This window comes from Dendrobates tinctorius, unplaced genomic scaffold (genome assembly GCF_039654945.1).
Source record: "Dendrobates tinctorius isolate UK_male_01 unplaced genomic scaffold, ASM3965494v1 ptg000136l, whole genome shotgun sequence".
In the NCBI taxonomy this organism is placed as follows: Eukaryota; Metazoa; Chordata; class Amphibia; order Anura; family Dendrobatidae; genus Dendrobates; species Dendrobates tinctorius.
Window position 1 is genome coordinate 5,656,519 of NW_027361804.1, and position 144,179 is coordinate 5,800,697.

The 144,179-nt window shown below is 43.0% G+C and overlaps 3 protein-coding genes and 1 long non-coding RNA gene across 9 annotated transcripts; 3 read left to right on the forward strand and 1 right to left on the reverse strand.

The window, feature by feature from the left end:
• Positions 1-298: 298 nt before the first annotated feature.
• LOC141048568 (uncharacterized) lies at positions 299-6,027 on the forward strand. Of its 3 annotated transcripts, none has more exons than XR_012220088.1 (4): positions 299-824; positions 3,308-3,481; positions 4,061-4,178; positions 5,935-6,027. It is a non-coding gene; the product is annotated as an uncharacterized lncRNA (long non-coding RNA). The 3 variants fall into 3 exon arrangements; XR_012220089.1 differs by lacking the exon at positions 299-824 and adding an exon at positions 832-1,062; XR_012220090.1 differs by lacking the exon at positions 299-824 and adding an exon at positions 1,073-1,643.
• A 5,245-nt stretch (positions 6,028-11,272) lies between these two features.
• Positions 11,273-28,862, forward strand: LOC141048517 (sodium- and chloride-dependent GABA transporter 2-like). 3 transcript variants are annotated; one of them, XM_073544194.1, is made up of 15 exons: positions 11,273-11,687; positions 13,388-13,614; positions 17,339-17,473; positions 17,624-17,764; positions 17,852-17,933; positions 18,192-18,324; positions 18,729-18,863; positions 21,036-21,139; positions 23,158-23,282; positions 24,173-24,285; positions 24,708-24,845; positions 25,164-25,266; positions 26,947-27,047; positions 27,138-27,308; positions 27,881-28,862. In XM_073544194.1, exons 2-15 carry the CDS (start codon positions 13,401-13,403, stop codon positions 27,986-27,988), a joined length of 1,803 nt encoding a protein of 600 aa, XP_073400295.1. In that variant the 5' UTR covers positions 11,273-11,687; positions 13,388-13,400; the 3' UTR covers positions 27,989-28,862. The 3 variants fall into 3 exon arrangements, with proteins under 3 accessions (XP_073400295.1, XP_073400294.1, XP_073400296.1); XM_073544193.1 differs by having other exon boundaries at positions 13,396-13,614; XM_073544195.1 differs by lacking the exon at positions 13,388-13,614 and having other exon boundaries at positions 11,595-11,687.
• A 50-nt stretch (positions 28,863-28,912) lies between these two features.
• Positions 28,913-34,378, forward strand: LOC141048518 (E3 ubiquitin-protein ligase TRIM11-like). The gene has a single exon (XM_073544196.1). The coding sequence runs from the start codon at positions 30,534-30,536 to the stop codon at positions 32,331-32,333; it is 1,800 nt and encodes a 599-aa protein (XP_073400297.1). The 5' UTR covers positions 28,913-30,533; the 3' UTR covers positions 32,334-34,378.
• Positions 34,379-49,234: 14,856 nt separating this feature from the next.
• LOC141048516 (sodium- and chloride-dependent betaine transporter-like) lies at positions 49,235-85,043 on the reverse strand. Of its 2 annotated transcripts, XM_073544191.1 has the most exons (15): positions 84,700-85,043; positions 75,305-75,499; positions 63,324-63,458; positions 61,717-61,857; positions 59,902-59,983; positions 59,468-59,600; positions 58,932-59,066; positions 54,383-54,486; positions 54,072-54,196; positions 53,600-53,712; positions 52,961-53,098; positions 51,855-51,957; positions 50,653-50,753; positions 50,031-50,201; positions 49,235-49,861 (listed from the first exon to the last, which is right to left on the reverse strand). In XM_073544191.1, the coding sequence occupies exons 1-15, from the start codon at positions 84,824-84,826 to the stop codon at positions 49,712-49,714; spliced, it is 1,953 nt and encodes a 650-aa protein (XP_073400292.1). In that variant the 5' UTR covers positions 84,827-85,043; the 3' UTR covers positions 49,235-49,711. The 2 variants fall into 2 exon arrangements, with proteins under 2 accessions (XP_073400292.1, XP_073400293.1); XM_073544192.1 differs by lacking the exon at positions 75,305-75,499 and having other exon boundaries at positions 84,700-85,038.
• Between the last annotated feature and the right edge of the window lie 59,136 nt (positions 85,044-144,179).

Consider the following 144,179-nt stretch of genomic DNA (forward strand, 5'->3'; position numbering starts at 1 on the left):
CCTGGATGGACATGCCTCATCGCCCGTGCAGGGAAGACGAACTACATTTCTCCTGGAGACCCCCTGCCTGGCTGTCGGGAGGGACCACATGGTCACCCTTCCCCTTTTCTCTTGGAAGGCAGCTAGACCAAACTTATCTAGCCAGTAGGACAACTCCACCTCTCTTCCCTCTACACTGATCGTCCGCTCCCCTTTTTTGAGGGCCTCCAGGAAAAGGCGGCGAAAAGCATCATTCCCTGGGTCTGGAGATGAGGAAGACCCCCGTAGAATCCCACTTGCAGCAGCCGCATAACTAATGGTGCCTGCAGGTGAGGGGGGCGAAGGACCAGCCCCTAAATTCCCTGAACTCTCAACCTCACAGTCAACCATCTCCACCTCACTGACCCTCACCTCACCATTTTCACTAGCAGAATTCACACCAACCATACCTCCAGCAGAAACCGCCCCTTCACCATTGTCACAGACACTATTCACACCAACCATACCTCCAGCAGAAACCGCCCCTTCACCATTGTCACAGACACTATTCACACCAGCCATACCTCCAGCAGAAACCGCCCCTTCACCATTGTCACAGACACTATTCACACCACTTCCATTCTTATTTACATTTATATTTGTGTTTTTTACACTGCTTTCTGCTGGGGCAGTTGCTATTTGCAGTGCAGCTGCCCCTTTAAGAGTGATACTGCAGGGTTTAATTACCACACCCTGCTTTTCAGCAGAGCATGTGCTGGCAGCTGCAGACTGTTGCTCCAGCCTCTCCTGCAGACCATCTCCACGCTCCTGTGTGCACTTCACCACCGGGTCCCCCGCAGATACAGGTGACACACATGCAGAGGACCCCAGTGGTGCGTCTCCGTCGAGGATGCAGTCCGGGCCGGTGTTGCCGCAGCCATTACAGCTGCACCCGAGATGATAACCGGTGCCGGGGTCCCTGACTTTGACCCAGCATCAGATCTACTTGTGGGGGGCCCCGACACCACAGCACACGCCGCCGATGATGCGGCCCCGGCTGACAGCGCACCACCAACACTGAGGGGAGCGGCGACCAACGGCAAGGTACCCACAGTCTCCACCTCCCGAGCGTCAGCGGGTGCAGCAGACGCCAGGCCATCCCCAGTTTTCACCGAGGATCGGACCTGGACACCTCCACAGGTGTTACTTCCGTCCGCCACAGGGCCACTCTCCAGACTATGCACACTGTCTGGCTCTGCAGCCGCATGCCCACTCTCGCCCCCTCTGCTACCGCCAGCAGAGACGGCGACCTGCGCCACGTGACTTGTAATCTCCCCGCTCCCTCGCACCGGACCCACTACAGGTCCCGGGGTGGGTAGCGGGGGTCCCAGGAAGGGGGACAAACACCAACCTCTCCTCCGATGTTTTCTTCCTTTTTTTCTGTTTCTTTTTCCCCCTCCTGGTTGCCTCGTCCCCGCAGTCCTCATCCCCAAGTTTCAGGTGGGCATAATTTACTGGGGACTCTAGCTGACAGATCTGCTGCAAGACGAGGCAACCCCCACTACTGCTGTTATCACTGCTGCTATCATCTGCATCACCCCCATCATCCTCTGAAATACTATTATCTGATGGAAGTGGGACCTGCACTGGATCTATCCCACTGAGATCACTTACCAAGCGCCCAGGTGGGTACGGTGCCTCCTCCATCTCCACATGGTCCACCTCCTCCACCTGGGTTGGACGACGAGACCCCTCTGGCTCCTTTGCAGCAGCCATGTTGTGGAATCGGTCCCATTTGCTAGTTTTTCCCGGAAAGGCCCGCTTCAATGCCCTCAATACCGATACCCAGGCTGGATATCCTAGCTGTTAGGGCAGACTTCTCTGTGCGGGAGGCTCTGTCTGCAGCCTGCCTCACCTCCTTCATCTCCTCCTGGAGCTTCCTCAGGGTCTTCCCAGCCTCCTCATACTCGCAGAGGTACACATGGATGCGGGAGCCATAGCTGGTAACCTGCTCCCGTGCGGCCCTAGTACCCCAATCTTTCTGCACCGCCACCGCTGCACCTCTGCGAGTACTCCGCTCACCTCCGGGAGGAGACACCGCAGCGGCCCTTGCCTCAGCCTTAGGGGCTTTGCAGCCCTCCTGGACTCCTCCATGTTTCGGACCTTGCCTGATCTGGTGACCCTCTTTGCCGGTAGCAATGAGCTCCCACCCCTCGCCGGCTTAGACCGAGGGGTGGGAGACGGGGACCCCACAGTTCATCCACTACACCTATCTCTTTCCTGGGTCAGAGAGGGGGAATTCCTTGGTGTAAAAAAAACCGGTGACTCCTGGAGCAAACACACCAGCACACCTTCCTCTACAGGCTCCTAGTGGTGGCTGTATAAATCTGTATGTAGTGAGCTCCCTCTAGTGGTGACTGTATAAATCTGTATGTAGTGAGCTCCTTCTAGTGGCGTGGCGGCTGTATAAATCTGTAGTGAGCTTCTAGTGGTGGCTGTATAAATCTGTGTGTAGTGAGCTCCCTCTAATGGTTGCTGTATAAATCTGTAAGTAGTGAGCTCCCTCTAGTGGTGGCAGTATAAATCAGTATGTAGTGAGCTCCCTCTAGTGGTGACTGTATAAATCTATACGTAGTGAGCTTCCTCTAGTGGTGACTATAAATCTATATGTAGTGAGCTCCCTTTAGTGACGACTGTATAAATAAATATTTAGTGATCTCTCTATATTTGTGATTGTTTAAATCTGTATGTAGTGAGCTCCTTCTAGTGGTGGCTGTATAAATCTGTATGTAGTGAGCTCCTTCTAGTGGTGGCTGTATAAATCTGTATGTAGTGAGCTCCCTCTAGTGGTGGCTGTATAAATCTGTATGTAGGGAGCTCCCTCTAGTGGTGGCTGTATAAATCTGTATGTAGTGAGCGGCCCCTAGTGTTGGCTGTATAAATCTATGTAGTGAGCTCCCTCTAGTGGTGACTGTATAAATCTGTACGTAGTGAGCTCCCCCTAGAGGTGACTGTATAAATCTGTATGTAGTGAGCTCTTTCTAGTGGTGGCTGTCTAAATCTTTATGTAGTGGGCTCCCTCTAGTGGTGACAGTATAAATCTGTATGTAGTGAGCTCCCTCTGGTGGTGGCTGTAGGAAGGTAATGTATGTGAGTCAGCTGTATGCCAGTGAAGCAGAATGTGCTTTTTGGTAGAGACTTTGGCCTTGTGCCATGTGTGTCTGGCCTGCCGCCTCCGCCATGCTCTGCTACCTCTGCTCTCTTCTGCGTTCACATCGGGTCATGCGGCTTCTGTTATGTTTAATGTTAACAGATCAGATGTTCTATGAAGATTTTTTTTTTTATATAGAACACAGATCGGGTCACAGCTGCCCGATCCCGAACCTGCAGGAGGACGGGGTGAGGACGCGGCTCCACGCTGCGCAGACGCATATATCAACAGCCGCCCACCAAATTCTTTTCTTCATGCTGCGGAGCAGGAGCGAAAATGGAGGAGGATTTCCTTCTATCATATAAAACCCTAGTAATTGTCGGATATTAGTGGGTTAAGGATAAAGCTATAGATATATCTGCACTTTGGAGAGCTTTGTGCCAACTAATATGGCCGCTGTTACAACCTTGCTAGTGAACACACAGCTTTCCAAGGCTCCTGAATGACACTTTGGTTTAATTATGACATCGGGATTGCCATTCAGAACCCTGGGAAAGTTGGGTGTCTCCATCCTGTAAGGGAAATTTTGGGTGCCCCCCCTCCATTTCACCCTGTAATGAGAAAGCTGGGTATCCATTCTGTAATGGGAAAGCTGGGGGCCTACTATGTCATTGGAAACTTAGGTACCATCCATCCCTGTAATGGGAAAGCTGGGTGTCCCCCCTGCAGTGGGAAAGCAGGGTGCACATCCTGTAAGGGCACAGCTGGGTACCACCCTCCCTGTAATGAGAAAGCTGGATGCCCCCCTGTGGGAAGCTTCTACTAATGCTTGCTCATTAGAAATCTGCGAGCAGTCCGGGGAACTCGGGGTTAATGCGGCTCCACGGCTGTTGAGGGTGATGGAATTTAGGGGTTGCAGTTCTGTCCCTGAGGCTGAGCTTCTTTCTGCAGGGCCACCTCTTGTGAAAGCATCTGGATCTTCAGATGTGCAGATGTGCCTGTGAACAGCAGGGCGGCGACACACAGCGAGGGGAAGAGGTCACCATAGGCAGGTGCCGAAATGTGCAGTGTAAGGAGAAGATTACACGGAGGAACGTCAGAGGACAGAAAATGACTCTGGGGACCCTGCAATGTCTATGTGGTGTATCTAAGCCTCAGCGCACAGTGTTACAGCCTTATACAAGATAATGTCTGCTGAGCAGTAGTGTCTAAGGTTATTAGTGGCTGTGATATTGTGTACTGATGCTGTATCTAACCTAATCATATGTGATACAGTCTGCTGAGCCGTGTATCTAATCCTATCCTGTGTGATACTGACTGCTGAGCTGTGTATCTAATCCTATCCTGTGTGATACTGACTGCTGAGCCGTGTATCTAATCCTATCCTGTGTGATACTGACTGCTGAGCCGTGTATCTAATCCTATCCTGTGTGATACTGTCTGCTGAGTCGTGTATCTAATCCTCTCCTGTGTGATACTGTCTGCTGAGCCGTGTATCTAATCCTATCCTGTGTGATACTGACTGCTGAGCCGTGTATCTAATCCTATCCTGTGTGATACTGTCTGCTGAGCCGTGCATCTAATCCTCTCCTGTGTGATACTGACTGCTGAGCCGTGTATCTAATCCTATCCTGTGTGATACTGACTGCTGAGCCGTGTATCTAATCCTATCCTGTGTGATACTGTCTGCTGAGCCGTGCATCTAATCCTATCCAGTGTGATACTGACTGCTGAGTCGTGTATCTAATCCTCTCCTGTGTGATACTGTCTGCTGAGCCGTGTATCTTATCCTCTCCTGTGTGATACTGTCTGCTGAGCAGTGTATCTAATCCTCTCCTGTGTAATACTGACTGCTGAGCCGTGTATCTAATCTCCTGTGTGATACTGTTTGCTGAGCCGTGTATCTAATCCTCTCCTGTGTGATACTGTCTGCTGAGCCGTGTATCTAATCCTCTCCTGTGTGATACTGACTGCTGAGCCGTGTATCTAATCCTCACCTGTGTGATACTGTCTGCTGAGCTGTGTATCTAATCCTCTCCTGTGTGATACTGACTGCTGAGCCGTGTATCTAATCCTCACCTGTGTGATACTGTCTGCTGAGCTGTGTAGCTAATCCTCTCCTGTGTGATACTGTCTGCTGAGCCGTGTATCTAATCCTATCCTTTGTGATACTCTCTGCTGAGCCGTGTATCTAATCCTCTCCTGTGTGATACTGTCTGCTGAGCCGTGTATCTAATCCTCTCCTGTGTGATACTGTCTGCTGAGCCATGTATCTAATCCTCTCCTGTGTGATACTGACTGCTGAGCCGTGAATGTAATCCTCTCCTGTGTGATACTGACTGCTGAGCCGTGTATCTAATCCTCTCCTGTGTGATACTGTCTGCTGAGCCATGTATCTAATCCTCTCCTGTGTGATACTGACTGCTGAGCCGTGTATCTAATCCTCTCCTGTGTGATACTGACTGCTGAGCCATGTATCTAATCCTCTCCTGTGTGATACTGACTGCTGAGCCGTGTATGTAATCCTATCCTGTGTGATACTGACTGCTGAGCCGTGTATCTAATCCTCTCCTGTGTGATGCTGTCTGCTGAGCCGTGTATCTAATCCCTTCCTGTGTGATACTGACTGCTGAGCCATGTATCTAATCCTCTCCTGTGTGATACTGACTGCTGAGCCGTGTATCTAATCCTCTCCTGTGTGATACTGACTGCTGAGCCGTGTATCTAATCCTCTCCTGTGTGATACTGTCTGCTGAGCCGTGTATCTAATCCTCTCCTGTATGATATTGTCTGCTGTATCTAATCTGAATAATCCTCTTGCTCAGGAGTCGGACTCTCGTCTCCCCGATAATGCAACCGCCACCCTGCAGCCGTCTCCGCCATATTTCCGCAGCGGTGATGTCACTATTGTCAGGTTTGTATAAGTGATAAAACATCCGAATATTTATCCTGAATGCAAAAAAGAAAACGGAATGTCAGAATCGCTGTTTTGGTCCCCTCAGAGCCGTCACCACAGAGCAGTCACCAAAGAGCTGTCACCACAGAGCGGTCACCTCAGAGCCGTCACCACAGAGCGGTCCCCTCAGAGCCGTCACCACAGAGCGGTCTCCTCAGAGCCGTCACCACAGAGCCGTCACCACAGAGCGGTCACCACAGAGCGGTCACCTCAGAGCCGTCACCACAGAGCGGTCCCCTCAGAGCCGTCACCACAGAGCAGTCACCAAAGAGCTGTCACCACAGAGCGGTCACCTCAGAGCCGTCACCACAGAGCGGTCACCACAGAGCGGTCCCCTCAGAGCCGTCACCACAGAGCGGTCCCCTCAGAGCCGTCACCACAGAGCAGTCTCCTCAGAGCCGTCACCACAGAGCCGTCACCACAGAGCGGTCACCACAGAGCGGTCACCTCAGAGCCGTCACCACAGAGCGGTCCCCTCAGAGCCGTCACCACAGAGCAGTCACCAAAGAGCTGTCACCACAGAGCGGTCACCTCAGAGCCGTCACCACAGAGCGGTCACCACAGAGCGGTCCCCTCAGAGCCGTCACCACAGAGCGGTCCCCTCAGAGCCGTCACCACAGAGCGGTCACCACAGAGCGGTCACCACAGAGCGGTCACCTCAGAGCGGTCACCACAGAGCGGTCCCCTCAGAGCGGTCACCACAGAGCGGTCCCCTCAGAGCGGTCACCACAGAGCGGTCCCCTCAGAGCGGTCACCACAGAGCGGTCACCACAGAGCGGTCCCCTCAGAGCGGTCCCCTCAGAGCCGTCACCACAGAGCCGTCACCACAGAGCCGTCCCCTCAGAGCCGTCCCCTCAGAGCCGTCACCACAGAGCCGTCACCACAGAGCAGTCCCCTCAGAGCCGTCACCACAGAGCGGTCCCCTCAGAGCCGTCACCACAGAGCGGTCCCCTCAGAGCCGTCACCACAGAGCGGTCCCCTCAGAGCCGTCACCACAGAGCGGTCCCCTCAGAGCCGTCACTACAGAGCCGTCACCACAGAGCCGTCACCACAGAGCCGTCACCACAGAGCGGTCCCCTCAGAGCCGTCCCCTCAGAGCCGTCACCACAGAGCGGTCCCCTCAGAGCCGTCACCACAGAGCGGTCCCCTCAGAGCCGTCACCACAGAGCGGTCCCCTCAGAGCCGTCACCACAGAGCGGTCCCCTCAGAGCCGTCCCCTCGGAGCCGTCCCCTCGGAGCCGTCACCACAGAGTGGTCCCCTCAGAGCCGTCACCACAGAGCGGTCCCCTCAGAGCCGTCCCCTCGGAGCCGTCACCACAGAGCCGTCACCACAGAGCCGTCACCACAGAGCAGTCACCAAAGAGCGGTCACCACAGAGCGGTCACCTCAGAGCCGTCACCACAGAGCGGTCACCTCAGAGCCGTCACCACAGAGCGGTCCCCTCAGAGCCGTCACCACAGAGCGGTCCCCTCAGAGCGGTCACCACAGAGCCGTCACGACAGAGCCGTCACCACAGAGCGGTCCCCTCAGAGCGGTCCCCTCAGAGCCGTCACTACAGAGCCGTCACCACAGAGCGGTCCCCTCAGAGCCGTCACGACAGAGCCGTCACCACAGAGCTGTCACCACAGAGTGGTCCCCTCAGAGCGGTCCCCTCAGAGCCGTCACCACAGAGCCGTCACCATAGAGCGGTCCCCTCAGAGCCGTCACCACAGAGCAGTCACCACAGAGCGGTCCCCTCAGAGCCGTCACCACAGAGCGGTCCCCTCAGAGCCGTCACCACAGAGCGGTCCCCTCAGAGCTGTCACCACAGAGCCGTCACCACAGAGCCGTCACCACAGAGCCGTCACCACAGAGCCGTCACCACAGAGCCGTCACCACAGAGCCGTCACCACAGAGCCGTCACCCAGCTCTCACAGAAGATGCCTCATGTCTGTGTAGGAGGAAGGGTCAGACAGTGACGTTGCTGATGTTGGTTTCTTATTCGACAATTTCTTTTTCTGTTTCTTACAGGTTAAAGGACAAAAGTAAAAAATTACAATAATAAAATGCGTGGAGGAGCCTGATGTGAATACTCCTAAGAGCCGCTACAGAAAATATCAAAGTGGGCAGTGAAGGGCGATACTGAAAGGGTTAAATGACTGGGCCACTGATCTCACCCCACCATTACACGCAGTGATGGCCGCCGTCACATTCAGGTCACTCATGTAACCCCTGGAATACATCAGATACTAATTCACAACTGGGACAATTGACAATTTGACCCCTCTGATGCCCAGAACCCATTTGGGCCGGCTGGAGTAGCCTGAATATGATACGGCCATCACTGTGTGTAATGGTGGGGTGAGATCAGTGGCCCGGTCATTTAACCCTTTCAATGACGCCCTTCAGAGCCCACATTGATGCCCATTTTTCTGCCAACTTTATATTTCTCTATCACTTCATTGGAGGACACGGGAAACCATGGGGTATGCTGCTGCCACCAGGAGGCTGACACTAGGAGGCTGCCACCAGGAGGCTGCCACCAGGAGGCTGACACTAGGAGGCTGACACTAGGAGGCTGCGACCAAGAGGCTGCCACCAGGAGGCTGCCACCAGGAGGCTGCGACCAGGAGGCTGCGACTAGGAGGCTGCCACCAGGAGGCTGCCACCAGGAGGCTGACACTAGGAGGTTGCCACCAGGAGGCTGACACCAGGAGGCTGACACTAGGAGGCTGCCACCAGGAGGATGCCACCAGTAGCCTGACACTAGGAGGCTGCCACCAGTAGCCTGACACTAGGAGGCTGCCACCAGGAGCCTGACACTAGGAGGCTGCCACCAGGAGGCTGACACCAGGAGGCTGCCACTAGAAGGCTGCCACCAGGACGCTGACACCAGGAGGCTGACACCAGGAGGCTGACACTAGGAGGCTGCCACCAGGAGGCTGACACCAGGAGGCTGCCACTAGAAGGCTGCCACCAGGAGCCTGACACTAGGAGGCTGTCACCAGGAGCCTGACACTAGGAGGCTGTCACCAGGAGCCTGACACTAGGAGGCTGCCACCAGGAGGCTGACACTAGGAGGCTGCCACCAGGAGGCTGACACCAGGAGGCTGCCACTAGAAGGCTGCCACCAGGAGCCTGACACTAGGAGGCTGTCACCAGGAACCTGACACTAGGAGGCTGCCACCAGGAGGCTGACACCAGGAGGCTGCCACTAGAAGGCTGCCACCAGGAGCCTGACACTAGGAGGCTGTCACCAGGAGCCTGACACTAGGAGGCTGTCACCAGGAGCCTGACACTAGGAGGCTGCCACCAGGAGGCTGACACTAGGAGGCTGCCACCAGGAGGCTGACACCAGGAGGCTGCCACTAGAAGGCTGCCACCAGGAGCCTGACACTAGGAGGCTGTCACCAGGAGCCTGACACTAGGAGGCTGCCACCAGGAGCCTGACACTAGGAGGCTGTCACCAGGAGCCTGACACTAGGAGGCTGCCACCAGGAGGCTGCCACCAGGAGCCTGACACTAGGAGGCTGACTGTAGCTGCTCTTAGGAGTATTCACATCAGGCTCTTTGCTGCATTTTATTGTCATTTCTTATTTTTGTGGCTTAAATCTGTGAAAAACAGAAAAAAAAAGAAATTGCCGAATAAGAAACCAACTTCAGCATAGTCAGAGAGTGACCTTTGTGATGGCTGTTGCTGATGCAGGGGCGTCTGGTGACCCGGCTGCCCGGCCACCTCTGCCCTCCTGCTCTCGGCTGGACCCAGGAATGTGAGGGCGGGGAAGTTTATAATCACTTCCTTCATCCTTTAAATAACCTGAAGAACTGTGGAGGCTGCGACAGTGGAGACCGAGAAGAGAGGACAGAAGAGTGGACCCTCTGCCACCACTGACCCAATGCTCTGCTCTCCATGTGCTGATACTCTCCCTGCACTGACCCCCGGTCTCTGCTCTCCCTGCACTGACCCCCGGCCTCTGCTCTCCCTGCACTGACCCCCGGTCTCTGCTCTCCCTGCACTGACCCCCGGTCTCTGCTCTCCCTGCACTGACCCCCGGTCTCTGCTCTCCCTGCACTGACCCCCGGTCTCTGCTCTCCCTGCACTGACCCCCGGCCTCTGCTCTCCCTGCACTGACCCCCGGTCTCTGCTCTCCCTGCACTGACCCCCGGTCTCTGCTCTCCCTGCACTGACCCCCGGTCTCTGCTCTCCCTGCACTGACCCCCGGTCTCTGCTCTCCCTGCACTGACCCCCGGCCTCTGCTCTCCCTGCACTGACCCCCGGTCTCTGCTCTCCCTGCACTGACCCCCGGTCTCTGCTCTCCCTGCACTGACCCCCGGTCTCTGCTCTCCCTGCACTGACCCCCGGTCTCTGCTCTCCCTGCACTGACCCCCGGTCTCTGCTCTCCCTGCACTGACCCCCGGCCTCTGCTCTCCCTGCACTGACCCCCGGTCTCTGCTCTCCCTGCACTGACCCCCGGTCTCTGCTCTCCCTGCACTGACCCCCGGCCTCTGCTCTCCCTGCACTGACCCCCGGCCTCTGCTCTCCCTGCACTGACCCCCGGTCTCTGCTCTCCCTGCACTGACCCCCGGCCTCTGCTCTCCCTGCACTGACCCCCGGTCTCTGCTCTCCCCGCACTGACCCCCGGTCTCTGCTCTCCCCGCACTGACCCCCGGTCTCTGCTCTCCCTGCACTGACCCCCGGTCTCTGCTCTCCCTGCACTGACCCCCGGCCTCTGCTCTCCCTGCACTGACCCCCGGTCTCTGCTCTCCCTGCACTGACCCCCGGTCTCTGCTCTCCCTGCACTGACCCCCGGTCTCTGCTCTCCCTGCACTGACCCCCGGTCTCTGCTCTCCCTGCACTGACCCCCGGCCTCTGCTCTCCCTGCACTGACCCCCGGCCTCTGCTCTCCCTGCACTGACCCCCGGCCTCTGCTCTCCCTGCACTGACCCCCGGCCTCTGCTCTCCCTGCACTGACCCCCGGTCTCTGCTCTCCCTGCACTGACCCCCGGTCTCTGCTCTCCCTGCACTGACCCCCGGCCTCTGCTCTCCCTGCACTGACCCCCGGCGTCTGCTCTCCCTGCACTGACCCCCGGTCTCTGCTCTCCCTGCACTGACCCCCGGCCTCTGCTCTCCCTGCACTGACCCCCGGCCTCTGCTCTCCCTGCACTGACCCCCGGTCTCTGCTCTCCCTGCACTGACCCCCGGCCTCTGCTCTCCCTGCACTGACCCCCGGTCTCTGCTCTCCCTGCACTGACCCCCGGCCTCTGCTCTCCCTGCACTGACCCCCGGTCTCTGCTCTCCCTGCACTGACCCCCGGCCTCTGCTCTCCCTGCACTGACCCCCGGTCTCTGCTCTCCCTGCACTGACCCTTGGTCTCTTGTCTCCCTGCTCGGGCCCCTGGTCATCCAGCATTGAAGCGATGGTCTGCTGTCTCTGTTCTGACCTTCAGGATTCTCTCTTCACCCACTGACCCCTGTACTCCATTGATCGGATGCTCTGGACTCCATTCACTGACTGCCAGGCTACATTCTCTGTGCACTGACCATCCGACTTCTCCTATCATGATGGGCTCCCCCTGACCCCGTCGCTCAGTTCTGGATTTATTGGATTTCTCCACAATCCTGGAAATCACTCATCACAAAAAGGTAATTATCTCCAGATCATTATTATGAACCGGAACAGTAATAGCATCATTTATATCAGACTATATCATCCAGAATGGCAGGACTGGGGCGCTGACACTTGGGGGGGGGGCAGGATAATGACACTGACACTCGGGGTACAGGATAATGACACTGACACTAGGGGTACAGGATAATGACACTGACACTCGGGGTACAGAATAATGACACTGACACTGGGGGTACAGGATAATGACACTGACACTTGGGATACAGGATAATGGCACTGACACTCGGGGTACAGGATAATGACACTGACACTAGGGGTACAGGATAATGACACTGACACTAGGGGTACAGGATAATGGCACTGACACTCGGGGTACAGGATAATGGCACTGACACTCGGGGTACAGGATAATGACACTGACACTCGGGGTACAGAATAATGACACTGACACTGGGGGTACAGGATAATGACACTGACACTCGGGGTACAGGATAATGACACTGACACTAGGGGTACAGGATAATGACACTGACACTCGGGGTACAGAATAATGACACTGACACTGGGGGTACAGGATAATGACACTGACACTTGGGATACAGGATAATGGCACTGACACTCGGGGTACAGGATAATGACACTGACACTCGGGGTACAGGATAATGACACTGACACTAGGGGTACAGGATAATGGCAGTGACACTCGGGGTACAGGATAATGACACTGACACTCGGGCAACAGAATAATGACACTGACACTGGGGGTACAGGATAATGACACTGACACTTGGGATACAGGATAATGGCACTGACACTCGGGGTACAGGATAATGACACTGACACTAGGGGTACAGGATAATGGCACTGACACTCGGGGTACAGGATAATGACACTGACACTCGGGGTACAGAATAATGACACTGACACTGGGGGTACAGGATAATGACACTGACACTGGGGGTACAGGATAATGGCACTGACACTCGGGGTACAGGATAATGGCACTGACACTCGGGGTACAGGATAATGACACTGACACTAGGGGTACAGGATAATGGCACTGACACTCGGGGTACAGGATAATGACACTGACACTCGGGGTACAGGATAATGACACTGACACTCGGGGTACAGGATAATGACACTGACACTAGGGGTACAGGATAATGGCGCTGACACTGGGGGTACAGGATAATGACACTGACAATAGGGGTACAGGATAATGACGCTGACACTCGGGGTACAGGATAATGACACTGACACTAGGGGTACAGGATAATGGCACTGACACTCGGGGTACAGGATAATGACACTGACACTTGGGATACAGGATAATGGCACTGACACTCGGGGTACAGGATAATGACACTGACACTAGGGGTACAGGATAATGGCACTGACACTCGGGGTACAGGATAATGGCACTGACACTCGGGGTACAGGATAATGGCACTGACACTCGGGGTACAGGATAATGGCACTGACACTCGGGGTACAGGATAATGGCACTGACACTCGGGGTACAGGATAATGGCACTGACACTCGGGGTACAGGATAATGACACTGACACTCGGGGTACAGGATAATGACACTGACACTAGGGGTACAGGATAATGGCACTGACACTCGGGGTACAGGATAATGGCACTGACACTCGGGGTACAGGATAATGACACTGACACTTGGGGTACAGAACATTTATCTTTCTTGCAGTTCTGCAGGTGTCATGGATAACAAGGTCCCGGGAGTGGTGGGGAATGGGGAGTTTTTTCCATCTCAGCCGCTGATGGAGAAGGAGCCTCAGGATGACGGTGGTAAACAGATGACAGAACGGGGCCAATGGAACAATAAGATGGAGTTTGTGCTGTCAGTGGCCGGAGAGATCATCGGATTGGGCAATGTATGGAGATTTCCGTACCTCTGCTACAAGAACGGAGGAGGTATGTTTAGAGAAGGCGCTCAATGTCAGTTGCCCGCAGAGTTGAAGACCTGGGTTAGTGTTGAAATATGTAGAGGGGGACCGCAGATTGGACTGATTTCTTTACGTGACGATGTTACCCAATAATCTGCCCCGGAATTTTTTCAAGCTTATTTCCTGGAGGATTTTGCTCTTACGGTGGATTTGCGTTAATTGTTGTGTTTGGAATTAACAGTAAAGAAATGACGTAAACTTACAGAACCCTTTCCCTGAAAATCCAAAGATTCACGGCTCCTACTTTGCGTGGATCATTGCTGAATTCTCATGAATGTCTGATAATTCTTTTGCGAGGCCCCATATATGTTAGATGGTCGTCTGGTCCCTTCAAATTGAGGGGCATAAGCTGTCATCACTTTAAAATGTGGGCAGGGGCAGGACTTGATGTGTGTATGTATATATATATATATACACATCATCTCTTTCAGCTGTATACAGTGTCAGTGAACAGTGTGCAGTCGCCATCACCATGTGGTCACCGCATCACTTTGGACTTTTGGTTGTGTGCTCACTGGTACTGGTAACAATTTAATCGAGACCTGACCCTGTAATTTATCGTCCCACCTTTGTTTTCTGTTATCAGCCTCTTCATGCCGAGGACAGTGAACCTGTGTTGTACCAATGATGTCTTCCATGCACACCACCTGGTTTTTAACCATCGGCTCACACGGGTAGTAATTCTTTCCAGTTCCCTAAAAGAGCTCCTTTTATTCTAAGAACAGATTGAGGCCTTTCTGTGCCCGTCCCATTCTTCCCCCTCTGCTGTTGGTCACATTTTTACAAGTCAGTGCCGAATGGGAGTAGAAGAATGAAAGTAGTTTATCCACAACTACTCCTGATGGGTCCAAAGTCTAAGAACGAGGAGATCAACACAAAAGTTCAAGTGTTAGTGAATGAGTTTGAGGCTGGAACCGTCCGAGAGGCTTAATGTCCATGAATGACGATATTCATACTGATCCATACAGATCGGTAAATCTTTAGCAGCTGCTTTGTGTAGGTCCCATAAAAAAATCAACAGGTCTTCTAAAAAATGACCTTTATGGCAAATAGGATGGCACCAGACCTGAGCCAACTCTGTTATAGACTTGGTTTGGATTGAGACATGAGTATTGTTGGGAAGATCTCTCCCTACCAATTTTGAGGCCAAGTCAGTCTTAGTTTTCATATATGAATGAGTCTTGTTATTGGAGTTTGATAACTGGTGTCCACACCAATCTTGAGGACATGGGGAACCTGACTTTGATTTCATAGAGACATGAGACTTGTTGATTCAGTCCGTTAGTTGTGGTTACCACCAATCTTGGTTTGATTTTTCATGAGAATATGAGTCTTGTTAGTGGCATCTTGCCATTCAGGTTCTATCAGTGATGAGGACAAGAGGGTCCAAGGGTTAATATTCATGGAGACATGTCTTGGTGGTGTGATCTGTTGGCTGTGATCCCAACAATACGTCTAAAATTGGTTTTAATGGTGGTATGAGACCATGGTGTCCCTTGAGTGTGGACACCAAGTGTGTCCTAAGTTTCATGGAGATATGAGTATTGTCAGTGGCATCTAGCAGATGGAGTTCTACCAGTCATGAGGACAAGTTGGTCATAGGTTTGGTTTTCATGGAGTATTTTTGCATGAGATCTGGCTGTTAGGTTGGTCTCTACCAGTGATGAGGACGAGTGGGACATAGGTTTAGTTTTCAATGAGAGTTGAGTCTTGTTGATGAGATGGCATCCCTACTACTGATGAGGACAAGTGGTATTATGGTTGGTTTTCATGAAGACATATATCTCCATCTCACCACTGAAATGCTTACACGTGCTTTCTGAAAGATGGGACCCATTCCTGATGAAGGATGCACTTACTAGTTTCATTGTAGGTCGATAGTTTAATTGGTATCAATGCAACTTTCCAATCCACAATATGACACTGAAGCTACAAAAATACTTCAGGTTCTGCAACACTAATAGTCCAATAATAGATACATTTTAGGAAGACATGGGGCAAAAACTTTGCCTTTGTTCACAACAATTGGTCCTATACTGACAATCAAAAGGGTAACAATGTTTTGAACATTTGACTTCCAGTCTCCATATCTCACCATCCACTATGGCTTCCAATGTGTGACTACCATCTTTTTATAGACAATCATCTTGGCTATCTCATACACAGATTTAACTTGCAACTAATTTGCATTGATTGGTTATGCAGATTCTCGTCATGTCACTGCATTGTTACTGTTTTGCTCTTGGTGGTGGAAAAATCTTTTTCTTCTTGTATACCAGAAATTACAACCTGTTCACACATTCTGTAATAGATCAGGGTGTTATTAGGTTGATTCCCAAGTGAAAGGTCACTGGTTTGAATCGACGAAGAGCCTTGAAGACGATTTCCCTAGGAAAGAGATAAACAGAATCATCCAGCTCATCGATGGCGGTTTCTTGGCCAAGAAAATTGCAACATGTGGGCACCATGACAGTTGGATGATCCATGCAGAAGCCAAGAGGTGAACGTACAGGAAAATTATCGGAATCAACAAGTCGCATCATCACAAGGTCTATCAGTTCCAGTGCAACAAACACAATAGTGGAGGAGGCTTATATGCTTCATATATCATCATAAAAATTGTCGGCTCGAGTTTGCAAAAAGTGGACAGTAGAAGATTAAAAACTGGTGATTTGGAGTGATGATATGAAAGTCAAACGACTAGGCGCTGATGGGTGCAAATGGGTCCAGAAGAAACAAGTGAAAAATGGGCTAATGGATCGAGAAATTTAAGGAAATATGAAGTTCGGTGGAAGAAGTCTGATGTGGGGTTGTTTCGCAGCCAAAAGAGTTGGATACTTGACCAGGATCGATGGTGGTCTCAATACTGTGAGTATCCAACAACATGAGTTACTCCGTACACTCGAGGACTATTGGTAAGAAAAAGACGACATAGTGTTCCAGCAGGACAATGACCAGAAGCATATGACGAGATTGGCGAAGATATGACAACTAAGTAGAGGGGCCAGATTTGCCCCCTACAGTCCCCAGATCTCAACGCAATCGAACACTTGTGGGTAGAGTTGAAGAAAAAGTTGTATAAATTCCCAAGTGAGGCAACCAGTATGGACCAACATGGGAAACGTGTAGAAGAGACCTGGGATCAGATTTCGGTCGAGCCATGCTAGACTCTGATGGAGAGCAGCCCAGTGTTGAAAGCCAAATGTGGATTCACAAATACTGACAAAATAATAATAAAAAAAAAAAAGGTTTGATTTTTAAGAGCAAAAAGGTAACAATGCAGTGACAATGCCAATAATCTGCATAACTAATCATATGCAAAATAGTTGCAAGTCAAAAGCCAAGATGATTGTCTATAAAATGATGGTGGTCTCACTTCCAAGGCTGTAGTGGATGGTGAGATATGGAGCCTGAAAGCCAGAAGTTCAAAATATTGTTACCCTTTTGTTCGTCAGTGTATATAGTATCTGATGATAATAAGGTTGGAGAAATTGGATATTTTGGCTGTTCCTTCCCTGATGTGTTGACTCTTTGTGCTAACCAGTCCATGTGAAGTGTAATGTTGCCATGATGGATGTTTGTTTTAAGGCTTGTGATTGTTATACAAAAGACGGGTGTCAAGGCTTGAACGTCACATCCTTTACATCACATCATAACATTTTTTTGATTGACTTCTTATTCTCACCATGCAGGAGCCTTCTTTATTCCTTATCTCATCTTCCTCTTCACCTGTGGAATTCCAGTCTTCTTCCTGGAGACAGCACTAGGACAATATACCAGTCAGGGAGGGGTCACATCATGGAGAAAGATCTGCCCCATCTTCGAAGGTCAGCTTGGACAACTCTTTCACTTTTCATCATCTTGCTTTTCTGTCTGATTGACCACCAAGACCATATTATACGGGGAACACAGATTGCAATTGCCTACGGACTGCCACCAGCTAGACACACACTAACTTTCTTCTTTCTTTTTTCCAGGCATTGGGTACTCTTCTCAAGTCATTGTCATCCTGCTGAACTTTTATTACATTATAGTCCTGGCTTGGGCCTTCTTCTATCTCTTCAATTCGTTCACATCTGAGCTTCCTTGGGCTTCCTGCAACCATTCATGGAACACAGGTAAGTGGCAGTGGTCATAGTCCTAACAATAAATAGAAATAGCTGATATAATTTACTTTTTATCATTGTTTCTCTTTTATTCCTTAGAGAATTGCATAGATTTTCACAAGAGTAACAGCACTCATAACATGATCGTAAATGGGACATCCAGCGTCATCGAGTTTTGGGAGTAAGTTCTAAGCTGTTTCGTGACCTTCTGTTGGACCTTCCTGTCCCTGATAAATATTTGGGATCACATGTAGTAACATCTATACCTCCATATGTTACTCTTTGGACCATAAGTCTTGTGGTATATACAGTGGGAACTTTAATGGGAGCTTTAATGGTTGTCATCAAATTGTTGGGTGGAAATGTGACCATACTAGATTTCCCAGAGATATGTAACTGGATTCCACACAAACCGAGTAAATTCCTATTTTCTCCCCAGGAAGCGAGTACTTAGCATATCTGATGGCATTGATCAGATTGGAAGCTTACGTTGGGAGCTCGCTCTTTGTCTTCTTCTTGCCTGGATCATCTGTTACTTCTGTATATGGAAGGGGGTTAAATCTACCGGAAAGGTGAGGACATTTTCCTTGAATTACACCATAGTATAATGCCTTTCATATGTACCTGACCCAAATAAGCTGTGCAGTTGGGGAAACTGTCATGTTGGAAGGTCCAGAAGCCATCAAGATCCTAGGTTCTCTTACCAGACCTTCACCTAAAGCTTTTATCATGCAACTCTACAAAAGTCCATCCTTATATTCAAGTGGAACTCCCTTTTAAGTGACCACACAGGTTTGGGGCAATCACTAGCCCTTGACGATGAGCTCAGGAACCAGACTATTTGACCAACCCTATAACGGACACTCACATTCATGTGAAATAAGGGGATATTGAATTAGCCCACCATCATGTGAGCCGTCCAAAAAAAAATAGAAGAAATCTTATCAGTCTGTAATGATTTTTTTTTTTTCTGCAGGTTGTATACCTAACGGCAACTTTCCCCTACTTGATGCTGGTTGTTTTGCTCATCCGAGGGGTCTCGTTACCGGGCGCTCTACAAGGAATTAAATTCTACTTGTACCCGGACCTCAGCCGTCTTCAGGACCCACAGGTGATTAAAGATGGATGCCGCAGTGTTAGGAAGATATCAGCCGCTATTGATGACCATTAACAATAGGCGTTACTCCAAGTTCTGGTGAAATTATAGGAACACATTGGGTGGAGAGGCTCTTTAATTATTGATATTAGAGTTGAGCGACTTTGGTCGGATCGGGTTTCGTGAAACCCGAATGAAACAAAATTTGAGTCGGATGAATCTGGTCCGACTAGGGCAAAAAAAAGTCGGAGTTTCGTCCGAAACCCGACCCCAATGCAAGTCAATGGGGAATAAAAGTCGGCATTGAGTGGATGAATGTTATCTGCTCAATGCCGACTTTTATTTCCCATTGACTTGCATTGGGGTCGGGTTTCGGACGAAACTCCGACTTTTTTTTGCCCTAGTCGGACCAGTTTCATCCGACTCTTTTGTTTCATTCGGGTTTCACGAAACCCGATCCGACCAAAGTCGCTCAACTCTAATTGATATATATTGGCAAGGTGATTACCAGTAGAAATAAGGGGCTGCCGGACCCCCGGGCACTGCTTATTACGAGAAAAATAACAAGAAACAGTGTTAATCTATGTGATGTTTATTTCCTCTGACATGGAATACGCCTTTAAGTGATGCCAGACATGGCACGCCGTGGATACTCATGACCGTCCCGAGTCTGATGGACCATGGCCAAATACCACAATGCTGCAGAACCACGATAATTACTTGTGGAAGCTGCTGCTATCCCTCATTAACTTTTTGACACTTATTTGAGTCACATGATGCAGCGTTGTGACCGGGCCAGGGGGGGGCGAGCGCGCAAAGGCGGTTGTTTTGCATGCCACGAGTCAAATAGCCGACCCCTGAGCTGCGCCAATCATGCTGAGCGCAACAGGGTGGCATAGACTGAAAGCCGCGAGCTGTCACCATTCTCACATTTACACAAATCTGAGCCCAGTAGGGGCTGAGGGCCTCGGGTTAGAAACATTCCACAGGCAAAGTAAAATCCAGAGACTCCCTGGGTCAGCAAAATTTTGTATATTTCTTTTGCATATTTTTTCCTTTGTTCATTTTTGCAAAAATTTGATAAATTCGGCCCAATTATAGAGAGTAAAATTTGACTTAATTTATGCAGTGCAGCAAGGTGGACAAATCGGACAAAAAGTGCATTTTCAACACCAAAATGGAATTGTGGCTTGAAATTATATTGTTCGCCATTTTTTATCATGTTATTAATTAACCTATTTGTGACCATACAACATAAATGTACATCATTTGGGCACAGGGGTTATATATGGAGAGGCTCAGGAACTAAGGCCGCACCATATCTGGTAGCTGCTGGCTGTGTTATACAGCTGTCATCTGCCGCGATCGGAGCTAGTACTGATCATGGCTGTTTAACCATTTAGATGTAGCTGTCAGTCACTGACAACGGCATTTAAATTGCTCGGCAGCAGGGGTGCGCTGGAAGCTTTCGGTAACCCCATGATGCCATAGTGGGGTGCTGATGGCTTATTATGGTTCACTGCCATTTTCGTAAGGACTCCTTAGAAATGCAGCTGAAGACTTCATAAAAACACGTAATTCTCTCTTTATATGGCAATTCCTGTGCTATTACAGTACAGAGAAGAAACAATCAGTCACAGACTCCCTAAGTCCCCTAAGAAAACTACAAAATAAAGTAAAAAACAAAGTTTTAAAAATTGGAAAAAAAAAGTTTAAATCAGCGCCATATTCCCAGTTCAAAAATAAAGAATTAGAGCAATATGTATAATACAATATGTCAATAGATGTCCAATCTATCAAACTATAAAATTGTTTAATCCGAATATCAAAAGGCGAAAAAAAATTGAAACCTCAGAATTGACGTTTTACAATTGCTGACCTTCTCCTCCCCAAAAAAATTAGATAAAAACTAATCAAAATATCAGATTTACTTTTAAATAGTATCAGTAAAAACATTCCCATAGTAGAAATATAAGTTACCGGTTGACACAAACCAATTTTTTTTTTTTATGCATAGTCCTGATTTTTTTTTTCTACCACAAATAAATAAATAAAAACATATATACACAGTATATCTTTAAAGTTTGCTATTGTACTGTTACATACGTTCAGTTAGGGACATGGGGAACAGATGTGGCCTTTATCAACTGATTTTATATTTGCCATTCACCAGACTGTCCTCGGCAGGTCTGGATGGACGCTGGGACGCAGATCTTTTTCTCGTACGCCATTTGTTTGGGATGCCTGACCGCACTGGGAAGCTACAATCAATATCACAACAACTGCTACAGGTAATCTGAAGAATGAAATGTGACTGGTTCCTTAAGTGAGAGGAGTCAGGGATGATAATATAATATGCGGGTATATCCAATAGAAACAAGTGAGTAGAAGGCAGTGAAAGGATAGACCTCAGTTGCAGCTTCCACGCTGCACTCTCTCTGGCTCCCCTCCCAGGTTAGAGGTTGGAAGTCTCACCAAGCTGTGAAGACAGTAAGGCAGCAGAGAGCCTAAACTTAGGGTGCCGTCACACTAAATGATGCACCAGCAATCCCAACGATACGACCTGGTCAGGATCGCTGGTGCATTGCTATATGATCGCGGGGGAGCTGTCAAACACGAATACTCACCAGCAATCAGGACCAGCGAGGACGCTGGTATCCAATGTAAATATCGGGTAACTAAGTGCGTGCGTCGCTTAGTTACCCGCTGTGTACCTTAGATACCAGCGTGCTCGCGCGAGCACGCTGGTATCTAAGGTATACAGTGGGTAACTAAGCGATGCGTGCGCTTAGTTACCCGATATTTACATTGGATACCAGCTCCCATCATCTCCTTACAGCGCTGGGAGCTCGCTGATCGTTGGTCTCCCGCTGTCACACGTAGCGATGCGCGCTGGCCAGCGGGAGACCAACGATCAAAAAATGGCCCGAGGACATGGCTGCACGATCAGCGATACCCGGCGGGGGGGGGCGGTCGCTGATGCGTGTCACACACAGCGCGATTGCTGTGTGTGACGGGGCCTTAAGTCTTCCTCTCTTTAATGGCCAGAGCTATTATCAATAAATTAGACAGATTTTTTTTTTCATTTTCTTAAGCAAGTGGGGAAATTAAGTATTTTATACACTGCAGATTTTGCAAGTTTTCCCACCTACAAAGAATGTAGAGATAACATAAATGACATAATAATTCCATAGACTAAAACATAAAGAAAGTAGTTCAACTTCAATCTCTTAACCCACTCTAAACCCAAAAATCCCGACATCCCAGAGAGGACCATTTTCGTTTTCAGAGCAGTTCTAGAATAACGGAGTATAAAATGCGTAGAAGGGGGGAGAAGGAGAAGAAGAAGAAAAAAAAGAAGGTGAACAATGAAGGGAAAACATTTTAAATATTCTATCTCTAATTACAAGATCTGTGGGCAGCCCTGGAGGATCCAACCAAGGACTCCATATCTTTACAAATTTGCGAATCGAGTTATGACTGACTTCTTTTTCCAACCAGATTATATTAAAGTATTTTTTCTAAAGCAAACCTGTCATCAGGTTTAACCTTTGAGGCCTGATATACGGCATTCTATAATGCTGTGTATCTGCCTCCCACCCAACCAACCTGCAAGACAAGAAAAACACCTTTTATTATACTTGCCTTTGGCGGCGGTCTGGTCCAAGGGGTGTCAATTTGTTTTGTTTTTCTTTTGCTGCAGGTTGGATCGGGGACATACATACAACATTATAGAATGCCGTGTATCAGGCCTGAGAGCTGGTGGCCGTCATCTTGGTCAAACCTGGTGACAGGTTCCCTTTAACAAACAGTTGTTTCTGAGAGGCAAATGATCAGTCAATATTTTCTGTGCATTGTCCCATTCTATTCTACTTGTCACTGACATATCTGCCATATAAAGTGCCTCCTTTTCCCAAACTTTCTGTTGCAATTTTTGTTTTGGATTTTATCCTATTGATCTCCCCTGTGCATATTCCTCATACATATACTTTCATAGCATCCCATATAAATCTTGTACATAACGACCCATCATTAAAATGAAAATATTCTAAAATTCTAGAACTAAGGGTAGGGCCAATTAGGATTGAGGCGCCATGTATATTCCCCGGAGACCTCACCCATCTGCAGTTGTACCCGTATAGGCAGAGACTCCTTGGCAGATACGTCACCGATTTAATGTAGGATATGAAGCGTGATATGATGTATTAATATGATGGGGCTTTCTCGGCGGGAAGCGACATCTTTTACAATTTCCGCCTTTGTTACAATTCATACATAGTAGATCTGACTTATTCTTACATTCCGGCAGAGACTGCATCGCTTTATGCTTTCTAAATAGCGGCACAAGTTTCGTGGCTGGATTCGCCATTTTTTCCATCTTGGGATTTATGGCAGAAGAGCAAGGGGTACCAATATCAGAGGTGGCCGAATCTGGTGAGTTAATGAAGATTTATTTTATTGTGGGTGTGTACAGTGTGGGCATGACATACAGTATAGCATATTACATAGCAAGCATAGCTTTAGTCCCTACGACCAGAGAGAGTGCATAGCATGGGAAATATCTTTAAAATTGGGGTCCTTTCCCGACAAAATTGCAATAAAAAGAAATAGAAATATTCTTTGGACCATGGTCACATGTTTTGTCTGTAGTCATCTTTAAGCAGTACCAGACTAATTCGCATCTACTTTTCTCCCTTCCCTACCTGAAGAATTGGCTGATTGTACTGTTTTGTTTTTTTTTACCAAAATATTGGTGATCAGAGCAAACGAAATACAAACATTTCATGCTTTCAGCAGCTCCTTAGTTGGCTTGACTCTGTAGATTGGGGCATGATCTGCAGAGCATGGTTAATTAAATGACACCTCAACTGCTCACCTGGAGGCTAAGATAAGGAAAGACAGTAACACATGACACCGTATATACACATAATCCTTATATATGTGTAGTTACTCTATCACTATCACTCCCTTGTGTCTGGGGAGGGGCTGTACCTCGAATACAGGAGCGCTCCTGTGTTCTCTATGAGAAAGCCGCTGACATGTCAGCTGGCGGCTTATCTTAGGTAGAACAATATTATCAGCAGTCCACAGTCAGACATACCCGATTGACGTCTCTCCTGGCCATCAGTTTTACAGCGCACCCACACACATTAGGCCGTCAGCCAAACCCATCGATATTAGTGGGTTCGGACGACATAAGTCTAATGTGTATGGCCAGCTTGAAACTAAATACAGGAGTCCTTCGCTTTATTGAAAGATATTTGGTTTGGTAACCCGTTCAGAGTCTTAGGTGGTGAAATCTATCATTTTTTTTTGTTTTCCAGGCCCAGGCTTAGCATTTATTGCCTACCCCCGAGCTGTGTCCATGATGCCATTCTCTCCCCTATGGGCTTGTTTCTTCTTTATTATGGTCATTCTTCTGGGTCTGGACAGTCAGGTACCCATTTATAACATCTAAGATGGCTTTAAAGACCATATCCATCCAAGTAAATAATGCATCTATGAGTTTCCATGGTAACAGACAAAAAAGCAGACCCCCTGTAGTCTGAATCTGCCGTCATACTCCCATTCACCCCCTACTTTATACTGACACACATTCAGTAGGTTTGCACGACTAGAGAAAATGTTTGAGAGATTATGACTGCAGGTTCTGACTACATGTGGTTTGTTGTCTGTTACCACGGAGACACATTAGCTTACCTAGGATGTGTATACACAAAATGTGTGTTTTTTTTTTTTTAATACAGAAGGAGACATTATTTCTATATAAAGAAGCAGTGAAACATATACGGTACAATGACTGCCTTTGATTTGGGATACACTGACTGTTTTCCTCTATCTGGCCTGTCTTTTCCTCAGTTTGTATGTGTGGAGAGTCTGGTCACCTCTTTGGTTGACATGTATCCCAGTATCTTTCGTAAGAAGAACCGCCGCGAGCTTCTTATCCTGGTGGTCTGCATATTCTCCTTCCTTATTGGGCTCATCATGTTGACGGAGGTATGGAATGGGGCAGTAAACATGAAGATTTCCCATTATTGTTGGTGCCCCTACTGCTAGGAATGGGATGTCAAGCACTTGGTTCCCCACCAAACTTTCCATTTAATGTCGGAGATAAGAAGACATGGTAAAGTTGATTTCTACTTTTCTTGTCTGGAAGACGGTAAACCATCCATCGAAACGGGTAAAGGTTCAACCTATGTTAGAGTCCCCTTCTTGATTCGCTCTTGAGCATCCGCAGACTGGTTCTGATAGGATTACAGACTGTTTTATATTATTATATGAAAAGTCCTCAGTTATTTACTTGTATCCACCCAGGGTGGCATGTACGTATTCCAGCTATTCGACTATTACGCTGCCAGTGGAATGTGTTTGCTGTTTGTCGCCATCTTTGAGACCCTCTGCATTGGTTGGGTTTATGGTGAGTGGCAATACTTAGAGATAGAGATAAGAGAACCTTTTTCGGAAAACGTTCGCCCATCTCAAATATGGCACGAACGTAGCACATATGAATTCCCGTGTTTCTTTCCTGAAAATCAGCCAAAGATCGTTAAATGACCGAAGGCTGTGTGTCCGGTTGCAGCATGGACCGCAAAACGTCCCGCACACCTGCACACTGATGACATCCCTGTGTCATCAGTGTGACATGTACCAGCGCCTGGAAATAAACGGTACAGTTCCCGCTGTTCCCTGGTGCCAGGTGTTGAAATGAAGACAGCCCAACTCACTGTCCCCTGTGATCAGCACTGGCAGGGGACAATGTTGAGAATTGTATTCAACTATTAACAGTGAGAGCAGGCGTATTCATCAGACACCGCCTGCACTATAAATAAATACATGTAAAACAAATCTTGTGGGGTTCCCCTGTATTTTTGATAACCAGCCAGGCAAAACTGACAGGTGTGGCAGCAACCCTCTGCTATCAGCTTCAGCAAGGTTGGTTATCAAGAATAGAGGGGTCTCCACGCCATATTTTTTAAATATGCAAATAAATAATTTAAAAAAACAGTGTGTTTTGCCCCCATTTTTGACAACCAGCCAAGCTAAAGCTGACAGCTGGGGCTGGTATTCGCAAGCTGGTAATGGGCATTGGGCATTGCCCACCCCAGCCTAAAAATAGCAGCTCGCAGCCACCCAGAAATGATCAGATGCGCCAATTCTTGTGCTTTGCCTGGCTCTTCCCACTTGACCTGTGGCAGTGGCAAGTTGGGTTCATATTTGTGGGGTTGATGTTACCGTTTTATTCTCCTGTGACATCAAGCTCACGAGTTAGTAACAGAGAGGCGTCTATAAGACACCTATCCATTACTAATCCTGTTATTTCATTGGAAGAATGACACAGACTCCTTTAATGATTCTAAATTAAACCATACTTGTGTCATCGCCCATTCCACTGGAGCCATCGTCTCCTGTAAAAAAAACAAAAATAAAGAACAACAATATCCCTCACCTGTCCAACATTCTGTCCCACGCAGTAATCCATGTCTGGGGATAAACAGTTCTCAACCTGGATGGTGCCAAGATGCGACCGTCCGGGCTGAGACCCACTGAGGAATGAGCTGTTCCGAGCGCAGCAACAGTGACAAGTTGTGACGTAATTGAGGCTGCGATCCCAGCCAGGCCCCTGAATTGCGGTGACCTCGGTGAAATCAGCGCTGCACCATAAGACTTTTTCTCACTGTGTTAATTATTTATTTAAATAATTAAAAAAACAGTGTGGTGACCCCTCTATTCTTGATAATGAGCCTTGCTAATGCTGACAGCTGACAGTTTTGCCTGGCTGGTTATCAAAAATACAGGGGAACCCACATCAATTTCTTTTTTTATTTATAGATTTATAGCACACTTGATGGGTCAATTGATGCCACTTTTCCTGGTGGCTGCCCCTAATTTTAGCTTTTTTACCCCCCTGAAGGTGTTTATGTGTTTGTTTTTGGCTCCCATTGAAGTCAAGTTCGGGTATGTTCAGTGGACATTGGGATGTTCACCAATCCGAACCGAACAGAACCTTGAAAGGTTCGCTCATCTCTAGCAATACTTAACCAGCATGGTTACATTTTCTACGTTCACGGAACTTAATAAAAAACTCTTGGTTGTCTAGGTGCCGATATCTTCTATGACAACGTGGAGCATATGATTGGATACCGTCCCCTGCCCATCATCAAGTACTGCTGGTTGTTCATTACTCCTGCTGTGTGCCTGGTGAGATGGCAGTATTAATAATTTGTGGAAGGGGGTGAGCTGCTGTAATACGCCTATCGAATTCTCACCTGATGTCTTCTCTTCTACCAGGCCACATTTATCTTCTCACTGGTAAAATACACTCCTCTCCAGTACAACAAGCGTTATACCTACCCCTGGTGGGGGGACGCCGTGGGTTGGCTGCTAGCGCTTGCATCTATGATTTGTATCCCACTATGGGTTTGTTATAAAGTGTCGACAATCAAAGGACCGATAGCAGAGGTAAGTCGTGGAGACTCAAAATGATCTGTAATTGTTAATGTGTCTGGTGGTAAATTCCGGTGATGCCAAGGTAACCTTTTGCTCAGTGGGCATTCTTGGCTATAACATTGCTTCATGTCCATCAGTTTGGCCAGGCACAGTCCAGATCATTGGGGCAGAATATTAGGACACAACTCACCCCTCATTGTTTTCTGAGCTGGAGTTTTAGACGGTACCATTTTGGCCTGCATAGCGCATTATGATCCCTTTAGGTTCCCTTTTTTATATACTGCATTCAGAGTGAGGAATTAATAATGTGACATTTTAATCATTTGGACTTGTACACATTTTTTGTTCTATAGATTTTATTTGTATTTTACCAAATGAAAAAAAAATGTGGTTTAAATTGTTTTAGTTTAATTTTTGCTTACATTTTTTTAAAACTATCTTTTTATAATTATCTTAGTTGCCCCCAGAGACCCGAACCTGTGATCACATGGTCATTTGTACAATACACGGTTTACTAGTCTCCTGTTGAGTGTTATATGTGGATTTAGTCTTCAGCTGATTTGTTTTACGTTTTTACATTTCAGAGGTTTCGACAGCTGACCTGCGCCGACCCCGACCTGCCTCAGAAACCTTTACGGGACCACCAGATACAACCAACACTTGTAACTCAACTAGATGAATCACAGTGTTAGGACATAGCTGTATGTATGGACAGACGTACATGATTCCTACCCGTCGGCTCTGCACGCGGAGTGAAACATACATTTAGGACCCAAGACGGGATCACACGTATATCTGACCATCGTGTATGAAGGAGATTTGCTAATTTGGAGCAGACCAGTGTTGTACTGTTTAGTCCTGTTTCCTTTTTTACTTTGTGACTTATAATGAACCAATAGCAATTCTTTGAGTATAATGTAGTGTAAGATGTGATGGGTCCACCTAAACTACCATAAATTGGTGACGTGGCCGCATGCTGTGATCTCCACTGAAATAGTATCCGCTCCTGCACGTTATGACTGGAGCCTCGGTTCTGGATATTGGGTAACTTTAATTGTACAGACCAATGCTAGTATTATTCGCAAACCTCTAGTTGAAAGGTCAAATACAGTGAAACCTCAAATATGGGAACATCATCCTGATCTAGACCTAATTTTTTTTGTGTGATGGATTTTCAATTCTGTCCTTAGTAATAAATTCCAACACTTTGAAATGTTCTAAAAGACCAATTTTGACTACAATTTTCTAGTTTCAAGGCACATCATTGACCAATTTGGTGAACCTTGGCATAAAGTGTGGAGTGGAAGATGGCATGGGTTTTAGAGCTGCTAACATGCAAACTTGCTCTACTGAGATCAGTTTTTGCAGATGTATCATGATGATTGTACATTTTTCATAATAGAAGTCTTCTCAGAGATTCTTGGGTTTTGTCTCGCCCTTCCAAAGGATCAGATGTGAAATGAATTTTCACATTAAGGAAAAAAGAACAATTCTTAACACAAGTTTATGACACGAAATGTATAACACTCAAGAGTGTGAAATGTAATAAATTCGTTCAGATACCCATGAGGCTTATGGTTCATTTGCAAATTGTGACATGTTTCGCTGGCTATCCATATACACTGAGGGGTCACCCAGGTCGCTTCTCTGGTGTTCTAGAGAATCAGTTATTTGAAATGGCATTTACTCCACTAGGTGTTGCAGGAATATTGGCCCAAGAGGACAAGATAGCTTCTTGTATTTGCCACACATCAAATAGAAGCATTGATGACATGCTGTGCCCGTGCTACCTTACCCTTGAGAGTTCTATAGGGTTAAGATCTGGGTACTGTGAAGGCCAGAAAAGCAATGTATCAGAGGAACCAGGGTTTGTCAAGGACCCTCCCCACCATTGTTTCAGCTATAGATGCTTGAACGGTTCTTTCCTGATAGGAAGGGTTCATCAATTCCTGATGCTTGCTCACAATTCTAGCTCACCCATCAGCATGGTGAAACCGAAATCTGGCTTCATCTGTCCAATGTTTTTCCACTGTACAGTGACCCTTGAGATCTTTTGCCCTCTGATCATCTGATGATAAAGCCCTTCCGTGCTAAGAAATGATGAGTTGTGCATTCGGACATGTTAGTCGAACACCAGTGATGTACTTGGCTGAAGTGCTGTTGTCCGTGCACCTCTCGTTTGTCAGAATGACTATTGGAAGTCTCCTCTGAACTCTTTCACCAACGAGTTTTTTACGTCGTTCTCCTTCCATCATTTTTTTTTATCAATATCAAACCATTTGTAATGTAGTCTCCTCAAACAAAAAAGTCTAAAATTTTAATGTTTTTAAAAAATGACCCGGCTAGTTTATCGCTGATGACCATGGCTTGTTCTGGCTAATTTAGTTCTAATTAGTCATCTGCCAGGGAACATCCAATCATGAAAGACCAGTTGCCTCTAAGTGACCATTCAGCATAAGATAGATGTAGATTCTTGGTCTTCCTCGAAAGACCCAACAGAAATTATTTTTCTATAAAATTTGCGATAAGCGGCTGGCAGATATCACTGGTGCCACTTATGTTGTGAAAATAAATTTTCTTGGTATTATTACTATATAACCGGTCGGTTGGTAGATCAGTGAAGGGCGCCTCTACCTATTGGTGTGCGTTTTTTGTATCGAAGTTGATATAGAAAGTCGTAGACATCTGAGTGGGCAGAATCCAAACACACAAGTGGGAATTCGAGAGATGGATGCACAGTAGCAGGATGGCAAGATGGTTATTAGATTGCAGAAATAGATTGCAGAAATAGATTGCAGAAATAGATTACTGTGGGCCCTTTTGCAACAAGGGTTGTTATTGTTAATTTTTAAATATTTTTTTCTCTGATGAAAAATGCATTTCATGATCAGAGTCATAATAGATCTAGAATGAAGGGTAAAGAGAATTTTCCTATGATGTTGGCCACTTGCTTGGTTGCAATTGAATAATGCTGGTCAGATGAGTTTTTTCACACGGACCAAGTGTCTGAACTCAGCTACAGGCTCAGATGAATTGTGAAGGCTGCAGTCGATCATTGACAGTAGTGGTCACATGACAATTCCAGCAGATGTTGATGCCAGAAGACGGGCAGGCAACACATCCCTGAGTGCAGAGGATCAGCACCTGTTCAGAGGTTATCATGATTTATGTTACACACAGGGGTCATTAGAAAGTCTGTCCAGTAGTAGACAACTCCTTTAACTTTTTTGCAAGAGAATGAACCTGGCCTCACCAATGGTGATAAATGTTAATCACACCCACTCTTTTCTGAACTTTACAGACTTTCACTTTCATTTCTTCCGACTGCTGTCAGCGATGGCGTCTGCTGGCTTAAGAAAGGAGCTGGAATGTTCTGTCTGTCTAAACATTTATACAGATCCTGTAACCCTGAGATGTGGACACAACTTCAGCCGGGACTGTATTGATCAGGTCCTGAATACCCAGGACGGATCTGGAGTTTATTCCTGTCCTGAATGTAGAGAAGAGTTTCAGGAGAGGCCAACACTGAAGAGGAACGTAACATTACATAACGTAGTGGAGAATTTCCTGTCTACTCATCCACATCAAGAGGAGATTACCGGGATCTGCTGCACTTACTGTGTGCACTCTCCTGTACCTGCTGTTAGATCCTGTCTACACTGCGAGGCTTCTCTGTGTGATAATCACCTGAGAATTCACAGCAAAGGACCAGAACACGTCCTCACTGATCCCACCACTTCTCTGGAGACCAGGAAATGTTCTGTCCATAAGAAGATCCTGGAATATTACTGCACTGAGGATGCTGCTTGTATCTGTGGGTCCTGCAGCTTGGCCGGAGAACATCGGGGACATCGGGTGGAGATGCTGGAGGAGGCCTCTGAGAAGAAGAAGAAGAAACTGAGAAATGTTCTTCAGAATTTGATTACAAAGAGAAAGAAAACTGACGTAAGAGTCCAGAGTCTGGAGGAGCAAAGGAGAAAAGCTCAAGAAAAAGCAGCTGGAGAAACCAAGAGAGTCACTGTCCTGTTTATAGACATCAGGAGACAGGTGGACAACCTGGAGAAGAGGATCCTGAGTGAGATCTCCAGGCGGGAAAAGAATGTGTCAATGTCACTGTTTGATGTGATTCAGAAGCTGGAAATAAAGAAGGACAAGCTGTCCAGGAAGATGAGGAACATTGAGGAGCTGTGCATGACGGATCCACTGACTGTCTTACAGGAACCGGAGACCGGTGACTTGTGTGATCCTGCGGAGGAGCGAGGTGATAACACAGGAGGACATGATGGAGGTGATGAGGATACAGGAGAATGTGATGGAGGTGATGAGGACACAGGGGAACATGATGGAGGTGATGAGAACACAGGAGGACATGGTGGAGGTGATCGGGGTGCGGAGCTGATCTCACACATATCACACACATTGTCTGCTATGATAAGAGGTATAAATGTGACCTTCTATGTTCAGGATCCTGCAGACATATTACTGGATGTAAACACGGCTAATAATAATCTCCTTATATCAGACGACCTGAAAACTGTGACCTGGACAAGAATAAGAGAGAATCGTCCAGAAACAGCAGAGAGATTTCAGTATAATCAGGTGATGAGCGGGAGGAGATTTACCTCAGGACGACATTACTGGGATGTGGTGATCAATAGATCTGTATTGTGGAGGGTGGGGATGTGTTACCCCAGTATAGACAGGAGGGGGGGTCAGGCAATCATTGGAGATAATAACAAGTCCTGGTGTTTATATGGAGGGCTGGTGTGTAATAATCTCTGTTCAGTGACACATGATGATAATGAGACCCTGTTACCTCACCGGATCTCCAGTAATCGGTTCAGGATATGTCTGGATTATGAGGCCGGGCAGCTGTCCTTTTATGAGCTGTGTGACCCCATCAGACACTTACACACCTTCACTGCCACCTTTACCGAGCCTCTACATGCTGCGTTATATGTATGTGGAGGATCTATAAAGTTATCGGGAAGCAGCTGTGAGGAAACAGCATCACAGAAATTAAAATCTGATTGGTGACCATTCAGCCAATAAGATGCAGGCATCGCTGGGTGTGGTTACAGGTGATCTCTTCCATTTTTCCAGGTGTGTCTGGTCAGTAGTCTGTAGTCTTCTCCGTTGCAGGCTGTACACTGTACACTTTATTGTTCTCTGGTATCTGCCATTTTGATTCAGGGAGAAGATGAAAATAGAAGTGAAAACTAATAAAGAAAATAATCATTGCAGCTATTATAATCCATATGTTATATTACGTATTATGTATCAGCTATATACCGGCTTTATAAAATCATGTCTTATATCAGATAAAAGAACTCAAGGCTGCACCTGCCAATATTAGGCTGCTCTGTAAGATGCTGGTCTGTACAGAAGATAAGATGGAATCTCAGAAACGAGACTCCCCAAAGTCTATCACCACAGAATTATCCTAGAAAACGAATAATTGTTTGTGTTTTGTTTGTGAATTGTTTCATTATTACTGATGTTCATTATTCCGTTATCAAACCTTACAACAGAGCAGATCCCTCCGTCATACTCATAGGGCTCTCGTAGGGGCCCTTTATAGATTACTAGCTGAAGAGCCCGGCGATGCCGGGCATAGTAACTTACTGTGGTTAGTTATAACAAATTATAATGATTATATTGCACATAAAAACATTTCACATCACATATTCAACACTACAGATTTGCAACACAAATTAACTAAATGATTACCCAAGTATTGATAGTATTTTATTTTCAACTCATTCAAGAGCCTTTTGATAAACAACATTTTTGGTTTTTCTTTTCGGTGCAAAGATGAACAGATTTTGACAGTTCCAACTCTTGAACAGGCCACGTAAAGTTGACCTTGAGAAAAGCATAGAGATTGCAAATCCCTACTACTTTCAAGGACTGTCCCTGAGACTTGTTAATGGACATTGCAAATGCCAGTCGAAGTGGAAACTGGAGGCATTTAAAATCAAAAGGCAAATCAGATGGAATGAGTGGAATTCTTGGAATGAAAATGTCCTCTACTTTGGCACATCCTGTTGCTGAGCTATGTATCTAATTCTGTCCTGTGTGATACTGTTTGATGAGCTGTGCATCTAACCTTATCCTGTGGGACACTGTCTCCTGTGCTGTGTACCTAAACCTATGCTGTGTGTTACTGTCTGCTGAACTGTGAATCTAATCCTCTCCTGTGTGATACTGACTGCTGAGCCGTGTATCTAATCCTCTCCTGTGCGATACTGACTGCTGAGCCGTGTATCTAATCCTCTCCTGTGTGATACTCTCTGCTGAGCCGTGTATCTAATCCTATCCTGTGTGATACTGACTGCTGAGCTGTGTATCTAATCCTATCCTGTGTGATACTGACTGCTGAGCTGTGTATCTAATCCTATCCTGTGTGATACTGACTGCTGAGCCGTGTATCTAATCCTCTCCTGTGTGATACTGACTGCTGAGCCGTGTATCTAATCGTCTCCTGTGTGATACTGTCTGCTGAGCCGTGTATCTAATCCTATCCTGCGTGATACAGTCTGCTGAGCCGTGTATCTAATCCTATCCTGCGTGATACAGTCTGCTGAGCCGTGTATCTAATCCTATCCTGTGTGATACTGACTGCTGAGCCGTGTATCTAATCCTCTCCTGTGTGATACTGACTGCTGAGCCGTGTATCTAATCCTATCCTGCGTGATACAGTCTGCTGAACCGTGTATCTAATCCTATCCTGTGTGATACTGGGCTCCCCCTGCAGTTTGTGTCAGAGGGTGGTCTGTGTCGGCATGGTAATAAATTGTGTTATTTCCAGCTTTACAGAAGGACGATAACACCATAGAAATGATAAGAATAATAGGCCTCAGTTACCACAACTGTCTACAAGGAAAAACTGTTGCTCATAGCAACCAATCACAGCTCAGCTTCTTTTAAACAGCTCTGGTGAAATGAAAGATGCTTAGTGATTGGTTGCTATGTAGAGTGGGCGTTACTGATACACACACACACATAAATTCATTTTTATATACTGTATATAGATCTATTAATTGTAACTTTATTCTAAATAAATTTTCCTTTTATTCAAATCACCTGTGAAGGTCGTATCTTTGCTGGATTTTCCATATAAAAACCTCCCTGCCCCTCATCAGAGTCGCCGAGCTCTTTGTGTAATGGCCCCATATAGTGCCCCACAGTATAATGGCCTCATATAGTGCCCCACAATATAATTATTATTATTTACTATTATTATTATTTATTGTTATAGCGCCATTTATTCCATGGCGCTTTACATGTGAGGAGGGGTATACATAATAAAAACAAGTACAATAATGTTAAACAATACAAGTCATAACTGGTCCAGGAGGAGCGAGGACCCTGCTCGCGAGGGCTCACAATCTACAAGGGATGGGTGATAATACAGTAGGCGAGGGTAGAGCTGGTCATGCAGCGGTTTGGTCGATCGGTGGTTACTGCAAGTTATAGGCTTGTTAGAAGAGGTGGGTCTTCAGGCTCTTTTTGAAGGTTTCCATGGTAGGTGAGAGTCTGATATGTTGTGGTAGAGAGTTCCAGAGTAGGGGTGATGCGCGGGAGAAATCTTGTATGCGATTGTGGGAAGAGGAGATAAGAGGGGAGTAGAGGAGGAGATCTTGTGAGGATCGGAGGTTGCGTGCAGGAAAGTACCAGGAGACGAGGTCACAGATGTATGGAGGAGACAGGTTGTGGATGGCTTTGTATGTCATGGTTAGGGTTTTGTAATGGAGTCTCTGGGCAATGGGGAGCCAGTGAAGGGATTGACAGAGGGGAGAAGCTGGGGAATAGCGGGGGGACAGGTGGATTAGTCGGGCAGCAGAGTTTAGAATAGATTGGAGGGGTGCGAGAGTGTTTGAGGGGAGGCCACAGAGCAGGAGGTTGCAGTAGTCAAGGCGAGAGATGATGAGGGCATGGACTAGGGTTTTTGCAGATTCTTGGGTGAGGAATGAACGGATTCGTGAAATATTTTTGAGTTGAAGTCGGCAGGAAGTGGAAAGGGCTTGGATATGTGGTTTGAAGGAGAGATCAGCGTCAAGGATTACTCCGAGGCAGCGAGCTTGTGGGACTGGGGAGAGTGGGCAGTCATTTACTGTAATTCATAGGTTCGTAGGGGGGGTCACGTGAGATGAGGGAAAGATGATGAATTCTGTTTTGTCCATGTTGAGTTTCAGAAATCTAGCGGAGAAGAAGGATGAAATAGTGGACAGACATTGAGGGATTCTGGTTAGTAGGGAGGTGATATCTGGTCCAGAGATGTAGATCTGTGTGTCATCAGCGTAGAGATGATACTGAAAGCCATGAGATTCTATGAGCTGTCCCAGGCCAAAGGTGTAAATGGAGAAGAGCAGGGGTCCTAGGACTGAACCTTGTGGGACTCCGACAGATAGGGGGCAAGGTGAGGAGGTGGTGTGTGAGTGGGAGACGCTGAATGTCCGGTCTGTTAGGTATGATGAGATCCAGGATAGGGCCAAGTCTGTGATGCCAAGAGATGAGAGGGTCTGTAGTAATAGGGAATGGTCCACTGTGTCAAAGGCAGCTGACAGGTCCAGGAGGAGGAGGACAGAGTAGTGTCGCTTGCTCTTGGCGGTTAAGAGGTCATTGGTGACCTTAGTAAGGGCAGTTTCAGTGGAGTGGTGTGACCGGAAGCCAGATTGTAAGCGGTCGAAGAGGGAGCAAGAAGAGAGATGGGAGGACAGTTCAAGGTAGACGTGTTGTTCCAGGAGCTTGGAGGCATAGGGGAGAAGTGATATAGGGCGATAGCTAGATACAGAGGATGGGTCAAGAGAGGGCTTTTTGAGGATAGGTGTGATGGAGGCATGTTTAAAGCTTGAGGGGAAAACACCAGTTGTTAGTGATAGGTTGAAGAGATGGGTTAGGGTTGGGATGAAGACTGTGGTGAGGTTTGGTATGAAGTGGGATGGGATCGGGTCAAGTGCACAGGTGGTGAGATGTGATCTTGAGAGTAGAGTGGAGAGTCGATCTTCTGTAATGGTGGAGAAGTTGGTTTTGAAGGTGGAGGGCTGGGAAGTTGGGAGGAAGGGCTCTGGGGGCTGTTGACCAAAACTGTCTCTGATGTTATCAATCTTCTGCTTGAAAAATGAGGCAAAGTCTTCAGCTGAGATGAGTGGGGAGGGAGGAGATGCTGGGGGGCAGAGGAGAGAATTGAAGGTGTTGAATAACTGTTTAGGGTTGTGAGACAGGGAGGATATGAGAGATGAGAAGTAGGTTTGTTTAGCTGTGGCGAGTGTGGTCTTGAAAGTAGTGAGGGACTGTTTGAATGTGATGAAGTGCTCGTTGGAGTGGGATCTTTTCCATCTGCGCTCAGCAGCCCTGGAAGCTCGCCTCAGCTCTTTGGTCAGGCTGGTGTGCCAGGGCTGTCTGTTGATTTTGCGAGTTTTGGTATGTGTAAGTGGGCCAGCGGATTCCAAAGCTACAGCTATTGTGGTGTTATATAGAGCGGCAGCATCATCCGCATTGTGTAAGGGACTTATATCTGTAAGAGGGAGGAGGGATTCAGAGAAAGAGTGTAGGTCAAGGTGTTTAAGATTCCTGTGAGGGTGTGAAAGTTTGTGGGGTGGGGATTGTAGACATGGAGTGAAGAGGGAAGAGAATGTGAGAAGGTTGTGGTCAGAGAGAGGAAGAGGTGAGTTAGAGAGGATAGATAGGGAGCAGAGGCAGGTGAAGATGAGGTCCAGTGTGTGGCCATCTTTGTGGGTGGCTGTAGAAGACCATTGAGTGAGGCCGAAGGAGGAAGTGAGAGATAGGAGTTTAGTGGCAGCTGAGAGGGAAGTTTCAATGGGGATGTTGAAGTCGCCCATGATGATAGTAGGGATGTCCGCGGAAAGGAAATGAAGTAACCAGGTGGTGAAGTGGTCAAAGAAGATGGTGGCTGGCCCTGGGGGGCGGTAGATGACAGCCAGTTGGAGGGGGAGTAGATGCGCACAGAGTGCACCTCAAAGGAAGGGAGGGTAACAGAGGGTGGCAGTGGGACTGGGGTGAAGGAGCAGGTATCTGACAGGAGAAAACCAACTCCTCCGCCATGTTTGCTGCTGGGGCGGGGGGTGTGAGAAAGGTGGAAGCCGCCATACGAAAGTGCAGCAGGAGAGGCTGTGTCAAAAGGGGTGAGCCGGGTTTCGGTGATGGCGAGGAAGGAAAGTTTGGTAGTAACAAAAAGATCGTGGATGTAGGAAAGCTTGTTGCAGACAGAGCGAGCGTTCCACAGAGCTCCTGTTAGTGGGACTGGGGAAGCGGGGGCTGGGTGAATGGGTATAAGGTTGGAGAGGTTACGGAAGGTTGTGATAGAGCGTGGATGGGAGGTAGAAATGACTGTGGGAATGTGGTGAGGAGGACCAGGATTTGGAGAGATATCACCAGCAGTGAGAAGGAGCAGAGAAAGTGTTACCAGGTGGGAGCAGGAGAGGGCATGAGGGGGCTGTCTGTGTTTGGAGACAAAGAATTGTATGTTAAGGAACAGTTTTGAGGCGGAGGTGAGGTGGGTGGGGAGGATTGAAGAAGAGATGAACAGTTCCTTACTAGGAGTAGGGATTAGGGGAATTAGCAGAAAGTGAAGGATTATAGGGGTGAAAGTGAAAACAAACAGAAACATTGTTTCATATAGTGCCCCACAGTATAATGACCCATATAGTGCCCCACAGTATAATGACCCATATAGTGCCCCACAGTATAATGACCCATATAGTGCCCCACAGTATAATGACCCATATAGTGCCACACAGTATAATGACCCATATAGTGCCCCACAGTATAATGACCCATATAGTGCCCCACAGTGGTACATTTAAATTTGTTTTAAAAATAATAATTATTGATTATATAATAAATTAATACAAAATAAAAAATCGTGGCACCTTCCCTTTAACCCCTTTCCGACATCGGGTGTAATAGTACGCCGATGTTGGACACCCTCCCTTTGATGTGGGCTCCGGCGGTGAGCCTACATCTTTCCCTGCACATGTCAGCTGTTTTGAACAGCTGATATGTGCCCAGTACAGCCGTGGGTGGAATCGCGATTCACTCGCCGCTATTAACCCATTAAATGCCGCTATCAAACTCTGACAGCGGCATTTAACATGTGCTTCCGGCAATCTCGACGGATATCCGCCCATCGGTGACCCCCGTCGCGTGATTGCAAGTCACTGATGGGTTGCCATGACAACCAGAGGTCTCCTGCAGACCTCTATGGTTGTCATAGCCAGATTGTTATGAGCGCTGCCCGGTGGACGGCGCTCATAGCAAGTGAGTAGTTCTGCTACCTAGAGGCAATCTGATCATCACCCGTATGTAGCAGAGCCAATCGGGTTATGGCACCGTCTAGTCTCCCATGGAGGCTATTGAAGCATGCCAAAAGTAAAAAATAAAATGTTTTAAAAAAAATATATGGATCGCCCTCCCACCCAAGGCAGCGGGGTACTCGGAGCCGGGCCCGGTGGATTTCAATGGGGGTTGTCACAGTGGCAGTGACCCGGTCCGTGGCCCTGGGCGTCCATTGTAAAAGGGGGGGGAATGTTGAGTGATGGAATAAAGTTTATTAATGAATGTTTCGTGACACCACCTGTGGTATTCGGCAATGAAGATGTTAAGCCGACGCTGCAGACAGATCCTCTGGGACAGATGGTGTGGTGCAACAATGATGGTGTAACCCTCTACAGGCAGGGCTGTTGTCCCAGGGCAGTGTAGGTGAGGAGATAGGGGAGAGACCTGAATGGTGCAGGGCTAGGCACAAGGATGTAGCAGTGCTGGGTGTGTTGACGCAGGAATAAGTGGAGGATACCAAGGCATGTAGTTCCAAAGCTCTACTCACAGTCTGTTGCAGGTACAGGTGCCCGCCTCGGTGCAGTGTCCTCCGGGTCAGGGGCTCAGCCAACTTCCAGGCAAGGTCCTTGTAAATCCGACCTGAGTGTTGGGCCTCCCCTGCCTGAAATACTACGTGACAGATGCATGGCCCACCCCCTGAGGGGTTTGTATGCTGGCTTGGTATGGAGGCGCTGTAAGAAGACGCCGCCCCCGGAAGGAGGAGCAGAGGAAGCCAGTGGCGAGCAGAAGGGCGGAGCAGAGAGAAGAACGCCAGAACGCCATTTTGGAGAGTGAGGGAAGGAGGCCTGCGGAGCGTGGGGACGTGCAAACCCCCGACGCCATGGCTGACGGCTCCAACCCTGAAACTGGCATGAGTTGCCGGCAGCTACAGGATGAGATTACGGAACTGACTACTCGTCTGCAGCTAAGGAGAGAAGCGCTGGAGAGGCTGAGACGGCAGCGCGCCCAGGCGGGGCCTACCAGTGAGGTACCCAGTTCACCGGTACTCGCTGCTACACCAGACTGCCCCCGGACGGCGCTGACCCAAACATCTACCCTAAGCGTGCGGTTGAGCACCACCTGCCCGGAGAAGTTATCGGAGGACCCGGGAATGGAAGCGGAGCTCCCGCCTGGACCGGACGCGGCTGCGCCGGTCCCTGCCGAGACCCCTGCGGATCCAGAGTCCGCACCTGCTCCTTCATCACTTGCACCGGAGCAGAGACCGCACCGCCGGGAGACCTCAGGTATGTCCGGCACCCCTTCACCCGAGAAGACCCGGGGTTGCCCCACCGTTGCAGCGGCCGGCCAGGTTGTACTAGACCTGGTCTTGGACCGTGAAGCTAGTCCCCGTGGGGAGACACCGGAACTCCCAACGGTGGTACCGCAGGTCCCTGGAGGAAGAGGAGCAGAATGAGGCCTACTGCCGAGTCACCATTAAACAGTACCGGGAGAGGGAGCAGAGGAGATTGGCTGTGCTGGGCCCGGATTTGAGCAGGAAAGAGAGGGCCCGTGCTGGGCATTACAGTTCCCAGGATGCCGCAGGAGGGGGGCAGGTCCTTAACGTCAATCAAGAACGGGGGTTCGGATTTATTGCAGACCCCAAGAGGATAAGTGACTTATTCTTTAACTGGAGGGACATTGAATCCCACTTGCCCAAAGGACACCCTAAAAGAAACCTGCAGCCTGGGGAGTATGTGACCTTCACTCGCCATGAGGGGCTCAGGGGATGGTACGCCCTGAATGTACACCACATATCCCTGCAGAATTTATTGAGTGGTACCAGCCGAAGAGACCTGTTAATGTTCCTCCACCTACAGTTACTACCCAAGCTGCTCAGGTGCCTAGGAATCCAACCATTACCACGTCAATTCCAACCCGGCAATCTAAAAAGAAGATCTCTGGCTTGACACCGGGGGAAGAGGAGTACCTACGGATTGCCAATGACTACCTTGAATCTGGTAGCCGCTAATAATTTTCAAAAATCTTGTTACCCAGGAAGGTTTGTTGCACCAGTTGTGCCTTTTTGCCATTTTTTTAGTTATTATGTTTTCTGGTAGCACCTTTGTTGCCCCATTTTATTGGCAGCATTTTCTACATTGAACTACGGTGATCATGAACTTGGAGTGAATCACAAACTTTCTTGTAAATAGTTTGCACCTCTTTAGGTGCCCTTTCTTGGTTTTACATAAAAGAACACTTTGTGAAGATAGTGTTTTACAGATATAGACACTTTGCGAAGATGATGTTTTTGAATGGACACTTTTCGAAGAATGATGTCTACCTCAAGGGACACTGCAAGAAATCCCGGCTGGGAGCAGTGTTCAGCTCTTTGCAAAAATCTTTGAATGTTTTATGATGACGTATTTGATAATGTTGTGTCTTATGAAAAGTAAATGTCTTTTATAGCATGTTTGATACAGAAAATTAGAAAAGTTTTGAGATAGAATGTGAGAATTGAATGAAGAATAAAGAATTCAAAGTGACAGGTGACAGGCCAAGTACAGATGGTCAGTGTCTTGCGTCCAGTAGAAAGAGAAAGAAAGAATAATTGCACTTTGAACTAGGAATTGCACTTAAAGAAATTTTTGATACTAAGATAGGAAGTTAGCCTGTTTGTAACGTTTAAGAAATGTGCCTCCTACATTAGGAAGATTAGATAAGTATTGTTAAACAGCATTTAAAATTTTTTGTGTGTTCCTGTATTGTACTTTTGTTGTCTTGCAGCTCGCGGACGTGCTGTGTTTAACGGGGAGGTATGTGGCACCCCTGAGGCTTCAGTCGCCACAGAGGTACTGCACCTTCTCCTAAGGTATGGTGCCCCACCATCCAGGTAGGGTGGGAACTCCTTGCCACACTCCAACACCTACACCCCACACACACAGGATAGTTCAGCGGGGACCCATCCATGCTTTATGCTGGGAAGGTCATAGTGTGCCTTTTTTGGTCCCTGGCTTCGTATCTCAAGAGGTGCTGGGGAGGCGGGTGGAGTTAGCTATAAAAAAGAGGGAAGGTGTAGGATTTCAGGTCAGTCTGACGGGAGGTCAGGCGAGAGAAGTTCAGTTCTGAAGTTTAGTTTTGAGTTCAGTTTGAGTTCAGTTAGAAGGAGTGCTGCAGCCGCCTCAGTGATCTGAGCCGACTGGCACGGGAAGAAAGAGAAGAAGAAAGAGACGTAGACTGGAGACTACAGATTCCATAAGAGAGATAGAACAGGTCGGAATGAAGGAGTACAGAAGGACGGTGGGAAGCAGGTTGAGAAAGAGAGAGAACCCTTCCAGTCCAGAGCGCAAAGGCCAGGGCCCGGTCCCCGAGGTTGATTGGATCTTTATGTCCGGCAACAGACACTGGAGGAGTAGTGAGCCACTAACGTCTTACTCCCATCATAGACTTGGGACACAACAGCAACTGAATAGCGAGCCGGGACGCAGAGAGGAGTCCCCGAAGCAGGCTACAGCTGTCTGTCATACAAGTAGAGACTAGGAACACCTAGAGAGAGGCATTCCAGGGTAACTAAGTACTGGAGTGCTTCGCACCTAAAGGCGCATTGGAGGAGTCATTCAGTAAGGTACACATTGGCGGAGTATGGAGGGGAGAATCCTATCCTGCCTGAAGGTTGGCTGGGCCCTGATCTAAAGAACACAGTGCGGAGGCAGGCATTGGTGTGAACTGCAAACAGTGAGTAAAGCTTTGGAATCGCATACTCTGGTGTCCTCCAGTTATTCCAGCACCGCTACACCAGGGTTCCAGCCTCTACACCATTCTGCGCCTCTCCTCATCCATTGCACCTACACTGCCCTGGGACTACAGCTCCACCTGTGGGGAGCTACACCATCTTTGCTGCACCACACCATCAGTCCCAGTGGATCTACATGCAGCGTTGGCTCAACATCTTATTTGCCAAACACCACGGGTGGCGACACGAACTACCCGAATAAACTATTACACCATTAACATCACCACCATTGATATTGGGCGCACAGGGCCACGAACCGGGTCACCGCTGCTGTGACACACATCCCCCTGACACCGGCCTGGTACCGAGTACCCCACAGCCCTGGGAGGGCGACCCACAACCCCTCATGCCGGGTAAAGGTAACGTATTCTCCCGGTTGTAGGTCTCTGGCAGGGTGTCCCTTCCTGAGGTGAGTCTCCACATCCCTCCTGCTGAAGAATAGGTCTGAGATCCGCTTGGGGTCGGCAATGAAACCAAACCCCCACTCATGATTAACATTCAGGACCTGACCCCATCCTGCTGAGTCCCGGGGGCCGTAGTGACCGGCACGGACCTTTTCCTTCTGGTCCAGATCAGGGCCCTGCACAGCCAGCCTCCGCTGTTCCCGTTCTCTCTGCTTGGCTGCCAACTGGCGGAGGGTTTGCTGACAAAAGGACTCCGTCTCCTCTTCCTCCTCCCGGGATCTGCCTTTACCCACCATAGACAAGGCACTACCGCTAGGGGTTCAGGTGTTTCCCCCCAGGGCCCAGAGTCCCGATCCCAGACAAGGTCCAGCACGACCTGTCCGGACGCTGCAGCAACGGTAAACCCCGCGGCCTTCCTAGGTGCAGGGGCAGTGGACGTACCTGGGGCAATCTGGCGATGCTCCGGTGCAGGTTTGGAAGGACAATCAACGGCAGGAACATCCACAGGAATAGTCCAGTTAGCTGTCGGAGACGGCGGTGGAGCAGATGACGGCTCCGGGTCCGCCGGGGTCTCCGGTGGGACCGGCGCAGCCGCGTCAGGTCCAGGCAGGAGCTCAACTTCCTTCTTTCCGACTCCCAGGTTCTCAGAGGACTCCTCCCGACAAGCCTCGCTTTGCGGTGATGGTAGCATGCCGGTGGAGACAGGCGCTGACTGTGGCATAGCAGCGGCAGTGAGTTCCACAGGTGCTGCCTGGGAGATGTCGGGTGCAGCGGCGGCAGGTACCGCAGGTGAAAGTACAGGTGTGACAGCAGTGACAGCGGGTACCAATGGCGAGGGCACCGGGCACAGAGGCACCGATGATGTAGGCCCCTCCCGGGCGTGCTGCCAGTTCATTATCCAGAGCGCCTCCTGCCTCAGCCGTAGACGGTGTGTCAGCTGGGCGATTTCGGCCTCCAGCTGCTGGCGGTCCAACGTGGAAGTCGGATCGGAGCCCTCAGCCAATGCGACGGGGAGGTTCGGCTCAACCTCCTCGCGCTCTTCGGGCCTCCTTCCTTCTTCCATCATGGCGTTCTCTCCTTCTTCCTTCCTGGCCTCTTTTCCCACCACTGGCTCTCGCCTCTCCTTCTGAGGGCGGCATCTTCTTCCTACTCCTCCATACCAAGCCAGTATCCGAACCCCTTGGGGGGGTGGGCCATGTTGCAGTTGCATAGAAGTTCAGGCAGGGGAGGCCCAGGACGGTTCGCGGTCTTTTCTTAGGACCACCCATGTTGTCACGCCCTTCTTCACCGCGCCGGCGGCCATTTTGAGAGTCCATTTTACAGTCTATCAATTTGGTTATTCTGCACATTTTCAGCAATCATAAGTCCAATAAATCTTTGGCACACAGAACCCGGTGGCACCGGGCTTCATCATCCTGTTTGTGACGCCAAGTAATGGATCGCCCTCGCACCCAGGGCAGCGGGGTACTCGGAGCCGGGCCCGGTGGATTTCAATGGGGGTTGTCACAGTGGCAGTGACCCGGTTCGTGGCCCTGGGCGTCCATTGTAAAAGGGGGGGAATGTTGAGTGATGGAATAAAGTTTATTAATTAATGCTTTGTGACGCCACCTGTGGTATTCGGCAATGAAGATGTTAAGCCGACACTGCAGACAGATCCTCTGGGACAGGTGGTGTGGTGCAGCAATGATGGTGTAGCCCTCCACAGGCAGGGCTGTAGTCCAAGGGCAGTGTAGATGAGGAGATAGGGGAGAGACGTGAATGGTGCAGGGCTAGGCACAAGGATGTAGCAGTGCTGGGTGTGTTGACGCAGGAATAAGTGGAGGACACAAGGGCATGTAGTTGTGGCGCCCCTGAGGATTCAGTTGCCACAGAGGTACTGCACCTCCTCCTGAGGTGTGGTACCCCACCATCCAGGTGAGTTGGAGGCTCCTAACCACGCTCCGACACTTGCATCCCACACAACATGGTAGTTCAGCAAAGCCACATTGCGGCTGAGAGAGAGAGAGAGAGAGAGAGAGAATTTTTTTTTTTGTCCGGCAGCCAGAAAGAATTTCGGGTTAAATGAGTGTCTGGATGATCCGCCAGAAAAAAAAACGTTGCAAGCTCCGTTTTGAAATCTTTGAGGATGGTAACGGACGGCAACTTTTGGCGGATCCGCAAAAAAAACGGATGCAACGGACGGCAATCCGTCACAATCCGCCCATAATGCAAGTCAATGGGGAAAAAAACGGATCCTCAAAAAAAATTGCGGATCCGTTTTTTTCAAAACCTGGTGGATTGTAAAAAACTGAAGTGTGAAAGAGGCCTTAGGTCAGTCAGTCAGTCAGTGAGTGGGAGAGAGAGAGTCACTCAGAGGGGAGTGAGGATCCCTGGAAGAGGGATGGAGGAAGGAGTGCTGCAGCTGCCTCAGTGATCTGAGCCAGCTGGCACAGGAAAGGAAAGAAGGAGAAAGACATTGGACTGAAACCTGATCTTCTATGAGAGAGAGATTAGTACGGAACGAAGGAGTAAAAGGGAACAGAGAGGATGTGGGTTAGAGGAGAACCCTGCCTAGAAGTTCTAAGCGCAAGGCCAGGGCCCGGTCCCCGAGGTTGTATGGATACTGAAGGTCCTGCAGCAGACACCTCTGCCCCTACATCTACACTGCCCTGGGGCTACAGCTCCACCTGTGGGGAGCTTCACCATCTTGGCTGCAACACGCCACCAGCCCCAGAGGATCTGCATGCAGCGTCGGCCCAACATCCCACTTGCCGAACACCACAGGTGGCGTCACGAACTATTCCATTAACTACAAACCACCATTCAACACCCCTGATTACTTGGGCGCCCAGGGCCACGGACCGGGTCACCGCTGCTGTGACATATCCCCCTGACACCGGCCCGGTACCGAGTACCCCACGGCCCTGGGAGGGCGACCCATAGTTCCAAAGCTTTACTCACAGTCTGTTGCAGGTACAGGTGCCCGCCTCGGTGCAGTGTCCTCCGGGTCAGGAGCTCAGCCAACTTCCAGGCAAGATGAAGTACTCCCCTCCAACACTCCGCCAACATATGTGCCTTTTCTGAATGTCTCCCTTTTGCACCTATAGTGAAGTACTCACAGTACTGAGTTACACTGGAGTTCCTCCTGTCAGATGTTCCTATGAACTCTACTTGTACGGCAGACAGCTGTAGCCTGCTTCGGGGACTCCATGCTCCTAAGTCCCGGCTCACTATCTTTGCTGTTGTGCCCCCAAGTCTTGTGTGGGAATAAAGTGGTGACAACTTCTATTCCTCCGGTGTCTACTGCAGGACCATTAGTATCCATACAACCTCAGGGACCGGACCCCGGCCTTGCGCAGTGAGCTTGGGAAGGGTTCTCCTCTAACCCTAATCCTTAGTCCTCCTCTCCTCACGTTCCGTACTAATCCTTTCCTTCTTATGGAGAGTCAGGCTTTCTATCAATGTTCCTTTCCTGTGCCAGCGGACCCAGGTCACTCAGGTCGGCTGCAGCACTTCCTTCATCCATCCCACTCAGGGGACCTTCACTCCTCCTCTGACTCTGTCAGACTCACTGACCAAATCCTAAACTCTTCCCGCTCTTTTGATACTAACTAAACTCCACCCGCCTCCCAGCACGCTTCGTGTTCCAAGCAGGGAGCCACCAAAGGGTGCTTTGCTACACTACTTTGTGGTGTGGGGTGCAGGTGTTGGAGCGTGGTCAGGAGTCTCCACCTTACCTGAATGGTGGGGTACCACACCTCAGGAGGAGGTGCAGTACCTCTGTGGCGACTGAACCCTCAGAGGCACCACATATATATAAAAAAAAATAGAAAAGTTCAAATCACCTCCCCTTTCGCCCCATTCAAAATAAAATAATAATTAAAAAAAATCATACACGTATTTGGTATTGCTGCGTTCAGAATCTCCTGATCTATCAATAAAAAAAGGATTAACCTGATCACTAAACGGCGTAGCGATAAAAAATAATTAAAACGCCAGAATTACGTTTTTTGGTCGCCGTGACATTGCAGTAAAATGCAATAACAGGCGATCAAAAGATCGTATCAGCACCAAAATGGTATAATTAAAAGCGTCAGCCCGGCGCACAAAAAATAAGCCCTCACCCGACCCCAGATCACGAAAAATGGAGACGCTACGGGTATCGGAATGTGGCACAATTTATTTTATTCTTTTAACAAAGTTTAGATTTTTTTTCACCACTTAGATAAAAAATAATCTAGACATGTTTGGTGTCTATGAACTCACAATGACCTGGAGAATCATAATGGCAGGTCAGCTTTAGCATTTAGAGAACTTTATTATGTTCTCTAAATGCTAAAGCTGACCTGCCATTATGATTCTCCAGGTCATTGCGAGTTCATAGAAACACAAAACATGTCAAACAGGTCAAAGCAAAACAGAAAAACAACTGTGGGATTGCACTTTTTTTGCTATTTCACCGCACTTTTAATTTGATATATTAAAATCAATGGTGTTGTTCAAAAGTACAACTCATCCCCCAAAAAACAAGTCCTCACATGGCCATAATGATGGAAAAATAAAAAAGTTATGGGAAGAAAGGGAGCGAAAAACAAAAAACGCAAAAACGAAAATACCTCCTGGGGTTAAGCAGTTAAGGACGAGAAAGGTGGGTGTATCTTCTGATGATGACCGTCATTTGGGGAGTGTTAGAGCCATATAATATTTGTGAGGTATTGATACCATCCATCGATACATTCATTGTATTTCCAAAAACAGTTGGTCTCATGTTTGTCTCCTTTCCACTCATTTGTGTATCACACATTCCTCCTTCCCCCCTTTTTTTTTTTGTTCCTGATCGATTTCTGATCCCTGTATTTTCTGATTCAGGTTGGTCTCTCTCTGATATATCTGTATATCGATCACTCTTATTAAATGGTTTTGCATTTCTAGTTTTTATCCCTTGTTTATAGATCTGTCTTGTCTCAGAATCGTTCAGGTCCCTGTTTCTGTTCCTTCAGTCCTCTCTTTCCAGTCTATCGAATTCTGGATCTCTGTAATTTCCCTGTCTAGTTGTTCATTAACCTTGTTAATATTCAGTTTTTCATAATTAAGTAAATGACTTTTATTAAATTTAAAATTAAAAAGTGATCAATAAGGTTGACTTTAAAATTTTCAAAAATGATCCCGTATTTTCCTTCTATTTAGATTAGATTTCCTATCACCTGCTGTAATTACCAATCTCTAGCAGTCTAGACTGATCGGCCACGGCTGCAGCCCTCGGGTATACAATAATCATAGGTAAGTATCAGTGTTATTGCTGTGCACAAGAATCTCTCCAGCAGCTAAAAATCAGTCATAGCCATCCCAACAAGTTTCGCCTTGACAGGCTTCCTCAGGGGGCTGGCGCTATGAGTTACAAAATGGTGCGTCCGACCTTTTAAAGTCTTTGTTCTATCATCATTTGCCCTCAAGTGGACCAAATGACTATCCTCTATTTCATATCCAATAAGAATCAAATGCCAAGCAACCGGTCACCACGCATCTACCTTAATACAAACATCCATTATTGGTTGCTCTTATGTATACTGAAGAATGATGGCGCAAAAATATTGTTTACACCCTTCCCTGAAAACAAACTTTTCCCGACCCCCAGAAAGCCTATCCAGTAGTGCGATTTGGGGCTCCACGAGGGGTTGCCCGAGAACCGAGGGCCTTAAACCTGAGGGCATCGCAAAACAACGGTGTGTAAATCTGCCACCTCTAGGCTGAGTTGCTGCAGTTGCCCTTCCAGAGCATCCACTGTGTCCACGATGGATCAAAAAGGTGTGGGCCAGTGTTAATGCTATGATGGTGTTGGGACTTTGGGAGCTAACCAGGTCCCTAGAAGTAGGCATGCCCTAGTCTATCCTTGTCCCCCAGATTACTCCTGAAGGTGAAGATGCCGTGTTCTCGTTCCTTGCTATGCTCCTATATCTACCCTGATCTGTCCCCTCCCACATCCAGGGTAGTGGGAAGCTGAAGTGTATAGGAACATACTAACTAGACAACCAAGTGGACAGGGATAAATTAAAATACTAACCATACAAAATACAGTCACCAAACAACAAAGTGGGAAACAGTGGAGTTAAATGAAGGAGAAATCAAATAGAAGAGGATGAGGATGTGTACACAGACAAATCTCAAGACCAATCTCCAAACGCTACCTCCAACCACAAACAACAACTCCAACTCCAGAACCAGGCAGTAAGAACAAACACTGGCAATCCCTAAGTTACAGAGGCAGCATATATAGCAGAATGGAGTGGCCAACACTGAACAGCTGAGACAATCCAAGTAGGAAATCTCTCTGAGGTCCAACTGAATAGATTAACCCATGCACTGCTAGCAAGGAAAAAAACTGCAGTGTTTAATACGATGATGAAGTGCTTCTAACAAGTGGTGGAGTTTGTGAAACCAGATACCGCAACTTGCTGGTCAACTGAAATGATGACAACGCACCAAAATAAGTGAAAAATTCAGTGCTGATTAATTTACTAATAAATTTCTTATTAAGGTCGGAGCTGAAGTTATCTAATCCAGAGCTCCGAGAGTATGTCATTGATATCAGACCGGTGGTGGTCCAAATCCCAGTAACCCCCACCAATCAGTCAATTACAGGGGCCGCAGCGCTCTAGAGAAGGCTCAGCTCCATTTAGAGGGCTTTGAATGGAACTGCAAGCTCAATCTCATTCACGCCAATGGAACTGGATTGGCAGTGCCACCCAAAGCCACTACACAATGCCACGAGTCCGACCTCCATTGGTATCATATTATTGATATGACTTGAGGATATTACATTTCCTTTTAAACGTTCCATGAAGAGAGTTCTGAGGGCAATTTCCCAAAAGCAAATCTTGAGAGTGATGTTTTCCTGGAGATGTGGCGATATAAGCCTGCATTATCCTGTCCTACAAAATGATGAATTCCTCCAAATCCCGAAACTATTGGCAAGTGTTCTGTGACGGAGCTTCACAGTTTATATCAAATGTCTTGGATCTCCGTTTCATACAGATTGACCAGGTATTGGTTGGACGGACCAACACTGTAGGCTGAGGTAGGTCTTCTGCTGGGGTGACTACTTTACGTAATCTCTGCAGTGAAATAAGTACAAGAACTTAGAGTCAAGTCAAATAATCACATCTGTCTTTCTATCCATTTGTCTCATTCCCTTACTGAATATAAGACAAAGGGTGGAGCAATAGGCGGCGTTTGTGTTATAGTAAGTACAGTCACTACAATGTCTTTATGGTAACGCTTTACCTCCTTCAAGGACCCTTCCGTCCTCAGGACTATATAGATGGCGTATAGAGGAATGCAGATCATAGAAGCGATGGACATAAGCCACCCGATGGCGTAACCCCACGGTGGATACATATAGTAGTTATTGTACTTCAAGGGAACATATCTGATTAATGAGAAGAGGAATGTTGCCTGCAGAGAAAAACAACCAATCAAAAATCAGGAAAGTGAGTCCTCGGGGGTGGAGTTTTTTTAAATATTGACACCACCCCTAATTTTGATTCTGTAACCTCTGTATATTATTTTTTACGCTTAACGACATGGGCGATGGACACTTGTGCATGCTGGAGGCTGAGACCCTTAGTGTACCTGAGAAAATGGCCACACAGGACCTCATCATGGCCCAATCAGGGTTTTTGGGGGCCCCTGGCCACAATTACTGTGATGAGCCCTGCTCTATTAGCGTCAATAATACTTCCATACAATATACAGTGTAATATCAGCTCGACAGGCAAAACACATAGCTATATGGTGCCCAAATAATGATCCCATACATAATACCGCCATACATGCAGTTTCTGCCAATCATCCTCACTTAGTTGGTGGAGGCACACGGGCAAGTCACAAAACTGTTGCCTCTTACCACACATACAGCCGGGGTCACAGCCACCCAACATATCTTCATCAGGGGCCACGGGCGGTACCCGATCATATCTTGTATGATGTCATAGAAGCGATTTGCCCCTACAAACATAAAGTGAAAAAGCAATACACGGATACAACTAAAGCTTAATATTCTTCATATTTTGTGTGTTGATTTCATTAACCCAATTTTCATTTTTGCACTATTTAATTTTTTTCCTCTTTTCCCAAGAGCCATAATGTTTTTATTTTTCGTCCACATGGCCATATTGGGGCTGTGTGACTTCGTGAGCAATTAAGGGCACATATGACATTTTGGTTACTTTTTATTGCATTTTTGGGAGAGGTGCTATGACTAAAAAATGCAAATTTGTCTTATTTAGGCCGGTTTCACATTAGCGCATTTTCAGCGCGCGCACGGCCGGGGGTAGCTCCGCCCCCGAGCCGGCTCTCTGCCCGGCGTGCCCGCCCCTTCCTTGTAGCGCCGCCTCCTAGCGGACAGCGGCGCCTGCGATCGGCGCACCCTATCTTTAGCATAGGGTGCGCCGATCGTGCGCAGGCCGTGCGCTAGTTGCGCTTTGACCTGCGCTGCGCACTTTTGACGGTGCGCCGTGCGCGCCAAAATCCGAAAAGTTTGATTTTGGCGCGCACGGCGCACCGTCAAAAGTGCGCAGCACAGGTCAAAGCGCAACTAGCGCACGGCCTGCGCACCCTATGCTAAAGATAGGGTGCGCCGATCGCAGGCGCCGCTGTCCGCTAGTAGGCGGCGCTACAAGCAAGGGGCGGGCACGCCGGGCAGAGAGCCGGCTCGGGGGCGGAGCTACCCCCGGCCGTGCGCGCGCTGAAAATGCGCTAATGTGAAACCGGCCTTACCACACAGATTAATTCATTTTATATTTTCATTGTATGGACTTTTTATGAGTGCAATGATAGTGAAAATGTTTTTTTTTATTTTCTAATTGCGGTAAATAAGTTGATTGAAACTTTTATATATTTTTTCACTTTTTTTAATTTTTCAATTTTCACTTTAAACCTGCAATTCTTTGTACTATATGCTATAATACTAGAAAATTGCACTGTATAATGAAATTGATGACATCCCATGAAGCCTGGCCACTAGCTGGGCTTCATGAATACCCCCGGCAGTAAGGCTGACTTGCATGCCCCTGACCATACTGGTATCTGCGTAGTATTAATACTCACCATACACCCATCCTATACAGATACACTCAGCTACCCCAAAAAAAAGGAGGCAGATTCCGCTGGAAGCAAAGTAGTCGAAGAGCTGGAATATGTATATTCCTCCCTGTAAAATATAGAGGGTTTCATGACGGCAGGAACTGGTGATCGTTTACATCCATTACCCTGTAGGTCACACAAGACTATGGCCCTGATTCATCACTTTCATTATTTTGGCATGTTTTTGTCTTCTCTTTCTGTTTTCCTCGGTGAACTTTGTGCCAACTTCTTCAAAATTGTGCAAGAGTTTCATTGAATTTTGTGTAAATTTAAATGTTTTATTTTGCTCTTTTGAGACTTTTTAGATGTCCTTTAAAGAGCATTGAAAAAGCTTGATGTTAGTCTTCAGCTATGTAAAAAGTAAAATTTAGATAAAAAAATAATTTCAGAAAATTGCAAATGATGAATTAGCTGAAAACCTCTGGATAATTAAACCATTTGAGCAAACCCGAAAAATTACAAGGACTGAAAAACGAGCTTGAAAATGGCGCAAAAGCCATAATGTATTTCACACTAAAAATAAAGATGCCTAAAATGAAAACAAGTATGAACAGCTCTAAAAACTCGGTTCAGCATTAGAAGAAAGCTGAAAATGTAGTTTCCAGAGAATTGGTGCAGCATAAGAGAAACACTGAGAGTATAAACTTTCCAATGAATATGTGCAGCATTAAAAGATACCTGAGCATATAAACTTTCCAGAGAATAGGTGCAGCGTGAGAAGAAACCTGAGAATCTAGGTTTTCAAGAAAATAGGTGCAGTATAAGAGAAAACCTTAGAATATACACTTTCCAGAAAAAAATGTGCAGGTTGAGATGATAACTGAGCACATAAAATTTAAAAGAATCAGTGCAGTATTAGATGAAACATGAGAATCTAGGCTTTCCAGAGAATCGGTGCAGCATGAGAGGAAACCTGAGAATATAGGTTTCCCAGGGAATAGGTGCAGCATGAGAGGAAGCCTAAAAATTAATCTTTCAAGAGAAGTGGTGCAGCATGAGAGGAAACGTAAACATGAAAAGACTCAAGAAAAGAGAATAATTATGTACGCTGGCTATGATATGTGAATCACCTGAGTAACAATAGACAGACCGAACAGGAAACAGACTACAGATATAATTAGGATAAGTATCTCCCTTCTGTACCCCTTACGCAGAACTGTGGGATAACGATCAATGATGGACAAGCAGAGAGCCTCGACGTAAATGAACTGTAAAAAGAGAAAAGTATCAGTATAAACTTATCTAAAACAGAAAAAATCCAACAACTTCCCACAAATGCTAAATTGTTTCCAAGTCCTTAGGAAAAGCCATGAAAGTTTGATTGTATGGGATGGATATTGCCATTTTGTCGACTCACTAGTCCACAGAATGCAATGGGAGAATTGATTAATCTATTTTTTCTCATAAATTCTCCATAAGTAAACCTTCAATCAGGATGCTGAACTTGACCTGCAACTGAATCTTGTTACATCAACCAAGTAATAAGATGTTACTTTGTATAATGAACATTACATAAAAGAGGAAAATACAGCTTCTATAAGGTTAGTTTGAAAAAGGAGGACATAGCTGTTTGTAAAGGAGGTAATCTCCAAAAGGAGGACAAAGCTGCTTGTAAAGGAGGTAATCTCCAAAAGGATGTAGCAGCTGCCTGTAAAGGTTTAATCTGAGTCATGTTTTTATATCTGGAGCCCTTTGTGTATATTAGGTACCTGACTGTCCAGCCCAAGGAGAATCACCATGATAAAGAAGAGAATGGACCAGAGCTGGGACACCGGCATCATCGTCACGGCCTTGGGATACACGATAAAAGCCAGACCAGGTCCTGTAATAAGTCACATAATTATCCCACATGTACACACACCGACCGCCATCCACAGGGCATGTCATATGCAACGTATAGAAAAAGAATTTGTCATGCATTCATCACCTCTTGAACACTTGTCACATCCATAGCTGTATTCATTATTCTGCTGTCTTCTTTTAAACAAACTGCAGTACACTCACATTAATATTCTATATAGAATTATTATTGGTGTTGTGAAAGAAGGGATGCAAATAAAGTCTTCTGGTTCATTCTGCTCCATAAAGTGCCAAAAAAAGGCTTAAGGAAGCAGTCTGTTATGTAGCAGGTAGGACGTTGTGTTTCTTATTGATTCCTACAAAGCTTGAATTCTTTCTTACCAGACTCAGCAACTTCAGATATTGGGACCCCCTGCTCCTGCGCCATGAAGCCCAAAACAGAGAAAATAGCAAAACCTCCCAAGAAGCTCGTCAAACTGTCAAAGAAGCACAAAATGACGCAATCCCTGCAATAATAAAAGCACAAAAAAATAAAAATAAATATTTACTTTAACTATTATTTTATTGTGAAATTGTATTAGCTTTTCATGACATTCAGCTGTGAGGTTACAAGGTTACATGACGTTTTAGGTCCTCTCCCCCCACGGCCCCCAAACCATTGACTGTGTAGTTGTATCACCACGTACACTTACCTATAGCAGTTGTAATTATAGGTGTTATAACTACCAATACCAATGGTGAACCCCATAGTGATAGCTAAGGAATAAAAGATCTGCGTCCCAGCGTCTATCCAGACCTACGGCAGAAAATATATTAGTTCTAAAATGTATACAAAGCTGCATGTGCAAAACTGTATTTATATGTAACCCAAATAAGAAAGAAACTGAACAATAATCAAAAGTAGAGGAATACTACTACTTATATCAGATAATATAATTGCTATAATACTACCCCCTATGTACAAGAATATAACTACTATAATACTGCCCCTATGTACAGGAATATAACTACTATAATACTGCCCCCTATGTACAAGAATATAACTACTATAATACTGCTCCTATGTACAAGAATATAACTACTATAATACTGCCCCCTATGTACAAGAATATAACTACTATAATACTGCCCCTATGTACAGGAATATAACTACTATAATACTGCCCCTATGTACAAGAATATAACTACTATAATACTACCCCCTATGTACAAGAATATAACTACTATAATACTGCCCCTATGTACAGGAATATAACTACTATAATACTGCCCCTATGTACAAGAATATAACTACTATAATACTGCTCCTATGTACAAGAATATAACTACTATAATACTGCCCCTATGTACAAGAATATAAGTACTATAATACGGCCCCTATGTACAAGAATATAACTACTATAATACTGCCCCCTATGTACAAGAATATAACTACTATAATACTGCCCCCTATGTACAAGAATATAACTACTATAATACTGCCCCCTATGTACAAGAATATAACTACTATAATACTGCCCCCTATGTACAAGAATATAACTACTATAATACTGCTCCTATGTACAAGAATATAACTACTATAATACTGCCCCCTATGTACAAGAATATAACTACTATAATACTGCCCCTATGTACAGGAATATAACTACTATAATACTGCCCCTATGTACAAGAATATAACTACTATAATACTACCCCCTATGTACAAGAATATAACTACTATAATACTGCCCCTATGTACAGGAATATAACTACTATAATACTGCCCCTATGTACAAGAATATAACTACTATAATACTGCTCCTATGTACAAGAATATAACTACTATAATACTGCCCCTATGTACAAGAATATAAGTACTATAATACGGCCCCTATGTACAAGAATATAACTACTATAATACTGCCCCCTATGTACAAGAATATAACTACTATAATACTGCCCCCTATGTACAAGAATATAACTACTATAATACTGCCCCCTATGTACAAGAATATAACTACTATAATACTGCCCCCTATGTACAAGAATATAACTACTATAATACTGCCCCTATGTGCAAGAATGTAAGTACTATAATACTGCCCCTATGTACAAGAGTATAACTACTATAATTCTGCCCCCTATGTACAAGAATAAAACTACTATAATACTGCTCCTATGTACAAGAATATAACTACTATAATACTGCCCCCTTATGTACAGGAAAATAACTACTATAATACTGCCCCTATGTACAAGAATATAACTACTATAATACTGCTCCTATGTACAAGAATATAACTACTATAATACTGCCCCCTATGTACAACAATATAACTACTATAATACTGCCCCTATGTACAAGAATATAACTACTATAATACTGTCCCTATGTACAAGAATATAACTACTATAATACTGCGCCTATGTACAAGAATATAACTACTATAATACTGCCCCTATGTACAAGAATATAACTACTATAATACGGCCCCTATGTACAAGAATACAACTACTATAATACTGCCCCCTATGTACAAGAATATAACTACTATAATACTGCCCTTATGTACAGGAATATAACTACTATAATACTGCCCCTATGTACAAGAATATAACTACTATAATACTGCTTCTGTGTACAAAAATATAACTACTATAATACTGCTCCTATGTACAAGACTATAACTACTATAATACTGCCCCCTATGTACAACAATATAACTACTATAATACTGCCCCCTATGTACAAGAATATAACTACTATAATACTGCTCCTATGTACAAGAATATAACTACTATAATACTGCCCCCTATGTACAACAATATAACTACTATAATACTGCCCCTATGTACAAGAATATAACTACTATAATACTGTCCCTATGTACAAGAATATAACTACTATAATACTGCGCCTATGTACAAGAATATAACTACTATAATACTGCCCCTATGTACAAGAATATAACTACTATAATACGGCCCCTATGTACAAGAATACAACTACTATAATACTGCCCCCTATGTACAAGAATATAACTACTATAATACTGCCCCTATGTACAAGAATATAACTACTATAATACTGCTTCTGTGTACAAAAATATAACTACTATAATACTGCTCCTATGTACAAGACTATAACTACTATAATACTGCCCCCTATGTACAACAATATAACTACTATAATACTGCCCCCTATGTACAAGAATATAACTACTATAATACTGCTCCTATGTACAAGAATATAACTACTATAATACTGCCCCCTATGTACAACAATATAACTACTATAATACTGCCCCTATGTACAAGAATATAACTACTATAATACTGTCCCTATGTACAAGAATATAACTACTATAATACTGCGCCTATGTACAAGAATATAACTACTATAATACTGCCCCTATGTACAAGAATATAACTACTATAATACGGCCCCTATGTACAAGAATACAACTACTATAATACTGCCCCCTATGTACAAGAATATAACTACTATAATACTGCCCTTATGTACAGGAATATAACTACTATAATACTGCCCCTATGTACAAGAATATAACTACTATAATACTGCTTCTGTGTACAAAAATATAACTACTATAATACTGCTCCTATGTACAAGACTATAACTACTATAATACTGCCCCCTATGTACAACAATATAACTACTATAATACTGCCCCCTATGTACAAGAATATAACTACTATAATACTGCTCCTATGTACAAGAATATAACTACTATAATACTGCCCCCTATGTACAAGAATATAACTACTATAATACTGCCCCTATGTACAAGAATATAACTACTATAATACTGCCCCTATGTTCAAGAATATAACTACTATAATACTTCCCCCTATGTACAACAATATAACTACTATAATACTGCCCCTATGTACAAGAATATAACTACTATAATACTGCCCCTATGTACAAGAATATAACTACTATAATACTTCCCCCTATGTACAACAATATAACTACTATAATACTGCTCCTATGTACAAGAATATAACTACTATAATACTGCCCTTATGTACAGGAATATAGCTACTATAATACTGCGCCTATGTACAAGAATATAACTACTATAATACTGAGAAAAAAATAAGACCATAAAATCCATTTTTCTTTTATTCCATCACTTCCAGTAAGATAAAAGCAATTATGTCATAGTCCAGAACATTAAAATCAAACGCGTCTCAACGCAAAACCGTGCGTCTTAATCATTGGCAATCATTGGAATAAAAGAAAAATGGATTTTATGGACTTACAGCGCTGGACTTATTTTTTATTTTTTCTAAGTTCTGAGAACTTGCTGCACAACAGGATCCGTGCGCTCCAGGAGGAGGTGAGCAGACACTAAACTTTTTTTGTATACTATAATACTGCTCGTGTGTACAAAAATATAACTACTATAATACTGCCCCTATTTATAAGAATATAACTACTATAATACTGCCCCCTATGTACAAGAATATAACTACTATATTACTGCTCCTATGTACAAGAATATAACTACTATAATACTGCCCCTATGTACAAGAATATAACTACTATAATACTGCCCCTATGTACAAGAATATAACTACTATAATACTGCCCCTATGTACAAGAATATAGCTACTATAATACTGCCCCTATGTACAAGAATATAACTACTATAATACTGCCCCTATGTACAAGAATATAACTACTATAATACTGCCCCTATGTACAAGAATATAACTACTATAATACTGCCCCTATGTACAAGAATATAACTACTATAATACTGCCCCTATGTACAAGAATATAACTACTATAATACTGCCCCTATGTACAAGAATATAGCTACTATAATACTGCCCCTATGTACAAGAATATAACTACTATAATACTGCCCCTATGTACAAGAATATAACTACTATAATACTGCCCCTATGTACAAGAATATAACTACTATAATACTGCTATGTACAAGAATATAACTACTATAATACTGCCCCCTATATACAAGAATATAACTACTATAATACTGCCCCTATGTACAAGAATATAACTACTATAATACTGCCCCCTATGTACAAGAATATAACTGCTATAATACTGCCCCTATGTACAAGAATATAACTACTATAATACTGCTCCTCTGTACAAGAATATAACTACTATAATACAATTATTCCTTATAATAAATACAATGTGTAGATCCCGACGATAGAGCAGATGCTCTCGCCTCCCTGGTTTAGGTCATTGCTCACCTGCGGGTCCTTTAGTCGAGAAGTATCTGGTTTTAAATAGAACAAGATGCCGTTAGAAGCCCCGGGCAGTGTGACGCCGCGGATCAGCAGGATGATTAGCATCACGTAGGGAAATGTTGAAGTAAAGTACACAACCTGCGAACGGCAGAACAAGAGGTGCCAAAATGGAAGAAATTAATATTTTTCTGTTTTTTTCTGGAAAATCTAATTTGCAAGTTATAACATTTACACATGGTTTGTTGCACACAGGATGAAGCTGCTGATTGTCCTGACCAAACATTCCAGGATTTTCCTAGAAGATCTATTCCAAGATTATAATTAAAAAGATTTTTCTGAGCTTGAGTTATATATATCATCAATATCAGATCGGTGAGCGGAGACGTCCGGGACCCCAACCATCATCATCTGCATTGGCCAGATGTGAACATTGGTGCTGTGTAGTGGCCGCTCCTGGGTACTGGAGATCAGCCCATAGGTAATCTAATATTGGCTCTCACATCCACCACGTTCTACATTTACACCTTTTTTGCACTCACCTTTCCAGTGGTTTTTACTCCTTTCCAGATACAGAAGTAACAGATGATCCAGCCAAGTAGAAGACACAGGGCGAGCTCCCATCGAATTGATCCAATGTTCTCAATGCCGTCTGTGAGACCCAGAGTCCGTCTCCTGAGGAGATCAATAAATGGAGATCATCGAAAGTAATGAAGCCGCGACAGTGAGAATCTGCGGGACGGAGGCTGCCGTCATCTTCACCGTCAGTTGCAGAAGGAACATGACCAGAAGGGCCAGAAGGAGTCAGGAGACAAGAATGGTGTCACCAATGCACTGGGCCAACAAATTGTCCCAGGGGGCTACGAGGAGACACAGGTAACTAGGAGGGTTTTTTACACTGAAGATATATCAGTGTGGAGGGCACCGGGGTGGTTGAGTTGGGCTGGGATGTTTGTACCGAAAATGATTGACTTACTCCCAAAATTCCACTTCTGGACTTGTGTGGTTCATGGTGCGGCTCCAATTTTCTCCCTTGTGAGTGAATTCCATGCAATTTTCTGAGAAGAAGAAAATGTAATAAAATATTCCCATAAAGACGATTAGACAACACCAAGTCATTGTCGGAACATAGCGTTAGCCAAAATGTAGGATTTAGGTAAGTAACTCCCTGGCTCTATCACCTGTCGCTCCAGATCATGCCAGAATAAGATGTGATGACCACGACAGCCTGGCAGAGACCACCACAGCACCAAGAAGACCACCAGAAGAGCAGAAGTGACAAGTTAGAACCAGTGAAAGTACGGTATGTTATAGAAGAAGCATATTGAAAAGAATTTTGGAAAGTTGGACAGCCCCTTCATCTTAGAAACTGCTTGGAAGTTCTCTCGTCCTGCCCCTACGTAATTTACATTATTTTTCATGGTGTGATGTGTACTAAGGCTACTTTCACACTTGCTTTGTTTTGCAGGCCGTTTTTCCCGCAAAAAAACGCATGGAAAAAACGCATACAAACGCATACAAATGCTGCGTTTTTTTCAAGCATTTTTATGAGCATGCATGAAAAAAACGCAGCGTTTTTATGCATTTGTATGCGTTTTTAATGCGCTTTTACCGCGTTTGCGGTTTTTTCCAACATTAGTTGGCCCCTCACACTAACCCAAAACATGACTTTACTAACCCTAACCCTTAACCAAACCCTACTAACCCTAACCCTTAACCAAACCCTACTAACCCTAACCCTAAACCCTAACTAACCCTAAACACTAACCCTTAACCAAACCATGCTAATCCTAACCCAAACCCTAACCCTAACCCCCCTTAACTAACCCTAACTCTAACCCAAACCCCTAATTTCCATTGTCTAACCAATGGTCAACAAAAAAACGCATGCGCAAAAAAACGCATACATGAGCATGCCAATGCGCACATATGCACACCCATAGACTTATAATGGGTGTCTTGCTGTAAAAAAAAGCATTGCGCGCGCATGCATCTTTTTGAGGCAAGTCGGACGCCCAAAAAATGCAACAGGATGCATTTTGTGCGCCCGAGTGCACACCACAAAAAAACGCATGCGCGTAAAAACGCATACAAACGCATGTGTATGCGCACATAAGCGCATCCCATGCAAAATATAGGGAAAAAAGCGCATGCGTTTTTTAGCGCTAAAATACAGCGCAAAAAAACGCAAGTGTGAAACCAGCCTTAATACTGTTTTCTTTGCAGGTTCTCCAACATCAGTTCACAATACTCTACGGGTAAGGATGTTGCAGCCTTCTTGGCTGTCAATTGTAGAGGGAGCCTGAGAAGTAGGTTCAGAAGCTGCAAGATGTCCATGCCACAGTACTGCGATGGGGCTGGATGAAGTTGGACGGCTACATTTGTTTTGTCTGCTGGGAGATGTAGATAAGTGAAGTGGTTAGACCCCAATAAGAGTATGGATCAGCTGCTCCACTGGAACCAGGGTGGGGCGAGTGGAGCGCCTATTGCTGAGTCCAGTTAGGTCTATGATATAGTATATGCTAGAGATATAGGATTAATGTGGAGACGAAGCTTCGTAGACCGTGAGATCATGGTTTGGACAAAGACCATTGGTGCCCATAAAATCGGAATCTGGGCACAGCTAGGATTCCTAATAATTGGGTCTAGGGGTAGAAGAACTGGGACCCTTGATGGAGGTTAGTGCCCTCAAGAGTTGGTTGAGGTTTTTCTTTAAAGGAAACTAATCGCGAGCGATACATCCCTGAAAAAAGTACAAGTGGCCACTGACTGCAGCCTAGGCTCTAGATACCTGTGTTCCAGGTGTTGTTGCAGCTGGCCCAGGGCAGACGAGAGACAAATGAGTTGAAAAGGTAAAAAAACGACCATGCCAATATTATGATATAGTAGATATTGACCAGGAATGACATTACCATCGTGCCATATCCAATGCCTGCAAAAGAAGAGAAGAAAGAAAATCAGCACAAGATCGACTTCTCCAATGAGGGATTTGCGTCCAGGATTTTTAATGGCTTCTGGATCCGGCATTTATTATTTTCACGTCAGGTCGTTCTTCACATTCTGTCCTGCTTGTGTTTATTGTCCCAAAAGTCTCTTAAAATTACTTGACCTCGGCTATGTGAAATGGTTACTACCATCTGGAAAATCTCTACTAGATGGAAGCTCCATTTCTGAGTTCCTCATCTGTTTTGAGAAAAGTGGCGCAAGTCTCCACTGACAGTGGCATAAAATAGGACCCTGTTTTTCTGGATACGTATGGGTCCCAGACCTGAATCTAGAAAATGGGACTTTGTCAGTGGAGCAGTGGCCGTGCATGCGAGGTTCTCAGCATTAGCGTTTCCATTTTCCGCATGTGCTGCCATTTCTATAGGATTATGCAATTTGCCCCCAATATTGAGAAAGATGTGGGTCCCCGCACTAAACTCTCCACAAACATAACTCACATCTAGAGAATGGGGTATGGTCAGTGGAGAGTCAGCTATGCATGTGCTTTTCCCTCTAGTTACTTGTGTGATATTTCCAATTTCACACATATACTGTAACTTCACCACTGACAGGGTTGTACGATGTGGCTCCTATCTCAGGGTAGATGTAGGTCCCACCTGTGGACCTGCAATAACAATGACCCACATCTAATCAATGCTTTATCAGGGTACAGTCAGCTGCGAATGTGCAGTTTTCTCCAGTCACTTGTAGAATATTTTCATTTTTGTGCATATGAGGCCACAGCTTCACTAACAAGACTGGGCCATGAGGCTCCAATCTCCCAGTAGTGGACGTCCCATAAAAATGTCCCGTACCTAGAGAATGGAACCTTGTCAGTAAATGGGCATCTGCACGTTGGCAGGGTAGAGTCAGCTGTGAAGGAGCAGTTTTTCTCTATTCTCTTGTGGTGTGATAGTCCCATTTATGCCAGGCCACTGCTCCACTAAGGTTGTGCCACGAGGCCCCGTTCTCCCAGCAGTGGACGTCCCATAAAAATGACCCAAACCTAACGAATGAAGCTTTGTCAGTAGAGCGGTAACTGCGCATGCGCGGCCTCTTCTCCACTAACTGCTCAACCAAACCCCGCTCTTAAGATGGATGTGAGTCACGACGGTGGATATGCTAGAAATGTCCCACATGGAAAACCCCTTTAAAGGGATATTTCTGAAGACAGCAGTGCACCTACAGGATCTGTTGGATCTCTTTTGGAATGTAAGAAGGTTCTCTGGCGGAACACCACTTCTTCCTCCCAAAATGTTCTTTTAGCCGTGAGAAATGGCAGCAGCAGATTACACCCAGTATATCCTCCACCAGTATAACCAGTCCAACTGCAGCTTGTTCCCAGGTCTGATCCGCACTGAGACTGACATGTATGAAGAAGAATTGGAGCAGATCATTGTCTACAGGACTTACCGGAAAGCAAGGGGCAGATTTTAATCCACGCAGTGACCGGCCCCTGAGTAGTGTATTGACCCAGTGCAATCTCAAGGAAGAAGATGGGAATGCCGCATGTGACTAGAAATATAAGGTATGGGATGAAAAATGCCCCTACGGAATGAAAGGGACAAATAATTAAAAAAAGAAATAAAAACTTTTCCTTTAAACACGTTATTCCCCTACTTACATTCAGAGCTGCACTCACACATTGCTGGCTTCCTGTTAGCGCTCAGGCGCCAAATCCACAAAAGTTACTGCTGCCCCCTGATGGATCATTGTCTTTACAGAACATGTCAGCACAATGATGATGGATTCCAACTGGTGGTCTGCAGAATTAGGAGTACAGCTCTGGATGTGGATGGAGGGAGTTATTATTATGAATACAGCTCTGTATGTGGATGGAGGGTGTTATTATTATGAATACAGCTCTGGATGTGGATGGAGGGATTTATTATTATGAATACAGCTCTGGATGTGGATGGAGGTAGTTATTATGAGTACAGCTCTGGATGTGGATGGAGGAATTTATTATTATGAATACAGCTCTGGATGTGGATGGAGGGAGTTATTATTATGAGTACAGCTCTGGATGTGGATGGAGGGAGTTATTATTATGAGTACAGCTCTGGATGTGGATGGAGGGAGTTATTATGAGTACAGCTCTGGATGTGGATGGAGGGAGTTATTATTATGAGTACAGCTCTGGATGTGGATGGAGGGAGTTATTATTATGAATACAGCTCTGGATGTGGATGGAGGGATTTATTATTATGAGTTCAACTCTGGATGTGAATGGAGGGAGTTATTATTATGAGTACAGCTCTGGATGTGGATGGAGGGAGTTATTATTATGAGTACAGCTCTGGATGTGGATGGAGGGAGTTATTATTATGAGTACAGCTCTGGATGAGGATGGAGGGATTTATTATTATGAGTACAGCTCTGGATGTGGATGGCGGGAGTTATTATGAGTAGAGCTCTGGATGTGGATGGAGGGAGTTATTATGAGTAGAGCTCTGGATGTGGATGGAGGGAGTTATTATTATGAGTACAGCTCTGGATGTGGATGGAGGGAGTTATTATTATGAGTTCAGCTCTGGATGTGGATGGAGGGAGTTATTATTATGAGTACAGCTCTGGATGTGGATGGAGGAATTTATTATTATGAGTACAGCTCTGGATGTGGATGGAGGGAGTTATTACTATGAGTACAGCTCTGGATGTGGATGGAGGGAGTTATTATTATGAGTACAGCTCTGGATGTGGATGGAGGGAGTTATTATTATGAGTACAGCTCTCGATGTGGATGGAGGGAGTTATTATGAGTACAGCTCTGGATGTGGATGGAGGAATTTATTATTATGAGTACAGCTCTGGATGTGGATGGAGGGAGTTATTATTATGAGTACAGCTCTGGATGTGGATGGAGGGTGTTATTATGAATACAGCTCTGGATGTGGATGGAGGGATTTATTATTATGAATACAGCTCTGGATGTGGATGGAGGTAGTTATTATTATGAATACAGCTCTGGATGTGGATGGAGGAATTTATTATTATGAATACAGCTCTGGATGTGGATGGAGGGAGTTATTATTATGAATCCAGCTCTGGATGTGGATGGAGGGAGTTATTATTATGAGTACAGCTCTGGATGTGGATGGAGGGAGTTATTATTATGAGTACAGCTCTGGATGTGGATGGAGGGAGTTATTATTATGAATACAGCTCTGGATGTGGATGGAGGGAGTTATTATTATGAGTACAGCTCTGAATGTGGATGGAGGAAGTTATTATTATGAGTACAGCTCTGGATGTGGATGGAGGGAGTTATTATTATGAATACAGCTCTGGATGTGGATGGAGGGAGTTATTATTATGAATACAGCTCTGGATGTGGATGGAGGAATTTATTATTATGAGTACAGCTCTGGATGTGGATGGAGGGAGAGATTATGAATACAGCTCTGGATGTGGATGGAGGGAGTTATTATTATGATTACAGCTCTGGATGTGGATGGAGGGAGTTATTATGAGTACAGCTCTGGATGTGGATGGAGGGAGTTTTTATTTTGAGTACAGCTCTGGATGTGGATGGAGGGACTTATTATTATGAGTTCAGCTCTGGATGTGGATGGAGGAATTTATTATTATGAGTACAGCTCAGGATGTTGATGGAGGGTGTTATTATTATGAATACAGCTCTGGATGTGGATGGAGGTAGTTATTATTATGAATACAGCTCTGGATGTGGATGGAGGAATTTATTATTATGAATACAGCTCTGGATGTGGATGGAGGGAGTTATTATTATGAGTACAGCTCTGGATGTGGATGGAGGGAGTTATTATTATGAGTACAGCTCTGGATGTGGATGGAGGGATTTATTATTATGAGTACAGCTCTGGATGAGGATGGAGGGATTTATTATTATGAGTACAGCTCTGGATGTGGATGGAGGGAGTTATTATTATGAGTAGAGCTCTGGATGTGGATGGAGGGAGTTATTATTATGAGTAGAGCTCTGGATGTGGATGGAGGGAGTTATTATTATGAGTACAGCTCTGGATGTGGATGGAGGGAGTTATTATTATGAGTTCAGCTCTGGATGTGGATGGAGAGAGTTATTATTATGAGTACAGCTCTGGATGTGGATGGAGGAATTTATTATTATGAGTACAGCTCTGGATGTGGATGGAGGGAGTTATTATTATGAGTACAGCTCTGGATGTGGATGGAGGGAGTTATTATTATGAGTACAGCTCTGGATGTGGATGGAGGGAGTTATTATTATGAGTACAGCTCTGGATGTGGATGGAGGGAGTTATTATTATGAGTACAGCTCTCGATGTGGATGGAGGGAGTTATTATGAGTACAGCTCTGGATGTGGATGGAGGAATTTATTATTATGAGTACAGCTCTGGATGTGGATGGAGGGAGTTATTATTATGAGTACAGCTCTGGATGTGGATGGAGGGTGTTATTATTATGAATACAGCTCTGGATGTGGATGGAGGGATTTATTATTATGAATACAGCTCTGGATGTGGATGGAGGTAGTTATTATTATGAATACAGCTCTGGATGTGGATGGAGGAATTTATTATTATGAATACAGCTCTGGATGTGGATGGAGGGAGTTATTATTATGAATACAGCTCTGGATGTGGATGGAGGGAGTTATTATTATGAGTACAGCTCTGGATGTGGATGGAGGGAGTTATTATTATGAGTACAGCTCTGGATGTGGATGGAGGGAGTTATTATTATGAATACAGCTCTGGATGTGGATGGAGGGAGTTATTATTATGAGTACAGCTCTGAATGTGGATGGAGGAAGTTATTATTATGAGTACAGCTCTGGATGTGGATGGAGGGAGTTATTATTATGAATACAGCTCTGGATGTGGATGGAGGGAGTTATTATTATGAATACAGCTCTGGATGTGGATGGAGGAATTTATTATTATGAGTACAGCTCTGGATGTGGATGGAGGGAGAGATTATGAATACAGCTCTGGATGTGGATGGAGGGAGTTATTATGATTACAGCTCTGGATGTGGATGGAGGGAGTTATTATGAGTACAGCTCTGGATGTGGATGGAGGGAGTTTTTATTTTGAGTACAGCTCTGGATGTGGATGGAGGGACTTATTATTATGAGTTCAGCTCTGGATGTGGATGGAGGAAATTATTATTATGAGTACAGCTCAGGATGTTGATGGAGGGTGTTATTATTATGAATACAGCTCTGGATGTGGATGGAGGTAGTTATTATTATGAATACAGCTCTGGATGTGGATGGAGGAATTTATTATTATGAATACAGCTCTGGATGTGGATGGAGGGAGTTATTATTATGAGTACAGCTCTGGATGTGGATGGAGGGAGTTATTATTATGAGTACAGCTCTGGATGTGGATGGAGGGAGTTTTTATTTTGAGTACAGCTCTGGATGTGGATGGAGGGACTTATTATTATGAGTTCAGCTCTGGATGTGGATGGAGGAATTTATTATTATGAGTACAGCTCAGGATGTTGATGGAGGGTGTTATTATGAATACAGCTCTGGATGTGGATGGAGGTAGTTATTATTATGAATACAGCTCTGGATGTGGATGGAGGAATTTATTATTATGAATACAGCTCTGGATGTGGATGGAGGGAGTTATTATTATGAATCCAGCTCTGGATGTGGATGGAGGGAGTTATTATTATGAGTACAGCTCTGGATGTGGATGGAGGGAGTTATTATTATGAATACAGCTCTGGATGTGGATGGAGGGAGTTATTATTATGAGTACAGCTCTGAATGTGGATGGAGGAAGTTATTATTATGAGTACAGCTCTGGATGTGGATGGAGGGAGTTATTATTATGAATACAGCTCTGGATGTGGATGGAGGGAGTTATTATTATGAATACAGCTCTGGATGTGGATGGAGGAATTTATTATTATGAGTACAGCTCTGGATGTGGATGGAGGGAGAGATTATGAATACAGCTCTGGATGTGGATGGAGGGAGTTATTATTATGATTACAGCTCTGGATGTGGATGGAGGGAGTTATTATGAGTACAGCTCTGGATGTGGATGGAGGGAGTTATTATTATGAGTACAGCTCTGGATGTGGATGAGGGGTTTATTATTATGAGTACAGCTCTGGATGTGGATGGAGGAATTTATTATTATGAGTACAGCTCTGGATGTGGATGGAGGGAGTTATTATTATGAGTACAGCTCTGGATGTGGATGGAGGGAGTTATTATTATGAGTACAGCTCTCGATGTGGATGGAGGGAGTTATTATTATGAGTACAGCTCTGGATGTGGATGGAGGAATTTATGAGTACAGCTCTGGATGTGGATGGAGGGTGTTATTATTATGAATACAGCTCTGGATGTGGATGGAGGGATTTATTATTATGAATACAGCTCTGGATGTGGATGGAGGTAGTTATTATTATGAATACAGCTCTGGATGTGGATGGAGGAATTTATTATTATGAATACAGCTCTGGATGTGGATGGAGGGAGTTATTATTATGAATCCAGCTCTGGATGTGGATGGAGGGAGTTATTATTATGAGTACAGCTCTGGATGTGGATGGAGGGAGTTATTATTATGAGTACAGCTCTGGATGTGGATGGAGGGAGTTATTATTATGAATACAGCTCTGGATGTGGATGAAGGGAGTTATTATGAGTACAGCTCTGAATGTGGATGGAGGAAGTTATTATTATCAGTACAGCTCTGGATGTGGATGGAGGGAGTTATTATTATGAATCCCGCTCTGGATGTGGATGGAGGGAGTTATTATTATGAGTACAGCTCTGGATGTGGATGGAGGGAGTTATTATTATGAGTACAGCTCTGGATGTGGATGGAGGGTGTTATTATTATGAATACAGCTCTGGATGTGGATGGAGGGATTTATTATTATGAATACAGCTCTGGATGTGGATGGAGGGTGTTATTATTATGAATACAGCTCTGGATGTGGATGGAGGAATTTATTATTATGAATACAGGTCTGGATGTGGATGGAGGGAGTTATTATTATGAATCCAGCTCTGGATGTGGATGGAGGGAGTTATTATTATGAGTACAGCTCTGGATGTGGATGGAGGGAGTTATTATTATGAGTACAGCTCTGGATGTGGATGGAGGGAGTTATTATTATGAATACAGCTCTGGATGTGGATGAAGGGAGTTATTATGAGTACAGCTCTGAATGTGGATGGAGGAAGTTATTATTATCAGTACAGCTCTGGATGTGGATGGAGGGAGAGATTATGAATACAGCTCTGGATGTGGATGGAGGGAGTTATTATGAGTACAGCTCTGGATGTGGATGGTGGAATTTATTATTATGAGTACAGCTCTAGATGTGGATGGAGGGAGAGATTATGAATACAGCTCTGGATGTGGATGGAGGGAGTTTTTATTTTGAGTACAGCTCTGGATGTGGATGGAGGGAGTTATTATTATGAGTACAGCTCTGAATGTGGATGGAGGAAGTTATTATTATGAGTACAGCTCTGGATGTGGATGGAGGGAGTTATTATTATGAATACAGCTCTGGATGTGGATGGAGGGAGTTATTATTATGAATACAGCTCTGGATGTGGATGGAGGAATTTATTATTATGAGTACAGCTCTGGATGTGGATGGAGGGAGAGATTATGAATACAGCTCTGGATGTGGATGGAGGGAGTTATTATGAGTACAGCTCTGGATGTGGATGGAGGGAGTTTTTATTTTGAGTACAGCTCTGGATGTGGATGGAGGGAGTTATTATTATGAGTACAGCTCTGGATGTGGATGAGGTGTTTATTATTATGAGTTCAGCTCTGGATGTGGATGGAGGGAGTTATTATTATGAGTACAGCTCTGGATGTGGATGGAGGGATTTATTATTATGAGTTCAGCTCTGGATGTGGATGGAGGGAGTTATTATTATGAGTTCAGCTCTGGATGTGGATGGAGGGAGTTATTATTATGAGTACAGCTCTGGATGTGGATGGAGGGAGTTATTATTATGAATACAGCTCTGGATGTGGATGGAGGGATTTATTATTATGAGTACAGCTCTGGATGTGGATGGAGGGAGTTATTATGAGTACAGCTCTGGATGTGGATGGAGGGAGTTATTATTATGAATACAGCTCTGGATGTGGATGGAGGGATTTATTATTATGAGTACAGCTCTGGATGTGGATGGAGGGAGTTATTATTATTATGAGTACAGCTCTGGATGTGGATGGAGGGAGTTATTATTATGAATACAGCTCTGGATGTGGATGGAGAGATTTATTATTATGAGTTCAGCTCTGGATGTGGATGGAGGGAGTTATTATTATGAGTACAGCTCTGGATGTGGATGGAGGGATTTATTATTATGAGTTCAGCCCTGGATGTGGATGGAGGGAGTTATTATTATGAATACAGCTCTGGATGTGGATGGAGGGAGTTATTATTATGAGTACAGCTCTGGATGTGGATGGAGGGAGTTATTATTATGAGTACAGCTCTGGATGTTGATGGAGGGATTTATTATTATGAGTTCAGCTCTGGATGTGGATGGAGTTATTATTATGAATACAGCTCTGGATGTGGATGGAGTTATTATTATGAGTACAGCTCTGGATGTGGATGGAGGGAGTTATTATTTTGAGTACAGCTCTGGATGTGGATGGAGGAATTTATTATTATGAGTACAGCTCTGGATGTGGATGGAGGGAGTTATTATTATGAGTACAGCTCTGGATGTGGATGGAGGGATTTATTATTATGAGTTCAGCTCTGGATGTGGATGGAGGGAGTTATTATTATGAATACAGCTCTGGATGTGGATGGAGGGAGTTATTATGAATACAGCTCTGGATGTGGATGGAGGAATTTATTATTATGAATACAGCTCTGGATGTGGATGGAGGAATTTATTATTATGAGTACAGCTCTGGATGTGGATGGAGGGAGTTATTATTATGAGTACAGCTCTGGATGTGGATGGAGGGATTTATTATTATGAGTTCAGCTCTGGATGTGGATGGAGGGATTTATTATTATGAGTACAGCTCTGGATGTGGATGGAGGGATTTATTATTATGAGTTCAGCTCTGGATGTGGATGGAGGGAGTTATTATTATGAATACAGCTCTGGATGTGGATGGAGGGAGTTATTATGAATACAGCTCTGGATGTGGATGGAGGAATTTATTATTATGAGTACAGCTCTGGATGTGGATGGAGGAATTTATTATTATGAGTACAGCTCTGGATGTGGATGGAGGGAGTTATTATTATGAGTACAGCTCTGGATGTGGATGGAGGGATTTATTATTATGAGTTCAGCTCTGGATGTGGATGGAGGGAGTTATTATTATGAGTACAGCTCTGGATGTGGATGGAGGGAGTTATTATTATGAATACAGCTCTGGATGTGGATGGAGAGATTTATTATTATGAGTTCAGCTCTGGATGTGGATGGAGGGATTTATTATTATGAGTTCAGCCCTGGATGTGGATGGAGGGAGTTATTATTATGAATACAGCTCTGGATGTGGATGGAGGGAGTTATTATTATGAGTACAGCTCTGGATGTGGATGGAGGGAGTTATTATTATGAGTACAGCTCTGGATGTTGATGGAGGGATTTATTATTATGAGTTCAGCTCTGGATGTGGATGGAGGGAGTTATTATTATGAATACAGCTCTGGATGTGGATGGAGGGAGTTATTATTATGAGTACAGCTCTGGATGTGGATGGAGGGAGTTATTATTTTGAGTACAGCTCTGGATGTGGATGGAGGAATTTATTATTATGAGTACAGCTCTGGATGTGGATGGAGGGAGTTATTATTATGAGTACAGCTCTGGATGTGGATGGAGGGATTTATTATTATGAGTTCAGCTCTGGATGTGGATGGAGGGAGTTATTATTATGAATACAGCTCTGGATGTGGATGGAGGGAGTTATTATGAATACAGCTCTGGATGTGGATGGAGGAATTTATTATTATGAGTACAGCTCTGGATGTGGATGGAGGAATTTATTATTATGAGTACAGCTCTGGATGTGGATGGAGGGAGTTATTATTATGAGTACAGCTCTGGATGTGGATGGAGGGATTTATTATTATGAGTTCAGCTCTGGATGTGGATGGAGGGATTTATTATTATGAGTACAGCTCTGGATGTGGATGGAGGGATTTATTATTATGAGTTCAGCTCTGGATGTGGATGGAGGGAGTTATTATTATGAATACAGCTCTGGATGTGGATGGAGGGAGTTATTATGAATACAGCTCTGGATGTGGATGGAGGAATTTATTATTATGAGTACAGCTCTGGATGTGGATGGAGGAATTTATTATTATGAGTACAGCTCTGGATGTGGATGGAGGGAGTTATTATGAGTACAGCTCTGGATGTGGATGGAGGGATTTATTATTATGAGTTCAGCTCTGGATGTGGATGGAGGGAGTTATTATTATGATTACAGCTCTGGATGTGGATGGAGGGAGTTATGAGTACAGCTCTGGATGTGGATGGAGGGAGTTATTATTATGAGTACAGCTCTGGATGTGGATGAGGGGTTTATTATTATGAGTACAGCTCTGGATGTGGATGGAGGAATTTATTATTATGAGTACAGCTCTGGATGTGGATGGAGGGAGTTATTATTATGAGTACAGCTCTAGATGTGGATGGAGGGAGTTATTATTATGAGTACAGCTCTGGATGTGGATGGAGGGAGTTATTATTATGAGTACAGCTCTCGATGTGGATGGAGGGAGTTATTATTATGAGTACAGCTCTGGATGTGGATGGAGGAATTTATTACTATGAGTACAGCTCTGGATGTGGATGGAGGGTGTTATTATTATGAATACAGCTCTGGATGTGGATGGAGGGATTTATTATTATGAATACAGCTCTGGATGTGGATGGAGGTAGTTATTATTATGAATACAGCACTGGATGTGGATGGAGGAATTTATTATTATGAATACAGCTCTGGATGTGGATGGAGGGAGTTATTATTATGAATCCAGCTCTGGATGTGGATGGAGGGAGTTATTATTATGAGTACAGCTCTGGATGTGGATGGAGGGAGTTATAAGGCTGTGTGCACACGCTGCGGAAAAGGTGCGGATTCATCCGTGCGGATTTTGTACAATCCGCAGGTGAAACCGCAGGTCAAAAGACCTGCGGTTTTACCTGCGGATTGCTCTGCGGTTTTGCCCTGCGGTTTTTCATCTCCTCAATGGAGGAGATGGCAAACCGCAGGAGAATCCGCAGAAAGAATTGACATGTCAATTCTTTCTGCGGATTGAAAACCGCAGATAATCCGCGCGGAAAATTCCGCACCGTCTGCACTGCGGTTTTTGATTCCCATAGGGAATCATTGTACTGTACACCGCAGCAGAAACTGCTGCGGGTCCGCAGCGGCCAAAACCGCTGCGGAACCGCAGCAAAATCCGCAGCGTGTGCACACAGCCTTATTATGAGTACAGCTCTGGATGTGGATGGAGGGTGTTATTATTATGAATACAGCTCTGGATGTGGATGGAGGGATTTATTATTATGAATACAGCTCTGGATGTGGATGGAGGTAGTTATTATTATGAATACAGCTCTGGATGTGGATGGAGGAATTTATTATTATGAATACAGCTCTGGATGTGGATGGAGGGAGTTATTATTATGAATCCAGCTCTGGATGTGGATGGAGGGAGTTATTATTATGAGTACAGCTCTGGATGTGGATGGAGGGAGTTATTATTATGAGTACAGCTCTGGATGTGGATGGAGGGAGTTATTATTATGAATACAGCTCTGGATGTGGATGAAGGGAGTTATTATTATGAGTACAGCTCTGAATGTGGATGGAGGAAATTATTATTATCAGTACAGCTCTGGATGTGGATGGAGGGAGTTATTATTATGAATACAGCTCTGGATGTGGATGGAGGGAGTTATTATTATGAATACAGCTCTGGATGTGGATGGTGGAATTTATTATTATGAGTACAGCTCTGGATGTGGATGGAGGGAGAGATTATGAATACAGCTCTGGATGTGGATGGAGGGAGTTTTTATTTTGAGTACAGCTCTGGATGTGGATGGAGGGAGTTATTATTATGAGTACAGCTCTGAATGTGGATGGAGGAAGTTATTATTATGAGTACAGCTCTGGATGTGGATGGAGGGAGTTATTATTATGAATACAGCTCTGGATGTGGATGGAGGGAGTTATTATGAATACAGCTCTGGATGTGGATGGAGGAATTTATTATTATGAGTACAGCTCTGGATGTGGATGTAGGGAGAGATTATGAATACAGCTCTGGATGTGGATGGAGGGAGTTATTATGAGTACAGCTCTGGATGTGGATGGAGGGAGTTTTTATTTTGAGTACAGCTCTGGATGTGGATGGAGGGAGTTATTATTATGAGTACAGCTCTGGATGTGGATGAGGTGTTTATTATTATGAGTTCAGCTCTGGATGTGGATGGAGGGAGTTATTATTATGAGTACAGCTCTGGATGTGGATGGAGGGATTTATTATTATGAGTTCAGCTCTGGATGTGGATGGAGGGAGTTATTATTATGAGTACAGCTCTGGATGTGGATGGAGGGAGTTATTATTATGAATACAGCTCTGGATGTGGATGGAGGGAGTTATTATTATGAGTACAGCTCTGGATGTGGATGGAGGGAGTTATTATTTTGAGTACAGCTCTGGATGTGGATGGAGGAATTTATTATTATGAGTACAGCTCTGGATGTGGATGGAGGGAGAGATTATGAATACAGCTCTGGATGTGGATGGAGGGAGTTATTATCAGTACAGCTCTGGATGTGGATGGAGGGAGTTATTATTATGAATACAGCTCTGGATGTGGATGGAGGGAGTTATTATGAATACAGCTCTGGATGTGGATGGAGGAATTTATTATTATGAGTACAGCTCTGGATGTGGATGGAGGAATTTATTATTATGAGTACAGCTCTGGATGTGGATGGAGGGAGTTATTATTATGAGTACAGCTCTGGATGTGGATGGAGGGAGTTATTATTATGAGTACAGCTCTGGATGTGGATGGAGGGATTTATTATTATGAGTTCAGCTCTGGATGTGGATGGAGGGAGTTATTATTATGAGTACAGCTCTGGATGTGGATGGAGGGAGTTATTATTATGAGTACAGCTCTGGATGTGGATGGAGGGATTTATTATTATGAGTTCAGCTCTGGATGTGGATGGAGGGAGTTATTATTATGAGTACAGCTCTGGAAGTGGATGGAGGGATTTATTATTATGAGTACAGTTCTGGATGTGGATGGAGGGAGTTATTATTATGAGTACAGCTCTGGAAGTGGATGGAGTGATTTCTTTTGGTATATTTTTTGTGCCTCTTTCACCACGCACTGAATCATTCTCACCTCCGCCATTTTTGTAGCATAAATAAGGGAATCTCCAGATATTTCCCAGACCCACAATTCCTCCCACGACAGACAGTATAAACTCCACTCGGCTCCCCCATTGCCCGCGCTCCTTTAGCTCAGACTGTGGGGCTTCTTGGGTCGGAGGAGGCAGCGTCTGCTGATCACTGGTGGCCGGATCACCCTCCGAAGAGCCTAGTGACGACGACACAAACGAGGCCTCACATTTGAGTTATTACAGACATGAAGGCTGTGAATTCTGCCTGTTTCGTCCCTTTTTTTGGCGGATCCGGTTTTTTCCCTATAGACTTACATTAGCGGCGGATTTTGACTGATGGTCATCCTTTGCATCCGTTTTTTGACGGATCCGCCAAAATTTTAGCGGTTCCCGGGCGGAGCAGACGGAAACGTTCTTTTACATTGGCGGACCGCTTTTTCTGACTGCGCCTGTCCGGGAGAATTTGTCAGCGATGCATTTTAACCCTAAATGTCGTTCTAGAATCGGAGGAAAAATCTCTCTCTCTCTCTCTCGCGACGCATGTCGCTTTAAATTTCATGAACTACCAGCTCAAACAGATCCGTTCTTTCACACTCTGGCGGATTTTGACTGATGTCAAAAAACTGAAATATGAAACAGGCCTTAAAGGGGAAATCCTCCTAAAATATTCTGCCATCTTATATAGGGGGCGCTCACATCACTCAGCAATGGAGCGACAGCTCTTTGTAATCACCTCATTAATTGGGTCAGTGTGTGAGAAGAAATGATCGCTATCTCCATCCGAGGCAGCCAGTGGGATGTTTTCTGGATGCACCGTATGGCCCTATTATTATTGTGCACCGTATGGTGCAGCACAGGCTTCTAGGATGTGTGCGGTTTCTCCAAGCCTTGGAGTCCTCAGGGGCCCTGCATGGCACCATTATGCTGCCTCCATATACCAGTAGAACATATGCATACCGTGGTACTATTATTTAGCCAGTGTATAGTATTGCTGCTTGCTTTAGTCTGGTGTCATTGTGTGGGCAGTGTACGGTATTGTTATGTAATTTATTTATGGAGCTATTATGCAGGCTGGTGCTTTCATGTGCTGTCAGTATTTATTTTACTAACTTCTGTAGCGCCATTAATTCCACAGTGTTTTGCGGACAAAAGCATGACGCCTCCACGTCAGCACTGCAAAGGGATTTCTGTATTGCACTATATACTAATAATATGTGCACTATGTATTGTGTTATGAAGGCGCTCTATAGTACTGCTGTCTGCTCTCTGTATGGCACTATTATATAGGCACTATATTGTACTGTTATGTGCTCTCTGTATGGCAGCATTATATAGGCCCTATATTGTACTGTTATGTGCTCTCTGTATGGCACTATTATATAGGCACTATATTGTACTGTTATGTGCTCTCTGTATGGCATTATTATATAGGCCCTATATTGTACTGTTATGTGCTCTCTGTATGGCACTATTATATAGGCCCTATATTGTACTGTTATGTGCTCTCTGTATGGCACTATTATATAGGCCCTATATTGTACTGTTATGTGCTCTCTGTATGGCAGCATTATATAGGCCCTATATTGTACTGTTATGTGCTCTCTGTATGGCAGTATTATATAGGCCCTATATTGTACTGTTATGTGCTCTCTGTATGGCATTATTATATAGGCCCTATATTGTACTGTTATGTGCTCTCTGTATGGCACTATTATATAGGCCCTATATTGTACTGTTATGTGCTCTCTGTATGGCACTATTATATAGGCCCTATATTGTACTGTTATGTGCTCTCTGTATGGCACTATTATATAGGCCCTATATTGTACTGTTATGTGCTCTCTGTATGGCACTATTATATAGTCCCTATATTGTACTGTTATGTGCTCTCTGTATGGCACTATTATATAGGCCCTATATTGTACTGTTATGTGCTCTCTGTATGGCACTATTATATAGTCCCTATATTGTACTGTTATGTGCTCTCTGTATGGCACTATTATATAGTCCCTATATTGTACTGTTATGTGCTCTCTGTATGGCATTATTATATAGGCCCTATATTGTACTGTTATGTGCTCTCTGTATGGCACTATTATATAGGCCCTATATTGTACTGTTATGTGCTCTCTGTATGGCACTATTATATAGGCCCTATATTGTACTGTTATGTGCTCTCTGTATGGCACTATTATATAGGCCCTATATTGTACTGTTATGTGCTCTCTGTATGGCACTATTATATAGGCCCTATATTGTACTGTTATGTGCTCTCTGTATGGCACTATTATATAGGCCCTATATTGTACTGTTATGTGCTCTCTGTATGGCACTATTATATAGGCCCTATATTGTACTGTTATGTGCTCTCTGTATGGCACTATTATATAGGCAATATATTGTACTGTTATGTGCTCTCTGTATGGCACTATTATATAGGCCCTATATTGTACTGTTATGTGCTCTCTGTATGGCACTATTATATAGGCCCTATATTGTACTGTTATGTGCTCTCTGTATGGCACTATTATATAGGCCCTATATTGTACTGTTATGTGCTCTCTGTATGGCACTATTATATAGGCACTATATTGTACTGTTATGTGCTCTCTGTATGGCACTATTATATAGGCCCTATATTGTACTGTTATGTGCTCTCTGTATGGCACTATTATATAGGCCCTATATTGTACTGTTATGTGCTCTCTGTATGGCACTATTATATAGGCACTATATTGTACTGTTATGTGCTCTCTGTATGGCAGTATTATATAGGCCCTATATTGTACTGTTATGTGCTCTCTGTATGGCACTATTATATAGGCCCTATATTGTGCTGTTATGTGTTCTCTGTATGGCAGTATTATATAGTCCCTATATTGTACTGTTATGTGCTCTCTGTATGGCACTATTATATAGGCACTATATTGTACTGTTATGTGCTCTCTGTATGGCACTATTATATAGGCCCTATATTGTGCTGTTATGTGTTCTCTGTATGGCAGTATTATATAGTCCCTATATTGTACTGTTATGTGCTCTCTGTTTGGCACTATTATATAGGCCCTATATTGTGCTGTTATGTGTTCTCTGTATGGCAGTATTATATAGTCCCTATATTGTACTGTTATGTGCTCTCTGTATGGCAGTATTATATAGGCACTATATTGTACTGTTATGTGCTCTCTGTATGGCACTATTATATAGGCCCTATATTGTGCTGTTATGTGTTCTCTGTATGGCAGTATTATATAGTCCCTATATTGTACTGTTATGTGCTCTCTGTATGGCACTATTATATAGGCACTATATTGTACTGTTATGTGCTCTCTGTATGGCACTATTATATAGGCCCTATATTGTACTGTTATGTGCTCTCTGTATGGCAGTATTATATAGGCCCTATATTGTACTGTTATGTGCTCTCTGTATGGCAGTATTATATAGGCCCTATATTGTACTGTTATGTGCTCTCTGTATGGCAGTATTATATAGGCCCTATATTGTACTGTCCTGTGCTCTCTGTATGGCACTATTATATAGGCACTATATTGTACTGTTATGTGCTCTCTGTATGGCACTATTATATAGGCCCTATATTGTACTGTTATGTGCTCTCTGTATGGCACTATTATATAGGCACTATATTGTACTGTTATGTGCTCTCTGTATGGCACTATTATATAGGCCCTATATTGTACTGTTATGTGCTCTCTGTATGGCACTATTATATAGGCCCTATATTGTACTGTTATGTGCTCTCTGTATGGCAGTATTATATAGGCCCTATATTGTACTGTTATGTGCTCTCTGTATGGCAGTATTATATAGGCCCTATATTGTACTGTTATGTGCTCTCTGTATGGCAGTATTATATAGGCCCTATATTGTACTGTCCTGTGCTCTCTGTATGGCACTATTATATAGGCACTATATTGTACTGTTATGTGCTCTCTGTATGGCACTATTATATAGGCCCTATATTGTACTGTTATGTGCTCTCTGTATGGCACTATTATATAGGCCCTATATTGTACTGTTATGTGCTCTCTGTATGGCACTATTATATAGGCACTATATTGTACTGTTATGTGCTCTCTGTATGGCACTATTATATAGGCACTATATTGTACTGTTATGTGCTCTCTGTATGGCACTATTATATAGGCACTATATTGTACTGTTATGTGCTCTCTGTATGGCACTATTATATAGGCCCTATATTGTACTGTTATGTGCTCTCTGTATGGCACTATTATATAGGCCCTATATTGTACTGTTATGTGCTCTCTGTATGGCACTATTATATAGGCCCTATATTGTACTGTTATGTGCTCTCTGTTTGGCACTATTATATAGGCCCTATATTGTACTGTTATGTGTTCTCTGTATGGCAGTATTATATAGTCCCTATATTGTACTGTTATGTGCTCTCTGTATGGCACTATTATATAGGCACTATATTGTACTGTTATGTGCTCTCTGTATGGCAGTATTATATAGGCCCTATATTGTACTGTTATGTGCTCTCTGTATGGCAGTATTATATAGGCCCTATATTGTACTGTTATGTGCTCTCTGTATGGCACTATATTGTACTGTTATGTGCTCTCTGTATGGCACTATTATATAGGCCCTATATTGTACTGTTATGTGCTCTCTGTATGGCAGTATTATATAGGCCCTATATTGTACTGTTATGTGCTCTCTGTATGGCATTATTATATAGGCCCTATATTGTACTGTTATGTGCTCTCTGTTTGGCAGTATTATTTAGGCCCTATATTGTACTGTTATGTGCTCTCTGTATGGCAGTATTATATAGGCCCTATATTGTACTGTCCTGTGCTCTCTGTATGGCACTATTATATAGGCCCTATATTGTACTGTTATGTGCTCTCTGTATGGCAGTATTATATAGGCCCTATATTGTACTGTCCTGTGCTCTCTGTATGGCACTATTATATAGGCACTATATTGTACTGTTATGTGCTCTCTGTATGGCAGTATTATATACGCACTATATTGTACTGTTATGTGCTCTCTGTATGGCACTATTATATAGGCCCTATATTGTACTGTTATGTGCTCTCTGTATGGCAGTATTATATAGGCACTATATTGTACTGTTATGTCCTCTCTGTATGGCATTATTATATAGGCCCTATATTGTACTGTTATGTGCTCTCTGTATGGCACTATTATATAGGCACTATATTGTACTGTTATGTGCTCTCTGTATGGCACTATTATATAGGCCCTATATTGTACTGTTATGTGCTCTCTGTATGGCAGTATTATATAGGCCCTATATTGTACTGTTATGTGCTCTCTGTATGGCAGTATTATATAGGCCCTATATTGTACTGTTATGTGCTCTCTGTATGGCAGTATTATATAGGCACTATATTGTACTGTCCTGTGCTCTCTGTATGGCACTATTATATAGGCCCTATATTGTACTGTTATGTGCTCTCTGTATGGCACTATTATATAGGCACTATATTGTACTGTTATGTGCTCTCTGTATGGCACTATTATATAGGCACTATATTGTACTGCTATGTGCTCTCTGTATGGCATTATTATATAGGCCCTATATTGCACTGTTATGTGCTCTCTGTATGGCAGTATTATATAGTCCCTATATTGTACTGTTATGTGCTCTCTGTATGGCATTATTATATAGGCCCTATATTGTACTGTTATGTGCTCTCTGTATGGCAGTATTATATAGGCCCTATATTGTACTGTTATGTGCTCTCTGTATGGCATTATTATATAGGCCCTATATTGTACTGTTATGTGCTCTCTGTATGGCAGTATTATATAGGCCCTATATTGCACTGTTATGTGCTCTCTGTATGGCAGTATTATATTGTCCCTATATTGTACTGTTATGTGCTCTCTGTATGGCATTATTATATAGGCCCTATATTGTACTGTTATGTGCTCTCTGTATGGCACTATTATATAGGCCCTATATTGTACTGTTATGTGCTCTCTGTATGGCATTATTATATAGGCCCCATATTGTACTGTTATGTGCTCTCTGTATGGCACTATTATATAGGCACTATATTGTACTGTTATGTGCTCTCTGTATGGCACTATTATATAGGCACTATATTGTACTGTTATGTGCTCTCTGTATGGCACTATTATATAGGCCCTATATTGTACTGCTATGTGCTCTCTGTATGGCAGTATTATATAGGCCCTATATTGTACTGTCCTGTGCTCTCTGTATGGCACTATTATATAGGCACTATATTGTACTGTTATGTGCTCTCTGTATGGCACTATTATATAGGCCCTATATTGTACTGCTATGTGCTCTCTGTATGGCAGTATTATATAGGCCCTATATTGTACTGTTATGTGCTCTCTGTATGGCACTATTATATAGGCACTATATTGTACTGTTATGTGCTCTCTGTATGGCATTATTATATAGGCCCTATATTGTACTGTTATGTGCTCTCTGTATGGCAGTATTATATAGGCCCTATATTGTACTGTTATGTGCTTTCTGTATGGCAGTATTATATAGGCCCTATATTGTACTGTTATGTGCTCTCTGTATGGCAGTATTATATAGGCACTATATTGTACTGTCATGTGCTCTCTGTATGGCAGTATTATATAGGCCCTATATTGTACTGTTATGTGCTCTCTGTATGGCACTATTATATAGGCACTATATTGTACTGTTATGTGCTCTCTGTATGGCAGTATTATATAGGCCCTATATTGTACTGTTATGCGCTCTCTGTATGGCACTATTATATAGGCCCTATATTGTACTGTCATGTGCTCTCTGTATGGCAGTATTATATAGGCACTATATTGTACTGTCATGTGCTCTCTGTATGGCAGTATTATATAGGCCCTATATTGTACTGTTATGTGCTCTCTGTATGGCACTATTATATAGGCCCTATATTGTACTGTCCTGTGCTCTCTGTATGGCACTATTATATAGGCACTATATTGTACTGTTATGTGCTCTCTGTATGGCAGTATTATATAGGCCCTATATTGTACTGTTATGTGCTCTCTGTATGGCACTATTATATAGGCCCTATATTGTACTGTCCTGTGCTCTCTGTATGGCACTATTATATAGGCACTATATTGTACTGTTATGTGCTCTCTGTATGGCAGTATTATATAGGCCCTATATTGTACTGTCCTGTGCTCTCTGTATGGCACTATTATATAGGCACTATATTGTACTGTTATGTGCTTTCTGTATGGCAGTATTATATAGGCCCTATATTGTACTGTTATGTGCTCTCTGTATGGCAGTATTATATAGGCCCTATATTGTACTGTCCTGTGCTCTCTGTATGGCACTATTATATAGGCACTATATTGTACTGTTATGTGCTTTCTGTATGGCAGTATTATATAGGCACTATATTGTACTGTTATGTGCTCTCTGTATGGCAGTATTATATAGGCACTATATTGTACTGTTATGTGCTTTCTGTATGGCACTATTATATAGGCCCTATATTGTACTGTTATGTGCTTTCTGTATGGCACTATTATATAGGCACTATATTGTACTGTTATGTGCTCTCTGTATGGCAGTATTATATAGGCCCTATATTGTACTGTCCTGTGCTCTCTGTATGGCACTATTATATAGGCACTATATTGTACTGTTATGTGCTCTCTGTATGGCAGTATTATATAGTCCCTATATTGTACTGTTATGTGCTCTCTGTATGGCAGTATTATATAGGCCCTATATTGTACTGTTATGTGCTCTCTGTATGGCACTATTATATAGGCACTATATTGTACTGTTATGTGCTCTCTGTATGGCATTATTATATAGGCCCTATATTGTACTGTTATGTGCTCTCTGTATGGCAGTATTATATAGGCCCTATATTGTACTGTTATGTGCTTTCTGTATGGCAGTATTATATAGGCCCTATATTGTACTGTTATGTGCTCTCTGTATGGCAGTATTATATAGGCACTATATTGTACTGTCATGTGCTCTCTGTATGGCAGTATTATATAGGCCCTATATTGTACTGTTATGTGCTCTCTGTATGGCACTATTATATAGGCACTATATTGTACTGTTATGTGCTCTCTGTATGGCAGTATTATATAGGCCCTATATTGTACTGTTATGCGCTCTCTGTATGGCACTATTATATAGGCCCTATATTGTACTGTCATGTGCTCTCTGTATGGCAGTATTATATAGGCACTATATTGTACTGTCATGTGCTCTCTGTATGGCAGTATTATATAGGCCCTATATTGTACTGTTATGTGCTCTCTGTATGGCACTATTATATAGGCCCTATATTGTACTGTCCTGTGCTCTCTGTATGGCACTATTATATAGGCACTATATTGTACTGTTATGTGCTCTCTGTATGGCAGTATTATATAGGCCCTATATTGTACTGTTATGTGCTCTCTGTATGGCACTATTATATAGGCCCTATATTGTACTGTCCTGTGCTCTCTGTATGGCACTATTATATAGGCACTATATTGTACTGTTATGTGCTCTCTGTATGGCAGTATTATATAGGCCCTATATTGTACTGTCCTGTGCTCTCTGTATGGCACTATTATATAGGCACTATATTGTACTGTTATGTGCTTTCTGTATGGCAGTATTATATAGGCCCTATATTGTACTGTTATGTGCTCTCTGTATGGCAGTATTATATAGGCCCTATATTGTACTGTCCTGTGCTCTCTGTATGGCACTATTATATAGGCACTATATTGTACTGTTATGTGCTTTCTGTATGGCAGTATTATATAGGCACTATATTGTACTGTTATGTGCTCTCTGTATGGCAGTATTATATAGGCACTATATTGTACTGTTATGTGCTTTCTGTATGGCACTATTATATAGGCCCTATATTGTACTGTTATGTGCTTTCTGTATGGCACTATTATATAGGCCCTATATTGTACTGTTATGTGCTCTCTGTATGGCAGTATTATATAGGCCCTATATTGTACTGTCCTGTGCTCTCTGTATGGCAGTATTATATAGGCCCTATATTGTACTGTCATGTGCTCTCTGTATGGCAGTATTATATAGGCCCTATATTGTACTGTTATGTGCTCTCTGTATTGTCCTACTTTGTATCCTCTACAAGGATCTATGATGTGATGTATAAGGGCCATACAATGTAGACACTGCACTGTGCTTTTATGTTTTGTCTGGTAGTTTACTGTCGGCACCATATGGCAGTGTTATGCTTTCCATTTGGTGCCATTATGGCGATGCTGCATGGTGCTCGTCTGTGCTTTCTGTATGCTGCTATATACCACTGTGATTTCAGCGAGAAGTGGCGCTATGTAGCCTTTATGGGAAATATATATTATAAAAGCTTCTTACCCTTCATCTGCCCACATGGAGCTGCCATCTCCACTGCATCCAAACTCTTCTGAAAACTTGTTTGGTGGCAATCCATCCTCCTCCCTCGGGCACAGGCGACGGTGGCAGCAAGAAGGAGGAGACCCATGGAACTGTATGCGTTGTCTTGGCTGCCCTATATACACGCTCTATGGTACCTTGTGTATGGCTATATGGTGGGCACCATGGGCAGTGTGGCACTAGCTGAGCTTCTGCGCACATCAGCTGAACACCAGCAATGTATTCAGCTGTAGTTATCTCGACTGTGAATTGCCTGTTCTTCAAAATTATTATTGATATTATTCTCTAATCCTTTCATCAGAACCATTGCTCACTTCCTCCTCTGATACTTTTATTAAAACAATTCTTCACATCCTCCTTTCATCAGGCAAATGATTGCATCCTCTTCTGATCTTTTCATGAAACCGATGCTTTCTATTCTCTTCTGCTGTTCTGATGAGAACAATTCTATGTATCCTCCTCTGATTCTTTTATCAGAACGATTCTTCACATTCTCCTCTACTACTTCCATCATCACCATTCCTTACTCCCCTGATCTTTTCATAAGAAGGATTCGTCACATCCTCCTCTACTCTTCTCATCAGAACAATTCCTTACATCCTCCTCTGATCCATTTTTTAGAACGATTCTTCAAATTACCATCTGATCTTTTTTTATCAGGACTATATCTCACCTCCTTCTCTTATCTTTTATAAGAACTATTCTTCATATTCCTCTTCCTCTGATCCCTTTTATCAAAATGATTATTCACATCCTCCTTTGATTCTTTTTCATCAGAACGATTCTTCATGTCTTCCTTAAATCACTTTTATTAGACTGATGCATCTTATCCTCCTTTATTTTTTTTCCCATCAGTTCTTCGCATCCTCCTCTGATCCCTTTTGTCAGAACGATTCATGACAGCTTCCTCTTATTGATGCTTCAGTCCAATTCTTCGCATCTTCCACTGACCACTTTAGGTGATAAGTTTTTTCTGTCCGCAAGATTCCCTTTCACTGTATGTTTTTTATTGGTCAGGCCTTTCTAGTTATATGCTCCACACCACTGCAACAGCCAATCACCCCACAAGTTTGATGGATTTTGAAAACTAGGCCCTCCTGGAAGTACTTTCCTCTAAGTCACTCCAATAATTTAGGTTTCACCATCTCTTGTGGATTCACAGTGAAACTAATCCACAGAAAGTGATCACTTGATTTCATTTTTGATAAAATAAAAGAAGCGTAAAATCCATCCCAAGGTGGACCCAAATCAGGCTGGGCCTAACTTCTAGTACCAAGACCTTACCATGTGTCAAAAATGACTTCAGTGTGAATAAGACCCAAAAAGCCGTATAGGCTTCCGGATCCAGACGATAACATTAGGCAATCCACTGATCTTCAAGGAAATGATTTCAAAACTTCCCAGACAGGTTTTCTTCCACTGTCTCCGTACATACTATGTGCAGCCGATGTGTTACCTTAGATGCCTTATCATTCTCATACCTGTTCCTCTCTCTTGCACGTATGGCGAAGCGCGCAGGTCTGACTGTCATTATTATTATGTTTTTTAATCTCTTTTTAATTTACTATGTATACCCCTCCTTACATGTAAAGCGCCATGGAATAAATGGCGCTATAACAATAAATAATAATAATAATAATTTCATTTTTGGACCATAAAATCTTTAATCATTCACACGTTTTATTGGATCTCAGGAAAAGTTGCTGTTAATGATGTTGATAATATCCTTCCTGACCATAAAAATTCCCATTATAACCCGGCATGGACCCACGGCGTGGAGGTGCTGAGAGGACGGCACAGCCAGCGCCACTTTAAACATGGCAGCCAGTCCTAGGGTTCAGCCTCTTGAATGAGGGCAGGGTACGTGACCCCACCGTCTCCCATGGCCTGAGGTGTGCACACCCTCCCCACACACCAGCGCCTCTCTCCGGGCACTACAGGCACAGAGGGCACCATTCCTGTCCCTGCTGTCCCTCATGGACACTGGTTTTCAGGCTGCTTTTTTCTACATCTGTTGCTGGGCCGTACTGCCAGGCGTCCTTCCCCTGGACCCGTCTGCCTTTTGGTCACTTCTCTCTTTCTTTCCACAAGGATCTTACTGTGCTCTCACGTTAGGGACACCCAAGTGATGTACCACGGTTACTGTATAGACTTTAGGTGTACTCCAGACGTACACTGGGCCCTATCTGACGTTCTGGCAGGAAACTGTCTCTGTCCCTTATCCTTAGCCTTGTCCACTCTGGGCTAGTCCCAAACTTTAACTCTAACTCTCCCTACAACACACAATAGTAACATCATTAACGCATGTCACTATTCACATTACATAATACACTTGTTCTTCAAGGGGGATGTGGGCAATATGTCCATCTCCTTACACATTTCTCACAAGACTTGTACTGCCACCTATATTCGTGAAGGGTGTACCTCTCTGTAAAGCGGAAGTTATGTAAAATAAGCTTTATGCCTGCTAAACATTTCATCATTCCACCCTGACTCCTCTGATGCCTATAGAAGGATGGTCCTTTCCTGTGAAGCTGGTGGAGGTGCAGTAATGACGTGGGAAGGTTTTACATCCTCCCTTACTAAAATGCTGGCTCCAGGGATGCTGCATCCGCTAACAACCTGCAGATCATTCTTTGCAAAGATGGAATTTTGTGTGTCCAGAGTTTGCTTTATGCCGGTCATGTCCATTGTTTTGGTTCTGTATCTGTGTATATGGATTTTCCTATGGAGGTGTTCTAAGTCTTTTAGGTCTATCCAGATGTGATTCAATATATTGGCTGTATAACAGCAATATTCACTACTGCCACTAGATGTCTCTGTAGGACCATGAACGGGGAGGGGAGCAATCTGCAAAATATTCACAATTTGTCGAAATATTCAGGTCCTTGAATTGTAATGCAGATACCCCAAGAGGAGCTGGGAAGGGAAAAGTTTTGCTCTGATCCAAAAATTAGGTCAGAGGAACAAGTGTTGTAAAGTCTGGTGTCTGAACTAATTGACGAGCCTATTTAGGTGTCTAAAATAACTCTGGGGTCTGATCTGGGGTCTAACTTTCTTTGCTGAGGAAAATAAATGACCAAAGACTTCCCAGCAGAACTCTGCAGTCATCCGGAGAAGCTGTTATAGTGGTCTGGGCAGGACTTGTTTGTCCTGATCAGTTACTGCAGTATGTATTATTTTATGCTGTAGAATTGTTTATGATAAATTACAACTAGGGGGCGCTGTTCGCAATGCAACTTCTAAGGAAAACTTTGCAGCAAAGTGGTGAAAAGTAATTACTGCAAGTAGTTAAAGGTGAGCAATGCAGCGCTGTAACCGAAGGTGCATGCCACCATTGCACTGAGAAGAGCTGAGACTGGCATGTGCCGTGTACTTAAACAAGGCATAGACTTCCCCTTTAAATTTTTGCCAAAGATAAAGACATCTTTTAGGCATTAGTCTCCTGGTTTATTTCTCAATCACAAGCAGATGGCAGTGCCAGGCTCCTCACACCCTCACCCAGTGCGGATGGATGCTGATCCCACGAGCATTGGACGCACCTGGAGAGACGGTTTGTTTAGAGAATAAAAGCACGAAGTCTGAGAGGAGTGAAAGGCTCGGGGTGTGGTCGTCGTCTGCTGCCATCGTATTAGTGCTGGCACACCGAGTATACCAAGACCACACCCATAATCCCAGCCAGCCCCCGGCTGTAATGGGATATTATGGTCTGCTCCGAAGCTCAGCCAAGATGGCAGCGACTGAGCCTTCAGCTGTCATGGCGCTCCTTTGGGACCCCCACTCGCATTGCTGGGGGAGGTCAGTGGGGGCCTGAAGGGAAGCCCCAGCAGGATCACGCTGCTTCCCTGTCACAGACTGACAGCCGGAGTAAAGTGGTTAAGAAGCAGCGTATATTCGTATATCCCACCGCTGCCACCAATCGTCATGTACCCGCTTCTCAGCACGTGACTTGGGGTTGCACCTGCAAGGGTTAATCTATCTCCTCTCACTCAGTCCAGCATTCAACCTCTGTCCTATGCTGCAGTGGGAGCCTAAATCACACCCCGCTCATACACGCTGCCACCACTCACCGAACACACGGGCGATGGGTCCCGGAAATACTACTACTACTACTATGTGCCGATCACCAGGAGCGCACGCTCTAAGGCTATGGAGTCTTAATAGCATACAAGGTTCAACTTAATAAAGTTTTAAGCTTTAATAGAAAAGGTGCAGTGCTTACAATAAAAGGATATAAAAATATTGCAATAAAAAGTGACATACAAATATGCAAAACAGTGATAAGATAAAAGGGAGAAAACTTACAGAAATATCGAACTTAGCAGTCTGGTACTCTGTCCCTGAGGGAGGGAGAAATATGGAATGACTCACATCAGCTTTGCAGGCTGCTCCCACATGTGAACATTTTCTTTGTGTGTAGGCCTAATTTATAGACTTACTCTAGAGATCAGATTTCTAGACCAGTCTCTCATGTTAATATTCTAATTGCTGGTTTGTGACTAGACCATGGCTATTTTACCAATGAATACATTATTTTTCTCTGAAACTCTTTGTGTAACCGTTCTCATAGATAGATAGTGTCATGCTGCAATTGGCGTCTCTCCATCAAAGACACTAGAAGGTGTGAAATGTTTCCACTTTGTGGTTCTCAGTAAAGCCCCCTGGCGAAATTGGAGACAGGAGACTGCCTTCTCAGGATAACATATGCTGTGACCCCTGTAGCCTAGAACAGATGGTAATTACTGCCAGTCATACCTCCATACCTATACATATTTCACTACAGTGGGCCCTGGGTGAAAGAATCTCAGTGGCCCCTTTAACACATACCAGGATTCATGATGCACAGATAAGAAATATAGGTGTAGCACAATGTCAAAGATTTCACTTACCTCTTACATTAGATGAGTATCTATTGTAAATTCCACAATACTATACATATAGTATAATGCACAGCCCATAGTCCTTCATATAGTGTAATGCACAGCCCATAGTCCTCAATAAAGTATACTGCATAGTCCATAGCCATCCATGTAGTATAATGCACAGCCCATAGTTCTCCTTATAGTATAATGCACAGCTCATAGTCCTCCTTATAGTATAATGCACAGCCCATAGTCCTCAATAAAGTATACTGCATAGTCCATAGTCATCCATGTAGTATATTGCATATCCTATAGTCCTCCATATAGTATAATGCACAGCCCATAGTCTTCCATATAGTATAATGCACAGCTCATAGTCCTCCATAAAGTATAATGCACAGCCTATAGTCCTCCATATAGTATAATGCACAGCCCATAGTCCTCCATATAGTATAATGCACAGCTCATAGTCCTCCTTATGGTATAATGCACAGCCCCTAGTCCTCAATAAAGTATACTGCATAGTCCATAGTCATCCATTTAGTATAATGCACATCCTATAGTCCTCCATATAGTATAATGCACAGCCCATAGTCCTCCATATAGTATAATGCCCAGCTCATAGTCCTCCATAAAGTATAATGCACAGCCTATAGTCCTCCATATAGTATAATGCACAGCCTATAGTCCTCCATATAGTATAATGCACAGCCCATAGTCCTCCATATAGTATAATGCACAAAATATTATAGTCATCCATATATTTTAATGCACGGACCCATTCTCCTCCATACAGTATAATGCAGCCCTCATAGTCCTCCATATTAGTATAATACACAGCCATTTTCCTGCATATAGTATAATGCACAGTTCATTGTCATCCATTTAATATAATGCACCTCTGTATATAATGCACAGCCTATAGTCATCCATGTAGTATAATGCACAGCCCATATTCTTACACATAGTATAATGCACCTCCATATTTAATGCATAGCCCATAGTTACCCATGTAGTATAATACACAGCCCATAGTCATACAAGTAGTAAAATACATAGCCCACAGTTATCCATATAGTATAATACACAGCCCATAGTCATCCATGTAGTATAATGCACAGCCTATAGTCATCCATATAGTATAATGCACCTCCATATATAATGCACAGTCCATAGCCATCAATGTAGTATAATGCACAATCCGTAGTCATCTATATAGTATAATGCATCTCCATATATAATGCATAGCCCATAGTTTTCCATGTAGTATAATGCACAGCCCATAGTCATTCATGTAGCATAATGCATAGCCTATAGTTATCCATATAGTATAATACACAGCCCATAGTTATCCATATAGTATAATGCACATCCTATAGTCCTCCATATAGTATAATGCACAGCCCATAGTCTTCCATATAGTATAATGCACATCCCATATTCATCCATGTAGTATAATGCACAGCTCATAGTCCTCCATAAAGTACAATGCACAGCCTATAGTCCTCCATATAGTATAATGCACAGCCCATAGTCCTCCATATAGTATAATGCACAAAATATTATAGTCATCCATATATTTTAATGCACAGCCCATTCTCCTCCATACAGTATAATGCAGCCCTCATAGTCCTCCATATTAGTATAATACACAGGCATTTTCCTGCATATTGTATAATGCACAGTTCATTGTCATCCATTTAGTATAATGCACCTCTGTATATAATGCACAGCCTATAGTCATCCATGTAGTATAATGCACAGCCCATATTCTTACACATAGTATAATGCACCTCCATATTTAATGCATAGCCCATAGTTACCCATGTAGTATAATACACAGCCCATAGTCATACAAGTAGTAAAATACATAGCCCACAGTTATCCATATAGTATAATACACAGCCCATAGTCCTCCATGTAGTATAATGCACAGCCTATAGTCATCCATATAGTATAATGCACCTCCATATATAATGCACAGCCCATAGCCATCAATGTAGTATAATGCACAATCCGTAGTCATCTATATAGTATAATACATCTCCATATATAATGCATAGCCCATAGTTTTCCATGTAGTATAATGCATAGCCTATAGTTATCCATATAGTATAATACACAGCCCATAGTCTTCCATATAGTATAATGCACAGCCCATAGTCATCCATGTAGTATAATGCACAGCCCATAGTTATCCATACAGTATAATGCACAGCCCATAGTCATCCATACAGTATAATGCACAGCCCATAGTCATCCATATAGTATAATGCACAGCCCATAGTAATTCAAATAGTATAGTTCACTGCCCATAGTCATCCATGTAGTAGTATGACCACCGTGTACTTACTGATTTAAAAAATAAAATAAATACTACCATCCGCACATCCGCCGCACGTCGTCCTCTTCTGAAGCCGGCAGCTGACTTTAGAATGCAAGTGACGGGAGCGCATGATGTCATTGCCATGCGCAACCAGTGACATGCCCACTAACGTCAGCTGCTGGCCCCTGATTGTCCAGCAGCGTGTATTTGCTGGCATCGGTAGGCCCCTCAGCTTCTGTGCCCGGACGGTCGCTACGGCATCCACTGCAACCGCGGTAGTTACGCCCCTGCCGATGGCGAGTGGGCCCCCAATTTGTCCAGGGCCCCGGTAACAGGCACAACATTTTGAGGTGGGCAGAGGTGTTTCCCAGGTAGTGGCATATTGCTTCCAGGCCCCACTCCCCCTGGAATGGGAATCGACCATTCTCCAAGTTGTTTGTCAATCTGAGGGTGGTCAATGATAAGTTATCAGGCATGAGTACCATTGAAGCCATGACCTCTGGCAATCCCAGGTCAGGGCGATGTCAGCAGTGCGATCAGGCCAGTTGAGTAGGTGGGCAGCGGCAAGGTAAGTGCTTCAATTGAGCCAAAAAACAAGAGTTTTATTGTGTGAGGAAGCTTGTGAGAGTACAGTATGGGGAGGGAATGTGTGAGGAGACAGTATGGCGGAAATGTATGAGGAGACAGCATCGAGGTGAGAGTGTGAGGGGACACTATGGTGGAGAAAAGTGTGAGGGACACGATATAGAGACTGGGGAGTGTGAGGTGGCAGTATAAAGAGGGGGCAGCATTATGGAACAGTGTGAGGGCTTGCAGGGAGGAGACAGTATGCAGATAGGGAAGTGTGAGGAGGGGCACAGTATAGAGACTGTGTAGTGTGGCGGTGCAATACAGAGGGTAGCTTGGGGGGCATACTATGGGGGGACAGTATGCAGAAGGGTACAATGTAAGGATGGGGCACATTATAAAGACTGGGCAGTGTAGGGGAGACACAGTGTGAAGGGACCATATGAAGAGAGAGCCCAGCTTGGAAAGAAGAAAAAACGTGTAGGGAGCATATTGAGAGACAATTATTTAGGGGCGCAGCTTAGGGCAGATATTTTTATTCAAGAGCATTAAAATTAAACTGTTAAAATTAAACTGTTAAAATAAAACATTAAAATTTAAACTTTTAAAATTAAAAGTTTGCAGAGACGAGCTATTGATGGGAAAAAACAACTCCAGTCCGAGAAGATGTAATCTGTAAGGTACCTGGATGTAAATGCTTATTTGTAATACTGACTAGATCTCATCAGTATTGTGGTTTCTTTATGGTCCACAGTCTGATATTGGCTGATAACACCTTCCAGTATCTCTTTACCATTTTTAATTACATACTGGGAGTTGTAGGTTCATGTGATACAATTGAATATGGGACTATCCTGACATTGCACTTAAGCTTGCTGCTGTATTCATGTACTGACAGTGGTTCTGGTGATGTATTCATGTACTGACAGTGGTTCTGGTGATGCATTCATGTACTGACAGTGGTTCTGGTGATGCATTCATGTACTGACAGTGGTTCTGGTGATGCATTCATGTACTGACAGTGGTTCTGGTGATGCATTCATGTACTGACAGTGGTTCTGGTGATGTATTCATGTACTGACAGTGGTTCTGGTGATGTATTCATGTACTGACAGTGGTTCTGGTGATGCATTCATGTACTGACAGTGGTTCTGGTGATGCATTCATGTACTGACAGTGGTTCTGGTGATGCATTCATGTACTGATGGTGGTTCTGGTGATTCATTCAGGCACTGATGTGTTTGTGGTGCTGCATTCATGTACTGACAGTGGTTCTGGTGATGCATTCATGTACTGACAGTGGTTCTGGTGATGTATTCATGTACTGACAGTGGTTCTGGTGATGTATTCATGTACTGACAGTGGTTCTGGTGATGCATTCATGTACTGACAGTGGTTCTGGTGATGCATTCATGTACTGACAGTGGTTCTGGTGATGCATTCATGTACTGATGGTGGTTCTGGTGATTCATTCAGGCACTAATGTGTTTGTGGTGCTGCATTCATGTACTGAAAGTGGTTCTTGTCATGTATTCATGTAGTAAAGTGGGTATGTTGATGTATTCATGTACTAATGGTGGTTTTGGTGATGTATACATGTAGTGATGATGGTTCTGGTGATGTATACATGTAGTGATGATGGTTCCGCTGATGTATTCATGTATTGATGGTGCTTCTAGTGATGTATACCTATACTGAAGATGGTTATGATGCTGTATTTAGTATTAGGTTTTCACTAAGCATTGAGAAAATTAGGAAGAGCAGCTCATCGGCATATGACTGTATGTGTGCAAATCACATGAGTGGTCATATGTTGACTACTCAAACCACTTGAGCTGTGTATAGAAGGGGAGCCTAATTGAATTTGGTCCTCAGGTGCAGGAAAACCTAGATTTGGGTCTGATATAGGGTTATTGGGATGTTTTTTCAAAGGATTACCTGTTCAAATCCCCAAGCAGAGAGTTGTCCAGAAGTCTAGGAAACCAGGGCAACAACCCATGTGGGAGCTGTAACGGCAGGAATTTTATATTTCTTAATATATTTCCTTTTTTATTTCCATTTCAGTAGCTGTCACAAGGCCGTCAGCCACATGACAGATCATGTATTCATAGTATTTGTTTTCCCAAGTTGCCCAGAAACCATCAGTAATTACTGCCAAATATTAAACGAGGAAATTTATTAGATTGTTTTTATATGAACAAAAATAAAATTATGAGAATATAAATGTTGCCGATCCGGGGCGGGAACCCAAATAAACCCGCAATATCAACCCCATGGACCTCAAACGCAGGGCCTCAGAACAGCCAATCAGAGGCCTGCTTTCATTTACTTTGCAGCAGTGGAAAAATAAGAAATTTGCCTTGTGGGCTGCTCAGTGAGCCTTGTGTGGGCAACAGACAAAAGGGGGCTATGTCTGCCATTGCAGCTGGGTAGATTTATGCTTTCATTTTCATGAACCGTGATTGGTTGCAATGGACAACAAGCTTATATTTTCCATGTAGTACTTTAGATTCGAAGGACTGGTCTGGGATCCATAACTATTTAGGGGGTCTGGTCTGGTATCTGTAGTTAAAGGGTCTGGCCTTGGGTCTTTATTTAAGAGTCTATACTTATTTAGTGGTCTGGTTAGGGTTCTGAAGCTATTTAGGTTGTCTGATTTGGGGTCTGTAACTATTTATTGTGTCTGACCTGCACTCTGTGTTAATGTAAGGGTCAGGTGTGATGTCTATATTTACTTAGGGGTCTGGTCAGGGTTCTGTAGCTATTTAGGCTGTCTGGTCAGGGTTCTGTAGCTATTTAGGCTGTCTGATCAGGGTTCTGTAACTATTTAGGCTGTCTGATCAGGGTTCTGTAGCTATTTAGGCTGTCTGATCAGGGTTCTGTAGCTGTTTAGGCTGTCTGGTCAGGGTTCTGTAGCTATTTAGGCTGTCTGATCATGGTTCTGTAGCTATTTAGGTTGTCTGATTAGGGTTCTGTAGCTATTTAGGCTGTCTGATCAGGGTTCTGTAACTATTTAGGCTGTCTGGTCAGGGTTCTGTAGCTATTTAGGCTGTCTGGTCAGGGTTCTGTAGCTATTTAGGCTGTCTGATCAGGGTTCTGTAGCTGTTTAGGCTGTCTGGTCAGGGTTCTGTAGCTATTTAGGCTGTCTGAACAGGGTTCTGTAGCTATTTAGGTTGTCTGATCAGGGTTCTGTAGCTATTTAGGTTGTCTGATCAGGGTTCTGTAGCTATTTAGGCTGTCTGGTCAGGGTTCTGTAGCTATTTAGGTTGTCTGATCAGGGTTCTGTAGTTATTTAGACTATCTGGTCATGATTCTACATTTATTTAAAGAGGCTGCACTCTGATCTATACTTATTTAGGGGATCTAATCTTGGATCTGTACTTACTCAGGGGTCTGGGATCTGTACTTATTTAGGGAGTCTGTACTTATTTTTTATGGGTCTTATCTCGTATCTGTACTTATTTACAGGTCTGGTCTGGGGTCTGTGCTTATTTGGGGGGTCTGACATGGTATCTGTTCTTATTTAGGGAGTCTGTACTGATTTATAAGTCTTGTCTTGTATCTGTACTTATGCAACTAGTCCCCCATTGAAAAATGAAGGGCACAAGAAGACATCCCACAATAATAATTTAAAAGGTATTGTGATGGTGTGATATGTTATGTGGATGTCATTTTTTGTATATTCCTATTTTTAACAATTTCAGTTATTTTCATAGTGTTTTTCTTATTACATTGTAAGCCTACAGCCTCACTGTATCTGTCTCTTGATGACCCCCTGCAGTGCATTAATCCCTAAGGCCTTTTGTTCTCCTCTGGGAGGTAACTTGTTTGACTACCCCTGGACAAGGAAGGGGGTGGGGGGAAGAACGGCAGCTGGACAGTTAGTTCCGGTAGAGACAAGATGGTGAAAAGGCTGCATTTCAGAGAGAAGGACCCATTTTTATCCTCTGGTGCTAGAGTGTTTTGGAATCTCGTTTCCCTGGACATTTTATCCTGTTACTGGACTGCATTCTTATTCTGGACTATCTTATCCTTTGTGTGGTGGACTGAATATGGACCTTTTCGTATTTTTGCCTGAATAAAGGTCTTGGAATTGTTCACTCTTCGCTTGCTCTGTTGATTATGTGATACCAGAGAAGGACCCCGTGACAACTGGTGGCAGCAGTGAGATCAACAGAGTGTCACCCAATGGAGAACCACCCACAGAGTGAGTACAGAAATTGGACTGTATGCAGTTTACAGGAGAGAGCCAGAGACCTGGGCCTGAACTACCAGGGACTGACTAAAGAGGCCTTAATCGATCTACTGGTGGGCGCTAGCCCGGCCACCTCCTCCCAGATGTCTGAAGGACGAGCACTGGAGACAGGGATCCCCATCCAGAAAAGCCAGTGGTTGGTGTGGTATGAAGAAGAGATGGCGGTTCTGGGCCCCGGCGTCTCTCAGGAGTACAAGGAGGAGGCTGCCCGCCGGGCACAGCGGAGACAGGAAGCAATGGAGCTTGAAAAAGGGAGTAACGCAATGTGGAGTGTAACCCCAACAATCCGGGAGCCTGTACGGATCACCCGGACAGAGCTTAAGCCATTTGATGAGGCTTCTGGAAATGTGGAGGGGTTCTTCAAAGACTTTGAGCAGCAGTGTGCTGTGATGGAGGTGCCCCACTCTAGCTGGATGCGTTTGTTAGTGGGGCTCCTGAACGGAAGCTTGGCGGAGGCTAACCGAACCATTGATGCACTGCGGAATCGGGATTATAACATTGTAAAGCGGACTATCCTGGATTACCATGCTATCACCCCAGACTCATATAGGGCCAAGTTCCGAGACCTCCCATGCACCACGGGGGATCGTTTAGGATGTATGCACATAAGATGTCCGAGGCATGTCGGAGATGGCTGGAAGCAGAAAACGCCTTTACTGTGGAAGATGTTATACAGGCGTTCCTTATAGAACAATTTCTTGCCAAGTGCCCTGCAGAGGTACGGGAATGGGTCCGGTAGCGTACGCCGTGTACCGTGGATAGAGCTGCAGCCCTGGCCGATGAAGCCCTTACTATCCGGCCGCAATGGAGGAGGCTTCTGGACAATGAACCACGGCCTGCTCCCGCGCCCCGTCCCCCTCCAATTATATCTGCCCTTCCACCTAGTCGCAAGCCGATGACAATCACGCCTCACAATCCTAGGCCCCAACAGTTCCGACCACGACCTGGGGGTATCACAGAGAGGAGGTGTTATGGGTGTGGGCAACCTGGACATTTGCAGTCTGGCTGTCCCTCCAGGATTCGGAGGGAGCCCCACGCAGCCCCACCTCGTCCAGTGCATCTTGTACATTCCACCACACCTGAAGAAGAGCTACCACCACCCCCACCAGAGTGGACCACCGACCACGGCACCATAGATACCCCTCCTGGAGTGTACGGACTCCGGCCTCTGTCCTTTAGCTACTCAGAGCAACGGCAACGCCACCTGCAGGATGTCTTTATTGATGGATACAAAGTGTCAGGATTTAGAGACACGGGGGCATTCTTGACTATCGCTGACCCCCGTGTGGTTCGACCCGAGGCAATTTACCAGGGTCCGGGAATTCCCATTGTCCTGGCGGGCGATGCCCGCAAATATATACAGCGAGCTTCTGTGAGTTTGGATTCTGGTTGTGGAGAAAAACTGTGTTGGATTGGAGTTATGGGAGGACTTCCTGCAGATATCCTCCTTGGGAACGACATTGGGGAGTTACAGTGCCAATTTGTGGGAGCAGTCACCCGACTACAGGCCCTTCAAGCACTACGTCATCCGGACCCCACCGGGGAGAAACCAGCACAAACTGCATCAGAGTCGGTAAGCAATACTTTCGCTGCTACTACATTGGGAGAGTCTTGGGACAGAGAGGAGTTTAGGAGAGAAATAGAGGGTGACACTACCTTAGCAGCCCTTAGGCGAAAGGCAGAAACTGGGCACATGGGAGATAATGGGGATGGCTTCACTCGAGAAAACGGACTGTATTATCGTGTAACAAAGGGCAGTGACCAGGGCAACCCTGACGCAACGACCAGGCAACTCATTGTCCCTCAGAAGTACAGGGCACAGCTACTTCAACTGGCCCATGACATCCCCTTGGCTGAGCATCAAGGGAGAAAAAGGACTGAAAAGAGACTCACCCAAAGTTTTTACTGGTCGGGCGTCTCGCAGTCGGTAGCCCATTATTGCCGCACCTGTGATGTGTGCCAGCGAATGCGGCATCCAGGAGCTCGACATAAGGTACCCCTGCAATCCCTGCCCATAATTGAGGAACCATTTCAACGTGTAGCCGTCGACATCATAGGTCCTCTGGCCCACCCCAGCAGGTCAGGGAAAAAATATATCCTGACCGTGGTGGACTATGCCACTAGGTATCCTGAAGCTGTGGCCCTGTCCAGTATTACAGCAGTAAAGGTAGCCGAGGCCCTTGTTACCATCTTTACCCGGGTAGGGTTTCCTAGTGAAATATTGTCAGATCAAGGCACTCAGTTCATGTGAGATCTGGTCCAGTCCCTATGGCATACCTGTGGTGTTCGAGCCATTCGCACCACCCCATACCACCCGCAGACCAACGGACTATGTGAACGCTTTAATGGAACCCTAAAAAATATGCTGAGGGCTTTTGTTGACGTTGAAAAAGACTGGGAACAGTACCTGCCACATCTCCTCTTCGCCTATCGGGAGGTTCCCCAAGAGTCCACAGGGTTCTCTCCCTTCGAACTACTGTTTAGCCGGAAGGTCCGTGGGCCTCTCAGTCTTCTGAAAGAACATTTGGAGGGAGACATCTCAGATACCGGAATGCCCATCGTTCCCTATGTTCTAGAGCTCAGAGACCGTCTCGCCCAGCTAGCTACCTTCGCTAAAGAACATCAGCGAATGGCCCAGTCCAGACAAAAAACCTGGTATGACCGTAATGCCAGGAACCGGGAATTTATGGAAGGACAGCAAGTGCTCATGATTACTGCTTCCCCTGCCAACAAGCTTCAAGCAGTGTGGGAAGGCCCTTATCAGGTTGTCAAGAAAATTAATGACACTAACTATGTTATTGCCCTGGACTCTAGTGGTCGACAACAGAAAACCGCCCACATTAACATGCTGAAAGACTACCACGACCGATCTCTGCCTGTTCTAGCTGTCTGCCACCCCCCCTAGTGATACCGCTGACGACGAGTATCTCCCAGATCTCCTCCAGGTTGCCCTAGCGGGAGGATCACTGGAACAAGTGCCCCTGGGCTCCCATTTATCGGATATACAAAAGGACGATATTGTCGCCGTACTAAGGCCGAGGGCTGCTGCTTTCTCCTCAAAGCCGGGGAAGACTACTCTCACCAGTCACCATGTGGAAATCCCCGGACAACGCCCCATCCAGCAGGCTGCCTACCGGGTTCCAGAGGCTGTTCAAGGCATGATAAAGAACGAACTGGAGGAGATGAAACAACTGGGAGTTATTCAGCCATCTCACAGTTCTTGGGCCTCTCCTGTCGTCCTGGTCCCCAAGAAGGATGGTACAACATGATTCTGCATTGATTACAGATGACTAAATGATGCCACCAAGAGTGATGCTTATCCCATGCCCAGGACTGATGATCTATTGGATCGTCTGGCCAGTGCCCAATTTATGACCACATTAGACTTGGGCAAGGGGTACTGGCAGATACCCCTAACGGAGGACGCTCGGGAGCGCTCAGCCTTCATTACTCCATTTGGGCTTTATGAGTTCCTGGGAATGCCCTTTGGGATGAAAACTGCCCCCACTACTTTCCAGAGACTGGTGGATCGACTGTTACAACAATGTCAGGACTTTGCCTGTGCTTACTTAGATGACATCGCCATTTTTAGCACAACCTGGGAGGAACATCTTAAACACGGGCATAGTGCTGGACTGTATCCTTACTGCAGGACTGACCATTCGCCAAATAGGGATGGCTGAGGTGCAGTACCTCGGACATAGAGTAGGGGGTGGGACACTAAGGCCTGAGCCTGCCAAGGTGGAAGCCATTAGCAACTGGTGTAGACTCCAGACTAAAAAGCAGGTACTTGCGTTTTTAGGAACTGCTGGTTACTATCGCAAATTTGTTTCTAACTTCAGCACCTTGGCCAAGCCCCTAACCGACCTGACCCGCAAGAACATGCCTAGGAATGTGACATGGACGCCTGCATGCGAGGATGCCTTTTCAGCGTTAAAGACTGCCCTCGTCACTGCTCCTGTCTTGGCTGCCCCGGATTATAAACGCAGGTTCCTCGTGCAGACAGATGCATCCACCTTTGGGATTGGGGCAGTACTTAGCCAAGTGAACGCCGCCGGAGAAGAACATCCTGTTGCTTTTGCCAGTCGTAAACTACTGGATCGGGAAGTTGCCTATGCCACTATTGAAAAGGAGTGCCTTGCCATCGTATGGGCGCTAAAAAAATTGCAGCCCTACTTGTATGGCAGAGACTTTACAATTGTTACAGACCACAACCCCCTCACATGGCTGAATCGCGTATCAGGGGACAATGGAAGATTGCTGCGGTGGAGCTTGTCCTTACAACCCTACAGCTTCTCCATCCAATACAAGCGGGGAAGCCAACACCAGAACGCCGATGGACTGTCTCGACAAGAAGAACCATAGGCTCCCCAGGCCGACCTACCCCTGCCACTGTACAAGGAACTATAAATAACTGAGCAATGTGGACTAAAGTGAGCAGGCCAGAGGTCTGTGTATACCTCATGGCGTGCTCACTTATTATGGGGGGGGGGAGAGGTTGTGATGGTGTGATATGTTATGTGGATGTCATTTTTTGTATATTCCTATTTTTAACAATTCCAGTTATTTTCATAGTGTTTTTCTTATTACATTGTAAGTCTACAGCCTCACTGTATCTGTCTCTTGATGACCCCCTGTAGTGCATTAATCCCTAAGGCCTTTTGTTCTCCTCTGGGAGGTAACTTGTTTGACTACCCCTGGACAAGGAAGGGGGTGGGGGGGAAGAACGGCAGCTGGACAGTTAGTTCCGGTAGAAACAAGATGGTGAAAAGGCTGCATTTCAGAGAGAAGGACCCATTTTTATCCTCTGGTGCTAGAGTGTTTTGGAATCTCGTTTCCCTGGACATTTTATCCTGTTACTGGACTGCATTCTTATTCTGGACTATCTTATCCTTTGTGTGGTGGACTGAATATGGACCTTTTCGTATTTTTGCCTGAATAAAGGTCTTGGAATTGTTCACTCTTCGCTTGCTCTGTTGATTGTGTGATACCAGAGAAGGACCCCGTGACAGGTATATATTTTATTAGATAAAATTCTAAAAACAGAGTAAATTAACAGCAAGATAGCCATGACAGGGGACACCTGACCAATTAATTACAATAGGCTATAACGTCATACAATGTGATGCAATACATCCAATCAAAATACACACAAGCAATATAGGGATCCTGAATTTAAATTCATAGACAATACAGGGATCTTGAATAGAATAATCCCCTAGCGCGATGGCTATTAAAACAATTGATCCCACAGGTGTGCTGCATAAATTAGGTGTACCGTACATATGCTGACAAAGCTCTAAAAGTGCTAACAGGCCTCACACAAAAGTCATTCCAGATAAATAGGCTCCGTTACTATAGACCATAAGGTCAGTCCGTGGGTATATCAGATTAATAGGTATAAAGTGCAAGAAAGGAGCTAAGCATTATATCTACCTGTAGCACTGGGTCACCGGGTGTCCCCTCACCCCGACGCGCGTTTCGCCGCCAGCTTCTTCCGGGGGCATGCCTGGATGAAGGGTAACCGTGTTTTTATATATCAAATGGCCAATCATGGAATAGGAAATGTGAAAAGGGTGGAGTCTGTCAGTATGATCAGCGCATTGTGTGCCCGCCCGCCTCCCCTGTATTCACTTCCTGCCGACGCTCAATGACACGCAAGCCACAGGGCTGCATGTCAGTGTGTGAGTGTCATCGGAAGCGATGGAGATGCGAGAGGATGTGCATGTGCACTACCGTCAGATCGCCCCTGAATGAAAAGTTACTGAGAGCGAATAGCTCTGTGCCGGTCATAATATATGAAGTTATCTAGGGGTCTGGTCTGGGGTCTGTACCAGGGGTCAGGTATGGTGTCTGTACTTATTTAGGGATCTGATCTGGGGTCTATTCTTCTTTTAGAAAAGGATGTATAAATGATAAAGAAAAATAATCCCCATAATAATATAATCAAATACATCAATTAGAATGAATAAATAGAAAGTATGATGAATTGTAAAGTGCTGCGGAATATGTTGGCGCTATAAAACTAAAGATTATTATTATTATTAATAAAGTATATATAATGATTAATAAAAATAAGGAAAAATATTTCCTAAGTATACGATAGCGGTGTAATGACCGTATTCTGTAAGGTGCTAGTACGTATGAGAGATCAAGAGAAAAAACAATAATATACTACAATCAGCCAAATGCAACAATCCCAATGCTGGGGGAGCGTACTATGTAAATTCAGGGGGCTTATATTTGCGCCATCCCTTAGGGTATCATTGTAGTAAGTGTCATTTTTAGAAAATGGCAAATATGGGGATGAAATGCACAATATCTGTTACTTAGGAACATACGTTCCTTCAACAAAAGAGACCCCATTAGCGATGGTCCCCCCCAAGGAGGGATAGGAATCGTTAATAGGGGAGGAGATGAGAAGAGGCAGGTCTGTATCACAAGCCCCCGCTGCCTCACTCATGCTGCCTCAGTAACGGATCAGTCTGAGGACCACCGTGAGCGTAGACGCCGGGAGGACACGGTGTAAACAATGCACCAAACACAGGATTAAAACCAGAAAGTGGAGAGGCAGGAAAATAAAAAAGGAGGAGGTTTCCTATAACGTGACGCCACCCGAGACTCCGAACCAACATGGCCACACTGCGGATTTGTTTTAGGAGAATATCTCTGTGCACTGAAATATTGTGTTACTAAAGGAAAAAAAGGGAATCGTATGAAAATCTGTGAAAATAAGAACTAAAGAGCTCAATGTACAAATCTATCTCTGACATTTCCATAGAGCTCAGTGGTGATATAGTAATATATATAGTAATATGGCCGCCCTTCCCCTCAGGGTGATATAGTAATATATATAGTAATATGGCCGCCCTTCTCCTCAGTGTGATATAGTAATATATATAGTAATATGGCCGCTCTTCTCCTCAGTGTGATATAGAATCATAGAATCGTAGAGTTGGAAGGGACCTCCTGGGCCATCTGGTCCAACCCCCTGCTCAAAGCAGGATTCGCTAAATCATCCCAGTCAGATGTCTGTCCAGCCTCTGTTTGAAGACTTCCATTGAAGGAGAACTCACCACTTCTCGTGGCAGCCTGTTCCACTCATTGATCACTCTAACTGTCAAAAAGTTTTTTCTAATATCTAATCTGTGTCTCCTCCCATTCAGTTTCATCCCATTGCTTCTAGTCTTTCCTTGTGCAAATGAGAATAAAGTTGATCCTTCTACAATGTGACAGCCCTTTAGATATTTGTAGACAGCTATTAAGTCTCCTCTCAGTCTTCTCTTTTGCAAACTAAACATTCCCAAATCCTGCAACCTTTCCTCATAAGACAGGGTTTGCAGACCGGTCACCATTCTGGTCGCTCTTTTCTGAACTTGCTCCAGTTTGTTGATGTCTTTTTTAAAATGTGGTGCCCAAAACTGGACACAATATTCCAGATGAGGTCTGACCAAAGAGGAGTAGAGGGAAATAATGACTTCACGTGATCTAGACTGTATGCTTCTGTTAATACATCCTAGAATTGCATTTGCCTTTTTTGCTGCTGCATCACACTGTTGACTCATATTCAGTCTGTGATCTATTAGTATACCCAAGTCTTTTTCACATGTGCTGTCACTTAGCCCTATTCCTCCCATTCTATATATGTTTTTTCCATTTTTATTGCCCAGATGTAGTACTTTGCATTTCTCCCTGTTAAAAACCATTCTGTTAGTTGCTGCCCACTTCTCCAGTTTATTTATATCTTTTTGAATCCTCTCTCTCTCTTCTCTAGTATTAGCTATCCCTCCTAGCTTTGTGTCATCAGCAAATTTAATCAGTTTACCCTCAATTCCTTCATCTAAATCGTTGATAAAGATGTTGAACAATACAGGGCCCAGGACAGAGCCCTGTGGTACCCCACTTGAGACATTCTTCCAACTGGATGTGCAGCCATTTACGACCACTCTTTGGGTCCGATCACTAAGCCAGTTATGAATCCACCTAACAGTTGCCTTGTCCATTCCATACTTAATCATTTTTTCAATAAGGATTGTATGAGAGACTTTGTCAAATGCTTTGCTGAAGTCAAGATATACTATATCTACAGCATTTCCTTGATCCACCCAATCAGTGATACCGTCATAGAAGGAAATTAAGTTAGTCTGACATGACTTATTAGTTACAAACCCATGCTGACTCTGTTTAATCACTTCATTCTTATCCAGGTATTGACATACATGTTGTTTAATAATTTGTTCAAAGATCTTTCCTGGTATAGAAGTCAGACTCACCGGCCTATAGTTACCTGGGTCCACCTTCTTCCCCTTTTTGAAGATAGGAACAACATTTGCTCTTCTCCAGTCTTCTGGCACTTCTCCTGTTCTCCAAGAATTTTCAAAGATTATAGAGAGGGGTTCAAAAATTTCTTCTGCTATCTCCTTCAGTACTCTGGGGTGTAATTCATCTGGACCTGGAGACTTGAATTCATTTAGGCTAGCTAAGTGTTTCCTCACTATCTTTCTGTTTATAGATATCCTGGATTCTTCTATTCCCTTAATAGGACAGTGAATAACAGTTGATGTTACATTTCCTTTCTGAGAGAAAACAGATGCAAAATAGGAATTTAAAAGTTCAGCCTTCTCAACATCCTGTCTTACCATTTCATCATTTTCATCCTGTAAAAATCCTATAGCATCTTTGACTTTTCTTTTACTTTTGACATATCCCCAAAATCCTTTATTATTGCTTTTGACATCTCTTGCAAGCCTCAATTCATTTTCAGCTTTAGCTAATCTGATTTGTGCCCTGCAGGTTCTGCAGACAGCATTATATTCTTCTTTAGATATGCCTCCCTCTTTCCATTTTATAAACATTTTTTTCTTCCTTTTTAGCATGTGCTTAAGTTCTGTGTTCATCCATCCTGGTTTCCTTAACTGCTTCCTATTCTTCCCTCTTTTCGGAATTGTTAACAACTGTGCTTTGAGAATTTCATTTTTCAAGATTTCCCATCCTTCCTGGACATTTTTGTCTTTAAGGATATCCAGCCATTGGATCCCTCCAATTCTCTTTCTGAATCCCTTAAAATCTGCCTTTCTGAAATCTAACCTTGATGTCTGAGTCTTCACAGGTCTTCCGCCTCTAGTTATCCAAAATTCTAAAATAGCATGGTCGCTACCTCCTAGGGTCCCAGCCACTTTTACCTCCTCAACCATTTCCTCCCTGTTTATAAGGATTAGATCCAAGGTAGCAGTTCCCCTTGTTTTCTCCCTTACCTTTTGGAAGATAAAGTTGTCAGCAAGAGAGGATAAGAATTTCCTTGACCTGTTAGTTTTGCCTGAGAGAGATTCCCAACAAATGTCTGGATAGTTGAAATCTCCCATGACAACTATGTCATATTTTTTGGAGAACTTGGCCATTTGATGCATAAAGAGTTCATCCATAGCTTCAGCTTGCACAGGCGGCCTGTAGTAAATGCCTACAATGGTGTCCTTTCCATTGTTCTGTCCTTGTATTCTTACCCAAACAGTTTCCACAGAACTCCCAGTCTCTGAAGCTTCAATCTCTGTGCAGATATACGCGTTTCTAACATAAAATGCGACACCCCCTCCTCGTTTATCAAGTCTGTTTCTTGCAAATAAGTTGTATCCTTCTAGTCTTGTATTCCAATCATGTGTATTGTCCCACCAAGTTTCAGTGATTCCAATGACATCATATTTCTTTTCCTGTGTTAGTAGTTCCAATTCTCCTTGTTTGTTGCCCATGCTTTGTGCATTAGTATAGAAACATTTTAGTTTGTGATTGGTTTCTCTTTCTCCAATATTTTTATTAATTAGATTCTTTCGTCTTTGTTCTTCCTTTCCACTTCTAATAGCAGAGTTCTCAATAGCATTTGTCAGGTGTTTGGCTTTTTCTGGTCTTTTGCTTCCCTTCCCATGTTGTTCTAGTTTAAAGCTCTCCTTACAAGTGTAGCAAGGCGACTTCCAAATACATGTTTTCCAGTCTTCGTAAGGTGCACCCCATCTCTAGCAAGTAGTCCATCGTATAAGTAGTTCACTCCGTGATCCAGAAATCCAAATCGTTGCTGACGGCACCATCGACGTAGCCAGTTGTTCACCTGCAGAATCTTATTCCACCTCCTTGTTCCATGGCCATCCACTGGGAGGATGGAAGAGAAGACCACCTGCGCTCCCAGTTCTTTCACTTTCTTGCCTAAGTCTTCAAAGTCTCTGCAGATGGTTTCCAGGTCGTTTCTTGCAGTGTCATTTGTCCCCACATGTAGTAGCAGGAATGGGTAGTCATCTGTAGGTCTGAAGAGTCCTGATATCCTGTCAGACACATCTTTAATTTTTGCACCTGGAAGACAACACATTTCTCTTGAAGTTATATCCGGTCTGCAGATAGCGGCCTCTGTTCCTCTCAACAGGGAATCCCCCATGACCACCACTCTCCGTTTCTTCTTCACAACATTTTTCTTTCTCCATCCAGGAGGACTCTGAAGGCGTACAAGGTTGCTGTTTGTTGGCAAAGTCTTATCCTGATGTATTTCTTCATCGTTTTCCTGCGTGAGAGCCTGGTACTGGTTTCTGAGCAGTATGGGTGCTGACTGCCTCCCGATCCTCCTGCTTCTCTGGGTCACATGTCTCCATTCCTCTGTTTCTTCAGGTGCACTTCGAATTTCTTCTCTTTCTGTAACATGAAGAGATAATTCTGCTCTGTCCAAGAACTCTTCACCTTCCTTAATGATCTTCAACGTAGCTAACCTCTCTTCGAGATTTTGCAACTTTTCCTCCAACAGGGACACAAGCTTGCATTTGTGGCATGTGAAGTTTGGCTTTTCCACTGGTAAATCTGTGAACATGTAGCAAGAAATGCAGCTCACCAAATGGCTCCTGGCCTCTTCCATCTTGAGATTTCTTAAAAACGATGAAAGATGAGCCCAAATTCGCTCGCCGATAGGCGCGCGTTTTTTCCGATTTCCTCTTTTCAGCTGCAACGGCCAAAACCCAGTGATCGTTGAGCTCACGGAGACTCTTCACTTATCCCAGAAGGCACTGGGAATATGCAAATGATCTCCTCAAGACTCTTCCCCTGGTTTTCCGATTTCCTCTTTTCAGCTGCAACGGCCAAAACCCAGTGATCGTTGAGCTCGCGGAGACTCTTCACTTATCCCAGAAGGCACTGGGAATATGCAAATGATCTCCTCAAGACTCTTCCCCTGGTTTTCCGATTTCCTCTTTTCAGCTGCAACGGCCAAAACCCAGTGATCGTTGAGCTCGCGGAGACTCTTCACTTATCCCAGAAGGCACTGGGAATATGCAAATGATCTCCTCAAGACTCTTCCCCTGGTAATATATATAGTAATATGGCCGCCCTTCTCCTCAGTGTGATATAGTAATATATATAGTAATATGGCCGCCCTTCTCCTCAGTGTGATATAGTAATATATATAGTAATATGGCGGCTCATCTCCTTAGTGGTGATATAGTAATATATATAGTAATATGGTCGCTCTTCTCCTCAGTGTGATATAGTAATATATATAGTAATATGGCCGCTCTTCTCCTCAGTGGTGATATAGTAATATATATAGTAATATGGTCGCTCTTCTCCTCAGTGTGATATAGTAATATATATAGTAATATGGCCGCTCTTCTCCTTAGTGGTGATATAGTAATATATATAGTAATATGGCCGCTCTTCTCCTCAGTGTGATATAGTAATATATAGTAATATGGTCGCTCTTCTCCTCAGTGTGATATAGTAATATATAGTAATATGGCCGCTCTTCTCCTTAGTGGTGATATAGTAATATATATAGTAATATGGTCGCTCTTCTCCTCAGTGTGATATAGTAATATATAGTAATATGGTCGCTCTTCTCCTCAGTGTGATATAGTAATATATATAGTAATATGGCCGCTCTTCTCCTTAATGGTGATATAGTAATATATATAGTAATATGGTCGCTCTTCTCCTCAGTGTGATATAGTAATATATAGTAATATGGTCGCTCTTCTCCTCAGTGTGATATAGTAATATATATAGTAATATGGCCGCTCTTCTCCTTAGTGGTGATATAGTAATATATATAGTAATATGGTCGCTCTTCTCCTCAGTGTGATATAGTAATATATAGTAATATGGTCGCTCTTCTCCTCAGTGTGATATAGTAATATATATAGTAATATGGCCGCCCTTCTCCTCAGTGTGATATAGTAATATATATAGTAATATGGCCTCCCTTCTCCTCAGTGTGATATAGTAATATATATATAGTAATATGACCGCCCTTCTCCTCAGTGTGATATAGTAATATATATAGTATATGACCGCCCTTCTCCTCAGTGTGATATAGTAATATATATAGTAATATGGCCGCCCTTCTCCTCAGTGTGATATAGTAATATATATAGTAATATGGCCGCCCTTCTCCTCAGTGTGATATAGTAATATATATAGTAATATGGCCGCCCTTCTCCTCAGTGTGATATAGTAATATATATAGTAATATGGCCGCCCTTCTCCTCAGTGTGATATAGTAATATATATAGTAATATGGCCGCCCTTCTCCTCAGTGTGATATAGTAATATATACAGTAATATGGCCGCCCTTCTCCTCAGTGAAGATATAGTAATATACACTCACTGGCCACTTTATTAGGTACACCATGCTAGTAACGGGTTGGACCCCCTTTTGCCTTCAGAACTGCCTCAATTCTTCGTGGCAGAGATTCAACAAGGTGCTGGAAGCATTCCTCAGAGATTTTGGACCATATTGACATGATGGCATCACACAGTTGGCGCAGATTTGTCGGCTGCATATCCCTGATGCGAATCTCCCGTTCCACCACATCCCAAAGATGCTCTATTGGATTGAGATCTGGTGACTGAGGAGGCCATTTGAGTACAGTGAACTCATTGTCATGTTCAAGAAACCAATCTGAGATGATTCGAGCTTTATGACATGGCGCATTATCCTGCTGAAAGTAGCCATCAGATGTTGGGTACATTGTGGTCATAAAGGGATGGACATGGTCAGCAACAATACTCAGGTAGGCTGTGGCGTTGCAACGATGCTCAATTGGTACCAAGGGGCCCAAAGAGTGCCAAGAAAAAATTCCCCACACCATGACACCACCACCACCAGCCTGAACCGTTGATACAAGGCAGGATGGATCCATGCTTTCATGTTGTTTACGCCAAATTCTGACCCTACCATCCGAATGTCGCAGCAGAAATCGAGACTCATCAGACCAGGCAACGTTTTTCCAATCTTCTACTGTCCAATTTCGATGAGCTTGTGCAAATTGTAGCCTCAGTTTCCTGTTCTTAGCTGAGAGGAGTGGTACCCGGTGTGGTCTTCTGCTGCTGTAGCCCATCTGCCTCAAAGTTCGACGCACTGTGCGTTCAGAGATGCTCTTCTGCCTACCTTGGTTGTAACGGGTGGCAATTTGAGTCACTGTTGCCTTTCTATCAGCTCGAACCAGTATGCCCATTCTCCTCTGACCTCTGGCATCAACAAGGCATTTCCGGCCACAGAACTGCCGCTCACTGGATTTTTTTTCTTTTTCGGACCATTCTCTGTAAACCCTAGAGATGGTTGTGCGTGAAAATCCCAGTAGATCAGCAGTTTCTGAAATACTCAGACCAGCCCTTCTGGCACCAACAATCTTGCCACGTTCAAAGGCACTCAAATCACCTTTCTTCCCCATACTGATGCTCGGTTTGAACTGCAGGAGATTGTCTTGACCATGTCTACATGCCTAAATGCACTGAGTTGCCGCCATGTGATTGGCTGATTAGAAATTAAGTCTTAACACACAGTTGGACAGGTGTACCTAATAAAGTGGCCAGTGAGTGTATATAGTAATATGGCCGCCCTTCTCCTCAGTGAAGATATAGTAATATATATAGTAATATGGCCGCCCTTCTCCTCAGTGGTGATATAGTAATATATATAGTAATATGGCCGCCCTTCTCCTCAGTGTGATATAGTAATATATATAGTAATATGGCCGCCCTTCTCCTCAGTGTGATATAGTAATATATATAATAATATGGCCGCCCTTCTCCTCAGTGAAGATATAGTAATATATATAGTAATATGGCCGCCCTTCTCCTCAGTGGTGATATAGTAATATATATAGTAATATGGCCGCCCTTCTCCTCAGTGTGATATAGTAATATATATAGTAATATGGCCGCCCTTCTCCTCAGTGTGATATAGTAATATATATAATAATATGGCCGCCCTTCTCCTCAGTGAAGATATAGTAATATATATAGTAATATGGCCGCCCTTCTCCTCAGTGGTGATATAGTAATATATATAGTAATATGGCCGCCCTTCTCCTCAGTGTGATATAGTAATATATATAATAATATGGCCGCCCTTCTCCTCAGTGAAGATATAGTAATATATATAGTAATATGGCCGCCCTTCTCCTCAGTGGTGATATAGTAATATATATAGTAATATGGCCGCCCTTCTCCTCAGTGGTGATATAGTAATATATACAGTAAAATGGCCGCCCTTCTCCTCAGTGTGATATAGTAATATATAGTAATATGACCACCTGTCACGGGGGCTTAGTTCAACTAAGGCTGAAATACCCGGGGCCCCTGTGGTGTCCCTTTTACTAGGGGAAACCCTGTCTGACCCTCAACCCAGGGTTTTTGCTGAAGGTGCAAATGCCTGAGCCTCCGACCTTTCCTTATCTCCTGCTCAGCCCTGCACTTAACCCTCCACCCTCCACCCAGTGAGGAGTCACACCACCAAAGCTCCCACACAAATAATGACAGACAGGGAGAACTTAAACTGCACTGCGCCGCACACACACAGGAATAAACAGTAATGTGAACAGGGCACAACTAAACACAAATATGGGAAGGAGAAAGGATAACGACGGATCATACGACACCAGATATGAATCTCTCTCTCTTGAACACCTCCACTCCAGACCGGAACCACTTGGTATGAAACACAAGCTATAATCGGCGACGCCCATATGCCAGTATGACTATTTAAAGACCGTGGGCGTGACTAACCTTCCAACCTGGTCTCCAGCAGGATTAACCCCCGAGAGCCTGAAGATCAAACCGGCGCCACTGAGGCTATAGTGGCTGGAGGTGGAACTACCTCTGCCTGCCGGATGCTGTGGTGTGAACAGCGTCCGACATGACAGTACCCCGTCTTCTACGAGGGACCCCAGGGTCCTCAAGACTCATAGGACCCGGCTTGTCCGGATGACGACGGTGAAAAGAACTGACCAGCCGATCCGCATGTATGTCTGAGGCTGGAACCCAAGACCTCTCCTCTGGACCATACCCCCGCCAGTGCACCAAATACTGAAGAGTACGGCGTACTACTCGAGAGTCCACCACCTTGGCGACCTCGAACTCTAACTCGCCATCCACCATGACTGGAGGTGGCATCGGCGTCGTGTCCACCAAGTCTACCACCTTTTTCAATAAAGCCCTGTGAAAAACGTTATGTATTCTGTACACCGCAGGAAGTTCCAACCGATAAGCCACTGGGTTAATGATGGCAGAAATCCTAAAAGGCCCAATAAACCTTGGACCCAGTTTTAAAGATGGGATTTTGAGTTTTATGTTCTTCGTAGCTAACCACACCCATTCACCCACACACAGGTCCGGACCTGGCACGCGTCTACTGTCAACCACCCGTTTGTACCTGGCACTCATGCTCAACAAACGCTGTTTCACCCGCCTCCAGACTGATGACAATTGGGCTCCTAGCTGATCCTCCTCCGGGACACCCCCGGAGTCACCCTGACGTAAGGTACAAAACTGAGGATGTTGACCGTACACACAAAAGAATGGAGACTCTCCTGATGACTCTTGGCGGTGAATATTTAATGCGAATTCGGCCAGAGGAAGGAAAGTAGACCACTCCTCCTGGTTGTCGGACACAAAGCATCGTAAATACTGTTCTAGATTTTGGTTCATGCGCTCAGTTTGTCCATTAGACTGTGGATGAAACGCCGATGAATGTGACAACTTGATCCCCAACCTAGAGCAAAAAGCTTTCCAAAACCTCGCCACAAATTGCGTACCCCTATCAGATACTATGTCAGACGGTACTCCGTGGAGTCTGACCACCTCCTTCACAAATACCTGAGCCAACGTCTTAGCATTGGGCAAAGAGGACAACGCCACAAAATGCGCCATCTTTGAAAAACGGTCAACCACCACCAGGATGACCGTGTTCCCTGCCGAGGCTGGCAAGTCAGTGATAAAATCCATGGAGATTTCTGTCCATGGCCTATTGGGTACCCCCAGAGGCTGTAGCGTACCAGCAGGACGGGTTCGGGGTGACTTAGCCCTAGCGCACGTGATGCAAGCTGCCACGTACGAGACCACGTCCTGCCGGATTTTGGGCCACCAGAAACGACGCGATACCAGCTCTAAGGTGCCCTTCACCCCTGGGTGACCAGCCAGTACCGAATCGTGGTGTTCCTTCAACACCTTAGGCCGAAGATGCAGGGGTACAAATGATTTGTTGGCGGGAAGTCCTGGTGGTACATCCTCTTGGGCCTCGGCAATCTCCGCCTCTACCTCAGTCGTGAGAGCCGAGACCACTACCCCTTTCTGGAGGATGGGTACCGGCTCTTCCCGAGGTTCTCCCCCCGGAAAACACCTAGACAAAGCATCCGCCTTGGTGTTTTTAGCCCCGGGACGGTACGTCACAAGAAAATTGAAACGAGTAAAAAACAATGCCCAGCGAGCCTGCCTAGGAGACAGACGCTTGGCCGACTCCAGGTAGAGCAGATTCTTATGGTCGGTGATAACTGTGACCTGGTGAGCCGCCCCCTCCAAGAAGTGTCGCCATTCCTCAAAAGCCAGTTTGATGGCCAACAACTCCATGTTGCCGATATCATAATTCCGTTCGGCCGGCGACAGCTTCTTGGAGAAGTAGGCGCATGGATGCATCTCGCTCAAGGACGAGCCTTGAGACAGTACTGCCCCCACTCCCACCTCCGACGCATCAACCTCCACCACAAAAGGTTTAGACACGTCTGGTTGCACCAGAATGGGGGCTGAAGCAAAACTATTCTTCAGACGCTCAAATGCACGTATAGCCACCTCAGGCCAGTTCGCCAGATCGGCACCCTTCTTTGTCATGTCCGTGAGCGGTTTGGCGACAGTCGAAAAGTGTTTTATAAATTTCCTATAATAATTCGCAAACCCAAGGAACCGCTGGAGTGCTTTCAGACTCTCCGGCCTCTCCCATTGCAACACCGCTTGCACCTTAGCGGTGTCCATTTTAAAACCGGCTGCGGACACAATATATCCCAAAAAGGGCAACTCCTGGACAAAAAATAAACATTTTTCCAGCTTAGCATAGAGCTGGTTCTCCCGGAGCAACTGTAACACCTGCCTAACATGCTCCAAATGAGTGTCCCGATCGCTAGAATAAATGAGGATATCATCCAGGTATACAATCACAAATCTCCCCAGGACATGAGCAAATACATCATTAATAAAATGTTGGAAAACGGCAGGCGCGGTGGTCAACCCAAACGGCATAACCAAACTCTCAAAATGACCCTCAGGAGTGTTAAACGCCGTCTTCCACTCATCCCCCTGACGGACCCTTATGAGGTTATACGCCCCCCTGAGGTCCAGCTTGGAAAACCATTTCGCCCCCGCTACCTGGTTGAACAAATCCGGGATCAACGGCATTGGGTAGGGATCACGGATAGTAATCTGGTTTAACTCTCGGAAATCCAGACACGGGCGTAACCCCCCATCTTTCTTCTTAATGAAGAAAAACCCCGCGGCTACAGGCGAGGACGAAGGCCGGATGTGACCTTTGCTCAGACTCTCCGCGATGTAGTCTTTCAGAGCTTGTCTCTCAGGACCAGAAATATTAAACATCCTGGCCTTAGGTAATTTGGCCCCGGGTTTTAACCTAATAGCACAGTCATAGGCTCTATGTGGAGGCAGTTCTGAGCAACCCTTCTCAGAGAAAACATCCGCGAAATCCTGCAAAGCCTCCGGCAGGCTGGGCGTCACGGCGGACACACATGTGGCCAAGCAATTGTCTTGGCAGAAACCACTCCATTGTACTATGTCCTGAGTTTTCCAATCAATTACCGGGTTGTGCCTGGACAGCCATGGAAAACCCAGGACCATTTGAGCTGGGAGATTACGGAGGACCCTACATGTAACCGACTCAGAATGTAGGACCCCAATGTGGAGTTTCACCTCTGCCACAAACTCAGTAATCTCCCCTTGAGGGAGGGGAACAGCATTAATGGTCACCACCTGTATGGGGTGAGGAAGTTTTTCGATCTTAAACCCGGCGGTGTGTGCAAACTCCTCATCTATGAGATTGGTGGCAGAACCGCTATCCACAAACACTGATATAGGTAGCTCTCTGCCGGCGATAATAACTTTGGCAGGGAGCATACATTGAGATACCATCATGGAGGATATGCATACGCTCAGTTGGGTCTCCTCCATACCCTCTGAGCTTAACAGTTTTCCGCCGGTGTGACCCTCTTAGGTAGTACCGGGCAAACGTTAACATAATGACCTCCTTTACCACAGTAGAAACATGCTCCGGGCTTCCGGAATCCCGGAGCGCGAGGCTGAACCTGTGCCACGCCAGCAATCTGCATAGGTTCAGGGGACTCATCTACTTCAACCACACCTGCACCTCTGTTTTCCCCCAGAGGTAGCGTCTCCTGTGCCCCCTGACGAAAACGGCGATCAATACGTATCACCAAACTCATGGCAGACTCCAATGATGCCGGAGTCTCATACATCAGGAGGGCTTGTTTCACCCTCCCTGATACCCCATGAATAAACTGGCTCCGCAGTGCTGGGTCATTCCACTGTGTGTCTACAGCCCAGCGGCGAAATTCCGAACAATAGTCTTCTGCCAAGCGCTCCCCCTGGCGGAGGGCGCGGATTTTAGATTCCGCTAGAGCCAGTCGGTCAGGGTCATCGTAAATGAGCCCGAGGGCAGAAAAAACATTATCGACCGAATGAAATGTAGCAGAGTCAGCTGGTAAGGAAAATGCCCATGCTTGGGGGTCACCACTCAGTAATGACAACACCAGCCCTACTCGCTGGGCCTCATTACCTGAGGATATTGGCCGCATGCGGAAGTATAATTTGCAGGCCTCCCGAAATACGACAAATTTGCTGCGATCGCCTGAAAATCGTTCTGGCAGCGGAAACTTCGGCTCTGCACCGATACCTGCAGATGCCGTTTGCACCTTTGCTACTACCAGGCCCTGCTGCTGAACTGCCCCTTTCAACTCGGAGAGCTGTATGGACAGCGCCGCCAACTGGCGGGTTATGGAATCTAATGGATCCATGGACTCCTGAAAAAATGTGGGCCGATTATAATGTCACGGGGGCTTAGTTCAACTAAGGCTGAAATACCCGGGGCCCCTGTGGTGTCCCTTTTACTAGGGGAAACCCTGTCTGACCCTCAACCCAGGGTTTTTGCTGAAGGTGCAAATGCCTGAGCCTCCGACCTTTCCTTATCTCCTGCTCAGCCCTGCATTTAACCCTCCACCCTCCACCCAGTGAGGAGTCACCACCAAAGCTCCCACACAAATAATGACAGACAGGGAGAACTTAAACTGCACTGCGCCGCACACACACAGGAATAAACAGTAATGTGAACAGGGCACAACTAAACACAAATATGGGAAGGAGAAAGGATAACGACGGATCATACGACACCAGATATGAATCTCTCTCTCTTGAACACCTCCACTCCAGACCGGAACCACTTGGTATGAAACACAAGCTATAATCGGCGACGCCCATATGCCAGTATGACTATTTAAAGACCGTGGGCGTGACTAACCTTCCAACCTGGTCTCCAGCAGGATTAACCCCCGAGAGCCTGAAGATCAAACCGGCGCCACTGAGGCTATAGTGGCTGGAGGTGGAACTACCTCTGCCTGCCGGATGCTGTGGTGTGAACAGCGTCCGACATGACACCACCCTTCTCCTCAGTGTGATATAGTAATATATATAGTAATATGGCCGCCCTTCTCCTCAGTGTGATATAGTAATATATATAGTAATATGACCTCCCTTCTCCTCAGTGTGATATAGTAATATATATAGTAATATGGCCGCCCTTCTCCTCAGTGTGATATAGTAATATATATAGTAATATGACCTCCCTTCTCCTCAGTGTGATATAGTAATATATATAGTAATATGGCCGCCCTTCTCCTCAGTGTGATATAGTAATATATATAGTAATATGACCTCCCTTCTCCTCAGTGTGATATAGTAATATATATAGTAATATGACCTCCCTTCTCCTCAGTGTGATATAGTAATATATATAGTAATATGGCCGTCCTTCTCCTCAGTGTGATATAGTAATATATATAGTAATATGGCCGCCCTTCTCCTCAGTGTGATATAGTAATATATATAATAATATGGCCGCCCTTCTCCTCAGTGTGATATAGTAATATATATAGTAATATGGCCGCCCTTCTCCTCAGTGTGATATAGTAATATATATAATAATATGGCCGCCCTTCTCCTCAGTGTGATATAGTAATATATATAGTAATATGGTCGCCCTTCTCCTCAGTGTGATATAGTAATATATATAGTAATATGGCCGCCCTTCTCCTCAGTGTGATATAGTAATATATATAATAATATGGCCGCCCTTCTCCTCAGTGTGATATAGTAATATATATAGTAATATGGTCGCCCTTATCCTCAGTGTGATATAGTAATATATATAGTAATATGACCTCCCTTCTCCTCAGTGTGATATAGTAATATATATAGTAATATGGCCGCCCTTCTCCTCAGTGTGATATAGTAATATATATAATAATATGGCCGCCCTTCTCCTCAGTGTGATATAGTAATATATATAGTAATATGGTCGCCCTTATCCTCAGTGTGATATAGTAATATATATAGTAATATGGCCGCCCTTCTCCTCAGTGTGATATAGTAATATATATAGTAATATGGTCGCCCTTCTCCTCAGTGTGATATAGTAATATATATAGTAATATGGCCGCCCTTCTCCTCAGTGTGATATAGTAATATATATAGTAATATGACCTCCCTTCTCCTCAGTGTGATATAGTAATATATATAGTAATATGGTCGCCCTTCTCCTCAGTGTGATATAGTAATATATATAGTAATATGGTCGCCCTTCTCCTCAGTGTGATATAGTAATATATATAGTAATATGACCTCCCTTCTCCTCAGTGTGATATAGTAATATATATAGTAATATGGCCGCCCTTCTCCTCAGTGTGATATAGTAATATATATAATAATATGGCCGCCCTTCTCCTCAGTGTGATATAGTAATATATATAGTAATATGGTCGCCCTTATCCTCAGTGTGATATAGTAATATATATAGTAATATGGCCGCCCTTCTCCTCAGTGTGATATAGTAATATATATAGTAATATGGTCGCCCTTCTCCTCAGTGTGATATAGTAATATATATAGTAATATGGCCGCCCTTCTCCTCAGTGTGATATAGTAATATATATAGTAATATGGCCGCCCTTCTCCTCAGTGTGATATAGTAATATATATAGTAATATGGCCGCCCTTCTCCTCAGTGTGATATAGTAATATATATAGTAATATGGTAGCTCTTCTCCTCAGTGTGATATAGTAATATATATAGTAATATGGCCGCCCTTCTCCTCAGTGTGATATAGTAATATATATAATAATATGGCCGCCCTTCTCCTCAGTGTGATATAGTAATATATATAGTAATATGGCCGCCCTTCTCCTCAGTGTGATATAGTAATATATATAGTAATATGGTCGCCCTTATCCTCAGTGTGATATAGTAATATATATAGTAATATGGCCGCCCTTTTCCTCAGTGTGATATAGTAATATATATATATAGTAATATGGCTGCCCTTCTCCTCAGTGTGATATAGTAATATATATAGTAATATGGCCGCCCTTCTCCTCAGTGTGATATAGTAATATATATAGTAATATGGCCGCCCTTCTCCTCAGTGTGATATAGTAATATATATAGTAATATGGCCGCCCTTCTCCTCAGTGTGATATAGTAATATATATAGTAATATGGCCGCCCTTCTCCTCAGTGAAGATATAGTAATATATATAGTAATATGGCCGCCCTTCTCCTCAGTGGTGATATAGTAATATATATAGTAATATGGCCGCCCTTCTCCTCAGTGTGATATAGTAATATATATAGTAATGGCCGCCCTTCTCCTCAGTGTGATATAGTAATATATATAGTAATATGGCCGCCCTTCTCCTCAGTGTGATATAGTAATATATACAGTAAAATGGCCGCCCTTCTCCTCAGTGTGCTATAGTAATATATAGTAATATGACCACCATTCTCCTCAGTGTGATATAGTAATATATATAGTAATATGGCCGCCCTTCTCCTCAGTGTGATATAGTAATATATATAGTAATATGACCTCCCTTCTCCTCAGTGTGATATAGTAATATATATAGTAATATGGCCGCCCTTCTCCTCAGTGTGATATAGTAATATATATAGTAATATGGCCGCCCTTCTCCTCAGTGTGATATAGTAATATATAAAGTAATATGGCCGCCCTTCTCCTCAGTGTGATATAGTAATATATATAGTAATATGGCCGCCCTTCTCCTCAGTGTGATATAGTAATATATATAGTAATATGGCCGCCCTTCTCCTCAGTGTGATAGAGTAATATATATATAGTAATATGGCCGCCCTTCTCCTCAGTGTGATATAGTAATATATATATAGTAATATGGCCGCTCTTCTCCTCAGTGTGATATAGTAATATATATAGTAATATGGCCGCTCTACTCCTCAGTGTGATATAGTAATATATATAGTAATATGGCCGCCCTTCTCCTCAGTGTGATATAGTAATATGGCCGCCCTTCTCCTCAGTGTGATATAGTAATATATATAGTAATATGGCTGCTCTTCTCCTCAGTGTGATATAGTAATATATATAGTAATATGGCTGCTCTTCTCCTCAGTGTGATATAGTAATATATATAGCAATATGGCCGCCCTTCTCCTCAGTGTGATATAGTAATATATATAGTAATATGGCCGCCCTTCTCCTCAGTGTGATATAGAAATATATATAGTAATATGGCCGCTCTTCTCCTCAGTGTGATATAGTAATATATATAGTAATATGGTCGCTCTTCTCAGTGTGATATAGTAATATATACAGTAATATGGCCGCCCTTCTCAGTCGTGATATAGTAATATATATAGTAATATGGCCGCCCTTCTCCTCAGTGTGATATAGTAATATATATAGTAATATGGCCGCCCTTCTCCTCAGTGTGATATAGTAATATGGCCGCCCTTCTCCTCAGTGTGATATAGTAATATATATAGTAATATGGCTGCTCTTCTCCTCAGTGTGATATAGTAATATATATAGCAATATGGCCGCCCTTCTCCTCAGTGTGATATAGTAATATATATAGCAATATGGCCGCCCTTCTCCTCAGTGTGATATACTAATATATATAGTAATATGGCCGCTCTTCTCCTCAGTGTGATATAGTAATATATATAGTAATATGGCCGCCCTTCTCCTCAGTGTAATATAGTAATATATATAGTAATATGGCCGCCCTTCTCAAGGTGATATAGTAATATATATAGTAATATGGCCTCCCTTCTCCTCAGTGTGATATAGTAATATATATAGTAATATGGCCGCCCTTCTCCTCAGTGTGATATAGTAATATATGTAGTAATATGGCCGCCCTTCTCAGATGTGATATAGTAATATATATAGTAATATGGCCTCCCTTCTCTTCAGTGTGATATAGAAATATATATAGTAATATGGCCGCTCTTCTCCTCAGTGTGAAATAGTAATATATATAGTAATATGGTCGCTCTTCTCAGTGTGATATAGTAATATATATAGTAATGTGGCCGCCCTTCTCAGTCGTGATATAGTAATATATATATAGAAATATGGCCGCCCTTCTCAGTCGTGATATAGTAATATATATAGTAATATGGCCGCCCTTCTCCTCAGTGTGATATAGTAATATATATAGTAATATGGCCGCCCTTCTCCTCAGTGTGATATAGTAATATATATAGTAATATGGCCACCCTTCTCCTCAGTGTGATATAGTAATATATATAGTAATATGGCCGCTCTTCTCCTCAGTGTGATATAGTAATATATATACTAATATGGCTGCCCTTCTCCTCAGTGTGATATAGTAATATATATAGTAATATGGCCGCCCTTCTCAATGTGATATAGTAATAGATATAGTAATATGGCCTCCCTTCTCCTCAGTGTGATATAGTAATATATACAGTAATATGGCCGCCCTTCTCCTCAGTGTGATATAGTAATATATATAGTAATATGGCCGCCCTTCTCCTCAGTGTGATATAGTAATATATATAGTAATATGGCCGCCCTTCTCCTCAGTGTGATATAGTAATATATATAGTAATATGGCCGCCCTTCTCCTCAGTGTGATGTAGTAATATATATAGTAATATGGCCGCCCTTCTCCTAAGTGTGATATAGTAATATATATAGTAATATGGCCGCCCTTCTCCTCAGTGTGATATAGTAATATATAAAGTAATATGGCCGCCCTTCTCCTCAATGTGATATAGTAATATGGCCGCCCTTCTCCTCAGTGTGATATAGTACTATATAGTAATATGGCCGCCCTTCTTCTCAGTGTGATATAGTAATATATATAGTAATATGGCCACCCTTCTCCTCAGTGTGATATAGTAATATATATAGTAATATGGCCACCCTTCTCCTCAGTGTGATATAGTAATATATATAGTAATATGGCCGCTCTTCTCCTCAGTGTGATATAGTAATATATATACTAATATGGCTGCCCTTCTCCTCAGTGTGATATAGTAATATATATAGTAATATGGCCGCCCTTCTCAATGTGATATAGTAATAGATATAGTAATATGGCCTCCCTTCTCCTCCGTGTGATATAGTAATATATACAGTAATATAGCCGCCCTTCTCCTCAGTGTGATATAGTAATATATATAGTAATATGGCCGCCCTTCTCCTCAGTGTGATATAGTAATATATATAGTAATATGGCCGCCCTTCTCCTCAGTGTGATATAGTAATATATATAGTAATATGGCCGCCCTTCTCCTCAGTGTGATGTAGTAATATATATAGTAATATGGCCGCCCTTCTCCTAAGTGTGATATAGTAATATATATAGTAATATGGCCGCCCTTCTCCTCAGTGTGATATAGTAATATATAAAGTAATATGGCCGCCCTTCTCCTCAATGTGATAAAGTAATATGGCCGCCCTTCTCCTCAGTGTGATATAGTACTATATAGTAATATGGCCGCCCTTCTGCTCAGTGTGATATAGTAATATATATAGTAATATGGCTGCTCTTCTCCTCAGTGTGATATAGTAATATATATAGTAATATGGCCGCCCTTCTCCTCAGTGTGATATAGTAATATATGTAGTAATATGGCCGCCCTTCTCCTCAGTGTTATATAGTAATATATATACTAATATGGCCGCCCTTCTCAGATGTGATATAGTAATATATATAGTAATATGGCCGCTCTTCTCCTCAGTGTGATATATTAATATATATAGTAATATGGTCGCTCTTCTCCTCAGTGTGATATAGTAATATATATACTAATATGGCCGCCCTTCTCAGATGTGATATAGTAATATATATAGTAATATGGCCGCCCTTCTCCTCAGTGTGATATAGTAATATATATAGTAATATGGTCGCCCTTCTCCTCAGTGTGATATAGTAATATATAGTAATATGGTCGCCCTTCTCCTCAGTGTGATATAGTAATATATATATAGTAATATGGCCGCCCTTCTCCTCAGTGTGATATAGTAATATATATAGTAATATGGCCGCCCTTCTCCTCAGTGTTATATAGTAATATATATACTAATATGGCCGCCCTTCTCAGATGTGATATAGTAATATATATAGTAATATGGCCGCTCTTCTCCTCAGTGTGATATATTAATATATATAGTAATATGGTCGCTCTTCTCCTCAGTGTGATATAGTAATATATATAGTAATATGGCCGCTCTTCTCCTCAGTGTGATATAGTAATATAGATAGTAATATGGTCGCTCTTCTCCTCAGTGTGATATAGTAATATATATAGTAATATGGTCACTCTTCTCCTCAGTGTGATATAGTAATATATATAGTAATATGGTCGCTCTACTCCTCAGTGTGATATAGTAATATATAGTAATATGGCCGCCCTTCTCCTAAATGTGATATAGTAATATGGCCGCCCTTCTCCTCAGTGTGATATAGTAATATATAGTAATATGGCCGCCCTTCTCCTCAGTGTGATATAGTAATATATATAGTAATATGGCTGCTCTTCTCCTCAGTGTGATATAGTAATATATATAGTAATATGGCCTCCCTTCTCCTCAGTGTGATATAGTAATATATATAGTAATATGGCCGCCCTTCTCCTCAGTGTGATATAGTAATATATATAGTAATATGGCCGCCCTTCTCCTCAGTGTGATATAGTAATATATATAATAATATGGCCGCCCTTCTCCTCAGTGTGATATAGTAATATATATAGTAATATGGCCGCCCTTCTCCTCAGTGTAATATAGTAATATATATAGTAATATGGCCGCCCTTCTCCTCAGTGTGATATAGTAATAAATATACTAATATGGCCGCCCTTCTCAGATGTGATATAGTAATATATATAGTAATATGGCCGCTCTTCTCCTCAGTGTGATATATTAATATATATAGTAATATGGTCGCTCTTCTCCTCAGTGTGATATAGTAATATATATAGTAATTTGGTTGCTCTTCTCCTCAGTGTGATATAGTAATATATATAGTAATATGGTCGCTCTTCTCCTCAGTGTGATATAGTAATATATATAGTAATATGGCCGCCCTTCTCCTCAGTGTGATATAGTAATATATATAGTAATATGACCTCCCTTCTCCTCAGTGTGATATAGTAATATATATAGTAATATGGCCGCCCTTCTCCTCAGTGTGATATAGTAATATATATAGTAATATGGCCGCCCTTCTCCTCAGTGTGATATAGTAATATATAAAGTAATATGGCCGCCCTTTTCCTCAGTGTGATATAGTAATATATATAGTAATATGGCCGCCCTTCTCCTCAGTGTGATATAGTAATATATATAGTAATATGGCCGCCCTTCTCCTCAGTGTGATAGAGTAATATATATATAGTAATATGGCCGCCCTTCTCCTCAGTGTGATATAGTAATATATATATAGTAATATGGCCGCTCTTCTCCTCAGTGTGATATAGTAATATATATAGTAATATGGCCGCTCTACTCCTCAGTGTGATATAGTAATATATATAGTAATATGGCCGCCCTTCTCCTCAGTGTGATATAGTAATATGGCCGCCCTTCTCCTCAGTGAGATATAGTAATATGGCCGCCCTTCTCCTCAGTGTGATATAGTAATATATATAGTAATATGGCTGCTCTTCTCCTCAGTGTGATATAGTAATATATATAGTAATATGGCTGCTCTTCTCCTCAGTGTGATATAGTAATATATATAGCAATATGGCCGCCCTTCTCCTCAGTGTGATATAGTAATATATATAGTAATATGGCCGCCCTTCTCCTCAGTGTGATATAGAAATATATATAGTAATATGGCCGCTCTTCTCCTCAGTGTGATATAGTAATATATATAGTAATATGGTCGCTCTTCTCAGTGTGATATAGTAATATATACAGTAATATGGCCGCCCTTCTCAGTCGTGATATAGTAATATATATAGTAATATGGCCGCCCTTCTCCTCAGTGTGATATAGTAATATATATAGTAATATGGCCGCCCTTCTCCTCAGTGTGATATAGTAATATGGCCGCCCTTCTCCTCAGTGTGATATAGTAATATATATAGTAATATGGCTGCTCTTCTCCTCAGTGTGATATAGTAATATATATAGCAATATGGCCGCCCTTCTCCTCAGTGTGATATAGTAATATATATAGCAATATGGCCGCCCTTCTCCTCAGTGTGATATACTAATATATATAGTAATATGGCCGCTCTTCTCCTCAGTGTGATATAGTAATATATATAGTAATATGGCCGCCCTTCTCCTCAGTGTAATATAGTAATATATATAGTAATATGGCCGCCCTTCTCAAGGTGATATAGTAATATATATAGTAATATGGCCTCCCTTCTCCTCAGTGTGATATAGTAATATATATAGTAATATGGCCGCCCTTCTCCTCAGTATGATATAGTAATATATGTAGTAATATGGCCGCCCTTCTCAGATGTGATATAGTAATATATATAGTAATATGGCCTCCCTTCTCTTCAGTGTGATATAGAAATATATATAGTAATATGGCTGCTCTTCTCCTCAGTGTGAAATAGTAATATATATAGTAATATGGTCGCTCTTCTCAGTGTGATATAGTAATATATATAGTAATGTGGCCGCCCTTCTCAGTCGTGATATAGTAATATATATATAGAAATATGGCCGCCCTTCTCAGTCGTGATATAGTAATATATATAGTAATATGGCCGCCCTTCTCCTCAGTGTGATATAGTAATATATATAGTAATATGGCCGCCCTTCTCCTCAGTGTGATATAGTAATATATATAGTAATATGGCCACCCTTCTCCTCAGTGTGATATAGTAATATATATAGTAATATGGCCGCTCTTCTCCTCAGTGTGATATAGTAATATATATACTAATATGGCTGCCCTTCTCCTCAGTGTGATATAGTAATATATATAGTAATATGGCCGCCCTTCTCAATGTGATATAGTAATAGATATAGTAATATGGCCTCCCTTCTCCTCAGTGTGATATAGTAATATATACAGTAATATGGCCGCCCTTCTCCTCAGTGTGATATAGTAATATATATAGTAATATGGCCGCCCTTCTCCTCAGTGTGATATAGTAATATATATAGTAATATGGCCGCCCTTCTCCTCAGTGTGATATAGTAATATATATAGTAATATGGCCGCCCTTCTCCTCAGTGTGATGTAGTAATATATATAGTAATATGGCCGCCCTTCTCCTAAGTGTGATATAGTAATATATATAGTAATATGGCCGCCCTTCTCCTCAGTGTGATATAGTAATATATAAAGTAATATGGCCGCCCTTCTCCTCAATGTGATATAGTAATATGGCCGCCCTTCTCCTCAGTGTGATATAGTACTATATAGTAATATGGCCGCCCTTCTTCTCAGTGTGATATAGTAATATATATAGTAATATGGCCACCCTTCTCCTCAGTGTGATATAGTAATATATATAGTAATATGGCCACCCTTCTCCTCAGTGTGATATAGTAATATATATAGTAATATGGCCGCTCTTCTCCTCAGTGTGATATAGTAATATATATACTAATATGGCTGCCCTTCTCCTCAGTGTGATATAGTAATATATATAGTAATATGGCCGCCCTTCTCAATGTGATATAGTAATAGATATAGTAATATGGCCTCCCTTCTCCTCAGTGTGATATAGTAATATATACAGTAATATGGCCGCCCTTCTCCTCAGTGTGATATAGTAATATATATAGTAATATGGCCGCCCTTCTCCTCAGTGTGATATAGTAATATATATAGTAATATGGCCGCCCTTCTCCTCAGTGTGATATAGTAATATATATAGTAATATGGCCGCCCTTCTCCTCAGTGTGATGTAGTAATATATATAGTAATATGGCCGCCCTTCTCCTAAGTGTGATATAGTAATATATATAGTAATATGGCCGCCCTTCTCCTCAGTGTGATATAGTAATATATAAAGTAATATGGCCGCCCTTCTCCTCAATGTGATAAAGTAATATGGCCGCCCTTCTCCTCAGTGTGATATAGTACTATATAGTAATATGGCCGCCCTTCTGCTCAGTGTGATATAGTAATATATATAGTAATATGGCTGCTCTTCTCCTCAGTGTGATATAGTAATATATATAGTAATATGGCCGCCCTTCTCCTCAGTGTGATATAGTAATATATGTAGTAATATGGCCGCCCTTCTCCTCAGTGTTATATAGTAATATATATACTAATATGGCCGCCCTTCTCAGATGTGATATAGTAATATATATAGTAATATGGCCGCTCTTCTCCTCAGTGTGATATATTAATATATATAGTAATATGGTCGCTCTTCTCCTCAGTGTGATATAGTAATATATATACTAATATGGCCGCCCTTCTCAGATGTGATATAGTAATATATATAGTAATATGGCCGCCCTTCTCCTCAGTGTGATATAGTAATATATATAGTAATATGGTCGCCCTTCTCCTCAGTGTGATATAGTAATATATAGTAATATGGTCGCCCTTCTCCTCAGTGTGATATAGTAATATATATATAGTAATATGGCCGCCCTTCTCCTCAGTGTGATATAGTAATATATATAGTAATATGGCCGCCCTTCTCCTCAGTGTTATATAGTAATATATATACTAATATGGCCGCCCTTCTCAGATGTGATATAGTAATATATATAGTAATATGGCCGCTCTTCTCCTCAGTGTGATATATTAATATATATAGTAATATGGTCGCTCTTCTCCTCAGTGTGATATAGTAATATATATAGTAATATGGCCGCTCTTCTCCTCAGTGTGATATAGTAATATAGATAGTAATATGGTCGCTCTTCTCCTCAGTGTGATATAGTAATATATATAGTAATATGGTCACTCTTCTCCTCAGTGTGATATAGTAATATATATAGTAATATGGTCGCTCTACTCCTCAGTGTGATATAGTAATATATATAGTAATATGGCCGCCCTTCTCCTAAATGTGATATAGTAATATGGCCGCCCTTCTCCTCAGTGTGATATAGTAATATATAGTAATATGGCCGCCCTTCTCCTCAGTGTGATATAGTAATATATATAGTAATATGGCTGCTCTTCTCCTCAGTGTGATATAGTAATATATATAGTAATATGGCCTCCCTTCTCCTCAGTGTGATATAGTAATATATATAGTAATATGGCCGCCCTTCTCCTCAGTGTGATATAGTAATATATATAGTAATATGGCCGCCCTTCTCCTCAGTGTGATATAGTAATATATATAATAATATGGCCGCCCTTCTCCTCAGTGTGATATAGTAATATATATAGTAATATGGCCGCCCTTCTCCTCAGTGTAATATAGTAATATATATAGTAATATGGCCGCCCTTCTCCTCAGTGTGATATAGTAATAAATATACTAATATGGCCGCCCTTCTCAGATGTGATATAGTAATATATATAGTAATATGGCCGCTCTTCTCCTCAGTGTGATATATTAATATATATAGTAATATGGTCGCTCTTCTCCTCAGTGTGATATAGTAATATATATAGTAATTTGGTTGCTCTTCTCCTCAGTGTGATATAGTAATATATATAGTAATATGGTCGCTCTTCTCCTCAGTGTGATATAGTAATATATATAGTAATATGGTCGCTCTTCTCAGTGTGATATAGTAATATATATAGTAATATGGCCGCCCTTCTCCTCAGTGTGATATAGTAATATATATAGTAATATGGCCGCTCTTCTCCTCAGTGTGATATAGTAATATATATAGTAACATGGCCGCCCTTCTACTCAGTGTGATATAGTAATATATATAGTAATATGGCCGCCCTTCTCCTCAGTGAGATATAGTAATATATATAGTAATATGGCCGCCCTTCTCCTCAGTGTGATATAGTAATATATATAGTAATATGGCCACCCTTCTCAGATGTGATATAGTAATATATATAGTAATATGGCCGTCCTTCTCCTCAGTGTGATATAGAAATATATATAGTAATATGGCCGCTCTTGTCCTCAATGTGATATAGTAATATATATAGTAATATGGTCGCTCTTCTCCTCAGTGTGATATAGTAATATATATAGTAATATGGTCGCTCTTCTCCTCAGTGTGATATAGTAATATATATACTAATATGGTCGCTCTTCTCCTCAGTGTGATATAGTAATATATATAGTAATATGGCCGCTCTTCTCCTCAGTGTGATATAGTAATATAAATAGTAATATGGTCGCTCTTCTCCTCAGTGTGATATAGTAATATATATAGTAATATAGTCGCTCTTCTACTCAGTGTGATATAGTAATATATATAGTAATATGGTCGCTCTTCTCCTCAGTGTGATATAGTAATATATATAGTAAAATGGCCGCTCTTCTCCTCAGTGTGATATAGTAATATATATAGTAATATGGCCGCCCTTCTCCTCAGTGTGATATAGCAATATATATAGTAATATGGCCGCCCTTCTCTTCAGTGTGATATAGTAATATATATAGTAATATGGCCGCCCTTCTCCTCAGTGTGATATAGTAATATATATAGTAATATGGCCGCCCTTCTCCTCAGTGTGATATAGAAATATATATAGTAATATGGCCGCTCTTGTCCTCAGTTTGATATAGTAATATATATAGTAATATGGCCGCCCTTCTCTTCAGTGTGATATAGTAATATATATAGTAATATGGCCGCCCTTCTCCTCAGTGTGATATAGAAATTTATATAGTAATATGGCCGCTCTTGTCCTCAGTGTGATATAGTAATATATATAGTAATATGGTCGCTCTTCTCCTCAGTGTGATATAGTAATATATATAGTAATATGGTCGCTCTTCTCCTCAGTGTGATATAGTAATATATATAGTAATATGGCCGCCCTTCTCCTCAGTGTGATATAGTAATATATATAGTAATATGGCCCCCCTTCTCCTCAGTGTGATATAGTTATATATATAGTAATATGGCCGCCCTTCTCCTCAGTGTGATATAGTAATATATATAGTAATATGGCCGCTCTTCTCAGTGTGATATAGTAATATATATATAGTAATATGACCGCCCTTCTCCTCAGTGTGATATAGTAATATATAGTAATATGGCCGCCCTTCTCCTCAGTGTGATATAGTAATATATATAGTAATATGGCCCCCCTTCTCCTCAGTGTGATATAGAAATATATATAGTAATATGGCCGCTCTTGTCCTCAGTCGTGATATAGTAATATATATAGTAATATGGCCGCCCTTCTCCTCAGTGTGATATAGTAATATATATAGTAATATGGCCACCCTTCTCCTCAGTGTGATATAGTAATATGGCCGCCCTTCTCCTCAGTGTGATATAGTAATATATAGTAATATGGCCGCCCTTCTCCTCAGTGTGATATAGTAATATATATAGTAATATGGCTGCTCTTCTCCTCAGTGTGATATAGTAATATATATAGTAATATGGCCGCCCTTCTCCTCAGTGTGATATAGTAATATATAGTAATATGGCCGCCCTTCTCCTCAGTGTGATATAGTAATATATATAGTAATATGGCCGCCCTTCTCCTCAGTGTGATATAGTAATATATATAGTAATATGGCCGCTCTTCTCCTCAGTGTAATATAGTAATATATATAGTAATATGGCCGCCCTTCTTCTCAGTATGATATAGTAATATATATAGTAATATGGCCGCCCTTCTCAATGTGATATAGTAATATATATAGTAATATGGCCTCCCTTCTCCTCCGTGTGATATAGTAATATATATAGTAATATGGCCGCCCTTCTCCTCAGTGTGATATAGTAATATATATAGTAATATGGCCGCCCTTCTCCTCAGTGTGATATAGTAATATATATAGTAATATGGCCGCCCTTCTCCTCAGTGTGATATAGTAATATATATATAGTAACATGGCCGCCCTTCTCAGTGTGATGTAGTAATATATATAGTAATATGGCCGCCCTTCTCCTCAGTGTGATTTAGTAATATATGTAGTAATATGGCCGCCCTTCTCCTCAGTGTGATATAGTAATATATATATAGTAATATGGCCACCCTTCTCCTCAGTGGGATATAGTAATATATATAGTAATATGGCCGCCCTTCTCCTCAGTGTGATATAGTAATATATATAGTAATATGGCCGCCCTTCTCCTCAGTGTGATATATTAATATATATAGTAATATGGTCGCTCTTCTCCTCAGTGTGATATAGTAATATAAATAGTAATATGGTCGCTCTTCTCCTCAGTGTGATATAGTAATATATATATAGTAATATGGCCGCTCTTCTCCTCAGTGTGATATAGTAATATATATAGTAATATGGCCGCCCTTCTCCTCAGTGTGATATAGTAATATATATAGTAATATGGCCGCCCTTCTCAGATGTGATATAGTAATATATATAGGAATATGGCCGCCCTTCTCCTCAGTGTGATATAGAAATATATATAGTAATATGGCCGCTCTTGTCCTCAGTGTGATATAGTAATATATATAGTAATATGGTCGCTCTTCTCCTCAGTGTGATATAGTAATATATATAGTAATATGGTCGCTCTTCTCTTCAGTGTGATATAGTAATATATATAGTAATATGGTCACTCTTCTCCTCAGTGTGATATAGTAATATATATAGTAATATGGCCGCCCTTCTCCTCAGTGTGATATAGTAATATATATAGTAATATGGCCGCCCTTCTCCTCAGTGTGATGTAGTAATATATATAGTAATATGGCCGCCCTTCTCCTCCGTGTGATATAGTAATATATATAGTAATATGGCCGCCCTTCTCCTCATTGTGATATAGTAATATATATAGTAATATGGCCGCCCTTCTCCTCAGTGTGATATAGTAATATATATAGTAATATGGCCGCCCTTCTCCTCAGTGTGATATAGTAATATATATAGTAATATGGCCGCCCTTCTCCTCAGTGTGATGTAGTAATATATATAGTAATATGGCCGCCCTTCTCCTCAGTGTGATTTAGTAATATATGTAGCAATATGGCCGCCCTTCTCCTCAGTGTGATATAGTAATATATATATAGTAATATGGCCACCCTTCTCCTCAGTGGGATATAGTAATATATATAGTAATATGGCCGCCCTTCTCCTCAGTGTGATATAGTAATATATATAGTAATATGGCCGCCCTTCTCAGATGTGATATAGTAATATATATAGTATTATGGCCGCTCTTCTCCTCAGTGTGATATATTAATATATATAGTAATATGGTCGCTCTTCTCCTCAGTGTGATATAGTAATATATATAGTAATATGGTCGCTCTTCTCCTCATTGTGATATAGTAATATATATATAGTAATATGGCCGCTCTTCTCCTCAGTGTGACATAGTAATATATATAGTAATATGGCCGCCCTTCTCCTCAGTGTGATATAGTAATATATATAGTAATATGGCCGCCCTTCTCAGATGTGATATAGTAATATATATAGGAATATGGCCGCACTTCTCCTCAGTGTGATATAGAAATATATATAGTAATATGGCCGCTCTTGTCCTCAGTGTGATATAGTAATATATATAGTAATATGGTCGCTCTTCTCCTCAGTGTGATATAGTAATATATATAGTAATATGGTCGCTCTTCTCTTCAGTGTGATATAGTAATATATATAGTAATATGGTCACTCTTCTCCTCAGTGTGATATAGTAATATATATAGTAATATGGCCGCCCTTCTCCTCAGTGTGATATAGTAATATATATAGTAATATGGCCGCCCTTCTCCTCAGTGTGATGTAGTAATATATATAGTAATATGGCCGCCCTTCTCCTCCGTGTGATATAGTAATATATATAGTAATATGGCCGCCCTTCTCCTCATTGTGATATAGTAATATATATAGTAATATGGCCGCCCTTCTCCTCAGTGTGATATAGTAATATATATAGTAATATGGCCGCCCTTCTCCTCAGTGTGATATAGTAATATATATAGTAATATGGCCGCCCTTCTCCTCAGTGTGATGTAGTAATATATATAGTAATATGGCCGCCCTTCTCCTCAGTGTGATTTAGTAATATATGTAGCAATATGGCCGCCCTTCTCCTCAGTGTGATATAGTAATATATAGTAATATGGCCACCCTTCTCCTCAGTGGGATATAGTAATATATATAGTAATATGGCCGCCCTTCTCCTCAGTGTGATATAATAATATATATAGTAATATGGCCGCCCTTCTCAGATGTGATATAGTAATATATATAGTATTATGGCCGCTCTTCTCCTCAGTGTGATATATTAATATATATAGTAATATGGTCGCTCTTCTCCTCAGTGTGATATAGTAATATATATAGTAATATGGTCGCTCTTCTCCTCAGTGTGATATAGTAATATATATATAGTAATATGGCCGCTCTTCTCCTCAGTGTGATATAGTAATATATATAGTAATATGGCCGCCCTTCTCCTCAGTGTGATATAGTAATATATATAGTAATATGGCCGCCCTTCTCAGATGTGATATAGTAATATATATAGTAATATGGCCGCCCTTCTCCTCAGTGTGATATAGAAATATATATAGTAATATGGCCGCTCTTGTCCTCAGTGTGATATAGTAATATATATAGTAATATGGTCGCTCTTCTCCTCAGTGTGATATAGTAATATATAGTAATATGGTCGCTCTTCTCTTCAGTGTGATATAGTAATATATATTGTAATATGGTCACTCTTCTCCTCAGTGTGATATAGTAATATATATAGTAATATGGCCGCCCTTCTCCTCAGTGTGATATAGTAATATATATAGTAATATGGCCGCCCTTCTCCTCAGTGTGATGTAGTAATATATATAGTAATATGGCCGCCCTTCTCCTCAGTGTGATATAGTAATATATATAGTAATATGGCCGCCCTTCTCCTCAATGTGATATAGTAATATGGCCGCCCTTCTCCTCAGTGTGATATAGTACTATATAGTAATATGGCCGCCCTTCTGCTCAGTGTGATATAGTAATATATATAGTAATATGGCTGCTCTTCTCCTCAGTGTGATATAGTAATATATATAGTAATATGGCCTCCCTTCTCCTCAGTGTGATATAGTAATATATATAGTAATATGGCCACCCTTCTCCTCAGTGTGATATAGTAATATATATAGTAATATGGCCGCCCTTCTCCTCAGTGTGATATAGTAATATATATAGTAATATGGCCGCCCTTCTCCTCAGTGTGATATAGTAATATATATAGTAATATGGCCGCCCTTCTCCTCAGTGTTATATAGTAATATATATACTAATATGGCCGCCCTTCTCAGATGTGATATAGTAATATATATAGTAATATGGCCGCTCTTCTCCTCAGTGTGATATATTAATATATATAGTAATATGGTCGCTCTTCTCCTCAATGTGATATAGTAATATATATAGTAATATGGTCGCTCTTCTCCTCAGTGTGATATAGTAATATATATATAGTAATATGGTCGCTCTTCTCCTCAGTGTGATATAGTAATATATATAGTAATATGGTCGCTCTACTCCTCAGTGTGATATAGTAATATATATAGTAATATGGCCGCCCTTCTCCTCAATGTGATATAGTAATATGGCCGCCCTTCTCCTCAGTGTGATATAGTAATATATAGTAATATGGCCGCCCTTCTCCTCAGTGTGATATAGTAATATATACAGTAATATGGCTGCTCTTCTCCTCAGTGTGATATAGTAATATATATAGTAATATGGCCTCCCTTCTCCTCAGTGTGATATAGTAATATGGCGGCCCTTCTCCTCAGTGTGATATAGAAATATATATAGTATTATGGCCGCCCTTCTCCTCAGTGTGATATAGTAATATATATAATAATATGGCCGCCCTTCTCCTCAGTGTGATATAGTAATATATATAGTAATATGGCCGCCCTTCTCCTCAGTGTGATATAGTAATATATATAGTAATATGGCCGCCCTTCTCCTCAGTGTGATATAGGAATATATATAGTAATATGGCCGCCATTCTCAGATGTGATATAGTAATATATATAGTAATATGGCCGCTCTTCTCCTCAGTGTGATATATTAATATATATAGTAATATGGTCGCTCTTCTCCTCAGTGTGATATAGTAATATATATAGTAATATGGTCGCTCTTCTCCTCAGTGTGATAAAGTAATATATATAGTAATATGGTCGCTCTTCTCCTCAGATGTGATATAGTAATATATATAGTAATATGGTCGCTCTTCTCCTCAGTGTGATATAGTAATATATAGTAATATGGCCGCCCTTCTCCTCAGTGTGATATAGTAATATATATAGTAATATGGCCCCCCTTCTCCTCAGTGTGATATAGAAATATATATAGTAATATGGCCGCTCTTGTCCTCAGTCGTGATATAGTAATATATATAGTAATATGGCCGCCCTTCTCCTCAGTGTGATATAGTAATATATATAGTAATATGGCCACCCTTCTCCTCAGTGTGATATAGTAATATGGCCGCCCTTCTCCTCAGTGTGATATAGTAATATATAGTAATATGGCCGCCCTTCTCCTCAGTGTGATATAGTAATATATATAGTAATATGGCTGCTCTTCTCCTCAGTGTGATATAGTAATATATATAGTAATATGGCCGCCCTTCTCCTCAGTGTGATATAGTAATATATAGTAATATGGCCGCCCTTCTCCTCAGTGTGATATAGTAATATATATAGTAATATGGCCGCCCTTCTCCTCAGTGTGATATAGTAATATATATAGTAATATGGCCGCTCTTCTCCTCAGTGTGATATAGTAATATATATAGTAATATGGCCGCCCTTCTTCTCAGTATGATATAGTAATATATATAGTAATATGGCCGCCCTTCTCAATGTGATATAGTAATATATATAGTAATATGGCCTCCCTTCTCCTCCGTGTGATATAGTAATATATATAGTAATATGGCCGCCCTTCTCCTCAGTGTGATATAGTAATATATATAGTAATATGGCCGCCCTTCTCCTCAGTGTGATATAGTAATATATATAGTAATATGGCCGCCCTTCTCCTCAGTGTGATATAGTAATATATATATAGTAACATGGCCGCCCTTCTCAGTGTGATGTAGTAATATATATAGTAATATGGCCGCCCTTCTCCTCAGTGTGATTTAGTAATATATGTAGTAATATGGCCGCCCTTCTCCTCAGTGTGATATAGTAATATATATATAGTAATATGGCCACCCTTCTCCTCAGTGGGATATAGTAATATATATAGTAATATGGCCGCCCTTCTCCTCAGTGTGATATAGTAATATATATAGTAATATGGCCGCCCTTCTCCTCAGTGTGATATATTAATATATATAGTAATATGGTCGCTCTTCTCCTCAGTGTGATATAGTAATATAAATAGTAATATGGTCGCTCTTCTCCTCAGTGTGATATAGTAATATATATATAGTAATATGGCCGCTCTTCTCCTCAGTGTGATATAGTAATATATATAGTAATATGGCCGCCCTTCTCCTCAGTGTGATATAGTAATATATATAGTAATATGGCCGCCCTTCTCAGATGTGATATAGTAATATATATAGGAATATGGCCGCCCTTCTCCTCAGTGTGATATAGAAATATATATAGTAATATGGCCGCTCTTGTCCTCAGTGTGATATAGTAATATATATAGTAATATGGTCGCTCTTCTCCTCAGTGTGATATAGTAATATATATAGTAATATGGTCGCTCTTCTCTTCAGTGTGATATAGTAATATATATAGTAATATGGTCACTCTTCTCCTCAGTGTGATATAGTAATATATATAGTAATATGGCCGCCCTTCTCCTCAGTGTGATATAGTAATATATATAGTAATATGGCCGCCCTTCTCCTCAGTGTGATGTAGTAATATATTTAGTAATATGGCCGCCCTTCTCCTCCGTGTGATATAGTAATATATATAGTAATATGGCCGCCCTTCTCCTCATTGTGATATAGTAATATATATAGTAATATGGCCGCCCTTCTCCTCAGTGTGATATAGTAATATATATAGTAATATGGCCGCCCTTCTCCTCAGTGTGATATAGTAATATATATAGTAATATGGCCGCCCTTCTCCTCAGTGTGATGTAGTAATATATATAGTAATATGGCCGCCCTTCTCCTCAGTGTGATTTAGTAATATATGTAGCAATATGGCCGCCCTTCTCCTCAGTGTGATATAGTAATATATATATAGTAATATGGCCACCCTTCTCCTCAGTGGGATATAGTAATATATATAGTAATATGGCCGCCCTTCTCCTCAGTGTGATATAGTAATATATATAGTAATATGGCCGCCCTTCTCAGATGTGATATAGTAATATATATAGTATTATGGCCGCTCTTCTCCTCAGTGTGATATATTAATATATATAGTAATATGGTCGCTCTTCTCCTCAGTGTGATATAGTAATATATATAGTAATATGGTCGCTCTTCTCCTCAGTGTGATATAGTAATATATATATAGTAATATGGCCGCTCTTCTCCTCAGTGTGACATAGTAATATATATAGTAATATGGCCGCCCTTCTCCTCAGTGTGATATAGTAATATATATAGTAATATGGCCGCCCTTCTCCTCAGTGTGATATAGTAATATATGTAGTAATATGGCCGCCCTTCTCAGATGTGATATAGTAATATATATAGTAATATGGCCTCCCTTCTCTTCAGTGTGATATAGAAATATATATAGTAATATGGCCGCTCTTCTCCTCAGTGTGAAATAGTAATATATATAGTAATATGGTCGCTCTTCTCAGTGTGATATAGTAATATATATAGTAATGTGGCCGCCCTTCTCAGTCGTGATATAGTAATATATATATAGAAATATGGCCGCCCTTCTCAGTCGTGATATAGTAATATATATAGTAATATGGCCGCCCTTCTCCTCAGTGTGATATAGTAATATATATAGTAATATGGCCGCCCTTCTCCTCAGTGTGATATAGTAATATATATAGTAATATGGCCACCCTTCTCCTCAGTGTGATATAGTAATATATATAGTAATATGGCCGCTCTTCTCCTCAGTGTGATATAGTAATATATATACTAATATGGCTGCCCTTCTCCTCAGTGTGATATAGTAATATATAGTAATATGGCCGCCCTTCTCAATGTGATATAGTAATAGATATAGTAATATGGCCTCCCTTCTCCTCAGTGTGATATAGTAATGTATACAGTAATATGGCCGCCCTTCTCCTCAGTGTGATATAGTAATATATATAGTAATATGGCCGCCCTTCTCCTCAGTGTGATATAGTAATATATATAGTAATATGGCCGCCCTTCTCCTCAGTGTGATATAGTAATATATATAGTAATATGGCCGCCCTTCTCCTCAGTGTGATGTAGTAATATATATAGTAATATGGCCGCCCTTCTCCTAAGTGTGATATAGTAATATATATAGTAATATGGCCGCCCTTCTCCTCAGTGTGATATAGTAATATATAAAGTAATATGGCCGCCCTTCTCCTCAATGTGATATAGTAATATGGCCGCCCTTCTCCTCAGTGTGATATAGTACTATATAGTAATATGGCCGCCCTTCTTCTCAGTGTGATATAGTAATATATATAGTAATATGGCCACCCTTCTCCTCAGTGTGATATAGTAATATATATAGTAATATGGCCACCCTTCTCCTCAGTGTGATATAGTAATATATATAGTAATATGGCCGCTCTTCTCCTCAGTGTGATATAGTAATATATATACTAATATGGCTGCCCTTCTCCTCAGTGTGATATAGTAATATATATAGTAATATGGCCGCCCTTCTCAATGTGATATAGTAATAGATATAGTAATATGGCCTCCCTTCTCCTCAGTGTGATATAGTAATATATACAGTAATATGGCCGCCCTTCTCCTCAGTGTGATATAGTAATATATATAGTAATATGGCCGCCCTTCTCCTCAGTGTGATATAGTAATATATATAGTAATATGGCCGCCCTTCTCCTCAGTGTGATATAGTAATATATATAGTAATATGGCCGCCCTTCTCCTCAGTGTGATGTAGTAATATATATAGTAATATGGCCGCCCTTCTCCTAAGTGTGATATAGTAATATATATAGTAATATGGCCGCCCTTCTCCTCAGTGTGATATAGTAATATATAAAGTAATATGGCCGCCCTTCTCCTCAATGTGATAAAGTAATATGGCCGCCCATCTCCTCAGTGTGATATAGTACTATATAGTAATATGGCCGCCCTTCTGCTCAGTGTGATATAGTAATATATATAGTAATATGGCTGCTCTTCTCCTCAGTGTGATATAGTAATATATATAGTAATATGGCCGCCCTTCTCCTCAGTGTGATATAGTAATATATGTAGTAATATGGCCGCCCTTCTCCTCAGTGTTATATAGTAATATATATACTAATATGGCCGCCCTTCTCAGATGTGATATAGTAATATATATAGTAATATGGCCGCTCTTCTCCTCAGTGTGATATATTAATATATATAGTAATATGGTCGCTCTTCTCCTCAGTGTGATATAGTAATATATATACTAATATGGCCGCCCTTCTCAGATGTGATATAGTAATATATATAGTAATATGGCCGCCCTTCTCCTCAGTGTGATATAGTAATATATATAGTAATATGGTCGCCCTTCTCCTCAGTGTGATACAGTAATATATAGTAATATGGTCGCCCTTCTCCTCAGTGTGATATAGTAATATATATATAGTAATATGGCCGCCCTTCTCCTCAGTGTGATATAGTAATATATATAGTAATATGGCCGCCCTTCTCCTCAGTGTTATATAGTAATATATATACTAATATGGCCGCCCTTCTCAGATGTGATATAGTAATATATATAGTAATATGGCCGCTCTTCTCCTCAGTGTGATATATTAATATATATAGTAATATGGTCGCTCTTCTCCTCAGTGTGATATAGTAATATATATAGTAATATGGCCGCTCTTCTCCTCAGTGTGATATAGTAATATAGATAGTAATATGGTCGCTCTTCTCCTCAGTGTGATATAGTAATATATATAGTAATATGGTCACTCTTCTCCTCAGTGTGATATAGTAATATATATAGTAATATGGTCGCTCTACTCCTCAGTGTGATATAGTAATATATATAGTAATATGGCCGCCCTTCTCCTAAATGTGATATAGTAATATGGCCGCCCTTCTCCTCAGTGTGATATAGTAATATATAGTAATATGGCCGCCCTTCTCCTCAGTGTGATATAGTAATATATATAGTAATATGGCTGCTCTTCTCCTCAGTGTGATATAGTAATATATATAGTAATATGGCCTCCCTTCTCCTCAGTGTGATATAGTAATATATATAGTAATATGGCCGCCCTTCTCCTCAGTGTGATATAGTAATATATATAGTAATATGGCCGCCCTTCTCCTCAGTGTGATATAGTAATATATATAATAATATGGCCGCCCTTCTCCTCAGTGTGATATAGTAATATATATAGTAATATGGCCGCCCTTCTCCTCAGTGTAATATAGTAATATATATAGTAATATGGCCGCCCTTCTCCTCAGTGTGATATAGTAATAAATATACTAATATGGCCGCCCTTCTCAGATGTGATATAGTAATATATATAGTAATATGGCCGCTCTTCTCCTCAGTGTGATATATTAATATATATAGTAATGTGGTCGCTCTTCTCCTCAGTGTGATATAGTAATATATATAGTAATTTGGTTGCTCTTCTCCTCAGTGTGATATAGTAATATATATAGTAATATGGTCGCTCTTCTCCTCAGTGTGATATAGTAATATATATAGTAATATGGTCGCTCTTCTCAGTGTGATATAGTAATATATATAGTAATATGGCCGCCCTTCTCCTCAGTGTGATATAGTAATATATATAGTAATATGGCCGCTCTTCTCCTCAGTGTGATATAGTAATATATATAGTAACATGGCCGCCCTTCTACTCAGTGTGATATAGTAATATATATAGTAATATGGCCGCCCTTCTCCTCAGTGTGATATAGTAATATATATAGTAATATGGCCACCCTTCTCAGATGTGATATAGTAATATATATAGTAATATGGCCGCCCTTCTCCTCAGTGTGATATAGAAATATATATAGTAATATGGCCGCTCTTGTCCTCAATGTGATATAGTAATATATATAGTAATATGGTCGCTCTTCTCCTCAGTGTGATATAGTAATATATATAGTAATATGGTCGCTCTTCTCCTCAGTGTGATATAGTAATATATATAGTAATATGGTCGCTCTTCTCCTCAGTGTGATATAGTAATATATATAGTAATATGGCCGCTCTTCTCCTCAGTGTGATATAGTAATATAAATAGTAATATGGTCGCTCTTCTCCTCAGTGTGATATAGTAATATATATAGTAATATAGTCGCTCTTCTACTCAGTGTGATATAGTAATATATATAGTAATATGGTCGCTCTTCTCCTCAGTGTGATATAGTAATATATATAGTAAAATGGCCGCTCTTCTCAGTGTGATATAGTAATATATATAGTAATATGGCCGCCCTTCTCCTCAGTGTGATATAGTAATATATATAGTAATATGGCCGCCCTTCTCTTCAGTGTGATATAGTAATATATATAGTAATATGGCCGCCCTTCTCCTCAGTGTGATATAGTAATATATATAGTAATATGGCCGCCCTTCTCCTCAGTGTGATATAGAAATATATATAGTAATATGGCCGCTCTTGTCCTCAGTTTGATATAGTAATATATATAGTAATATGGCCGCCCTTCTCTTCAGTGTGATATAGTAATATATATAGTAATATGGCCGCCCTTCTCCTCAGTGTGATATAGAAATATATATAGTAATATGGCCGCTCTTGTCCTCAGTGTGATATAGTAATATATATAGTAATATGGTCGCTCTTCTCCTCAGTGTGATATAGTAATATATATAGTAATATGGTCGCTCTTCTCCTCAGTGTGATATAGTAATATATATAGTAATATGGCCGCCCTTCTCCTCAGTGTGATATAGTAATATATATAGTAATATGGCCCCCCTTCTCCTCAGTGTGATATAGTTATATATATAGTAATATGGCCGCCCTTCTCCTCAGTGTGATATAGTAATATATATAGTAATATGGCCGCTCTTCTCCTCAGTGTGATATAGTAATATATATATAGTAATATGACCGCCCTTCTCCTCAGTGTGATATAGTAATATATAGTAATATGGCCGCCCTTCTCCTCAGTGTGATATAGTAATATATATAGTAATATGGCCCCCCTTCTCCTCAGTGTGATATAGAAATATATATAGTAATATGGCCGCTCTTGTCCTCAGTCGTGATATAGTAATATATATAGTAATATGGCCGCCCTTCTCCTCAGTGTGATATAGTAATATATATAGTAATATGGCCACCCTTCTCCTCAGTGTGATATAGTAATATGGCCGCCCTTCTCCTCAGTGTGATATAGTAATATATAGTAATATGGCCGCCCTTCTCCTCAGTGTGATATAGTAATATATATAGTAATATGGCTGCTCTTCTCCTCAGTGTGATATAGTAATATATATAGTAATATGGCCGCCCTTCTCCTCAGTGTGATATAGTAATATATAGTAATATGGCCGCCCTTCTCCTCAGTGTGATATAGTAATATATATAGTAATATGGCCGCCCTTCTCCTCAGTGTGATATAGTAATATATATAGTAATATGGCCGCTCTTCTCCTCAGTGTGATATAGTAATATATATAGTAATATGGCCGCCCTTCTTCTCAGTATGATATAGTAATATATATAGTAATATGGCCGCCCTTCTCAATGTGATATAGTAATATATATAGTAATATGGCCTCCCTTCTCCTCCGTGTGATATAGTAATATATATAGTAATATGGCCGCCCTTCTCCTCAGTGTGATATAGTAATATATATAGTAATATGGCCGCCCTTCTCCTAAGTGTGATATAGTAATATATATAGTAATATGGTCGCTCTTCTCCTCAGTGTGATATAGTAATATATATAGTAATATGGCCGCTCTTCTCCTCAGTGTGATATAGTAATATAAATAGTAATATGGTCGCTCTTCTCCTCAGTGTGATATAGTAATATATATAGTAATATAGTCGCTCTTCTACTCAGTGTGATATAGTAATATATATAGTAATATGGTCGCTCTTCTCCTCAGTGTGATATAGTAATATATATAGTAAAATGGCCGCTCTTCTCCTCAGTGTGATATAGTAATATATATAGTAATATGGCCGCCCTTCTCCTCAGTGTGATATAGTAATATATATAGTAATATGGCCGCCCTTCTCTTCAGTGTGATATAGTAATATATATATAATATGGCCGCCCTTCTCCTCAGTGTGATATAGTAATATATATAGTAATATGGCCGCCCTTCTCCTCAGTGTGATATAGAAATATATATAGTAATATGGCCGCTCTTGTCCTCAGTTTGATATAGTAATATATATAGTAATATGGCCGCCCTTCTCTTCAGTGTGATATAGTAATATATATAGTAATATGGCCGCCCTTCTCCTCAGTGTGATATAGAAATATATATAGTAATATGGCCGCTCTTGTCCTCAGTGTGATATAGTAATATATATAGTAATATGGTCGCTCTTCTCCTCAGTGTGATATAGTAATATATATAGTAATATGGTCGCTCTTCTCCTCAGTGTGATATAGTAATATATATAGTAATATGGCCGCCCTTCTCCTCAGTGTGATATAGTAATATATATAGTAATATGGCCCCCCTTCTCCTCAGTGTGATATAGTTATATATATAGTAATATGGCCGCCCTTCTCCTCAGTGTGATATAGTAATATATATAGTAATATGGCCGCTCTTCTCCTCAGTGTGATATAGTAATATATATATAGTAATATGACCGCCCTTCTCCTCAGTGTGATATAGTAATATATAGTAATATGGCCGCCCTTCTCCTCAGTGTGATATAGTAATATATATAGTAATATGGCCCCCCTTCTCCTCAGTGTGATATAGAAATATATATAGTAATATGGCCGCTCTTGTCCTCAGTCGTGATATAGTAATATATATAGTAATATGGCCGCCCTTCTCCTCAGTGTGATATAGTAATATATATAGTAATATGGCCACCCTTCTCCTCAGTGTGATATAGTAATATGGCCGCCCTTCTCCTCAGTGTGATATAGTAATATATAGTAATATGGCCGCCCTTCTCCTCAGTGTGATATAGTAATATATATAGTAATATGGCTGCTCTTCTCCTCAGTGTGATATAGTAATATATATAGTAATATGGCCGCCCTTCTCCTCAGTGTGATATAGTAATATATAGTAATATGGCCGCCCTTCTCCTCAGTGTGATATAGTAATATATATAGTAATATGGCCGCCCTTCTCCTCAGTGTGATATAGTAATATATATAGTAATATGGCCGCTCTTCTCCTCAGTGTGA

Excerpts from the sequence above, each read along its gene's own strand:
- LOC141048517 (XM_073544194.1), top strand. The coding sequence starts at position 13,401 with ATGGATAACAAGGTCCCGGGAGTGGTGGGGAATGGGGAGTTTTTTCCA. Across the intron at positions 25,267-26,946 it reads CTGCATTGGTTGGGTTTATG|GTGCCGATATCTTCTATGAC; the intron begins GTGAGTGGCAAT and ends TTGGTTGTCTAG. Across the intron at positions 27,048-27,137 it reads TTACTCCTGCTGTGTGCCTG|GCCACATTTATCTTCTCACT; the intron begins GTGAGATGGCAG and ends CTCTTCTACCAG.
- LOC141048518 (XM_073544196.1), top strand. The coding sequence starts at position 30,534 with ATGAACCTGGCCTCACCAATGGTGATAAATGTTAATCACACCCACTCT.
- LOC141048516 (XM_073544191.1), bottom strand. The coding sequence starts at position 84,826 with ATGGGTCTCCTCCTTCTTGCTGCCACCGTCGCCTGTGCCCGAGGGAGG. Across the intron at positions 59,984-61,716 it reads CAACAACACCTGGAACACAG|AAAATTGCATGGAATTCACT; the intron begins GTATCTAGAGCC and ends TCTTCTTCTCAG. Across the intron at positions 59,067-59,467 it reads GAGTAAAAACCACTGGAAAG|GTTGTGTACTTTACTTCAAC; the intron begins GTGAGTGCAAAA and ends TGCCGTTCGCAG.